At 42.0% G+C, this 144,179-nt stretch overlaps 5 protein-coding genes across 20 annotated transcripts; 3 read left to right on the forward strand and 2 right to left on the reverse strand.

The window, feature by feature from the left end:
- Positions 1-7,721: 7,721 nt before the first annotated feature.
- dthd1 (death domain containing 1) lies at positions 7,722-15,365 on the reverse strand. 4 transcript variants are annotated; one of them, XM_069519210.1, is made up of 9 exons: positions 15,105-15,365; positions 14,145-14,478; positions 13,704-13,883; positions 12,866-13,146; positions 12,527-12,685; positions 9,141-9,430; positions 8,751-9,001; positions 8,598-8,655; positions 7,722-8,384 (listed from the first exon to the last, which is right to left on the reverse strand). In XM_069519210.1, exons 2-9 carry the CDS (start codon positions 14,463-14,465, stop codon positions 8,077-8,079), a joined length of 1,848 nt encoding a protein of 615 aa, XP_069375311.1. In that variant the 5' UTR covers positions 14,466-14,478; positions 15,105-15,365; the 3' UTR covers positions 7,722-8,076. The 4 variants fall into 4 exon arrangements, with proteins under 4 accessions (XP_069375311.1, XP_019951345.2, XP_069375310.1 ...); XM_020095786.2 differs by having other exon boundaries at positions 12,866-13,125; positions 15,082-15,365; XM_069519209.1 differs by having other exon boundaries at positions 15,082-15,365.
- On the forward strand, positions 9,172-12,307 carry LOC138406623 (uncharacterized). Of its 2 annotated transcripts, none has more exons than XM_069519217.1 (7): positions 9,172-9,387; positions 10,629-10,690; positions 10,786-10,954; positions 11,499-11,551; positions 11,632-11,751; positions 11,830-11,989; positions 12,064-12,307. In XM_069519217.1, exons 2-7 carry the CDS (start codon positions 10,656-10,658, stop codon positions 12,277-12,279), a joined length of 753 nt encoding a protein of 250 aa, XP_069375318.1. In that variant the 5' UTR covers positions 9,172-9,387; positions 10,629-10,655; the 3' UTR covers positions 12,280-12,307. The 2 variants fall into 2 exon arrangements, with proteins under 2 accessions (XP_069375318.1, XP_069375317.1); XM_069519216.1 differs by lacking the exon at positions 9,172-9,387 and adding an exon at positions 9,898-10,031.
- Positions 15,366-15,471: 106 nt separating the features above from the next.
- On the forward strand, positions 15,472-19,556 carry LOC109634929 (homeodomain-interacting protein kinase 2-like). 5 transcript variants are annotated; one of them, XM_069519212.1, is made up of 10 exons: positions 15,472-15,609; positions 15,694-15,881; positions 16,016-16,204; positions 16,365-16,546; positions 16,688-16,808; positions 16,925-17,044; positions 17,163-17,246; positions 17,327-17,496; positions 17,598-17,931; positions 18,091-18,116. In XM_069519212.1, exons 2-10 carry the CDS (start codon positions 15,702-15,704, stop codon positions 18,091-18,093), a joined length of 1,383 nt encoding a protein of 460 aa, XP_069375313.1. In that variant the 5' UTR covers positions 15,472-15,609; positions 15,694-15,701; the 3' UTR covers positions 18,094-18,116. The 5 variants fall into 5 exon arrangements, with proteins under 5 accessions (XP_069375313.1, XP_069375314.1, XP_069375315.1 ...); XM_069519213.1 differs by having other exon boundaries at positions 17,598-17,897; XM_069519214.1 differs by lacking the exons at positions 17,598-17,931; positions 18,091-18,116 and adding an exon at positions 19,186-19,556.
- LOC109634931 (uncharacterized) lies at positions 18,007-19,003 on the reverse strand. The gene is made up of 2 exons (XM_020095791.2): positions 18,642-19,003; positions 18,007-18,503 (listed from the first exon to the last, which is right to left on the reverse strand). The coding sequence occupies exons 1-2, from the start codon at positions 18,994-18,996 to the stop codon at positions 18,007-18,009; spliced, it is 852 nt and encodes a 283-aa protein (XP_019951350.2). The 5' UTR covers positions 18,997-19,003.
- Positions 19,557-20,989: 1,433 nt separating the features above from the next.
- Positions 20,990-119,848, forward strand: arap2 (ArfGAP with RhoGAP domain, ankyrin repeat and PH domain 2). Of its 8 annotated transcripts, XM_069518766.1 has the most exons (35): positions 21,029-21,133; positions 21,567-21,599; positions 22,943-23,003; positions 23,995-24,887; positions 25,677-25,759; positions 28,728-28,804; positions 29,112-29,176; positions 30,396-30,758; positions 31,554-31,623; positions 41,005-41,125; positions 50,066-50,259; positions 58,983-59,089; positions 63,637-63,836; positions 68,938-69,023; positions 69,305-69,487; positions 74,622-74,796; positions 82,531-82,656; positions 89,867-90,011; positions 94,226-94,328; positions 94,921-95,119; positions 99,802-99,865; positions 100,352-100,515; positions 101,123-101,335; positions 101,593-101,698; positions 102,131-102,278; positions 103,584-103,661; positions 106,724-106,798; positions 107,536-107,653; positions 110,281-110,409; positions 111,261-111,397; positions 112,353-112,435; positions 115,555-115,590; positions 116,674-116,737; positions 118,285-118,413; positions 118,667-119,848. In XM_069518766.1, the coding sequence occupies exons 4-35, from the start codon at positions 24,055-24,057 to the stop codon at positions 119,030-119,032; spliced, it is 5,040 nt and encodes a 1,679-aa protein (XP_069374867.1). In that variant the 5' UTR covers positions 21,029-21,133; positions 21,567-21,599; positions 22,943-23,003; positions 23,995-24,054; the 3' UTR covers positions 119,033-119,848. The 8 variants fall into 8 exon arrangements, 7 of the variants coding, with proteins under 7 accessions (XP_069374865.1, XP_069374869.1, XP_069374868.1 ...); XM_069518765.1 differs by lacking the exon at positions 22,943-23,003 and having other exon boundaries at positions 20,995-21,133; XM_069518764.1 differs by lacking the exons at positions 21,567-21,599; positions 22,943-23,003 and having other exon boundaries at positions 20,990-21,133.
- Positions 119,849-144,179: the final 24,331 nt, after the last annotated feature.

The following is a 144,179-nucleotide window of genomic DNA, read 5'->3' on the forward strand; positions in this document are numbered from 1 at the left end:
TAATTCTTATGGTGGTAAAAATGAATAGCACCATTAAACTAATACTTATGTAAACCTGCAATGTTAACATAAGACAATATAAATATAGTAATGATATTTATAATGTAAACATGATATATAGTGTAAAAGGATTACATGTGCAAAACTGCAGTGAAGCCAAGATTATAAAAAAAACACTCATGTTGGAGCTGCAGCAACTAGTTGCCATCATATTTTCATTTGATGTCTTATTTTTATTTCTCTTTTTTACTTTGCTGCTGTTACAAGTTCATTCCCCTGCAGGATCAATAAAGCTTCTCATCTTATGTCCGCGTACGAGTACGGAGTTGGAGCTCGGAGGCTATTTGCTTTGCTTAACTAAAGTCGTTAGCCTGGCTCTGCTCAAAAATACAAATACAAACACTTTTAAAGATGATTAATTCCACTTTCATGTCCTATCGCTCAAACTTATGAGCAGCCAACAACAGCAGGTGCTGCTTAAAGATCAGGGACGTAGCTTTGTAACATTGTAAGCTTAGTAATTTAGTCTGAAATCTTGCTGGTGTGTCTGTGAAAACGTGTTATACACTTTAGCTCGTGGATTTTTTACATTTTGCGGATACATTTTCAAACCCTTAAGATTGTAACGTCACCGGCTTCTATACAAAACTACAACAGCAGACATAAAATTTGCTCTGGTGCAAACAAAATAGCGGTTCTTAATATTTTGTGGCCGGCTGTCAGCCACAGTGAATATTCACAGTCTTGCCACTGCTGAGCCGGGCAGAGGTCAAAGGGCACAGATCAGAGGCCAGGCAGAGAAAAGCCACACAGACCGTCAGCTTTCAGTACGAACGCTAACATGACGCTCAGCTTCATGAAACCACTGCATAGTGAACCCTGGATTTTGGATGATACTGACCATATATACTTAAATACTACTTGTGTATTCAAACATCGCATACTCATTTTGCAGTATAATGACAATGTAGCTGTTCCTTTTGGATCTGCTGTATTTCACTGTGGCCGGGAAGCAACATTAACGCCTCCAGTCGTTTGAGGAAAAAGGGGAAAATGGTGAATCACCGTCTGCAGGGAGAAGTGTGAGCATGATTGTCTCGCTTTGTAATTGTTCTCATCTCGGTTATTTCCTCTCCTGACATAATCTGACATCATGGATCGCAGCGAGTCTACACTTAATAAAAACTGTAAACATGTTGTTAAACAAAATACACTCAACAGATTTTAAAATTGAGCGTGTGACTCTTTAGACTGTATCTACAGCTAGATTGCAATTTATCTAGAGGTCTGTACATGTAAAATGTACTGTAAAAAAAATAAAAAACTCTAGTTCCAACGTTTAAAGACTAAAAATGAGGGCGAGCCACTTGCTGTAATGTAAATTCTGTGCCCTGCAGATAGATGTGTGATCAGCAGCCAGCTCTCAGCATGCAGAAATCCCTGCACTGGGTCATGGGTCATTACTAGGACATCTGCTCATGGTGGACACTTTAAATCCAGAGAGACGAGGACATGAAGGAGAGACATCCGAGGACATCAGACGGAGTGAGTCTTCACTGTCATACCAACATTTTGCAAAAGGTTTTTTATGCCTGCTTTTATGAACATTGTTTTAAACTGTGCTTTCTGATTTAAATTGATTTCTTTTCATTTTCTCTCTGTTTTGTTTTTAATGTCCATGTCCAGAAAAGTGCTTTATAAATAAAACTGCTGCTTTCCCCTGCAGTTTAAGCTGCTGCATGACTGCACTGCATATATCGTTTCATCTCACTAATTAGAATGGGGTGAGCATAATATTAGGAACACCTAAACCTTACTTCTAAATAACACCAATACAAAGTGATGTTTTTAAATCACATACAACCAAACACATCTGTCCATTATCACTGCCTCATATTGAGGATATCGGTTATTTTGAGTTATTTCTTGTTTTCTGTGAATCTGATCTTGTATTTATAAAATCCTGCTCATCCCCGAGCCCACACGGCTTTTCAACTCCCAGAAGCCACAGGCATTAATAATTGCAACATATAAACACAGTGTGAAAGCCATGGTCAACAGAGCTCGCTTCAATTATTCATGTCACACACATGTGGGTGTCGGGGGGGAATGACGTCAAAGAAAAGGGAAAGGTTAGAGAGAAAACACTGCCTGTGTGGAGATGTCAACTGTGTCTATGGATCTAGTCAAATGATTAATAGTTTACAAATCAATTCTTAAGTCTAGTTATGTTCTGTGCAGGTACAGAATTACAGGGATTTCTGCAAACAATGAAAAATGTCCAGTAGTAATGTGACAGTTATATAAGGGGATGAGTTTTGCTCCAGAATTAAACCAGTGTCTGGAGCTGCAGAGTTTAAAACCAGCACTGACACCAAATGTGACAAAACAAAAAATAAATTGGTTTATTGAGGTGCATATTCTCACAGAGACCTCAGACTGATGGAGATGATGCAGCAAACTGCTTCAGGCTTTGGTGAAAATCAGCAACAGGAATAATTGTCTTGCCTGATGGATGATTGAAAAAACTTGGTTCTGCTTAAAAGCTGCATAAAATCAAGCGGTCTGCATGTTCATTGGGGTTCTGCAGGTATTCTGTTGTTTAAAGCTGCTTCCAGACATGAACTGATCGTTTTTTAGGGCATTTAATCACCTGAAAGTTTGGATCATGTTCCTGAAACAAGGATTCACGAGCGTCCCATTGTTAAAATAATATATCGGTGAGGGCAAAGAATTCAAGCACCTTGATCTTCTGTCTGAAAACGTTGGGTTTTACGGTCGTGGCTGTGTTGTGTTTGTTTTGACGGGTGTACATTGGTCTTCATGTGTGAAACATAGCTGTCACGAGAGGCCGTGCTGTTAAATCCTTTTGACCTTCTCACCCTGAAAAGATCCTTGGAGCTAAAACAGAAGTGTTTGTGGGGGTTTTTTTGTGTTGAGGAGAAATCAAGTCGCAGTCTGCTCCTCTCCCAGCGTTGGGATCATGCAGAGATACACACCCTCCAGATGTCAGGCCGCTTTCACACTCCATCAGACACACTGCTGAGACACCTTCTCTCCCTCACGTTTCGCCCTCTCCCGTCATGTCACACCTTCTCGTCCGCTCTCCTCCTTTTCGTGTCCTTCCTCTCCAGTTTATTCTGTATTCCATCACTCCCCTAACACCCTCTTCACCCCTCCCGCCGCTCCCTCCGTTTCTCTCCCCATCAGCCCAACCTTTTTTCACCTTTTTTTCCTCCTGCTCCGTCGCACAACATCTCATGCAATCTTGGGGGATATCCAGAGTAAACAATACCAATTATTTCCACCAGAAAATAGTCGACGAGGACTTGGATGTGATCGGACCTCTGTGCACGTGAACACATCATTTGAAAATAACCTAAGTTTGGAATCGTCCATGCCCATAGGAAGAATGGAACGAATCACAATGCTGTCCCCTGCTGCACAATTGAACCACAGCACATGTTGTATTTTGCCAACTCACTAAACCCATCAAAGAAATTGGCTCGTGGCAGAAATGAGCAGTTTCTCATCAGCAGGGAAAATTTTGACTTTAATAATTTTTCACCTGCATAGCTATGTACTATGCTAACAAACCAGAAGCACAATATATTGCATTTTACTATGATGATGCTAATCTCTTAGCACACACTTGCCCATGAGGTAATGCAGCAGACACAGAAAAACATCTAGCATCTATTTAGAGTTGATTAATGTCCAATTTTCACTCCTCTTTTAGCTCCGGTTTGGTCTCCACCAGCTCCAGGGAGAAAGAGTGTGGTTTTCTTGGGGATGAATTCATGATGAAAGCTCATTGTTTAGTTGTTGATCCCATCTGGTCGTGAGACGGCAGCAGACAGTGGATGTTTAGAGCTGTTGCTGTTTTAGCCTCTATGAGAGTGATGAAAAGCCAAAAAACTGACCTCTCCAAGACTTTAAATTTAAAACCCGATCTATATCAAAACACGATGCTCGCGATAGAAACTTTGAGAAAATGTTCCCTGAATGTTATTCATGGCTCGTCGTCCTTTGAAACGGAAACTCAGGCCCTCACAGGACATGGATGCGCCCAGTCCATCTGCCCTGTCTGCCACTGAAATCAGGGACAAATGAAGAGTTTGCCATGGACCAGTGAGCAGCTCACCTCAGAGGTTTCTCTATCCGCCCGTTTCCAACACACACACACACAAACAGGGATGGAGTCAGGCCCGTGCCGCGAGTCGAGAATCACCCCTGAGATTTGATCCATCCTCGTTTTTGTAAGAATGAGCAGTCGCACAGGAGCCGTCCATGTGTCCATTCAGATACAAAAACAGGTCGTAATCTATTTTTTAAACCATCTTTTATCACGGTGGATCAAGTTTTTACTATGAAAATTGAGATTCACAATCAAAATAAAGTCTCCAGTTTATTCTATTTATTGCTAACAACCAATTTAACATCAGAGAAGCCTGCATTTCTCCCTGATGTGGAAGTTACAGTCCGGAACTCTCAGGATGAGCTGTGACAGTGCGTCTGTTCACCCAGGAATGCTTCTGCATCTCAGTCACATCGCGACTGTTTTGCCTTGACAGCATAAAGCACGAAAGCCTCGTCTGATAAGCCAGCGCGCCCCGAACTTCGAAGTCTGCGGATGATGAAATGAATGATGAGGTTTTAATCAGAATCTCTTTATGCCGGGAACACTTCACCTCATCAGCCCCCGATATCCTCCTTCGCTGGACGACGGGCAACCTCCCAGAGTGCCTTGCTGCGTGGCCTTTTCAATAATGTAGAGGAGGGAGAGAAGGGAGATAAAACGAGAGAGGAAACGATTTCCTGGCACTGTGGGAGCCCCCTCTGTGACATTTACCTCTAGCGAAGCCCTCGACGTGGGTGTGTGCATGTGTGTGTGTTTGATGGCTCTGTACCAGACTAATGATACCCCCCTCTGGCACGCACTCTTCAGGCACAAAACTCCTCTGCCAGTCAGGCCACACGTGTCCTTTAGAATCATTCTGAAGGGAAAGGAGGAAGAAAAATGAGGAGATAATAGCGAGAGGGGGTGTAAAGAGTTTGAAAGTGAAATATGGGAGCAATACCCCCACATAAGTGCCGAGCTGAGGAATAATAGAAGGGCAGGAAATAAAGGGAAGAGGAAAGGTTGAATGAATGGAGGAGGCATTTTTCAGTCGGTATGATGGTATCACAACTTTTAACCACCTTTTCAGAAAAGCTGCCGTCCATCACATAAAAATTATACACAGCAGGTTAAGTAAAGTATCTTCCTCTGAATAAAAGCTTTTTCTCACACCACATTCCCTCATATCACCTAAATCTATTAGTTTTCAGGGTTTATGTTTCTATCACACATTCTATTTTTATATTACTTGTGTTTTTTACTGGTCAAGCACTTTGTAACTTTGGGCTATATGAAGAAAGTTTGAATAATTATTATCATTATTTTTTTATTATTATCGTTATAATTAGAAGTTGTAGCCTCTATGCACGCTGGCACTAGTATCTCATTGAAAAACAGTTTGTCACTAAAACGAAATGAATCCTGGGATAGGTTGAGCCGGGAAGGATCCACCTGTTGGAGCCTTCGTTTCTCGGGGATAGAAGGACGCATTTATTGTGTTGCTGAATTATGTGATATCTTATATTTCTCGTATTAATTCAAAGAATGTTGCCATCTCTTCATTGCTCTTCTTACCTAATATTTTTGTCTGCTGACATGCGATGAAGCACATCTTTAATCTGTCAACTCCACCTGTTACCATTTCATACTTCATTAAACATTCACCCTATTTGCAGCGCTGGGTGGTCTCCTCCGTGTCCACGGGGGGGGTCCCCCTACCCCCCACCTGGACACACGGCATCGATCATTACCCCCCCTGCTTCAGCTCAAGGCCTGCAGAATGTCACACAGCTGGAGCAGGGGAGCCTCTGAAGACTGATGAAATAGCAAAACCCCAGTGAATGTCATTAAAAAGACAGAACACACTCCTGTTCCCTGCAATGTAGTTATAGGAGGAATTCATTGTGGCGCTACATAAACCCTCTTCACCTCAGGTTCTCCGATAGAATACACACAGGAGGTGAAGCGTCTCACCTCCGGGTCCTTTTTATTAAAGGCCCTGGTGCTTTCAATCATATCACATGACCTTTCCGCCTGTCACGGAACTGTACATGTTCAAATTTACATTTTTATTTCTGGGAACTTTGAGGACTTCTTGCCTCTATTGCTTTATATGGAACTTGAGGTTCAAAGTCAATTCTTGGATTCGGAAATATTAGTTTGGAGCCTCACAGCTGAAATCAGACTTTTTTTTTATACAAGTTACCCACTGCTTAAAATAAGCTTGATTAACGCTGTATTTCTTTATTAGTGATTTTTGGTCAGAGGACGGCACGATGGTGCAACAAAGTTCTGGGTTTGAACCATTCTCCATTCGTCTGTGTGGGTCCAAACACATGCATATTAGAGTTAAGTCTAATGGAGACTCTGAATTGTGCTGTGAATATGATGATGAATGGTTGTCTCTGTATGTTGACCCTGCGACACGCTGGTGATCCGTCCGGGGTTTACTCCGCCTCTCGCCAAATGTCAGCGGGGATTTTCTCCAGCCCCCTGCAACACTCAAAGGATCAGCGTTATAAAAACAAATCAAGATGACATTTGAAGATGTGTGTGAACCACAGACTGAAGATGGAGGATGTGTCTCCACTTCCTGCCACTGTCCAGAAATGAAGCCAAAGCAAACTAAGGACACTAAGGCTGCCATCTTGAACATGTGCAGCCACAGTTTTGTCCGGTGTGTGCAGCAGTGATCGGGATGATGAGTATTTACTGTTGATACGGGCACTTGACGAATCATGAGTCACCCTCAGCTCAATCACTTTCACCCATTTATATATAATCAAAAAAAAAAGAACTTGAATATATGAATACATTAAACACATCTGAGAGGGTTGAATCCATGATTTTATTATTATTTTAAAGGCATATACATGTCAAATGTTCCCCAAAAGAGACACACATACAGTTTCTTCCAGGTTTTTTTCAGTATATATAATAAAACAGAAATATATTAATATACCGAAAGAAAAGCCTTTGTTTTCTGATCAGTCATCAACATCAAGTCGAAACGATGACTCCGTGTCAGGGAGCTGAAAACGGGTCACAGCTCAGCGTCAGCGTTTGTTTACACAGAGAGAGGAGACGGCTGACTGGTCGAGTAAATCTCCTGCCTCTCTCTCTCTCTCTCTGTGTGGAGACAAACTAGAAAATAAAGTGAGAATGTGAAGGTGGTGACAGAGATTAATGCTTCACCCCCCGCAAAAAAAAACTGAATTCAAAACCTGAGAAATAAAACACAAACACAAAATGCGACCACATGTGTAGGTTAACACACAATTTAGGTTTGTTTATTATCATTTGTGTTGCCACTTCCTCTTGCTGTTGCGTTAATTGTGAGTTTCCTCTCAATAAAGGTTCATCTTCTCTAATAGAAGAAAGTATATTACTAAGTTATTATAGACGTATCTGTGCTGAGTGCGATTATTGACATTTGTTGCATTAATACACAGTTTGAGGTCAAATATTAATTACAAATGTCTAGGGTAAATATACTGAGTGAATATTACTAATTCTACTACTAGTACTCCTACTACTACTTTTTTATTATTTGATTGTCTGAATGTCTTCCTTAGTGTCCTACTTTGAGATATGCATATAATCAATATCACTGGGTGTATTATTATTGGTCAGTGACATTTGATGAGGCATGAAAGCAAAAAATTTGCTGCAAGATGAAAAACAAATGTGAGACTTTTTCTTAAGAATCAAATCGATGATGCTCATATATTTTACGACCATTAAAAACGGCTCAAATAAAATGAGTCTCGAGTAGATGAACCTCGATTTTTAAGGCCTCATAAGCCGAACACGTTGAGAACCAGTGGTGTGTAAGATTCAACTCAAGTCTGAGGAGAATAAAAACTCTCCTAGTCAAATGCCTACATCTTGTGGATTAAACCGAGCACTGCAAGCAGGTCAGCATTAAAAAAGCTCTGTGATGGGATTTCTCTCTCCTATGTCATCGAGCCCTGTCTGGTGGCTGCGGCCTGTCTCAGCAGCAGCTCTCTGGCCAGATCCGGCCTGCCGCTCTTGGCCAGGCAGCGGGCCAGCTGAGAGGCCTTGAGTTGGTGCGGGGCGGCGGGCAGCCCCCTCCTCCAGGTCGCCAGGACGTGGAAGGCCTGGGAGGTCAGGCTGTCCCCGGCCCGCAGCCTCACCAGCTGAGCAACGCTGCGACGGAGACGCAGGGACAGAACCAGCACGGCCACTTCCTCCTCTGAGAGCTCGCCGGCCAACCAGAGAAGAAGAGAGTCTGACAGGGAGTCTGGGGGGAGGATGGAGGAAGGAACACTTTGGTGATTAAGGAAATTTTTATTTTAGACTCAATTTCTATTTCATAAGTGGGATTTTTTTCATTTGGCAATGAGTCATGAAAATTAATCCATCAGAAAAAGCTACATATGCTTTGTACTAGAAATGATATGCAAAGTATTAGATAAAGCAATATTTTCCTGTAAGTAAGAGACATTTCACTCACCTGTCTCCTCACATAACTTCACCCTCGCTGTCACGGGTCGATTCACACTACGCACTTTCTGAAATGAGACAAAATTGAAGAATTAATATCGTTCTTTTCTTTCTTTAACTCGAGCTTTTCACATCAATTCTAAAATGGAATCCTCTGCTTCACCTTAGGTAAAGTCAGTGACAGCGCACACACAGGGTCTCCCAGCAGCTTCATGTCCATCAGGACGGCTCCGTCCCCTCGCCACTCCAGCTGAACACTGTTGACCTTATAAAACATGGCCGCCCCCTTGTAGTGAGGGGAGCTGTAGTTCCCAAACGGGTCCACTTCGGTCAGTTGCACCAGGAGGTGATTCGTGCGCTGAGTGTGAAAGGTGAGTCTCTCGTGTGGGACGTCATTTCGGTTGTTTTGACTTCCTATTGCAAAAGACAGATTATTGCATTTCCTTATGTCATTGTCCTGTGCAGTCCAGCTCTGCAGTGTCATGAAAATGAAATGGAGACAGAATCAAGAGGACTCAGAGAATCATGTCAAAATGTCAATGTGTTTCTGTACTTGTGGACGTGATGTTGCCACTGAAACGCAGCAGGAGCTGATCCCCCTCGGACATGGAGATATCTGATGAGGCCTCCAGCGGGCCGCCGTAGCCCTGAGCCCTCAGTTTGTTCAGCTCCCAGCTGAGGTCCCGGCTGAGCATGGCCGCCACCAGGGCCGTGTGAGGATCATCTCGGCGGCGCTGGAGAACGACGGTGACGGCGTGGCAGCCCACCGACTCCTCCAGCCGCTCTGCCAGGGAGGTGAGGTGAGGGGGCTGCAGGGGGGAGAGGAGACGGACCAGCAGCAGTCTGAGCGAGGGGAGAGAGAGAGAAAGTTAAGAAGTGGAGCTGAGTGAAGAGATTAGATTGTGGCTGAAGAGATGAGTCTGCTACCGTGGGCTGGAGAACAAACTTAATACTCTTAAGATGGAATAAAAAATTCATACTATCTTCAGTACATACATTATTCCAAAGGGAAGCTGTGTTAGATTTTAAATAAGTATTTAAACTATTATAGTTCAAGAGGGAAATAATGAAACTCCTCTCTTATTAAAGGAATAATTCTCACCGTACAACTAATATTCTTAATTTAATTCTCGCTGGCTAATATCAGTCACTTCTTTTTTCATTTTTTTTTCTTTCCGCAGAGGTTTCTGAAGATTTTTCAGTTGTGATTATGTTCTGACATAGAAAAGCTAAAGCCTGGAATTCAAAGCATTTGTGCCCCCCCACCCCCCTTCATCCATACTGCCTCTCTTAAACCCGTTATGTAAAGGAAAGCTCTCTTTAAGTCGGTTGTAGCGTTCCACATTGCGTTTCTTGTCCTGCGCTCCTCCGAAGTAAAACGTGTCAAGATAAAAAGGCGTGTGCTCCTAACAACCAGAGACGTGGAACTGAAGCTGCACGAGCGGTGAGTTCGTGATCTTTACATTTGAGAGTAGAATTTAATCGTCCAGGAAAAAGGAAAACAACGTCTGTCACGTCTCGACTGATTATTTGACTCCAGATTCAAGAGAGAGGTCAGATTCATGCTGTGATGATGATGGTAAATGTTTTTCAATAACAAGAAGCAACAAAGAACATGTCAGAGTCACATGATGCTCAAACAAATGTAATTTTTAGTCTTTTTTCATTAAATAATTTGTCTTGTATATGAACTGTGGTCTGTAAGTAAATATGGACGACACGTCTCCACTTCTATCAAGGAATGAACCTTTAACATCCAGAGTATGAACGCCACCATCTTGCACTGATGACATAATTTGCAACCAGTAGCCGCAGAGCTGCGTTAGCGAGGTCCTGTTGATACACGCCCTTGACCAATCACAAGTCAGTCTCAGCTGTCAATCAAGTGGACATTGAGGAGCTCGGGGTATGACCTATACTGCAGCCAGCCACCAGGAGGCATTGAAGGCACCTTACATTTGGGGTGCTGTCATCTTTCTTACAATCTGTGATATGAATAATTTGCACTTTAACTTGTTGTTTTCTATTCTAACACTTTCAGAGTCTCGTCAACACATCAGATCCCTCCATGTTGAAATTTCCACCAGTGCTGAATGTCCACAGGTAAAAATCCCTAATTTTTATTACACTTCACAAACAGCTGTTCTCCTCAAACATGCAAACCCTCATTCCCTACCTCTCTGTGTCTGTGTGACCAGGGGCAACGTCGTCTACCTCCTCTATGTGGTCGGAGGTCTCCTGATGACGGTCACTGCCGGGTGTCGGTGTGTGGATGTGGCTGTGAGGACGGCACAGGACCCCGCTAAGCTGCTGTGCCTGTCAAACGCACTCATCACACTCATGGGCCTCAGAAACCAAATCCATGTTGTGAGAAACCACAGACTGTTTCTAACTATGGACAACATGACTGCGCCTAAAAGTGAAGCCAAAACATGTCAATCGCCACCTGGTGCCTGACTACGGTATAGGTCAAAAACCCTGCCTCCTCCATGTTAGTGGATGGGACAAACCAAAAAGTCAAAGTACTCATGAAATGCATTTTTCTTAAAGGTGGTTTCTGTTGTTTTAGGTAGTTCTTATTACACTGATGGATGTTCTGGTAAGTTTGGTTTTAATTGGTTACTTGATGCCATATAAACAGGCTGAAACATCATGATTGACAGCAGAGACTGACACATGATTGGTCGAGCGCGTGCATCGGTGAGACCTCTGGCTCCACATGACAGTTTTCATAACAAGATGGCAGAGTTCACATCGGATATATTTTGGCTTCATTTCTGGATAGTGAGGAAGTGGAGACATGTTGTCCATCTTTACGTACAGTCTATATGAGATAGACCAATCCTCTCTATCACAAAAATGTGAGAATGTTGTTTGCTAAAAAACACTTCTAACTTTTTGTGTCTTGCAGAAAAAGTCCTTGGCAAAACGAAAACTGAAAAAGAGGCTGTACTTCACTAAAAGGTGTGAAAGGACTGTGAGATGCTCTGCACACCGTAAAATTATTATTTTCTGTATCAAACAATCAAAACTGTTCTTTTCAGTCTCAGCAGTCTCCTTGATGCGATAAGAGCAGCGCAGCATGGATCCTATGATTTTCCTGTTTCCTCTGAGAAACAAATAAACCTGGAGTCGACGTATCCTAACAACATATCGGTGAAAAGGTACACACAGTATATGAAAACATTTTCACTTTAGTTGAAATGTAGAGTTTTAAAGCATTTGTTCTGTTCTGTGGTCAGATGCGGGATTTGTTACATCCTCATTTGGGGTGTGAGAGGCTGGTCTGTACTGACGCTGTGCACGGGACACAACTACAGCGAGCTGAAAACCAACAACCCTTCAAACCAGCTGCAGTGGCTGGTCGACTTCAGCAGGACGGCTCAGCAACGAGGACACGCAGTACGAAATCGATCGCATGTGTCTGAACTATGGTATGACACAACTCAACTGATATTATACTGTGTGGTTTTCAGATTACACTTCTTGTTGGAGGACAAACTTCTCGAATCAGAACTGAACCTCAGACGAATGATGATTCAAACGAGCGAGCCCCCTCTCGTCTGAGCCTGGTGTCGTCTGCACTGTCTGTTGTTCTGCTCTGGATGCTCCTGCCTCACATTACACTTTGTGTTATTGTCTTGTTCAGTTGGAAGGTGCATCAACACCTTCACAGAGCCGTGCTGTCATAGATGTGCTCAAAATAAATGCTTCAAAGTACATTTTGTTCCTTGTCTTTTAATATATCCTCTAAAATTTAGTATTTTTGCAATTTTTATTTTTCAATACAAAGCCTCTCAGTTCAAAAATATGCAGCGATCGACTCGGACCTTGATCAATGGATTTTAAAGCTTATTTGCAATATCCAACAGCTATTCTCATCAGATATTTACTTTTGCACTGATGATTATTTTAAAGAGCAGAAAACTTGTTGCCAACCTGTCAAAGTTCTCTGTCAGCTCGACAGACACCAGTCCGTTCTGCAGGTTCCTGACGGTCACTTTCTCCAAGACGCTCCACTGTTTGTCCCTTGACACCAGAACTATGAGCAGCTCATTGGCCGTTTCCTTTGGGGACTTCAGAGTGGCACCAAACTCTCTGACAGAGACAAAGACATCAGAAATCATTGCAAGTGAAAGTGGTGATTCAATTCTTTCAGTCTTCGTGTCTTTGCAGTTAAGTGAAACAACGAAGTGTAGACTGGAGTTCTGGATGAATAGTGTTGCTTCAAGCTGTAGAACATTCAGTTCTCTCAGCTTCACATGGTGGCTTTGTTACCTCACTCTATTGGAAGCAGGTTGATCCCATGCTGGAGCAACACGTCCGCCATGGTGATGCTCCGTCTGTTTCTCTTGTCCCCTCACGTCCCTCTTTCTCTCAGGGTTCGGGGGACAGGGAAGGGTGACAGTGAGGGGTCTCCTCAGGGGCTGCGAGCTTGGGTGGGTGAGGTAGAGCAGTGGGCTCGTAGACGCCACCAAATAATAGACATCGCTTCTGGACTTGACGGCCGCCAGAAGGACGGTGTCCACAGGCTGGATCTGAAGCAGACGAGGAAGCAGCTGCTCTGCATTATTCAGGCAGCGGTTTAGACTCTTTTCTTTTCTTTTTTTTTTAACAACCCAGACTTTTGTTTTGGCAGCAGCGTGGTGTTTTGTCGGAAGGAGCCGTGCAGAGTGGGAAATGTTGGTTTTTGACATAAGATCAAGCAACAAACTGCCGTGGTGAAGTTAGAGCTCTGGCTCAGAGAGAACGGCCACAGCTGCTCATTTTCTACCTCGCAGCCAAAAATCTGTCAAAACGAGAGTTTATGAATTTATAAGCAGTTGATCTGTTTCTTCTTCTCTCTCTCTCTCCCTCTCCCTTTCCATGCTTATGTCTTTATCTCATCTTTTGGAGCAATTGCAGTATTTTGAGCAGGGAACACTTTTTCAAACGGCTGATCTCCAATTTACACAAACCTTTACCCACTTTGAAATCCCAAACAGCCTAAAACAAATCAGCGGTGGAAACCAATGATTTTTGCTGTATACCAAACTCTTGTTAAATGTAGCAGAGAGAAGGATTGATATTGATCAAAGTGGAAGGGAGATGGAAAGTGATCAAATCATCCACATACCTTGGTTTGTGCCATCACTGGAGCAGCAAAGGCTCCTGGGAGGTAGTTGAGACAAATGCGGGGGTCCATTGCGAGCTTGAGTGACAGACCCCTTCTGGGAACTGTGTAGTTTTCTCTTTTGAGACGGGAAACCACTGCACAGAGACCTAAGGCGTAGACCCTCACTTCTGCAAATGAGCCCTGTGAGGACATAAATGAAACAAATTGAATTATCTGTTACAGAGAAATCTGTTATAAACTCCCAAATAAGAAAATTACATCTGCTTGATGTTTGATCAGGGTTTAGATTGAGCTTATGTACAATTATGGGGGACTAAGGTGTTATTATTATATTGCAATTGCTTCCATTGATAAGGAAGAACCCTGTCCAAATGGAATTTCTGATATTAAAAATAAAAGACAAAAAACCATTTGCAAATATATGCACATAGAAAATTTTACCCTCTGTCCTCCATACGTGCCCTCTGTTGTTGCAGGAGTGACGTAACTCGCCCGCCTCTCCTCATCGATTATTTTGACAGCGACATCCCGGTAGTTGCCCCGGTAACGTGCGCAGAAGGGCACGACCAAGGTCACGGGGAAGTGGAAGTTGGCTCTGCCTTGAACTTTGACCCTGATCACTCTGCTGACCAGCTCCTCCGCCCCGGTCACCATGAGGCAGCTGAGGGCATCGGCCATTTCACAGCTCAGGACTTCAGCTGCACCCAAAGGCGCTCTGATAAAGCATGCGTCTGGTACGTGCTGTGATTGAATGTCCTCCATTGTACCGGTGAGCCTAGATATTATTTCAAAAATACAAATACAATCATATTTAACGTTGCAATAAGATGTAGAATTTATAGCAGAAATCTTTAGGAAATATTTCTGGAAGGGAGAAAAGTGTCAGTAATCAAATTTTGATATCAGCCTCTCTCAGAGTTGGCCTCGTCCTCTGATCTGAACGTCGGACAAATGTTCATATTGACACGGTGAACTGTATGAAACAGACGACTGTGGGGAGGCCAGGTGGTGAGAACACGTGCACCTAGTGATAAAGCACTGCAGAGCTAACTTAAGTAAGAGTGAACGAGCGAAATGAGGGGAAGAAATCACACTCACTAAGCCAGTTCCATGAAAGATAAAGAGAAAAGTGGTAAGCAGCTTCTCTTTTAAATGGGAGGAGTTGTTGACATGTTTTATTTATTTATTTCCTATGTTATTTCATGCATGATGTTTTTCTGCTATATCTTTGAAATAAATGTATTTTATCATTTTATATTTCCAGGCATTCATTAAATATCTTGTTTTTAATTACCACAAATCATTTTTTATTTTTCCCTCTTATTTTATGAACAAACATAAATATTGATTTTACACATGGTTCAAAAGTGACTCATACATTATGTATTCACTAAGGAGCACCTGCCGTATGTTTCACACAGCTGAAGTCAAGGCAAGGCAGTAGTAGTAGATCTGACCTAAAAACCATCCAGCTTTATGCTGAGGTAGGACTGCCTACAGAAATAAATGCAGAAATACAGAAATAAATTCCCATAGAAATGTAGAACTACAGAAATAGATAATTAGAATATAAATAAATAATTAAATGAATGTAGAAATACCGATAAATAAATAAATACATGTAAAAAATACATAAAAAGCTGTTTTTATTACCAAATGTATTTATTTATTTCTTCTATGCAGTAATTATATAAACATTACAATGAAAGTCCCTCTGAAGTCTTTGAAGTGTAAGTCCTTTGATATGACCATCTTATAAAACTGGTAAGTACAACTCAAGACACAATGATGGGAAGTATGTCTACACAAGTACAGTACTTAGGAGGCTATAAGTACTCAAGGTTTATTCTGCTTTATATCATGATCCCATGCGCAACATTTATTTGATATTTGAAGATATGACAAGGTTGGGGCAATAGTATTTTATGTTCACCCCCGCCCCTACTGACTCCTCTTTGTAACCTTCACATGTTCTCCTTCTTTGTCACAGATAAAAAGATGGTCGAGAATTCTGAGGAGCCACAGAGCAACATTTTGTGCAGCAGCACCAGTCGCTACCTCATCAAGCGCATTGCTGGAGAGGGACGCTCTGCCAAAGTTGTCATTGCTGTGAATCTGAGCACAATGCAGGAAGTGACTATCAAGATGTTAAAAGAAGAGCATTTTGCTAAAAGAGAGGTAAAGAAGATTTCATCCATATGGAAGATTTGTTTTTTTCACATTTTCTAGCTAATGATTTGTTTATTAAAAGAACTGCTGGTACCGCGCTGTAACTTACACTTCCTGTATAATGTTTCCTGTTTCCTTCACAGATCAGGATGCTCAAAGCTGTGAAGGTTCTCGATCCAGAGAAAAACAACCTGGTTCACTTCATTGAGAAGTTCAAGTACAAAGGTCAAACATGTTTTGTGTTTGAAAAGCTGGACATGAACCTTCACTGCCTGCTTAACCAAAGAAAGAGGTCACTGACACTCAATGAGATCCGGCCGATAGCTAACCAGGTAATCAATTTATCATCAAGTGGTAACATAGTCAGCCAACTGAGAAAAGACGTACTTACTGAAGTAACACAATTCTATTGTGTCTTGATCTGCTAAAGCCGGCTCTCTGCTCAGTGATATCTGTAACTAACACTTTACGTTGTTTCATTTGTCTCTGAAGTTGCTCAGAGCTTTTAGAGCACTGAAAGGTATTAAAGTGGTTCACGCAGACTGTAAACTAGACAACGTAATGCTGGTTAACCATCAGAATGAGCCCTACCGAGTCAAACTAATTGATTTTGGCTTGTCCTTCAAAACCCCGCTGAAAGAACTCGGGATGATATTTCAGCCTGTGCGTTACCGGTAAGTTCAATATGCAAAGCTCATCCTTGTTTGCACATGTGTGTTATTATTGTAAATGATCCAGACATTGTCCTAATATTCACTACACATCACCACACAACAATGTACTAAACAGCTCTTGTGCTTCTTGTTTGCACACAGTGCACCTGAAGTCACTCTGGGCCTCCCCTGCTCTGAGGCCATTGATATGTGGAGTCTTGGCTGCATGCTTCTCTTTTTGTATCTAGGCAACCACCCATTCTCCAGATGCGAGTACCAGAAAGTAAGAAACCAGATATAAGTTAATTTAAATACAACGATTGTTACATTCAGACCAGTCCAGGAACAGAAAAGGGGATGTGATCAAGTAGGATGAGATTCTTCATGTTCTCTCTCCAGATGAAAGCACTTGTTCACATGGTGGGCCTGCCAGCTGACCACCTCCTCAGGGCTGGGAAGTACACCCACTGCTACTTCAAGAAGGACATACACTGGCCCAGACCAGGATGGTGGATAACGGTATTTTAACCATTTCCAGTTTTCAAATATTGTATCTCCCAATAACACAACAGCTCTTTTCTAATGTGTAACCCATTAATGATGAAGTATCCGACCAATACATGTTTTGTTCCTGTAGACCCCCAGTGAATACCACAGCAGCACAGGCATTGAACCCAAGAAAAAGCAAAGTCATATTAGAACACTCGATGACCTGATGACAGTAAGGCTCAAATCCTTTTGACCCCAGTGTCTCTGTTAAGTAGTTTAACTATTCTCTCACCTACTGTGTTATAAATCCAGCTCTACCCAACAATCCATGGCACCACTGAGCTCAATGACAGGAAAGCTTTTGTCAGCCTCATCCAAGGCTTCTTGGAGATTGACCCAAAGAGGAGGCTCACCCCAAAGTTGGCACTATCACACTCCTTCCTCACGATGGTCCATATAATCAACTACACGGACAGCCCATAGTAAGAAACTGTGTTTTGGTTTCAGTACAGATATTGAACTAATAGAAACAGTGTGTTTACTGATTGAGGGATCCTCTGATGTATTGTTGTGTTGTATTCAGTTATAAAGATGCTCTGGATAAAATGAAGGTTCTGCACATGGACAATGAAACGTTTTTCTCAGACCGTTTCACAAATTGTGAGGAGAAAGAGGCTTCAGATATTCGTCCTTCGTCTGCTGCAGGCTTGGTGGTGTCTCAATCCTGTGACACTGACAAAAACAAGCGCCGCATGTGTGTTGATACATCAGCAGCAACGAAGTCAGCAATCACCGTCAACATCTACCATCATGAGGACCCAGCTAAGGAGACATTAGCCAATGAAAGGAGACGATCTGTCAAAGTGCAAAGCCAACAGGGAAGGCGAGTGAAAAGGATCCTAGAGTTCTTCGGCCGAGTTAAGAGACTATTTGAGAATAATTCAACATAAATGAAGGACCATGTGAACAGACCGAGTGCTAGAGAATTCAACTCACCCGACAGTGATCCATTCTGTCTTTGTCTCCTCTTCCACCTTGACATTCATCCTCCCTGTGTCCTTGTCCCTCTCCTTCAGTAAATCTGTCTGACTCACTGGAGAAACACAGCCCTCCTCATTATCATCCACTTGACCTTTGACCTCCAGTTCCCCCCCAGTTTCCTTCACATCGCTACAGTCGGAACAGTTCAATCTTATTTCGGCTGTTAGCTCAGCGTTTGGTGATGGACGTCTTCGATCACTTTCATTCTCAGCCTCCTGTTCACAGTCAGAGTGGAGTGGATCCTGAAAGCTCAGGCATTTTCTGCCAACTTCAGGTCGAGCTGAGGTTTCTGGGTCTCTGGTTTCATGAGGCGCCACATTCACACCTGAGGCTTCTTCCGCAGACACACAGAGAACTTCTGCTTCCAGTTTGGTTACAATTGTGCTCAGTTTCTGTGTAATGTTCTCGATGTCCTCCGACAAACTCTGAAAGGTATCACTAAAGAAGTCTGAACAAGAGACAAAAACAAAAGTATAATAAATATAAATATGTATTTTTATACTCAATATATTTTCTTCAATATCTCATTAAAAATCCGATGTATAAGGACAGACAAAGACTTTTATGACTGAGATCAGTTCCCTACCAGTTATTGATGCATCCTGCTGATCACCGCCCCCTGGTGGAGACTTATTGAGCATGCAGGCACACTCGCTGAGGGCCTCTCTCCATGCTGTCATTCTCTCTGAGTGAAAAACTCTCAGCTCCTTCAGCACACCCACAACCTTTTGCTTGCACTCTTCCACCTGCACTTCAGCCTCCCTCTCATATTCTGCTGGACCGAGCATCCTTTCTTCTCCACCCGTCTGTGTCTCCTCTCCTCTGCTTCCACCTGTGCGTCTCCTCCCACCCACTGTCTCCTCATGATGGACCCTGGATGATCTGTCGGCCTCAACTCTGCAAGTAGTTTCAGTTGACGTGTTGTGAAGAGCCTCCTCCATCCCTGTGGTGAGAAGAGAAACGGCTTCATCCATCTCTTTCAGATTCTCCTTCACGCAGAGCTGAGAAGAGTCCTGAGTGTATCATCCGGCCTGTTTCCTGCACCTTTTTCAGCTCATTTCAAAAAATATCTGTGAATAATATAAAAAATATCCTGCAAAAATTGCCTTCTCTTGTGTACCTCCTTCTAGATGCAAAGCTGAGGGCCCCTGGTTTTGCAGTGTTGCTGTGTACAGCCGTCCAGGAGCCAGCACTGTATTTATATGGCTGCCAGCAGTAAAACACGTTGCCAAGGCGACCCCTGGAGGCGTGGCACGGAGACACAAAAGAGGAGCCAGAAGAAAGAGCACTGTCCTCCAGACACTCCATCCCTCCATCCTTCTTTTCTTCTATCATTCATTTTACTGCCCGTACGCTCACACAGTAACAGACGTCAGCTCTGAGGCTTCATCCGCTCCTGTCAGTAAAAATACATCTGGTGTGTGTACTGCACCAGAGGACGGAGACTTTTAAAAAGTGCATCTCAATGAAACACTTTACAATAAAACATTGCTCTGCGTCACTTTGTGTTGTCTCTGTAGAATTCCTGATTTTACTGTCCTAAGACAGGACGCATTCAGATCCTAAACCAAAGTAAAAGTACAAATACTATCGTTAACTTAAAATACTCCTTTACAACTACAAGAAAGACAAGTTGTAAAACCTGCACTGAAATAAAAAATGGTGAAAGTAAAGTGAAATGGTCTCAAAGTATTAGACATCAGAAAACATGTTAGTGAATTATAAACCACTGTGGTTTGTTGATTATCTTTATCTGTTTTAAGGAAAACTGTGTAACTCCATCACATGAAAAATCTCTATGGGCCTTTTTTCATGACTTTTCAACTTAAAGTTGGAAAAAAACACCAACTTAATTTGACCTGAACAACTGTCAAATGTCCTGAAACAGAAACACAGACGCTGAATTCAGCCTCATTTTATTAACGCCTCTATTTCCTCCTGCGAACTGTCGAGTCAAGTCAGTTCATCTCTATAGCACATTTTTTTTAAAACTGTCTTTATTGTCACACGGGTTTGACAAGTATTGTAGAATGAAAAACCTTTTCCGGGAATCTCGACGTCAAAAGAGAAAGTAAGACAAAAAAATAAAGTACTTAGAAATAGACTGAATACCAATGATAATATAAAGTAGTAGAATGTGTTTTTATGAAATATAATATACAATATTTAAATTAGAATACCCAGTATTAAGACATAAGAAAACTACCAATAGACAAAACAGCTTTAGTCATTGTTGTATCAGCTCTCTGCCGCCATCATCTGGCTGATTGTGCAAACAGCACCCTTCTGCTTCAACACACCCTTCTGGAACGACACAAACCTAAAAATAAGAAACCAATGTACAATCTATTCATTTATTGATGGTTTTACTTGCATTTCTGATGTTTTGTCTTTGACTTGATGCTATTTTATGCTTTGACTTTGTTTTTTTTGTTAATAATATCAACTGGATATATAGAATGTACTCATTTATTTATCGTCCCCCATGTTTATGGTGATGGTCCTCATTTCTGCACCTCTGTCTTATACAACATGTTACAGTCCGAAGTGAACACAAAGGTGGTACATGAAAGAGCAATGGGAGTAAATCAAGTGGGTGAATGTGTGTTTTTCTTCTTCATGGTGTGAGTCAGGTATCAGGCTGCTGCATTCCTCTGTGAGCTGGATGTGTAGCCTGGGGCCTCTGGATCAAGCTGGGACACGCACACTCTTGTGTTCCCTCCACTTTGCTGCAGCTTATCACACACATGCACGGTTTGCGTTTTGTTTCATTGTGTAAACAGGTTTACAAAGACGAAATTGAAAAGTCATCAAGACTATTTTACACCCTGCGGTGTTTGGTGATGGAAGCGGAGGTGCGAAGGTTGCGCTTGTGCCATGGTGCGTAACAAGTTGTGGCGTTGCGCTTGGAAAGTGGGCGTGCCTGAACAGAGGGAACGGAAACAGACGTGTGTGTGTGTGTGAGTGTGAGTGAGTGAGTGTGTGCGAGAGGCTCAACAAAAACTCCAGAGCTGCACAACATGACAGAGAGGACGCGTGTAAAGGTGTGTGGATGATACCTGAGGATTCCACCTGCAGGTAAGTTCTGCAGAAACCAACACATCCTGAGCCCAGGTGTTCTTCATTGATCTCAACTCGTTTTAGGTGCGCGCTAAAGAGCACCAGGCTCATTTAATCGAGGCCAGAGTGTGCATGTGGTTTCTATATTAGTGCTGGGTGTGTTAGTGTCACATATGTAGCTCAGGCTCCTCAGAGTAAGTGTAAATTGAAAGTAAAGCCCTGCAGTGAGACTTAAATAATGGACTCTTGTCGCAATATATAGACAGTGTTGAAACAACCTTTTCCTGTATGTGTGAACACACAATATTCGCAATTTTCACACGTGGTGAAAACACACTGATGGACACACACCCACACACACTTACACACATCTCAGCCCTGTACATGAAATGATTCCACTACAATTCAACTGCAAAACACCACAGGTTTGTCTTTCTTTCTCTCAAACCAGGAAGGATACACATTGGACTTTGGCACTGAAGAGGTAGGTGTGTGTGTGTGTGCATGCATGGGCGTGCTTGCTGTGTGTGACTCACTCATCTCCAAGCATACCTTAGCTGCAGTGAAGAGAGAGAGGCACTGTGTAGAAGTGGGTGACACACACCTCTCCTGTGCTGGCAGCTGGTTAACAATATCTTGTGTTCAAATATTGCTGTTATTGTTTGTCTGTGATTTGTGTGTGTGTGTGTGTGTGTGTGTGTGTGTGTGGTGGCCCTGAAGTGCAAAACATAACAGCCAAACACAAAACACAGCACAAAATATTTTTTTATTGTGTTTTATAATTTGCAGTTGTTTTCTTAATTGCTCTTGTGTTTTCTTCATTGTCGTGTTTTCTTACTCACTATTACGTTCTCTGAGTTGTTTTTGTGTTTTGTAATTTGTCGTTATGTGGTGGTGTTTTCTTGTTTTCCATTCAGTTTCTTTCTTTGCTGATGTGTTTCGTTAGTTGCTGCTGTGGTTTCATACTGCATTTTGTCATTTGGCATTGTTCCCTCTTATTGCTGTTATGTTTTCTTTATTGCCGTTGTCTTGTCTTATAGTTGCAGTTGTGTTCTGCACTTCAGGGCCACCATAGAATGCAGTTGTATAAATGCACACACAGACAGACACACACACACACACACACACATTTCTTCATATGTTCTCCTGCCTATAAATGACATTCTTTTTCTTTTTGCTCTATTGATCTACACTCTCTGGGCTGTGACACCAGTGGGCAGCAGCTGTGGATCACAACTTCTATTTCCAGCCCTTAATAACGTTCGCCGAATGTGTGTGTTCCAGTAAAAGTGTGTGGTTTTGTGTTTGAGTGCAGCTGCATGAGTGGGCGTAGAAGCGCTAAAAGGCAATGATGTGGAGCGAGCTAGGGTCAAATACGGTAGAAAGCTTTGGCGTGTGCCTGAGCTGGCTGTTAGCCAACATGGGCCCCTGCATGTTAACACTGCATCACACAGCTGGGCTGCTCTGACAGACTGTGCAGCGCAGGCCTCTGTTTTCAGCACTGGATATTGTTGTGAGTTGAGCGGGGACTTTTAAAGTTGTCCCTGCATGCCCGGCGCTAATAATACAAGGCCGTGCAGCAGCTAAGGTGTGATGTGTGCTCACAAGATAATATGTTTCGTACAAAAAGCACCACTGGTTTACCTTTTGTGCATGAATACAGCTGTTTTGCACAAAAAATGAGGAAAACTCTTCGAATAATCTTTATTTTTCACTTATTTCATATTGAAACTCGTTCAAAGGGGCAGTTCCTGTCTGTGTTCATTACAGCAGTAAAACACTCAAACATGTACCCAACATGACCCAAGTTTATTTCCCCGAAAGCAGAAGTGACGCCGCTTTACTGCCCCTGTACCCAAGAGAGAAGTGAACGTGAGAAGATGGTCCTGTGAGTTTCAAGTGTGTGTGAGTGGAAGATTGCAAGATGGAGGATGAGATGGTGTGGAGATATTAACAAATGGACTTTTAGAACAATTGGCTGTTTCTCCTGAGCTGCAATATACAGCTTACATTTTTAAACCCTGCGGTAAAAATGTTTGGTTTTTTTGTCAAACCTTGGTGTTAATATCTTAACTGAACCAAACCGAGAAACCATGTGATGGTGGTGGCACTCAGTTTCCTTGTAGCTGTTTCCTCATAGCTGTTTCATCCAGAAGTGTTGCATATTTGCATCTGGTTCTGTTTATGTGTTTGTGTTCATTCTTTGCTGAGTGAACAATAAATGGCTCTTTAGACATTCAGGGTAAACTTGAAGGGGTAGTAAACATTGTGGAAAATGAGCTTATTGTGTGGAGCTGTAAGGTAAAATTTCACATTAGACGCTTCTATCTATGAAATTATGTTTGTTGGTTTATAGGATGCTCAATCTTCTTGTTGTCGTCCTTTATGCTAAGCTAAGCCTATTGTCACCAGGCTCGACCTTCAGATTTAACAGACAGTTGTGACACTCGTATATTAATCTTGTCATCTCACTCACGGTAAGAAAGTGAAGAAGTCAATTCCCCAAAATGTCAAAGCGTTCTGTTAATGAGGTCACACAGACCCACAGCTGCAGATGATTCATGCCATCGATGTGGTATCTCAAGCTGAAATCAAAGGCTTACATTTTCAGAAGCAAAACATAATCAATATCCACTTTGCCTAATTTGGGTTTGTGGGAAAAAAATGCATATTGCTAAAGCCTCACAGATATTTTAGATTATTCCTGTTTGAGTTAATGGATGTTTCAAAGGTTAATAATCCTGTCTCTGGTACAAGAGTGGAGTCATGAACTTAGTAACTCCCAAGTAAAATATTAAATTCAGTTTGGTGCAGAAGATCGCAGCGTTAATCTTCAACCATCACTTACTTTTATCTGTTTTTGTGTCTTTTGGTTTTAGGTTGGACCACTACGTCTTCTAAAGGCCGTCCTGATGTGGCAGATCTGAAAATAGAGCACCATGTTGGAGCCTCCGGATCCCAGCCAGGAGGTTGAGGAGTGGCTGTCTACCCTTCGTCTATCCCAGTATATCCCCTGTTTCCAAGAGGGAGGATACCAATCTCTGGAAGACTGCGAGGACCTCACAGATGAGCGCCTCCTGGAGCTTGAAGTCCTTCCAACGGGACATCGCAGGCGCATCCTCCGCAGTTTGGAAGCGCTAGGGGTGAAGCCTCCAAGTGGGGGAGAGGATGAAGAAGAAGAAGAAGAGGAGGGAGGTGTACAGAATGGGAGGCGCAGGAGGAAGCCAGTGCCCCATCCTAGACATATCTTCCTAAAGGACAAGAACAGGGGGACATCATGTCAGCACAATCAGCCAAAGGACAAGAGGCAGTATGAGTTGGAGGGGAGTCTGAGTTTACCTCCAGGAGCAGGACTGGGAATAGAAACAGAGGACAGGTACCTCCCTCCACCTCAACCTGCCCCACGCAATCCCCAAAACATTCAAACATCCAAATCTGCACAGACCAGCATCCCTCCTTCAGTGTTCTCCAGCAGTAGCAGCAGCAGCAGTGAGTCCCTCTGTGTTTCAGAAATGCCCTCAGATTGGGAGGTTTCCTCCAAGGACCCTTCGCTGTTGAGCCCCAACTCCGTGCCCCATCCTAATGAAAAACCCCACCAATCGATGACTGAAGACGGAGGGGGGTTTCAGGGTGTAATGGTGGAGAACTCCATCTATGAGGCACAGCCTAGTTTTAAGAGTCCCTCACGGCCACGGTTCACTCGCTCCTACAGGCTGAGACACCGACCTGTTCCTAAAATCCCGATTCAGACCATACCGCCATTTCAGGACAGGTAAAGGCCTAAGTTATTTTCTTATTCATTTTCTGAAACTAATAGGTGAAAAGTTTTCTGGCATGTTTGCATAAAAACTTTTTCAGTTTCTTGATGGAGCTAGATGAGAACACTGATGCCACAGTATGGATATGAACAGACTGCTCGTCTGGCTCTGTTCAAACGTAACAAAAATACTACACAACTGTCTTTTCTAATGCCAACTTTTGATCTTGCGTACCTCGAATGTGTTTTTCTAAAGACTTGTAACAAGTTAAATTAATATTTTTTCCTAATGCACTTCTTGTGATGTAAGTTTTCTGTACAGAGAAGTTTGATGATACATTAAGAAAGTCTTCATTTGCTGTTTCATCCTTTTTTCTTTTTTTGTACCTGCTACTGTTTAAGCTTCATGTTTTTACCCAGCAAGACAGGGAATAAGTGTATTTCCCAGAATGTCAAACTATTTGTTAAGCACAAAGTTTGACTTTACGAGAGTTTATGAGCAGTTTCTGAAAACTTATCAAACAAGTTGGAATACAACGGTGAAAAGCACCTGAAGAGATACACTTGCATGCTGCTGTCATGTGAATTAATTTCTCGCTTCACATTCAGATTTTGGAGAAACCCAGTTCTCTACTTTTCAGTTCTCCATTCTATTATATCATCATACTAAATGTTGTTGGACGTTTGAATTGTGAAACTTTCACATCTCTATTCTAAATGTCTATATGCTTATGTTGCATTACCTATTTTTCCTTACGTGCATGAATTGGGGGTTCTAAACCACTGATTTCTCTTCCTCCTCAGGAGCACACCACCAGCGCAAACAACCAGCCCTGAAAACGTAACTGGCTCCGAAAGTCCCACCGGTTCAAGCGGCATACAGAAAGGTACACGCAGTCTTTCAGCCGCATCCACTTCATCCCCGCCATGAATATTTCATTCGTCAGTAGAGTCAGTGGTGCTGTTGTTTGCTCGGATGAAAGACGGGAGGAGAGATGAGGGTAGCGCTTGGGTGGGGTGGGGTGGAGTGGGGGAGCTCTGCGGCAATGTCGTGGGGAATGGCGTAGCCCTGCATGGTTTCAAGTGCTCATCTCGCGGGAAATATGCTCTCTCACATCTTGTCCCTTAGAAGGACCCTGGTGTGTAAAGTTTTTTAGAAGTTGTTTAACTTTGCTAACAACACACAGGCTTGTAGTACAACCAGTACAAATGTATATTTGAATTTTGCCTCCGCTGCGCTGTATTTACTGGGCCTAGTCGACCCTCATGTCTCATCTGATGAGGCAGTACGTGATGTACGATGTACGTGAGCTGCTCCTATGATGCCTCTCTATGACAGTCTGTATTGGTGAGCGGTATACACCTGAGAACATGTCACTCTCTTTGGGAAAAGATTTGACCCCATTGCGACTCTGGCTATGTATCAACTGATTTCTGTCTGTAGGCCTCGTCTTCGCTCTTTGTTCTGTGTACCTTTTCTGCCGCAGTCTCTTGGTTGGCCTTGTTTTGCCAACCCGCTCTCTGTGTGGAACAAGACGGGGAGCGAGACGAGAGAAAAGCCGAGACAGTGAAGTGGTTTGGGAGGAAGGAAGAGGAGATGGATGCAAAACAGGTTGAGAGACGGAGGAAGAGAGGAAGGTGAGGCGGTCCCAGAGCTGGGATACGGGGAGCTCGACTGCCACATTGAATCTCCCCTCACAGCAAGGCGTTATTTAACTTATCATTTTATCCGAGCATATTTGAAGAGTTTACTCCGAGATGAGATCCAGAAGTTGTAATGTAACATCGTTATCTCACAGAGTGATGGGAGGGAGGCTGGCAGAATTTTAATTGACCCCATCACAAAAAAAACAACTCCTTCAGGAGAAAAATCTCATTGAGAAAACATTTTTTTCTGTAATGTTTCTTCAGCAGCCTTGGAAGAATATTAAATAGTTCAATACTTCACCTTCAACTCTGCACTCTCAGTTCTTGTGATGGGCATAAAACAAACACAACAACCAAAATCCAAAAACATCAACAACAACAGAGTAAATGCTAACCTCCATTTGTTTCAGTGCTGCTCAGTTTAGCACGTTTGATGTTGCGTATTAGCACTAAACAGAAACAGAGGGGGCTGATGGGAATATTGTATCAGCAAAGCCACTGTGATTGATTGATCGAGGGTTTGTGTTGTTGTTTATTTTTGTGTCTCTTTCCTATAAAATCCCATCAGCTGAGAGTGGAGGGTGTTGTTGACTATATTATCTGTTGAATATCATTCCAAGGTCAAAGCACAGTGATGCTTTCAACAAAAAAAACAAACAAATAAATTGCAGATCAGATCGAATCAGGTACAGTTTTGCATATTTGTAACCTTGAGTTTTGTAGTTGCTTCTTCTATAAACTAAACAACATGAAACATTTTAACAAAACATTGACATTATCATTATTATCCTTACGAAGAAAAATGCAAAAAGAATTCCCTTCAAGCTTTAATTCTGGGAATTGGAGACTGAAGTGACACATTTTTGGTTGATTAATGTGAATATAGTTGGTGGCAGTTTTGTGTCTGCCATGCTTGCTGTGGAAGTGACATGGATAAATGGTTATAACAAACTGATCTGCAACTCCCAGACTTAAAAGCAGAGGGGCTTCATTCAGAAACTAATCAATCTCCTCAGTCTCTCCTCAATCAATCTCCTCACCGACTCCTCATCGATGACTGCATCTAGGTCGCCTCCCAGACAGCCACTCCAGAGTGAGTCGGGGCGCGAGGCAGATAAAGAAGCAGCGTGGTCAACTGAGAGAAACAAGGATGAAGTGAGGACGGAGCCAGTGAGGGAAGAATAGAGGGGAATCAGACAGGAATTGAGTGCAGCCGGGTCCAGTGGCCTTGGGAGAAAATCATGAGTGACCTGAAGGTTGCCTGATAGATGATGATCGATGGTTGCCATCTGCCCGCGGAGCCTGTCCGTGGAGAGGCCACTGTGTTGCTGCGGATTCTATCATCAAATAAACAGACCCCTTCATAAAGTGCACCAAGCCCAGGACATGACCTTTGTGACACCCTGCATTGTTTAGGAAGTGTGTGTCTATAAAGCTCTAGAAAGCAGTACATTCACATCTGTAAGGGTGAATGTGACTCTGCTTATTTCCCCGTCCATCCTTTTCATGCCTGTGGTTTTTCTCAAGGCAACGTTGTGTCTGAAGGTGTTTCGATCTTTGTACGTCTCACCGTCTGCGCGCATATCTGCTCCTCCGCCAGTGTTTGTGTGTGTGTCTAGCCCCGTGGCGGTGTCTCCTGACCCTCACAGTCCTCAGGAGAGGCCGGTGTCATTTTTCACAGAGACAGGCAGCATCCCACGCAGGGTGGCCCCGAGGTCTCCAGACTAATGGTGTCTGGTCAGAATCTCTTCCTCATCTTGCACTGACCACTCTCCCTGCAGGAGCCGAGGCAGATAAATGGCCGTGGCAGGGACTCAGTCTGTTTGAGACTGACTGAGGTGGATCACACTTTAAGTTTGGTGACATATAGGGCATTTTCACACATCACCAGACTTTCCAGTTTAGCCCATGCAAATATAATAGGGGAAAGGCGGAGCGTGGGACCAAAATTTAGAAATGGAAGTGCCTTGCAGGTTTTCTTGTAGTCTTTGCCTCTGACGATCGAAGGCCTGATCCACTAAGATGTTAATTTAGCTGGTAGTAATATTATAATCATGTTACAGTGGCAGCAAGGTTAATTAAGTGAACTTGTTTGGACTTTCAGTTGTGAAAATGCCCAAAGGCGTTTATAGGCCTTTGCACTTTGTTCTGCAAGTTTCAATGCTGAATGACAAAACCACTGCTGTGTTGTTCCTTCGTCCTTTTTAGCTTCACTTCAAAGTATCTTGACACCTATTGCTCCCTATGGAGAGACGTTCCTGTACAACAACCCTGAAATCGCTGAGGTAAGAGAGCACACACTCCCACTGGTGGACAGTGAGTAGCAGCTTAGCAAAGAGGAACAGACGTTTGTCAGATCTTCAGCATTATCTGAGGTTTTGCAGCCTGCACACCCAACTTCCCTCTTGGTGTTAAAATTGTCAACGTGGTCGCACAACAGAGTGGAAAATGTGCTTGTTCCATTTTGCCCCCTGAGGTTAATAGAAATGTCGCCTAGCCACTAAAGTTAACATAGCTTAGTGCAGCAACACGATAACAGTGTCTGACTGAAAGATGGATTCATCTGATGCTAATCTCCTCTGTGCTCTGCAGGGCCAAGGCGCTAAAGAAGGGTTGCAGCAGGGGTTTAAGGAGAAGATGAAACAGCGGAAACTGAGGTATGGTATTCTGTTGTAATGCTGCTACCTCATGCCCTGGATGTTTGACTCAAACAACAACCCCTGTGTAGTTTCAGAAACATTCCTTCCAGCCACAGAATTAGTTCACATGTTCACATATTCAAATGCAAATATGTGGTCACATCTTAACAAAAAGGAGTGTATGTACTAGAACAAGATGCAATTCTGAAGCTGCATTGAGACCAGAATAATTAAGAGCAGTAGTCAGGGTGATTTTACACATCTTCTCAATTAGAATTGAAATAACAGGCCTCATTTTGTAATAGTTTGACTATTGAGTATTTAATATCCAATTGTAGATTTGGAAGAAATGACCCTACACTCCATAATCGATTTAAGCAGCTCTGTGGGGTTGTACTAAAGTACAGTGATGCTTTGAGCAAAATGCTAACCTTAAAGGTCCAGTGTGTAAGATTTAAGTGAAAGGGATCTATTGGCAGAAATTTAATGTAGAATAATCCTCATGATGTTTTCACTAGTTTGTTTCATCTAAGTTGTATGAATTGTAGTTTTCTTTACCCCAGAAAAGTCCGTTTTTATTCAAATACTTTATATTTACATCGAGGGGACCCTCTTTACGGAGGCCGTTATGTTTTTTACATTTGTCCAGACTGGACAAACTAAACACCTTTTGAGTTTTTATGAAAAACTGAAGGCTGCCACAGGTCCTCTTTCATGTTTGGGAGGAGAGGGTGAGGTGAGGGGTGTTCAGCTGCAACATGCAACTTCAGCACTAGATATCACAAAATTCTACACACTGTACCTTTAACTTGACACAGCAAATGCTTGAAAGCTCCTGATGATGAACACGTGGTCATTTTTGGACCTACATCAGTCTGATAAGAATTTCCTAAAATGACAGAAACCTAAGACATTTATTTAACCTGTAATTTCACTCTTTAGTTTGGTCCATGTCCTTTTCATAAATTTGTTCAATATAAATGGTCATCGATACATTTTGACTTCACTTTTGGGGAGTGTGCCTGTCGTCAATTTTTATATACTACCTGAGTTTGGTGCACTGGGACATCACTGGTGATCACAGGTGCAACAGAGCCAAACCACACTTCGCACTGATGCTGGTAAAGGAGTTGAAACTCCAGAGAAACATGTTCTTCATCCCAGTAGCATTTCACTCTTTAAACTCATAAATTCTTAACTTGTCACTCAACACATTATGTGTCGTGTGTTCACACAGAAAAAAGACATCCAAGCAGAAAGAGTCAAAGGAAAGCGAGTCTTCATCGGCACTGACAGACCCAGACCCCTTCAAAGACGAGTATTCAACAGTGGACGAGTGTGCCAGCTTTTTGCCGCGAGCCATTTTGGACAAAAGTTTCGCTGTGAACCCTGATGGTCTTGCTCCTGGTCCGGCTGCCACTGGCCCTAAGGACGGATCCTTGATCATGGTGGACTGTGACCTCTACTCGCAGCCTGCAGACGCTCTGGGGGGCGTAAGCAGCAACGCGTTGCCTGACATCTCCCCTTATGCCTGTTTTTATGGAGCCCCCAAACTCAAGATGCTCAAAGTGGGTTGGCTGGACAAACTGTCGCCTCAAGGGTAAGTTACAGTTCTGCTGAGGATGATGAATTTAATGAGCTCGGATTATCAGACGTTAGAAATGCCCTCTTCATCTGATGTAATGATACATGGGTCTGCATGAAATCCTCAATACTGATGCTTTTACTGCAGCTCCACTCTGCACAGGTCATAAATATTAATTTCCTATTAAGATCAATGCAAGTTCTCTTTCTCTTTTGAGTACAACCTAAACAACCCAAAATATACCTCACGCCAGTACAGTGAAGGAGGAGCGCTACGATCTACAACCACTTCCTGTTTCTTTAGATCCTTTTCATTCTGCATCCTCGTTTCCCTTCGTGTGTCCTCTGTGTTTGATGATTATTTAAAACTCTTAAATAGCATTAGATACAGACGCCTGGGGGAGATCTTTACATAATGCATGGCCCTATTGAAAGGGAAGGAATAAAAGATGTGAGATAACCTTGCAGCATTCAGATGCACATTGTATCGACTTTCGTTTATTTTCTACCCATGGTCTCTTGCTCTCACAGACTTCCTCTTTATATTTTCTTTTTCACCACCTGATTTGCATAGTTTTGGCAAACTGCCCCCATGCTGTTTGATATTCAAACCAAAAGTAGCCATTTGTTTTGACTGTGCTGATTGGCATCTGTTGATACAACTCATAATGTAATGAATTAATGAATCAGACACTCTTGATGAAATATGAGTTTCTCTGTCTTGACAGCTGTGGACATTTTCTAGTCTTTGTTTTGCTTGACAGGCCGTTGAGTTGATCAAACTGATTTTTTTCTCAACTTTTCTCGGCAGAAATTGTGTTTTTCAAAGGAGGTGGATGCGGTTCAATGGCGAGAGTCTGGCCTACTACAACAATGAAAAGGTAGGCGTGAGGAGAACACATGCACACGCTGATGGTCGCTAACAGCTAAAACCTTTTGCAAAGTGTGGATATCAGACTAGAGCACGTTGAGAAACGAGTTCGATTCTGTCTTTAGGCTCATCAACAGGCAAACAGCAGTTTAAATGACTAAAACTGAGGTTTTTACTGATTTCTGCATATCCGTGTGTTCATGTAAAAGTAGCGTTTGGGAAACTGTGACATCACAACATTCCCACCGTTGCCCTTCAATTAGCATGAGCCAGAAACAACAATGATGTTCCATGTTTCATTATGTACCAGTTTCTCTACGTTTGGTTTGCACTGCTTGGTCTTATTAGGAATTAAAAATCACTGCACCACATAAACGACATTCACAGGCGTCTGCGATAACTTGGACCACAGTGCTCTTACCTATTGTCCAACATGCTTGTTGAGCGTTTGTGGTCGTTGCTGCGTTTTCAATCGGAGATATTTTGTAAAACTGAGCTAATGTGGACAGAGATTTTTTAAAAAGGGTGGGCAATGATATATCCAGTGAAGTGTAGACAAGACATCAGTGCAGGTCACATTACCTGCATCGGGTTCGGACAGAGAACAGAACGCCTGTCAGGTTCTGGTCAGGTTCAGTTAGTTTTTTCTCGGGTTATAATGGTTTCCGACAGAAAAAGGCAGCCTGAGCAGCACCCTAATGCACATGTTCACACCTACCCCCCCGTCCCCTCCCTGCTGACACACTCACAGCCTCCACATGCTCGCTGGCGAAGTCAATCTCACTCCTCCGTTACAGAAATCCATACCACAGGGAAGCTGAGCCAAGTTCCCGTTCACTTTCTCATCCTCCTCCTTCTCATTGTCATCATCATTATGATTAGCTTGGCAGGCTAAATAATGGGAGCAAGGACAGAGCGACGTTATGCCATGCGTGACGGGCCAGCACTCTCTGTGCCCGCCCAGCCATACAGCAGAGTACATTGATGTTGGCACCTGACCAGAGAAAGAAAAAAGAGGAGAGGAAAGAAGGGGAGGAGCAGGATTCTCTTTCTCTCTTTTTCTGCCTCCCTCAGCATTTCGTCTTTCCTGCATCTCTCTTCTCGCTCCTTCTTTCTGAGGGTTGAGCTAACATTGCTGAGGGAGGGAGGATGGAGAGGGAGGAATCATCGGGGTAGCCTGAGAGTATGAAGGCTGGATAAAACAAGATGGCAGTTAAACCTCTGCTTGTTTAGTCTTAACATTAATGGAGCAATTGTACCTCATCGCTAGCACCACCCTCTGGCTCTTAGTCTTTTAAAGGTCTTGACTTGAAAACTTTTTTCAGAGTTGTCTCAAAACAACAATGTTCTGATCGAACCTGAAAGACGACTGTGGGATTCCTAACTCTACTGATACGTCTTAAGTAGTATTGAGGGTCAGTCTGCAGCTCTAGAGGTAAGGCTGTGCCTCCACCTAGACCGCTCTACTTAGACTTCCTAGAAAAGAAGACAAAATACATCAAAAACTCAAACTTTGGAAAATGGTGAGCGGAAATGTGAAGTACATGATTTCTATTTGAAAGGTTAAGTGATTTGAAGCGAGTCTCGAGCAACCACAACCAGTTTGACATAATGTGCTTTGCCTTCATGTTCTCACGAATGACCGTTGGCTGCTTTTGTGCACCAAAGAACAAAACACGCCGCCGTGTGTGTTTGTGTGTGAGCGGTGACCTCGGCGCCCCCTCTCAGGGCCGGCTCGTTTTCGCTGCAGCAGCACTGCACAACATCACAATCAATGATGTGGGACCTGTCTGATGCCTGCTCGTTAATCACTTACTAATTATAGCCCTCCATGCTTTCTCTCTCTCTCTCCCTCTCTAATTCCCCTCGTTTTCTCTTTCCATTGCATTTGTCGCTTTATTTATCAGGACACGCTCCGTCACCGGCAGAGCGGGAATCGGCAGGGAGGCCACAGAGTCAGCACTTTACAGTCCATGTGACTGTCAAAGGAGGCACAATACTTTTTGGAAAGATGAAAGTTTGCGTGTGTGCGTTTGTGTGTGTGCAGGGATTGTTGTTTGGACTTTTTAAAGTCATCCTACCAATGTGACTCTGAGAAAGCAGAGGGCTTCATCATGTTTCGGGTGAGCAGAGAGGTCGAGTACAATCTCTCTGTCATCCCTGCTTTATGTGGCCAGCTGAGCCCCCCCCCCCTCTGTTTGCCACCCAGTGCCTCCTCCACACGGTGAGCGCAGGGGTACAGGAAGATTGCGAGGAAATCTGTCGGCATTGCTTTACGTTGGCAATTGAAATATGAGTTTGTATTCAGCATTGTGTGTGTGCGCGCTACTCACACCACATAACCTTTTGTTTCTCATGTTTTTTCATGTTGACACACGGGTTCAAAATCTACACAGCTGATCTCAGAGGAGTCGTACCGATTATATCACTTTTACATCTGAGAAATCTGCAAAGTGCAAAGAGACAGCAAAGTGAGATGCGATTAACAAAAACAAGTGAGCACTTGCTGTGCGTGTGCTCCACCTCCAACTTGAATCCAGTATCTTGTTGTACTTTAACCATCTCACGCTCTTCTCTCAGGTTATAGGGCAGTTTAGTTAAATATATTATGATTCCAAAAATTGAATAAATTCAAAGTAAACCCTTAAAGATGGACGATGCTTCTCCACATCCTCCCACAGAAATGAGGCCAAAATTCCCCACATACGAGCGCTGCCATCTTGCACCGATGACGCCACCGGTGAACTGTCTGTGCAGTAGTGATGATGTCGTGGTATCAAGGTCAATACGTGCACATTGGTGTAATAAGAACTACCTAAAATGACAGAAATCTTTGAGAAAATTTCATTTGATGTGTACTTTGTCCCATTCACTAACACAGAGGAGGAAAAATGTTGGAGGAACTTCACAAACAAAACCCTGACTGCAAACACAAATTGCTTTTGGCTTCTTCGGTAGAACATTTTTGGAAACTGCTTCCAAGAATGTATTTCAAGCTTTAGGCCAAAATCTGTTTCGACATGTATATTATTACAAAAGTAAAGATGACTGGTATCAGCATGGTTTGATCTGTTTATCATCTCTCTTTTCTACTTGCACACAAAAACAAAAATTTCAAACGTTCCCATGCTTGATCTCTTTCTCAAACTTTCAACACCCCCCAAAAAAACTCCCCTCCAGTTTGAAATCCTGTGGGATCCGTCAGCCCCAGACAGAACTAATCGCACTTAATCACCGTCGCAGCTTGAAGGTTTCTGGCCGCTGTGATGTCATCATCGGAGGTGGCGTGGGAGAGTAGCGAGATCCTCGGTCTCACTTCTCCCTGAACGCCGTTCCGTCCAATCCGCCAATCACAACCCCTTCGTCTGATTTTGTCGACAGAGGGATTGAGTCGGGGTGGGGAACACTCCAGACCAGAGATGGAGTCTCCAGGGTCCTGCTGTGGTGTCGTGTGTGTGTGTGTGTGTGTGTGTGTGTGTGTGTGTGTGTGTGTGTGTGTGTGTGTGTGTGTGTGTGTGTGTGTGTGTGTGTGTGTGTGTGTGTGTGTGTGTGTGTGTGTGTGTGTGTGTGTGTGTGTGTTTGAGAAAAACAGTCCAAAGTCTGGGTTTAGGGCTGCGAGGGGAGGAAGTGAGGAGGATGGCTGCGAGGGATGAAGGGATGAGAGGACTGGGGGCGAGGGAGGTGAGGCTGAAGAGAAGGCCAGAGGGGAGATGAGGTTTTAGGATTGGGGATCAGTTTGAGTGTGTCAGTCTGGCTGATTGTCTGTCTATCTGACGCCGCAAAGCTCTCTCTTGCCAAGCCTGAAAGCTCCTCTGCTTACTCCCTTCTGTGTCTTCCCAAGACGCCTGTGTTTTCTGTAACAACCCAAACTGTGTCTGTGCTTTTTTTCTGTTTTCTGTTATTTATGCCTGCTTTCATTTCCATCAGCAGATCTATGCTCCCTTCAGGAGAAATCGGGAATATGTACTAGTACCGACTGAATATTGATCTAACTTTCCCTCATGGTTTTATACTTTTCCAGAGTGTCATATTCATATTTTTTACCTGCTCAGATTTTAATTTCTGACAATGTTTAATCATTAATTCATATTTTAGAATAAATATATTTGTGCATAATCATTTTTTATAAACCAAATAGCTTTTATTTTGGATTTGGATTGGATATGGATTTATGCATGCTGATGCTGATATTGGCTAGTAAATAAAAAAAGATCAATATTGATATATTGGTCTACATACATACAGTCATGTAAGAGAGCTTGATATTTTACGTTTAACTTTACATTTCATAGCTATAAATAATAAGAAAATATGAATATAACTAAATATATAGAACACATATCTTTACTTCATTTAATATGTACAATATAACGTTCCTCAACAGTATCTACTGAGAGTTTCATTTTTTGTTTAGTTTTCAACTTAACTGGTTAGATTTCCTCTGACAGCTCTCATCAGCTCAGCCCCAGCAGACCACTGTGTACTACTGCACTCACACAAACAGCAGGTGGACTGAGTTACTGACTATCTGGTGAATATAGTAGTAAATTCAGCTGCTGCAGAGCCAGATATTTCCTTCAGGAGTGGGTGTGAGGAAAAAAAGAGAGAGAAAATCTGACTTGGATTCATCATGCGGACACAAACATGACTTCAAATGAATGTTAATGTTGCTCCTGATCAGATGCAGAAAAAAAAAGCTATTTTATCATGTGGTAATGTTTCATTTTTGTGTTTTCAGCTTGTTGCTCTCCTTCATAATGGAACACATTTAGTGATTGTAGTTTTAAATAAGAACTGTCAGTCTAAAAATGAAAGTTTAGACTTCCCTGTTTTTAGAACCGTGTCCTTAAAGTTACTATTTTGACGATTTTTTTTTTATAAGGAATATCTATATCATACGAAATACAAGTGTAGCAATCATTAAATGATATAATTACTGCAATATCTATGTATTTGCAGTATTTTGAGCTGGATGTATGTGACAATATTTCTGGAAAAAGAAACGCAGATATCCACATATGAGGCAGAATCCTAAATTGCTCGTGGATGTTACTTATTGGGTTCTGAGGTTGGCTTTCCTGATGTTATCACAGGATATGTAATGTGTTTGTCAGTGAGCACCACCATCAGTCATCCGAAAAATGCTTTGACAGAACAAAACAACGGCCATTTCTGGCAGTTTTTGACATGGGATCATTTTTGAAATATTGCAGTGTTACAGTGAGGAGCAGCTACAGTGAGCTGTAAGAGGAAGAGCTGCAGCGCGGGGCTGCACACCTCCAGCTGCATAACTCATCTCACTGGTATCAGCACACTCTCATACTGTGTGCAGCTTAAAAATCAAATCCTCACAGATACAATTTGTCTTGTTTCTTTACTAAAACCGTTTCTTTAGCTGCCTCCAGATTCCGTGTTCGCCGTTGCCACCAGCAACTACAGGTGCCACCAAATCAACCAGCACTGAGTCTTAATTATTCAATTATGGAACAATAGAATAAGAACAGAGGCTGTGAAATACAGGCTCTGCATGACCACACTTTTAGAATTTAATTTGCAATGTAACTAATTGGTCTATTACCACACATTTGAAATATAATTGTCAAAACACGTTAACCTGCAAGATTTGCAACTGGCTTAACTAACCGACCCTAACCTCTTATAACTAACTTGGCCTCAGTGCCTTGAAAGTGTGGGCCTTAGACTTGTACTTGCTCTGAAGTGCAGCATCTTCTGAAGGCTGCGTAATTCCTCACAAGCATTTGTAGCAGACTGTATTCAGAGTTGCAGTTCTCTGCTTCAACCAGCTGGTGTCCTCATGCCTCCATTGAAAATCTGATGCATGTGAAAATGCCAGAAACTGAACCCCCCTCCACCCTGCTTTCCTTCCACCCGGCGCCTCCATCACTGTACACTTTAGCTGCACCGCTCTGCCTTTAATTGTTTCCTGAAGAAGTTTACTAGTTTGTTCTTTTTCGGAGAGAATGGAGACGTTGTTATTCACACAGGATAGGCCAAAAAAAAAAAACAGCGTACCCTGGGTTTCTGACAAACGTTGGGAGGTTAAAATGAGAGGTAGTGATACAGGAGCAGCAAGAGTGAGAGGACGTGGGAGTGAGAGTGGGAGGAGGAGTTGGGAGGAAATGAGTGTGGAGGAGATCTTTGGCAGGGGGAGGTGAGTCAGGTGTGTCTGTTATTGGAGAAAGAGAGATAGTTAGACTTCATTGCCTCCTTTGCAGCCCGTCCTCTTGGGATTAGTCTATAAACATTATGTGTGTGTGTGTGTGTGTGGGGGGGGGGGGGTCTGCAGTGCACGTTGTTGTGTCTCACTCCACACTGACCGCTTCCTTTCATCATCCCTCCACCGACTCCGCCATCAAGAGTATTTACAGATGCACGTTTCACAATTAAAACAACTCCCTCCGTCATGACCCCAAAACTAGAATTTAAAACAATTAATTACCGCTAACCCATACTGGGGTGTAATTATGAGCACGCAGCCGCCATGCTACACACACACACACACACACACACACACACACACACACACACACACACACACACATTTAGTTTCTCCTCTCCTCACCTTCCCTCAACTTCCATCTAAATTTAGCTGGAGAACGAGGGGAGATATTACTGTGAAACTCCTGGGGAGAGAAATGCGCCAGGCTGGCTGTCAGTAATTAGGTTGAGCCACTTCTTGCCATTGTTAACATCCTGCTTTAATATGAGAAGGACCCCTCCCTGACCCTTTTCAGGCATCTTCATTCCTCCGTGATGTCTCTCTTTCCCACACGCCTCCCTCCGCTCCCTCATCTGCATCTCTTTCCGTTCATCATTATGGATTTGGATTTATGTTTTTTCTCTTTTTCCTCCTCCTCTTCATCTTTATCCCTTTTCCTTTTGTGACGGATCTCTTCACGCTGCTTTCATTCTCTTTTCTCTCTCTGCCCTCTCCTTGGCCTTTCACACAAACCTAATTTCATTTTTTTTCGTCATTTCATGCTCCCTCCCTCCCTCACTCCACCCGTCCATCCATGCATCCATCCATCCCCTTCACCCCTGCTCTCTCTGACAGTGCTGCCTGGAATATTTTTGGCAGTAAGGTCTCTGGGAATGAGCTTTTATGGATGGCAAGGTCACTAGCTTAATTAACAAAGGTGAGAGAGGAGTCAAAAGTTCACTTTAAAAAAAAAAAAAAATTCATTCGTCCTTCCTTTGCTTTTGTCGCACATTGCGACATGACATGACGCTGGCCATGATGGTAGAGCAAACCATAGACTGCACATGAAGATGGGCGACATGACAACCTTCCAAAAGTGAAACTAAAGCGTCCTGATCATGATTTGGTGGCTGGCTGCACTATAGCTCATAAATCCTACCTCCTCCATGTTAGTGAATAGGACATGGGCCAAACTAACTAAGAGTCAGGCATCTGTCAAATCTATCAAAGATGGTTTTAGCTAGTTCTTAGTACAGTTTGTTAATGTTGTGATTCATTTGGCTTTAATTGATTGGATGCGATAAAACAGGGTGAAACTGTGTATCCACGGGATCCCGCTACAGCTCTTATTTCTTTAAACTATAAAGTTGTTGTTGAACAACAGCAGCCTTGCTCTGAGATTACCGTAGCTCCATCCCCTGTTCGCCACAGTGAAGCTGAGACGCGTCGTCCATCTTTACGCACAGTCTATGGAGCAAACTTAGTGTATCGTACGTGGCCATCGCCACAAGCCTTCATATTGTGCACTGGACTGCAGAGAATCAACATGCTGGTCGAATCCCGTAGAAGAGCAACGGAGAAAAAAAAGAGACATGTCTGTTTTTTTAATACTTTGCAATGATAATGACATTATACACATGAATAATGCAATGTCTGAAACTATTCCCTTTTTCTCTCTTTTTTTTGTATAACCCAGTGATTCTCACGTCGCCGCAGAGGCATAATGTACTGTCTCCAGTCACTCTGCTGCGAGAGCATTATAATCTCAGATGTTCTTGGCTTTTTCCAACTTCTATAAAGACATTTCTCAGTTATATTTGCCACATCATGTTTTGAATACTGATCCGATGGCAGCTCCATTCTCTCCCGGCCTCTTTAGAAGTGATAATGTTGAGGTTTGATTTTCTTTTTCTGCCCTTTCTGTCTCTTTTCACATTGACAATGACCCAGTACTTTAATTGCCATTGTCAAGGGAGACAGTAAAGAGGGTCATGAAGCCTCCAGTGCAACATCTTCCTTATTTGGATGCCTCCTCTCGAGCTGCTGGGGGAAAACATGGGGGTAATGAGACGATACACACACAGAAAATTCCCTCTCAACCCAACAAGCACTTCCTGTGCTTTACCCAAATCCCACCACAGTGTACACGTCTCTTTTAAAAGATTTGTGAGGTTTGTTTTGGGCTCATAGATTTGTTTTATGATGTCTCCTAACACTTCTAACATGTTATTCTTGGGATGGGCTCAATTGAATTTCGGTTTATATCTTATTTATTACCTTCGCCCACACCAAGCATTTTTTTCAGGTTGTCCCTCCATCCTTTCTATTCTTGTGAACACAGTATCTCAAGAATGCCTTGAGGGAATTTCTTCCATTTTGCTACAAACATTCTGTTGGACTAATTAGATTTTGGACGTCAAAGGTGAAGGCCGCTGTGACATCACCAACCACATTTTTTTTGGACTCTAGAATTTGTTGGTCAAAGGTTACTTGGATTTTTCTACACACATTGTTGGTCTTGCTCAACAACTGAGCAACACAGTGAGGGAATTTCTTGAAATGTAGCTAACATTCAATTTTGTCTTAAAGATTCAAGATAAAGACTGATTCGATTTTGTTGTTCGAAGGTCAAGGTCACTGGGACCTCGTGTGCTTGTGAACGTTCTCGGAAACACCCATTGGACAAAGATGAACTTGGACTCAACGATGACCTGGTTAGAATTTGAAGGTCAATTCTAGTTTATATTTATGTCAGAGAACACTTCAATACAAGTGGGTACTCGTTTGCTGTTTGTGTTCCTGCAGCAGTTTCTTGATTCAAATGCTTTTTTGTCCAAAAGCTCTGTGCCATTTGTCAACATTATTGTTTGAAAGGAAACAGGGAAGCTATTTCTGCGAGTGAATTTGACGCCGTATTGATGGGTTATGGCTCTCGTTTGAGGATGTCTGTCAGTGGTGTTTCAAATTGAAAGCGATCATAGCCGACGGTGATACAACTCAGAATTACACGACTATTGATGCAAGCCCTGTGCTGGAAAACAGTAATTGTGGGTCTACAAATGCAGAAAATGGGAATAAGCAACAATTCAATAACATTATTAGCATGCATGAATCTGTGTTTGCGCGTGTTTGTCGTGCTCTCATTTATCTTGGTGTGTTTGTCTGTTTCAGGAGATGTACTCCAAAGGTATGATCCTGGCCAGTGCCATCAGACATGTACGAGGACTGGGCGACAACAAGTTTGAGGTCATCACTGCCCTTCGGACCTTCACATTCAGGGCAGAAAGAGAAGGTACAACAAGTGCATCTTTTCTTTTTTTCTGTCCTCTATTTTTCAGTCATCTGTCAGCTGCTTTTCCTGCTTGTCAGTCTACCTCAGTCGCTCTGACTCTCTGATTCCCTGTCTGGCCTTGTTTTTCTCTCGTTCCCCCGCTCTGTTCTTTCCCTCTCCCCCTTCCTCTCTGTTTGTCTCTCTCATTCTTCACTCGCTCTCTCTAAATGCCTCTCTAGTAATCGTCTTTTCTCACCTCTTTCTTGTCTCTGTTTCTCCTCATGGTTTTCTCTGTCCCTGCTACTCTCCTGTAAGAAGCACGGCAGTTTGATTGGTGGATTTACATCACTTCACAAAATAGTTCTGCAAAGTATCTCTGTATAATTACAAAATACTGTATTTTAAGAATATATGTCAATCTCATATTTGTTTGAAGTGTGGATGTGTAGCGGGAAACGGTTTGCCTGCTCTTATGCGTTTAACCTTTAGTGAACAAACTAATAACAAAGGAAAATTTGACCTTTCGGAAAAAACATTTACTTGCTATATTTCCCAGAAAAGGTTAATATCACTCACTTTAATATGGGTCAAAATCAGAATACCAGTAAATGTACTGCTCAATGATGAATATTTTTGTGTATTGTGTATGATGTCTTATTATAATGTTGTTTTGCAATGGAGACTACACGTTTTAGGTAGTTCTTAAACATGGAGGAAGACTGGACTGATGGCCTTGATGAGAGGGTAAAGCAATACTCTCAACTCCCCACCTCCTGCCTGCTTGATGGCAGTCTATTAGGCAGCTGAGATCAAACTGCTCATTTACTAATCGAGGGTCATTTTCCGGGGTCAGATACTGGCCGCCCTTTGAGTTATGTGAAGAAGTGACATTGGAGAAAATTGAGTTTTGCATGATTATTGAGGTTTTGGCTCATTGTGCGGTTCAGTGAGAATATTTGAGAACAGATTGAACTCAAAGATCTTCTATCGACGAGATCATTGAGACCTCAGTGCAAGTTATTGAGGTATTGACATATACTGGGCTAGGAATAGAATCATCAATATTTGGCCTTCTCATCACTGGCATCATCATCTCCATAAATCCAGCCGCTTGTGTTGTCGTCAGTGCTCAGTTAGACATTGCTGTGATACTTTGATTGTTCTTGGTCAAGCTCAGTGTAAACTAAGCGTAAAACTAAAATCAAAAGCCCTTTGATTGTGCCACTCAAGGGCTTTCATGGGTAATTAATGTAATGAAGACGCCTGCTCTCTAAATTATATATTAGAATGCTACGATTATTTGTTAAAATTGGAAACACAAAGAAAGGTGGATGTAATCAGCCGTGCCCCAGAAATAATATGGGTAAAAAGACTTATCGTGACTGTAATTGAAGTGGAACTTTCACATCTTCCCATATAGTTTTCAGACCATACACTTGAGTTACTTGGGTCATTTGAGCTCATAATGTGTGACAGATTTTGATTATTAGTTTTTTTATTTGCCTGATTGTCTCTGTGTGTATTTCTGCAGTGAAGACATTAGGAGACACAAGAAAGAACTCAACTAAAAACACTTACAAGGCTAAAGGTCGTTTCAGAAGCAAATCGGGAATGGCACAACTGTTCTCAGGAACCCATTCCTTTTAATGGCCTCGCATGGAGCAAGGATGCCTTTTCACTGCGGCGAGCACAACACACGTGGCCAACACACACACACAGCGAATGCCAACAAACACTCACACGTCCAATAGAATAGAAGCTTCTAGCCAGCTTCAGAGTTTACAGTGGAGGAAAAGCTGATACTGTGCGTGTCTGAGTTCCCCTGAATTATATGGCAAGGGTTTACGTGTATATCTAGACCTTAGGAGGAAAGGCGAATCATGGAATCACATTTTAAGTCAAGTAGGAATATTAGGTGTCAGGTAGCTTTTTGGCTGTAGAGATAATGTACTATCTACAAATAACCCATACTGCAGCACTGAAAAAACCATTGTCACACCCTTTCCATTAAAAACAGATGTCTATTGTGATGAATTAATATTTACTTACCTTGTCAAAAATATGAGACTAACCCTAACCCTTCCTCTTAAGAGTGATGTTAAGTGTTGTTTCTGCTTATTCAGTTTAGGGGAAGAGAAAAAAAATGCTGAGGCGCTGAGTAAAAGTCACGGAAAACTTTTGCAACTCTTCAAAAACAGATTTGTCGTACATTTTTTAAAAAAAACTCATCAAATCAGCTCCAACCAGTCTGGCCATTCTCCTCTGACCTCTATCATCAATAAGACGTTTCCATCCACAGAACTGCCACTCACAGTTTTTTTTCTTTCTTTTTGCACCACTTTTAATCTCAACTGTTTTTAGTGAAAACCCCAGATCATCACTTTCAGAAAAACTCAAAATCAGCCCAGCTGGCCTCTGTCAAAGTCACAGAGATCACATTTTCCCCCCGTTCTAGTGCTTGATGTGAACGTTAACTGAAGCCCCTCCTTTACCTACAGGACTCTGCTCTCACGTGATTAGTTAATTGGCTAATTGCATGAATAAGCAGGTGTACAGGTGTTTCCTGTATGAAGAAGAAATGCATAACAGTTTTAGCTTGATTAAATTGATCTCTTTATTAATATACTTCGTCCTGCTAAAGTGATGCGTTTGAGCTCCTCTTCATCACATCTACTTCATAAAAAAAGCAATGTAGCTTACAACTTCTAACTTTTTTCTTTTATCATCATCGCTTTAACCTTCCTCCTGATTCCCGACGATTTAGAGCATCATCATATCGATGACTGCCTCAGTTTTTTCTTTTTTACTTTCTTGGTCCATTTATGAGTCGTGGCTCCTCAGCAGTGTCATTCATCACTCTGTCCGCTCTTTGATCGCCATACGTCACGCTCAGCCATCTTGACAAGACACTGGGAGGACTGTCTGATTTGGTGGTGGCCTCTGACCGCCCGGGATCAGTGGGGAGCCTCTCGTGGAGGTGGCTGCCTGCCGTCAGGATAAAGGGGGCTGGGAAAGGAAAGAGAGGAGAGATAGAGCAAGAGAGAGAAAGAAAGAAAGAAAGAAAGCAAGCAGGAGAAAAGTTGGCCTCATCACCTCATGCATCTTTAAACAGGCCCACTTGCCTTGTGGCGGAGAGTCATCAATCTTGGGGAAAACACATGAGAGAGAAAAAGACATGAGGAGACAGGGAAAGAGAAGGAGTAGGTTAGTGAAGTGGAGTTAAGGAGCTGCAGGGCTGCTGCAGTAGTGGTAGGTGTTTGTGATGGGGTGGTGGGTCAGGAGAGTGTGGGAGAGTGCTAAAGGGCGTCCAGGGAGGTTCGAAGAGGAGGGGACAGGAGCAACACGGGAAGAAGGGGATTAAGCGAGGGAATAACAGGAATGACGGAGTGAGACGGGCAGACACGCGAGCTTGGTGTGAAAAAGCAACAGAGAGGTAAAGGCAGAGACGGCAGGGAGAGATGAAAAGGGCAGAGTGAAGATGGAGAGAGAAGGGAGGAGGAGGAGGGAGAAGTGAGTGAATAATTGAAGGCCACCGGAGAGAGTGTGCACACAGCTGTCGGCCGATTCTCCACTTGGTCCGCAGGTGGCCTCTTCCCTCAGGTACTGTCAGCTCGAGAGAGGGGAGCTGGAAGGAGGAAGGAAGAAGGGAGGAGAAGAAGGGAGGGATGCGGGTGAGCAGTGGCTGAGGAGGAGGAGGAGAAGAAAGTGAAAGGCAGGGAGAGTTTGGCAGGAGGAGACGCAGAGGGGAGTGATTGAAAATGGTCAGGACAAGGAGAGGGAGTGTTGGTGAGGTGAGGGATGCAGATAAACACGCGACAAGAGAGAAGATGAGATTTATTGTGTGTGTGGGGGGGAATGTTGATGATTTGTATTCTGATGCTTTTGCACTCGCTTTTCCACAAGCCTGCTCGGAACACATGTCGGGTTTGTTTGAGATGACAGGAAACAGATTTAGAGAAAGAAGCAGTAAGGAAGGAAAACAAAATGGTTGGGAAGATGCCAGAATGAAAATGCTGACAAAAATATAAAGTCAGGAGGACACAGAGTGGGAGTTGTATAAACTGCAGCACATATTCCACTTGGCATCGTTTCTCATTTTACTCCCCGGTGACGTGTTGTTGTCTTGTTTAAATATGCATTAAGGGATTATTTTGGCCACTTGGGGGCAGCAAAACAAGCTGTTAGTAGGACCTTAAGAAGTTGTTGTTGCTAACATGTTAGCAAACAATTTCCTTTTAAGGGCCCAACAGTCTCATAATAAGCAATCATGGAACATTCACACTTCGAAAAATTTAGTAGTCGATACCGATACCATGAAATTATGACGATTCTCAATAACCAATTTGATACCACGGCAAAATACAAAACAATAAATATGTGACTTTCGTCATCAACTTGGTATAGAAGTATCAGTTCCTATGACTTTCCTAGTTGTGGCTTAGATGTTAGCAAATGTTTGCTTATTTACCTGTGATTATAATTAATTTTGGAGTTATCACTTTATCTTCGTATCATTAATATTTACACATGGACTAGCACCTGAGATGTTTGCTGGCTTCACGTCTGGGCTCTGGCCTTGCCCCACATGGACATTCACAGAATTGTTCCTAAGCCACTCCTGCATCGTCTTGACTTTGTGTTTATGGTGATTGTCCTGGTGGATGGCGAACCAATCAACCTTTAGCCTCTGGATCCCCCCCCCCCCCCCTTAACCCTGACCAGTCTGCCTTTCCCTGATGCTAAAACAATCCACAGTGTATAGCTGCTACAACAGTTAGGATTGTATTGGACAGGTGGTGAGAGATACTAGGGTTCGTGCAGACATGAAACAGAATGATGAACAATCTTTTTTATTAGACCAGAGAGTCATGGTGTCTTGGTCTGAGAGTCGTCAAGGTGCTTTCCATGTGTCATTCACTGAGGTGAGACTCCTGTCTGGACACTCTCGCCATAAAGTCTCCATCTGTGGAGCGTTGCAGTATCTTTGGAGATCAGCCAGAGGGAACCATTAGTTTCTTGCTCACCTCTTACCCTAAAGCCCTTCTCCCCTGTTTGCTTATTTGGCCTGGACTGCCCTCTCCAGGAAGAGACCTGGCTGTTCCAAACTAATTCAATTTCAGAAATTCGAAGGTCATGGTGCTTTCGGGATTATTTCAGTGCAGCAGAATATTTTCTTCCCAAATCTGTGCTGCATCTCCGAACTCTGCAGGCAGATTTTTCCACAGCAGGGCATGTTTTCTTCTGTCACACTTTACATAGACACATGTAAGCCCTATATGACCAGTCAGTTTAATTTACCACAGGTGGAATCCAACCACAATGTAGAAACATCTCAGGGAGAATCAATAAATACGAAAAGGATGTGAATTCTTATTTTAATGTGATATTTCAGGTTTTCTTTTTTGATGATGGACAATTAATTTAAACAAGCATATACCTGCATCATAATCAGATATTTAAAAGTGAGGTGGTCAGGATACTTTATGTACTAAATGCACTCACCGCTCACACACTGTACATGCAAGTGCTCATATCTGCGATAACTGTGATTCTCTTGTCCCTGCCAACACTGTTGGCAATATGGCAAAATGACATGACAAACACATGTAGATTAAATATTGAAGGCCAATGTAAACATTTTATTCCACGTTCTGCTTGTGTTGGCATGAGATGATTGAAACAAAGGAAAACAGAGCAAATGGGCAGATTCCCTCTCTGTGATTTCTTTTTTTTTTCATTTTCATTCCTGTTGATGGATTGTGTGGGCGGATTCTAAGATCTCTGCTGAGTGGACCTCATTCACTTTCAACGAGGACTACCTGCCTCTCGCCTCATCTCTCTTTATGTAGAGTGGAATAGTCGTTCAAATGCATGTTTATACATATAACCGTTAACAAGCGAGGTTTGGCTGGTGGACTCTGGTGGCTGAGGGTATATATTCTTTTATATCCAGGCAGAAGTGAGGACATGTTTGCATGTTGGCACGTTGCAGAGAAATAATTTTGGCAAGCATGCTGAGAGAAATGTTTACATGCAAGAAATGAACATACGCAAAAATATACAGGCACATGAGTCAGATGCCCACATGCAATGACTCCGGCGTATACGGGCATAGCACTGTCTCCGCTCTTTTGTCTCAAGTTTCTCTCAGTCCTCCCACCGCCTCCCTCGCTCTAGCCTTCCCTCCGCTCGCTCAGATTGACAGATCGGGCGAAAAGGATGGAGAGAGAGAGAGGAAGGAGGCCCTGAATAAATGAACAGGCAAATAAGTGAGCACAGGACAGGTAATGGAACTCAGAAAGCAGGGTGGGAACAGAACAGTAAAGCCTAGTGATGTAAAGAGCAGTCAATAATTGAGTAGGCTATTTATTATTCATGCAAGCTCTTTGTGAATTCATAAGAATCTGGGGGGGGGGGGGTGGCTCGACCAGTTTTGGGCCAGCGGATGTGGTATTTGGGAGCTTTGGGGTGGGGGGGGGGCGATGTGTGTAGGAGTACGATTCACTGAGAGAAGAAAGTTTCAGATGTAGAGATGATTGCGGACATGGCTGAGGGGGGGGCAGGAGGTCACAGTCAGGAGGAGGATTAAGGTCAATTTTACAACAATGTCAGGTTGACGGTGAAGAAGAAGATCACACTGCACAGCCAGCAGATATTCAGTTCATGTATGATGAAGAAAAGCATCACATCTTCATACTTGAGTAGCTGGAGCGAGCAAATGTTGCTTTAGAAATTATTAAAGCAATTATTTGAGGATCAGAATAGATGTTTTATTAACAAACTAAATGAAAAGTAATTGTAAAGCCTGACAGATTTTTCAGTTTCAGTAGGAATCAGGTGATTTGAGCCTTTCACACACATATTGATATCAGTATTTGTATTTGCTGATAAAAAGCAACATGTTAGAGGATAGATAACACTTTGGATGTTGGAAATGTCGTTAATACTAATATTTCTTTGTGTCTGTTAGATTGAATTAGCGTTTGGTAGGTGTTCCTAATAAACTGACAACTGAATGTAGTTTGACCTTGGCAGTTCTCTGTAACCAAGTGGACTCCTGTTGCCCTGGAAAAGACGGTGGTGCCTTTATAATCCATTTGTGTTGAACGAACATGTGCAGCCACTCAAAGGCCTTTTCTGTTCTTTAGATGAGCTGTGAGAGGAATTACAACAGACTCATTTTCCTTTCCTAACCAATAAATGATACCAATACAAATATTTTCTGTATTTCTAAAGAGTCGTGCTTTAACTTTATATTACCACATGCAACCTGAGCACACACAACTAATAACTCATTTGATTTGAATGGCTTGACTTGTGTTTCTTGGCTTTTTCCTCTTGGTACAAACTGCATGAAGTATAATGATATAAGAAGAAAACATAGAAGTGATTATACACAAAGTGAATAATATATCAGAGCCATTTGGAAACACAGACACGAGGTCCTGTGTTTGTAGATCATTCATAACATCCTCTCCAAATTTACAGTTAATCCAAAAATACACTTCCTGAAAGCGGCAGGTGCGTTGCCCCTGTCTGACCGCACAAACGTTCAGTGTTGTTCTGAGAGCATCACGTTGTCAAGTTGTGTTTTCCAGGATAGTGTCTGTCATCCTGTCAGAGAATTGCTTTTTGTGTGTTTTTGGATGATGAGTTGATAGGCGCACAGGTTTCGAATTGAAGTACTTTTTCCAAAAACTTGATATTGTTTTTAGAAAAAGTGGAAAAAAAAAACCCCACTGCTGCCTTTTTGCCTTTTTCTCAGATCAGGTCCATCCCAGCTGATGGTTTACTTTTCATATCAGTCCACAGTCTTGTTTGATGTTCTTTCCGTTTCATATTGAACAGTTAGCACAGAGGCTGCTGCTGTGGACCTGTGATGTGTGAGTGTGTGTGTGTTTACAATCTTTTGGTATCTCTTGTGTTTCCACTTTGCTGGCTTTGATAGCACGATGTCTTGGGCGAACAGGGACTGGGGCTTTACAGCATACGAGCTGATTCTTCTTCTTTTTATGTCCGTTTGAAAAGTTGTAGCAGTAGATGTGGGAGAGGTCTTTTTGAGTCTGTCTGTCTGAAAACATTGTAAACCCAGTTTAGAATCTGATGCATTGACCCACACTTGAGCCATTTAACTGTGCGGTAATCCTGGTACCCAAGGACATCACACATGCAAAGTGCTGGTTAGAGGACAATTTAGCCCGTAAATCTGATCAGTCAAACTTTCACTTTTGACATTGTGCTGTAGTAGCAATACTGTTTATATGCAAAAGCTACAAAGATTAGTCCATGTACTAGATAAAAACTATTTAATAGTCAATTAATACTTTTTTTTTTTTTTTAGCAAAAATTGGCAAACGTTTGCTGGACCCAGCTGCTTTTCTTAATCTAAAGACGAGAAACATTTTAATTGTTTATTGATTGTTCATCAGAACAAGACAGTCTCATCAAAGTACACTATTACCCCACAAATGGAAATGCAGTGATACAGTTTGCAACATCTTGCCTGAGTCTGACACATTTCAGAGATGTGCTCTCTTCTTTAGTAGTCAATCAAAAGAATCTTGGTCGACTGAAACCAATGTATTGGTAAAAAAAATCTGCCTGTTATCTTTACATTTTCCATCCATGTAGCATTCAGTTGACCTGGTACTTGTATTAAATTAAATGAAGTATAAATACAACCTATATTGAATAGTGACAAGTCTCTTACTTCACACTCATAGACTTGAGTGTTTAACATGAAATCTGACACAGCATCCAAACAGAGGAGCAACTAGTCAATATTAGATGATGGGTCTTGTTGAGCTGAAAGGTTTCTATCCATCCATTTGAACAAAATGTTGATTTCTTTCCCTACTGCTTTCACTCACATTTAAAACCACATTCAACATCTACTTCTCTTTTTTTTTTTTTTCTTCTTCTTCTCCGTTTCTTCCCTCTCACTCATTCACGTGTCCACAGGGGAGCGCCAGGAGTGGATGGAAACTCTTCAGTCGGCCACACACCCCCCCGCCTCCGGCTCCCAGAAGCCCTCCGACAGCCTCCTCCACCCCTCCTCCACAAACAAGCGAGGCTTGCTGGAGCTCCGCGGTTACAAAGGCAGAGTGCTGGTGTCCCTGGCGGGGAGTAAAGTCAGGCTCTGCAAAACAGAACAGGTATATCCAACACCGCTGGGACTTCCTCTCTACAGGATGACAGCTTCCTGTTTGAAATAGCGAAGATAATAATCACAGACTATTTGATGCAGATGAGGTGGCGATGGAGAGGTTCATGAAAGAGACGGGGATGTTCATGAATGCGTAATGCAAAAAGTAAATATAGGTCTAGATGTGTGAAAATGCATCAGAGGTTTTCTCTATTTCTGGTGTGTAAAACCAGATGGTAGTGCAGTAACCAACTTATTCATGCAACTTTATTCACCAGATATGCAAGCGTCCAGAATATGTCAGAAGTCTCAGTTTAATGAATATTTAGCCGGAGAGATACCTGATGACCGGTAAACTTCCTCACTGCAACATTTAATGAGCCATTTTTCAGTTTTTTCTTCCCTCTAGTGCATAATATAGTTTTAAAAGATCTATAAATTCAATATCATGTTGCCATTTGACATCTCGATACCCCAATGTATATGTTGTTTCATATACATTTTCTGTCTGAACTCGATCGAGCCTAACCCGAAGCTAACAGGCGTTTAGTTTTTTTGTTTCCAAACCTGACGCGAGCCCGATTTCGGGCACGTAATGTGTATAAAGTCAAGTCGATACCCCAGCCAACGTGACTGCACCCGAAATAAAAAACTTTTGGGTCCTGACAGACACTCCAGTCCCTACACAGCCAATACATCGTGGAATTAATAATATTAGCATTCAACAGTTCTAAACCAGGAGTCTTCGATATCTCATCCAATGTGTTTCAGACTTTTACTACTGTCTGCGTTGGTATACAGTTTAAATGTGTCTCATTGTACCGAGATAACTTTGAGCATCTCCATTTAATTTCAATCTGTAGCTATAACATCCATCCTCACATGACAGACATGAGTGACAGGATGATGGCTTTTTGAAGTGTAGGTATATTAAAGGGAAGGGGATTTTTTTTATGCTAGAGATAGGTTGTAATAGCATAGGCAGTAATGTAATTATTTTTTATTGTTTTCTGAGAGTAGAGTCTGCTCTTTGTTTTCCCTAATTCCTTTTGATTGACACCTCTGCAGTTATGATAAGACCTGAAAAACTGCAAAGACGGAGATTGAAGTAAAGCGGAGGAAAGAGAGTCCTGTTTGGATTGTGCGTGTTGCCTGCTGATATTCACACAGCTAAATACTAAATACTGATATCTGTATATACTTTACACGTGTGTATAGGACAACTATTGATGGTTATCGTGTTTGTGTTGTTATGCAGTGGCCGGAGGTTGTCTGTTATTTTGAACACAATATCTCTAGAATGCCTTCAGAGAATTTCTGTCACAAAACACGTTTTTGTTTCCTTTAGAGAATTACTTCAAATGTTTAACAGTTGTCTGTAAGATATTAACTGATAAGATTTCTTTGTTTGAAGGTCAAAGGTCCTGGTGACTTCATATGAGTCTAGAAAGAAATGTATTTAGGCTTAAACTACACTGATTACTACAGACATACAAATACAGGGCGGTAATTCTAGTTTTGCAGATGGGAGCTGAAACCCACAATTGTCCTTGTGCAACTGTAATTTCATCGGACCGAATATGAGCTGTCAGTAGCAGACAGGTGTCAGCATGTTATTCATATGTGACAATCCTCCAAACGCAGCACCTCAGCCATTCACATATTTTTGCAAATACTCTGAAAAGCAAGTAATGGAAAACGACAATTTGTTTAAAAGAGAGAAAAGAGAAATTCGTCCTATTCAGAGATGACAGATGGACTGACTTCAGTTTGTCAAGGTCAAAAATATTGTCGGAACAAAAATATTTACCAGTATTTCTCACACTTTGTAGCAGAGAGGGGGGGGGGCTAACATGCAATTTTTGGCATTTTTCATTTATTTGAACTCATCATCACTGAATCTTTTAATTCAATTTAATGAGTGAATACATTACAGCAGGAGAGAACCCGTTTGTCTTGGAAAAAAGAAATCCAATGTTTTTGTATTTAATCATATTTTAGCATATTTTTCCCTTCTGTTAAATTTGCAAGTATTCACAAACCTATTTTTTGTGCAACCACACCGAGTGGTTTCAGTGAATGTTTATGCAGCAACTTTTTACACTTTTAATTAAGTTGTTTCGTATTTGTGTTTTTAAGGGTTCAAGGTATTTATTCCGTTATTATGAGCTGCCTTTGGTGTGAAGCATATTGGTGTAACTTGGACCTCGTGTTATTTAAATGGACCACCACTTTCTGCATATCTGAAGGTGGTCTGAAAGAGCTTGGTTCAGTCTGTACCTCAGCCTGTGGGTGGAAATCATAAGCTTCTCTTCCGGAAAATATCGACGGCACTGCATCTGACCTAAAAAACATCCCTAAAATGTGGCTTTATTTCCATTACCTCTAACCACCGAAGCTGTTCATAATGACTTTAATGTGCACACTTGTCTCACTTTCTAGAAAAACAGTCAATATATGGGGATTTAAAGTTAGGAAGAGGAAGATGGATACAGTCTTTAAATGATGCCTCCATACTTTGTACTTTGCCTTCCTACATTTTGAGAGACACACATAAATAAGATGAATGGTCAGTATTGACAAAGTTAAATGTCAGAATATCCTAATTTGAAAATCCTGGTTTCGATCAAGCTCCATAAACCCTGGATCTGGCATTTCCTGCTATACAAATCCATTGTGGCCCGACATGGCCAGTGTCTCCACGCCCCAATTTCTACACAGGGTTTATTTTTATGCGTCTATTTGTTGCCGAGGGTTTGATTAGAAGATACCGCTTGACCTGTAAATATGGAGCTTAGCATAAAGAATGGAAATAGCAGAAGATCTGCTGGCCTAGCTTTTTCCGAAGTAAATGAAAACCACAAGGATATAAAACTTCAACATTAGTGTGGTTGTCATCTTTACAGTTGTGTGAACATCATCTTTAAATTTCTTAAATAAGTGAAATATCCCTTGTGAGATTTTCAGTCTTCTTTTGAACAATTCTGTAAAACCCATATCTTTTTGCGTTCAGTGTGCATGCTAAGCTAAGGCATCCATGAGGTAGATGAGGTTTAAGCTAATGCTTCCTTACTTTGCCTCTAGATATACAAGATGCAAAATGTTCAACGTTTCCTTTTTTTTAAGTCTTACCGGTTTCCTCAAGCTAAGTCAAAGTATTTTAGTAAATTCAGTGGGGTATCAACATGCTTGGTTGTAGCACCTTTTGCTTCACAGTTTATTTTTTGTCAAATGACCCAATGGCCCAAAATCTCATGAATCTTTTCTTACTTGTGTCCCAGTAGCAACATGTCTGTGATTGAAAGATCCATAATAGCAGCGATACTATTTCTACTATTCATCTCCAGCAGTGCCTCACACTTATTTGTGTGCATATTTGATAATGCCGCGCGCATCCAACTCATTTCCATCCCTCCTTGGCTCTCATTTCGTTTCGCTCGCTCCTGTAGTTTTGCTGTTTGCCTTTCATTATTTTCTTCATTAAGGTGAACAAACATCTTTGTTAGAATTCTCTTTTGGTTACCACTGCATGTCAGCACATTTCCACTTCCTTGATCTGAGACGTGAGCGTGAGGAACGATGGAGAGAATCGTAGGGAGAGAACTAATTAATTGTATTATTTCGGTTTACAAGCTAAATCCCCGGCACTATTGCAGCAGAGACGACTTGCAAAGAGGGAGACAGACGGAAAACGGGGGGTGGAATAGTGGAGGAAGAGATAGAAACAAAAGGGATGGCGGGAGCCCTTTGGAGCAGGGGTCGCATGAGTGAGAAATGAGCGTTGGTAGTTTATAAAAAAAAAAAAGGAGAGTGATGGAGAGCAAGAGGGAGGTAGACCGTTGCCCTGTTCAAGTTCAGTGGAGTGGAGTATTTAATCTAACATGATGAACGAGCTATTGGAAACATCATCCTCCCAGCTCCTCCCTCGCCACCCCCGCTCCCATTTCTCACGGGCTGTAAGCCCCGTGATGGAGCTGTGTTTAAGGTCATTTAAACACTAAGGTAAAGAAAGTCAGACGGTGCACAAAGTGTGTCACATTCACTCGGAGAAGGATCCCCCCCCCACCACTCCGCCACGGGCTGCATAGGCAGATCTTGACAACCAGAGCAACTTGTTTCACATCTTATCATCTCATACATCACAGGTGTTATCGGGTTTGTCTTCACTGCAGCGGTTGATTGATTGTTTGTTGGACGATCATACTTCTTGCTGTCATCTTGTATGTAAACCGCGTTCCCACAAGCTCAGCTGAACCCAGTTTATACACACACAAAAAAAATCTTCGCTCCTGATTGGCTGAACCTTAAAAAAAAAAATGCCTGAGACATTTTTTTTTCTTCCTCCTACTTAGCAAAAGTTGCACATACGGTCGAGCCTTCTCTGGTGGAAAAGGTATTCTGAATATACAATAATAACAGTGAGACTGAGGATTTAATTAATCTCTGCTTTAATTGAATCTCCTTCTCATTTGCTCCTCTCAAGATCTTCTTTGTAGCAATTAACAGCATCCAAAGACTGCCAGGCCGCTTTGCAGAATTTGCGACACAAGAGGCCCCCCTCTTGTAATGAGTTTCGATTCTGTATGCATACCTGATGCAGCTCAAAGAGCAAATTTCAAATACTCTCACGAACATAATGTATGTGCAATTTACACTTATTGTATTGTCTTTTGCTTTTACTTCTTTTTGCTATTTGGGTACAGCACAGCAAGTTAGACATGTGAACTCATATTAGCAGGTGTAATCTTCAGCTTGTCCGCAAGTTCACACCGATTATTAGGGAATAAAAAACAATCTGGTACTGATATATTGAACAAATTTGAAATGATTCATTATCAAACACTTGAAATGTCATCGAGGAGGATTGATATTTACAGTTTAATGACATTTACAATTTTAATTAAGATAATTAAACATTTAGATAAATCGAAGCATAAACTTTATGAATAAAAGCCTTGAATTAATAAATAGAAAAATCTTTTTAATGTAAAATATATAAACATAAATGCTCATCTTTTAACATTTTTTATCATATGATTTAAACGCTGATGCCAATATGTCTGTAAAAGACTCGTAGCTCAAATCAGATCCAGACAGGTTGGTGCTGTTGCTCTGTGCATTAAACCTTTTCTTTACCAGCTCAGCTTACAGTGAAGCAGCAGTCGGGCTCATAAAGCCTTTATAGCCATGTTCCACATGCACAGTAAAGTTTAATGAAATATTTTTGAACAAATGTGACTGACAGACCAATGAAGTGACTTTCACTGGCTGCTGGCTGCATTTTAGGACCTCTCTTTGATTCAGTACATGATTTTTAAATATTCTTTCAGGATATGTATTTTCATCTGTAAAATATTTAATCAAATGTTAAGTTGAGTTTTGCTCAGGTTCACTATGAGTGCATTCATCACTCGCCTCTTGCTGTTTCTCTCGTTTGCCTCCATTATATTTATTTGTGTGTCTCCCTGCATCTCTCTAATCCGCGATCATTGTCCGCAGGGCCTCACTCTCCTTGGCCTCTCTGTCTCGCTGCCTGATGTTCAAAATAATCAAAAGTCTTTTGTCTGCTGTTGAGTGTGTGCTTTTCCAACTCACCTACCCCTCTGTGAGGCGGTCTTAACCTGCATGCTTTTAGAGCAGCTTAAGTGGTTGAGTGAACGCTGAGTCGGAGTTACAGAGGCAGAGGCCGCCTCTTCTTGTCTGTTATTCTTTTAGAGCAAACTCTGCACTCTGGAGTGACTGACTCACACAACAAGAGACAGGGAAGCATTGAATAGAAATTATAATTGGATGCATGAATACTCAGATCCGGGCTTTGCTGACCACTTCCCAGGTTAAGGTTATTTGTTGTAGTAGTCAGAGAAATTCTTTTATCACTCAAATTTTGCAGGAATTCAATGTGTTTACTTGATTTGAGCTGTTTTGAAGTTCTTTGAGATGCTTTATTCATGTTGTGTGGTTTGTGGGCAGAAAGTAGCCAAGAACCCCCCCCCCCCCCCCCCCAAAAAAAAAAGAATCATGAACATTCGCCTGAGAGCCTTCTCCCCTCTCCCCCCTCTAAGTGCCATTATTGCCACCTGACCCTCGGCTGTTGTAATTGGGCGAGTTATTTTTACCTCTAACGCCGTTTCCATCCTTCCTTCCCTCCATCCTTGGTGAATTAATTGGAGAGGGCAGGAGGCCACGGCACATATTGGGCGGGTAACGAGTGGTGAGGGCCGGACGGCCGCTAACCCCCGGCGCTCTAATTGGCTGCCTGAGAGGGATGAGGGTCATTAGGTATAGGTGACTGCTTTGCCCTCTCAGCGCAGTCATACACTCGCGTTGAGACAGGCGGGAGTGCTCATGCATTGCGTGAGCGGCGCCCGGCGGCCTCCTCCACCTTACATCTTCCCCCTATCTTATACATGCAAACCATTTGTCCTTCTCTGTGTCTGAATTACCGCCACATGTTGCCTCGAGATCTTTTGGTCGAACTGAGCGGTCGGCGAGAACGATGTTCATTTTCCCACCACCTTTGCGCTCTCATTATGGCGTCACGCGTCTTCAAACCTCAGTAGAACTTAAAAGAGCAATGAGGGTACAAAGTTATAATTGATAGGACGGAGAGAGGCGAGAGCCCTTGCATCAAAACTTTTTAGCTCAATTAAACCTCGGCCACAGTGAATTCAATTGTCTCACCCGCCTCCTCTTCTTCTTCCCCTCTATCTTTATGTCTCTAATGCCACTTCCCCGCTCAGTGTCTTAATTGCTCATAAAGCTTCACAGAATCCCTCCGCACTAGTAGCATATTACTATTCAGCTCACTCTGCCTCAGTATCATTGTGCAGAAAGGAGAATCATTTAGTTTTCCACCACACTCCTCTACATTTCTCCGAATTAGTCTAATTGGGGCTAATGATGGTCAAAGTACGATTTTGACGGCTCCAATTGAATCCCTCTGGTTTGAAAAATTTAAGTGACTTCCTCCTTGTGCAGTAATCTGCAAAATCTGGACGCTTCCGAGAAGTTTGTTGCCAATTAGCTGAAGGTTTCTGCGCGAGATAGTGGCAACGCTCTTGCCCTCATTTCTTTGCACTGACCATGCATTTCTCAAAAATAAAAAGTGTCTCATCAATTAAGATGGTGTAGATTCATTATCTTCTTTGTTTGTGTAATTAGTGCAAATTGTTTTTGCTGGTAGAGAACAGTTGGTGCAGGAAACACACGTGTTTCATAGCTGGCACGGCACAGTGGCAGTTAGCGCTCATCGCTAAGACTGTTCGTGATTCACTGAGCACTGGCATAGATCCTGTTTTATTCTGGCTCACACACACACACACACACTCGCTTTCTCTAAACTGCTCAGCTGACCCCTCACCCATCTCACCCACTCTCAGGGAGGATTACTAAGACCACCTCTCACTTATACTTTCTCCCTCATTCCCCTTCCTTTGTGTTCCTGCTGTCTTCCTCTCCCCCATCTTTTGACTCATGATGTTTGGCTTTGTCTCTGCGCCTCAGTAATGGAATAAAGTGTCTTTTTCTGTATTGTAATGTCAGAAACGCAGAGCTGCGGGCTACAGCAAATGGCCAAAACTGCTGTGAGTGTTGAGGGTGAGGTGGGGGAGGAAGGGGTGTGGAGTTAAGGTGGAGCTTGTGGAAACAGTGCCTCGGCATCTAACCCCTATTTCTGAAATGGGCCTGCGAAAAAAAAAAACAGAGGGTGAATGCTCGGGCTGGTTTGGATTTTCCAGATGCACCTTTGCCCCTGTGCAGAGCTTTGCTGATTCATGCAGGAACACACACACACACACACACACACACACACTGGTTTGTGCTGCTATCCATATTAAGACTTTGCATCGACTTCCATTCGTTGTGGACCAACTACACCTTATCCCAATTCACACACACAATCACAGACACACTACATCCTCTCCATCTCTTCCTGTCTCTGCAGGTTTCTCTTTAACACTTGCACACATGAGCGTCACACACTGACCAGGTTTGTGCGTCATGTACGCTGAGAATGTCCCTGTGGTGATGTCAGGCCTTCTTTGGTGTTTGTTGGTTTTTATTTTGCCGAATGACATTCAAGCCCTGAGTGAGAAACGAGTTTTGACTCTAATGAGGTGACCTGTTGATCCCAGCTTATTACGGAGAATTCTAATTTGGCCAGAAAGGGCTTGAGATGGCCCCTAACATTTGCAGGGGGCTTCAGGAAAACATTTTCTTTTTCTGAAGTGTTTTGAACAGTTTTTAGATTCATGTTGCCCAAAGAAAGTGAAAAAGTTATTTTGTTTTGGGAGGAAACGGTGATTAATTGTTGATTGTGGAGGACGTTCTGTCCTTATTACCAGGCTTTTGTTTTTTGACTCTGTGGGAAGATAATTCAGAAGGGCATTTAACATTTCGCACCAAACTGCTGCCCCCGAACCTCTGGATTATTTACTGTAGATACACAATGCTCCATCCCTGGACACATTTAAAAAAACTCAAAACCACAAAAGCTCTTTTTCTTGTTCCCTAACTCTGTAAAATGACCTTGGGTACCTTGAAAGTTATTATTATTACCTAATTTCTTCATCTTTATGCGTTTGTTTATCTGTTAATTGAGCAAATTCATCAAATCATTAGAGGCATCATATTTAACCAATCATTTCTCATTATATGGTGTAAATTATGAAAAGGCGGCATAGCCTGATCTGGGTATATACAGCATTGACTCTCATTCCCTCTGTGTTGGTCCAGGACTATAGAGCGGGACTGGCTATCGCTCAGGTGGAACTCACGGCTGCCAATATTCAAGAAGTGGACCGCAGAGGCTTTGACATAAACACGCCCTTTAAGAACTTCTGGTAAGTGTGCACCCCATTTGTGTATGTGCATGCGTCACAGTATATTTTATCATATCTCATCAGGTAATCACATTTACTATAATATATATATATATATATATAACTGTAACTGTTAGGGGAAAATTCACAAAGTCATATCAGATTTATTTTTCATAATCTTCTTTCCTGGAGACTTGGAGGATTTATTCTGTTTTCTATAGGCACGAAAATCACTTTAAATACAGTTGCCAGCAGCGGCCAATAAGATTTTTATTCATACATTTGTTTTAGGCCAGGATCTTTTTTTTGTAAGTTTCATCTTTGAAAACCTGTTGGCCCTGAGAGGCAAGTGTAAAATACACTTTTTAGAAAGAGAAAATAAAAAATGTTTTTGAGTCAATACAAAAGTTTCAAACCTCAGTCTCCAAGGTCAACCACCTTGATCCTACTCTGTAAAAATAATAATAACCAATTCTAATAACTGATAATGAAAAATACATGTTCGTTGCAGCGAGTCGCATGAACCCTGATGTTCCCACATGAGCAGATGGTGCAGGTTGACAGTCCCCAAAACTTGACCTCACTTTGAACAGGAACAGATCAGGAATATATTTCTGAACTCGCAGATATCAGTCCCCTCAGCACGGCAGACTTTTAACATCCTTGCATTGTGCAACATTTAGCAACGTCAATGAAAGTGAACAATTAAAGTAAATGTAAAAAATTTAGGATTTAAGATTTATTCTCAAAATTCACCTTTATTGTCAGATATTGCAGCCAATGTTAACACCTGTGTATATAATTCACAGTACAAACTCCAGTGCATGTTTTCCTCTGTGATGTGAGCCGAGAAACTAATGAGCAGGCAGGTCACACAGTCCAGCTTCAGCTCTAATGAGACAAAGAGAAAAAGAAGAAGTGTATTTCAGTCGCTCCCTCTCTCACTCGTGTCAAATCTCTTTCACACACCACCTCGACGACCGCCGCACACCTCACAGACTTATTGGCCATCCCAGCGCATGCATTACATGTGAACAGCCTTCTGCACAGAAATCGCTAATTATCGATCAGGTTTTAAAAAATTTTTTTATGAAGTCTTCCCACGGGAGCTTCATGCAGGTATCTGTACGCCTGTGGGGCACAAAGCCTTTTAGGTGCCTCTGTTCCCCGAGGACCTACGATCAATGAGCGCGCTGCTTGTTTGTGCTGTAATGGCCCATTTAGAATACAACCGTCACAGCTGCCTGGGCAAAGCAAGGCTTGTTTGTTTGTATGCGCTTGTTCACAAGTTTCTTTTCTTTTTCATCCCTTTTTTTTTTCTTCTGCCCGTTGCCTTGTGAAAAGACTTTTTTTTCCTCCGTCCTCATTCCTCTACCTGTCTGTTGCATGTCCGATCGATCTGTTTGTGTCAGCTGCCTTAATGGTCCCATCGTTTGGCAGCTTCGTTAATACGCTGGACGTAATTGCCATTTTGTGTGCAACAAAAAGAAGGTGGAATTAAAATGAGCTCAGTTCTCCCGAATTGTTTTGATGAGGTGATTGCTGAAAGGCTTTCATTGTGTGTGTGAGTGTGTGTGTGTGTGTGTGTGTATGTGTGTGTGTCAAATCGATTGGTAGCCCTGGGAGCGTTCTCCTACCTGCTCAAGGTGGGGATTAGTGAGAAACTCATCTAATCACTTTAAGCTGTGGAGACTCACTTTGGCTTTTCTGTTGTTTTGCTGCCGTTAAATGGACAGAGCGCTCAGTCCGCTGTGGTAGATACAATCGCAGACTTTTATGAGGAGGGAGAATGACAATGAGGCAGAAAGAAGAGATGTAACCAGGCAAAGACAGACAAGTTTGGAGGAAAAATACTTTGTGCTTCTGGTTTGAAAACAGTGTACGGATGGACATTTACATGTTTGTTTGTTTTCAAAGTGAAACTTGTGACAGGTCTTGGATTATCCTGGGTGTGTTCACAGTTGAATATTTTAGATTTGATGATCCAAAGCTCTTAGCAGCACACGCACACTGATAATCTCACAGTTAGATAGTTAGATGTCAACCTTCTTAGGAGGCGTGCTTGCAGCAATGCATGCATTCTGCAAATGTGGGGGATTTGAGATGTCACATGAAATCACAATTCTTACGAAGTATTGGCGGAAACACTGACGAGGAGTTTCAGGAGAAAAAAAGAATAACTGTAGAGGAATGAGAAAAGATGTTCCTTGGACAGACATGTTCAGGTCTCTCCAGAGATGTTTGGTTGGGTTCAGGTCAGGTTTCTTCCTGGGCTCCACATTCATAGAGTTGTCCCTTGTTCGCTGTCTCGACTGTGTTCTTAATTAAGGTCATTGTCCTAAAAGAAAGCAAACCTTTGGGCTCTTCACCGGGTTATCATTAAGCATATCTGTCCTTTTGCTCTGTTCAGCTTTGCCTCGACCCTGACCGGTCTCCCTGCCCCTGAACCTTCCCCACGACAGCGTGATTCTGCCGCCGCTGCGCTTCGTCGTCGGTGTGTGGCAGATTATGAGCGGTGCCTGGTTTCCACTCAGACATGATGCTTCATAATTGAGGCCAGATAGTTCAACCTTGTTTCATTAGAGCAGAAGATCTTAGAAGAAATCTGTTATCCACTGAAGTTACCTCAGTATTTCTTGATTCTCTTTTTATCCTCTCATGCCATTTTTTGGTACATTTGATCTTATTTGATCGGCTAACTGTCTCTTTGGCTGTGCACTGGGCTGTTTCATATCAAGGTCCTAGTGGCTGTATTAACAATTGTCACTATTGTCAAACTCTGTGAAGTAATATTGATGCTTTTCGACTTAAACTTGATTAACTGCTCTAAATATTTAACATGCAAGTATAATATTAAAGAAAACCTGTTTAATTATACAACCCACTTTGTATATATTACCATTAAGCACATTATACACGCATGCAAAAGAAGCCATGTGCCCATTCATCATTCATGAAGTAGAATTTGATTTCCTCGCTTCTATGTGGTATGTATGATAGCGCAGCATAAAAGCCCTACACAGCAAATAGTATAAAATCACCAGAGGGAGAAAACTTAAGGATTTAAAGGTCACCACAGCTAAGAATTTCAAGTTACTGTATTTAAAATTGGATTACCAAATTCAACCGTCATTTTACATGAACAGAAAACATGTTCATGAATAAGGACTGATATCTGGTCCTCGGGTGAGTGGGCAAACCGTGACGTTGATCGTTAAGAGCAATTTTTCGAACTCCAAACCATGAAGGTCATGTAAGCCAGTTGAAATTGAAGTTTTAAGTTTATTCACATCCCCCATTAGCCACTACTAATACCATTGGCCACATCAGCCGGAACTCTATTGTCGGACTTTGCCTGGGCGCAGAATGCAACAACATGAGAGTGCTGTGACTTTATAGTTGCGGGAACGCAGATGAACGATGGAGAGCTTGGATCCTGTGGTTGCGTGGGTGATTGACATTGATTGTAAAAAAATACTGTCTTTTTCCTTCTACTCCATCTATTAGGGTTGCTTTCATTTCTCAGTGGTTTTGAAAGAACATTTGTGGTTGTCTTTGATTGAATATTTTCCTCATAACTGGCCTGCTGTCCTTCAAGCTGTAGTTTATATTGTGGCCCCGTCTGACACAGGCCTGCAGTTTATATTTAAAACTTTGCAGCGTGTGAACCTCCACATTCACCTGTGCTTCCTCCTGCTTCCCTTTGCTCCTCTGTGATTTTGGAGGCCGTGTTGTAGTTCAGCAGACGATGTGTGCAGTCATCTCCTCCGAGGGGCAGAGGCCGGTGGGCACAGAGCGGCTCAACCCCATCAACACAATCGATCTCTGCCGGCTTGTTTAGACGATGTTGCCCTGGCGAACATCCTCCTGCATGCTCCGAGTGAAAGCTTCCTCTCCTCTCCACCGTCTCCTTCCCTCCCTTCATCTTCCGTCTTACTTTACACTAGTAGCCAGGTTGCCATGGAGACAAGTGGTCCCGTTTCTCCTCTCTAAGTACCCCTTTCAGTCAAGCTCGGACTTTCTTTGGTTTTACTCTCAATTTCATACGTGTCTATCTCTGTTGTTCTTGTGGTCTCTTTTATTGTCTTCCACGTGCTCTTGCTTAAGCTCACACGCGTGCACAGATAACTTGTTGCACACATTTCACTTCTTAAAAATACGCTGGGCTCATGGGCCTTGAGATTTCTGTTTCTAGTGACATGACAGGAACGGAGTCTCATGACCAAGCTTTACGTGACGATTTCTCAGCATTTCTGGGTCTAATATAGAAATGATATCCTCACAAATTATCCTGCATTAGCAGTTTATAGATTTTAGTGGAGCAAGGTGGGACAGATTGATTTACCTGCCTCGCCGCCCCTCTCCTCACCCCCCCTATCAGTTTCACCAAATCTATTGCAATCACCCATGTTCATACTCAGCAACCCCCCTCCCCCCAAAAAAACTCCAAATCCTGCACGCCCCCATAACCCTGCCAAGCGATACTATGCTGTTTAATTGCTCTCTCAAATCAAATCAATAACAGTGAGGCATGTCTGTGGGGGGGGGCAAAAAATCAATTGTTGCAGCTTCACGGCCGAGTCAGAATGGGAGAAGAAGGAGTGGATTGAAGCGGTCCAAGAATCGATCGCGGAGACACTCTCCGACTATGAAGTGGCAGAGAAGATTTGGTTCGACGAGGCCAACAGGAGCTGTGCCGACTGCCGCGCCCAGAGGCCCGAGTGGGCGTCCGTCAATCTGGGTGTGGTCATCTGTAAGAAATGTGCAGGTAAGAGACGCTACACGATGTTACTCGTTACTACGTTTTGTTTGTCTCACACACACACGTGCTGGATGCAGACACACACCCTGTGAAAGATATTGTACACGAGATAAACAATCAAATGAACGATCCCCTGCTTGGAAAGAGCCGCCCACTCACAGCTTTGTGTGAGAGGCAGCAAGCAGCATGTGAGGAGTCGCTTCATTTGATATTTCTTAATGCAGTGGTTCTTCACCTACGAGAGGAAAACAAACATGTCAGAACAAAATGAAGACTTAATGCTACACAAGACACAAAGAAAAAAAGAAGGAAATCATGATTTCCTACTAACAACAATGTAATTTTGTTCTGATTATTGGAATTATGTTTGATTTACCTTCAGCTTTTGGTTTCCAAGTGAAATTTAACCCAATTTGTCATTTGATACTTAAATCTTCATTCGCTTGTAATTGTATGATTTCCTTTTTGAAAGTGTTCATATAAATGACTAAAAGACAATCTAGATTATGCAAGCAATTTATCAGAATTAACTAGAATGGCAACCAGTAGAGCGCATACGTCTGCCAAGCCCCAACAGTCCCATTGAATTTATTCAAACTGCACCAACTTGCTAACACTCAAATCAGTTCTCTAAATATACCAGATTTTTTCCCCCAACAAGATCCATGAATAATTCGCTGGGAAACCCCAACCGAACCAATCACCCTAACTCATTAACCCGACCGACCAACTGCTGTGTACCTGTAATTATTGTTGTAGTTAACCTTAAACTTTCTCAGAATTTATTGAAAAATGACTGATTCCTTTGTAGGAAGGAAATATCATTCTTTCGTTGCACACACACAGCCCTTATAACCTTTGACAGGGACTCATGAATAAGCAGTGCCTGACTACAAAAAGGGTCATAAGTGGAAAAAGATTGGGGGCCAGTTGGAAACAACAACATCCTCTTACTCATATTTATAATTTATAATATAATTAGTGATATTACATTGTGCAAACTAAAAAGAAAGACCAAACTTAATTCGAAAAATCAGGAGCAAGGTTTGAATACATGCTGTGTCTGTACTCACCTGTGGTCTGATGTTTGTCTGGGAGTACGTACTCTGACCCAGAGGCTCTTTTGGAATAAGATCTCAGGTGATAAGCTACTTATGGGAGCTGGCATCTGGCCTCTGGACTCTCTCCAATCTGTTTGGCTGTGCTGGATGTCACAGATGAAATGACAACAAAGATTAAGCCACGGTCGAGAACCCGGGGAATCCCAAACTGCTTTTTGACCCGCTAAACATGATTAAAGGGAAGCAGCGGCCATGCTTAAAGTGAAGGGCATTCTGGCTGGTGTGTAGTGTCCTCTTTTTTTTTTTATCACTTACCCTCTCCATCCTCCCCCCCTCCACATCTTCTCCGAGCTTGAGATTTGTCATAAGTTTTAATGCGATCCTTCACCTCACCTCTGCAGAGCCTGTGTAATTGGTACGCATTCGATATCCAACATCCCTTTTCAAACACCCGTAAATGATTTCATTTGCAGGGGTGTTTTAATATTACATTTGGTCGACGTGCAGGGAGAGAGCGGGTGAATATCTGCAACGGGGAAGCTGTCCTCACACTGTGCTCTCCTTAAACTAGGTGGTGGTCCATTTGGAATACCAATGACTGCTAACGCTTTTAATTAGTGCTCTCATGTCATGGACAATAAAGAGAAATGCTGAACAAGAGAAAGAGGAAAGAAGTAATGAGAAGGCTAATGGTAAAAATGATCCCAAGCTTTCCTCTCCTCTTGCCAAGATGGAATGAATTTTAATAGTCTGCAGCCTCTCTCTCTCTCTGTTGTGGAGCAGGTTCATATGGTAATATTTTGTCTTTTGCTTGTGAATACTTGAAGCAGTCAGCTGTCTTAAAATAAAAATATCAGTTTTTATTTTTAACATTAGAAAACAGGTGGATTTGATCAAAAAAGCTAAAAAATCAGAAAAACATGCAAAACCTTTTTTTCAGATACTATACGTAGCATCAGCACATTCTTGTTTTTTTTCTAATTACTGTAAAAGAAACAGCATCCATCTCGGCACCACCTAAACATTTATTTTCTTGACTGTTTTTTAGACAGTAAGAAATCACAGCCCCTTTAGAGATAACATGGCTACCATTTGGTAAAAATAAGTAAAAACTGCTGAGCATTAAACCTGCATTAATTGATATTTTTGGCTACTCAGGAACAGCAGCAAAGTGTAAAAGCACCACTGACATAAAACATTATCACCTCTTTAAATTTATCTTGCTTGAACATAACTGCCTAATAACACATTCAGCTGACACAGAGAAACATTAGCAGTCTCTGGTCTTATAAGTCCTAAATTCAAACTCTTTTAAGCTCTGTTTTGGTCTCCACCAATTCTTATAAATGCTCCCCCACTATATGTTATTCAGCTGGTTTGTTAAATTGTCCGTGTGCACTTTGTTCATGAGAAAGTAACAAACTGGGGGTTTACCAGAGGCCTTTTCACTGCAAACTGCTGCCTGCTGCTGGAAATGAGTCTGTTGAGAGCGGCGACACTAAACGAAACTGTAAAACTTGTGAGCCAGAAAACCGAAACAATAAACACAAATAAGCTAAAACGCCTCATGGAGCAAACTGCAGAGTTGGGTGATAAGTTTTTGTGGGTTATTAACAACATCTGACCAATCTCGCTTTACATGTAGTGATTTGACCTGATGTCAAATAAAAAAAAAAACATTGATTATTGAAGCTTTAAAAACTAGTTTAGACTTTTTCAGTGACTTTTTGAGGGAAGCATCTCCCACTTGTTCTGGCTCCTTAACCCGTCAACCCTCAATAACTTCACTTCCCTAAAGCTGTCCCTCTCTCTACTCTTTTATGCAGCCACCAAAGAAAATGACATTACCCCAATGACTTGGAGGCCCCCTTTCTTCACATATAATTGCAATAAACTCCTAAACCAGGGCACAACGTCTAGACACTGGCAACAGTTGCCATGGTAACCCAAAAATGCATCACCCGTGGTTTTTCTTTGTTTCCGTCTGACTTGTCTCAGAGTGGCGAGTGCTTCGTGATCTGCCGCTGTAGTCACCGGGACAGTTTTTGATCAGAGGTGAAATCCGTTGGTGGAAGCCGCAGAGACGGGAATGTCCTTCTGTGTGTTGTGGTTTCACATGAAAGGGGAGGTTCTCACCACGGAGCCGCTGGCACATGCACATGCACACTTCACTCAGCTTCATTACCCTTACACAAGTGAAAATGGTCCTGCAGTGCTGTATGGCTCAGTGGTTGGAGCTTGGCTGTAGCACTGCAGCAGGCAGTATTTTCACTCCAGAAGAAGTGACAGAAACTAAGATTGACGTATGTGGTCTTGAAGGCAGTGAGTTTGAATTCTGGGGGTGGAGAAACCACATTTAAACAATGCTGCTGTAAAAAGGACTGTTTAAATTGAAAGTATTTTTTCAGAGGAAAACAGATTTACCTTTAAGGGGAAAAGGGAATCCTCTTTTATTAGTAGTTTCATAGCTCAGATGAAATGAGTTTGGTCAGGTAAGAAATATGTTAATAGCTCCAGATTATTGTTTACAACTCATCTGCTCCTGGGTCTTTGTAAACGTGAAGAGTTTCGTGCTAAACGATTTCATTACAAAATAACGCAATTTGATGAGGTGTGACATCTGGAGTACAGCGAGAGCAATGCTTTTCTCTCCCTCGACAGACTTTCAATGTTTTTAACAAAATAGATAATTCAAAGCTGTTTAAATTCATCCATCTACTGCCTGGATCTCATTTCAATGTATTTGCTTAAGGAGGTTGTGCATCACATTGCTCATGTTTAGCTAAACAATGCTAATAGGTTATTTGAAACTTGTGGTTTATATTTTATTGAAAGATCCGCAACTGGTCCTATATAAGATAAGAAGATAAGAACGCCTTTACCAATTCCATATGGTGTTCCACAGGGTTCAATACTTGGTCCATGTCTTTTTCCTTTTCTGCTTTAAAAACAACATATTGATCTTGATTCGAAAGTTCACTAAACTAAAACCTTGATATAGAAAGTGTAGCCGTAGAGCAGATGTCTACTCTCCCACTTGCAATGGAAAAAAACCTTTTTGTTCAGAACGAATGTGACAGGAAAGCGAGGACTGCCCCTTATCCGTGATTCATCATCTGATCACATCAAGCCTGATCACAATGGGACCTGTCATGGTCTTTTAGTTTCCAAATCCAATTGAGGAGCAATTAGTCTTGTCCAACAAAATGTCTGATTTCTCAAAAGTACATTTTGGCAAAGTTTGGTTTGTTTTCGTCAGAGTATATACGATAAAACCCCTGCATGCCTAAAGTATAATGATTACTTAATTTTATTCCTACAAAATTTTTATTATCTAACTAGGTGACAAATAATTCAGAGATTTCTGGTCTGTGCCCTCTGGATCTGTGATGAGACGGCCCCTCGCAGCTCACGGCTGCACATTTTCACTCACTGCCGCTCTGCCTGAGCACAGAAGACAGTAATGAGTTCACGCCAAATCTAAATCTAAAATTATCCGCCATTACACACAGGACAATAATTCACATTCACGCGTACAGCAGGTTTCTTGCCTAATGTATTATGCATATATGCTCCGTCTTTGGCCATAAGCAACCCCAGAAGTCTCTCGTTCACCCAAATAAACAGGCCGACCAGCAAACACAATGAATTACTCATGATTCATTAGCAATTAATGGGCCTCGTTCTGTGCGTTCATTTCCAATTAGGAGTGCTGAGGGGACTAAATATGTCTGTCGTGAGTGAGAGAATGAGCTTGCAGTCATGCTCTGTTTCTCCATCTTGTTACTGCCTCTTTATTGTTTATTCCATCACTGACTTGAGGTGTGTTTGCACACAGAGGAGATTTCTGTGCATATGTTTTTTAATTTAAGTTTTGTTTTTTTAATGTGAACTTTTTAGGAACTAAAAACCTGACAGTCATGCTTTTTATGAAATAAACTAGTTAAGAAAAGGTTTCATGAGCCCAACAGGTTTTTCTTGGTGTGTCTGTGTTTGTTTATCTGTGGAATCAATCAACTTGATGACCATGTCTATCTGTGTGCCAGGACAGCACCGCTCCCTTGGCCCGAGTATTTCCAAAGTGCGGAGTTTGAAGTTGGACAGCAGCATCTGGAGCAATGAGCTAGTGGAGGTGAGTGTGAAATGAAAGCAAATTACAGCATTACTTTATCCCCTCGTATGTTTTTATCATCTTCCGATAATCTTTACAAGGCCAAATACCCAGAGTGCCTTTTCTATACATTTACAACCAACCACTTTCTGCTGTATCATCTATCTTTCCTTGGTACATTGAACCAGGTTAATCTTAAAGACTGTAAAATTTAAAATTGGATATTAATTTCAAATTCTACAAATAGGTCTACTAATGATTCTCATCTGAATGTCTCCCCTGTGTGTTTGCCAAACCATCAGCTCTTCCTGGAGGTGGGGAACAAGAATGCAAACAGTTTCTGGGCTGCTAATCTTCCCATGGAGGAGGAGCTGTACAGCGGCGCTTCGGCGGAGCAGCGTGCCACGTTCATCCGCAGGAAGTACAGGGAGAGGAAGTACCGCAGAGTCCTGGAGGGCTTTCAGGACCTGGAGCAGCTCAACCAGGTACAGTTTCCATAAAGACCGAGGGAAACTAATGTGATGCAGAGAAGATGTGTATTTATGTTTGTAATTGCCTCAATTACATTTCTTTGTCATGAGGGTTTGATTAGCACAGCTACAGAATCATTGCCAATTTTCCTTTTTTAATCTATATAATCAGTTTTGGAAATGGTTTATTTTCTGATATCAGTGTTGTCATTGATCCCCAAAAAACCAGATCTGTGCATCACTGCCACTTAGACAACAATAAATGTTGATGGTAAGAGTAAAACATCAAGACATAGTTCCTCTTTAGACTCTGATGTATCTTTCTATCTCTAGTTTCCTAAGTAATTGTCCATCACAAAGAGAGCAAAGTGCAGCTGAAGTTCACCAAGCATGCCATCGTAAGTGGGCACCTACAATAGCCTCATCTGTACTTCTGAGGAGCATGGCACATACTCCATTAGCTGAATCCACTGAACCTTAAATAGCCCATATTTCTCTGACCTTTTGACTGCCAGTAAAACTGCACTGCAAGTCCAGAGATGCCAGAGGGGGCGTCTTATCGATCTCAAGTATAAGCAAGTTGGTGCTGAGGCCTTTTCTGCCAGTTTGTGGTCTTAGGTTTATTGCTGCGGCAAAAAAAAAGGCCTCTAAAAAGAGGGTCTTAAAACGCACCGTGCACCGAGCCTTTAAGTTTCCAGCTGCGTCAGCATTTACGCAGATCAGCCCCGTTGTATTGTTTTCGTTAGTAGAAAAAGAGGAATGGAGATGCAGAGAGAAAGAGGGGGAAAGTAAGGGAGAGATATACCAGTGAGCTGAGTGGAAAAGTGGATTAGGATCCACAACAGAAACGCTTGGGTTGGTTTTATTGCAGCTTTTCTGGCTTTTGGGTGAGTGTGTGTGTGTGTGCGTGTGTGTGTGCGCGCGTGTTTGTGTGGTGCACGCATGTGAAAATGTGTGCTGCTCCACAAGAGATGTGTGAATTTGCTGTAGTGTTGGAGTGAAAGTGTGACAGACACGTAGAGTGTTAGTGAATCCAAATGTCCACCCTCAGGACTCGTGGTCTGGGCCCTCGCAGACTTTAAGTCACTTTAAGACTTCATGTGTTTCCATGGAGATTAACTGAGATTTCTCCCTCTGTGGCTAATTTCAAAAGATTCCTCTCAACGGTTGTTAATGGTGTTCATATGCAGCTCTGCTACATTATATAGCAACCATAGCAGATATGGCACAGGCTGACTCGTGGATTTCTTTTCTCCAAATCCAGTGTTAAAATTAAAACATACAAAAAAAAATAAACAAATATTCTTAAATCACAAAATTCAGACAAAACAATACCTCACTGCATTAGAGCAAAGCCTTCACATTTCAAATGTTTATGTCCACTTCGAGTTCTTTGGAACAAACAGTTCTCGCTCCATTGGAGCACAACAGTCCATGGGATTCTGCTGGTGAGTACTGTTAAGGCAAGATCAGCCTTATGAGCCTCTCAGGCATACACTTTCTATAAAGATGGATGACAAGTCCCCACTCGCTCCCAGAAATGAAGCCAGAATATCCTGGATATGAACGCTGACATCTTAAGCTGAAGACATCTGGAGCAGGAGTCTGCACAGTAGTGATTGTTGATTTGATTTTTGGCTTCTCTTTTGTGGAGCTGTCATGTCGTCCAACTTTATGTAAAGACTATCCTCTTAGGCTGGACTACAAAATAAAAGTACAATTTTAGGTATGAAATTGAAAATTCTGAATGCAAGTGAAACATATTTTCATCACAAGACTGATTCACAAATGAAACAATAACAGTCGGGATGTGATTGAATGTGTAAAACGTTTCCTTTCCTTTGCGCTTTATTATATCGACGAGGATCGCCACCGATGGACAAAAGTAAATTTACAAATTCAGATTGTTCATGCTTTTCAAATCTTAGTGAGCAATATGAAAACTTGCTACATCAAAACACCCAAAGAAAAAAAATAAATATGATCGTCTGTGTGAAGAGGCGGACCCTCTGGAAGTCCTGCAGAAGGTCCACTGGAGGCCTCTTGATGAATTGTGGATTTGCACGGCCCTCACCACTTGTAAACCCATTTAATTTGTGAGTCTGAGAGTGCAAAGTGTGTGTGTGTGCATGTGTGTGTGTGTGTGTGTGTATATGAGAGAGGAAGATGGCAATCGAAAAAAAAGTGGAAGTGGGTGTTTGTGTTTGCCTTCCTGCTGTCTAGACTGGCTTTATAAACAGGCTCAACAGATTTGATAGGGATCAGTGTGTCATGGAGGCATTACACACACCATGATTCAACATATGTGTTTGATAAAATAATAAACACTCTTCCCAACAGCTCCGCAAATGTTTGTATCAAGTAATAAATCACAAGCAACCTATAAAGAATAAAATCGTAAACAAGGACACTGAGTCTAATCTCATTGGACACGTTCCACTTCTGTGTCACATTTACTTACTGTAACACGGGTGTGAATATGAAAAAAAATAAAGAGCTATATAAAACCTATTCCTTAGGGAGGCTTCTCTTGAGCAAAGACAATAATACGAGCAATTTCCTCATTGACATTCATGCATTTTTGAAATCATGCAATGGCCTTTTAACAGGTTTTATGGGCCTCAGGGTCATGAAACGTACTCGCTGCGTTCTGTAAATCACTGTTTTAAGCGTCAGTCGGAGCAATAAAATGAAACTAAAAAGGTGCAGAGGTGATTTTAAACCTGATTGTGTCAATTGCATAATCTCGAACGCGTCTGTTTATTCTGTTGAGTTGTTTTCGCTTCCTTCATTTTCATCCATCCCTCCCTCGCACTCTCTGTCCCATGTTCCCTATTAGAAGCTCATATCCCGGTGACCTCCACGGAGTCTCCGCAGGCCGCATGACCTAGAGAGGAGGGGGTGTCAAAGGAACCTCTTATATCATTTCCTCGCGCACCAACACGCATGAAAACCCCCTAGCGGCCGCGGTAATTGCCATGACACGGAAGGTCATTTCCAGAGACGATACAGAATAAGGCCAGGTTACATGGGACTATTTTGCCATGATCTGACCCCATCGCGTGTTCGAGAGAAAAAAAAGACGTAGAGAGAAGAAACTAATGATATCGTTCCATAAATCCATTATCTGTTGAGGAGTAATTATTCTTTTTTGCGCAAACCTTGCACACAAATAGAAATAATTGAATCCATAAACACACACATACTTGAGGATCTTTATCCCTGTGTGTGGACTGGCAGGTGATATTGACAGGTGCTTTGTCTGTGCTTGTGTGTGCTCTGCCTGTGTGTACATGCGCAGCCTCGCCGTGCCTCACTTTCAGTCGGATCTCGCTTGTTTGCCGCGGATCGATGCCGCTTGCTGACTCGGTCTAAGTCCGATGAAAGGCGAGGTCGTCTCATTGAAATTCCACCACTTGCCACTCGACTCCTCTGTTGATCCACTTTGTTGCGGGTCATCATGCACAATGTCACATCAATTGACTGGGCTGATGGGAAGAGACAGACACAGAGAAAATGTTTTTCCCCAGTCAGAATATATTCTGTCGACTCTTTCATCTCCCCTCTTGTCTTCCGGCTCGCAGAATGAAACAGGTGAATAGATTTAACAAAACGCGTCGGCATTGCTAAACAGTGAGGGCATTAGCAAAGTCATCTGCCCCGACTAAAGGAGGAAGTGACCTGGAGAACAGGCGTGTCCCTACATGACTGAGGGGTGAAAGCAGCGCAGTGGTGCAGTTCTTTTAATGGCCACTGGGTGCTGGCACTAAATAAGATTCAATGTGTAAAAAGAGACTTCAGAGAAAAGAGACGGTTCAGTCTGTTTTTCTGTAGATTCTTTTTTCCTCGATAGTAATATTGGAATGATTGAACATGGAATTCCCCGACTGTATTTTTACATAAAACAGATATTCTTATGCAGAGTTTTCTGTAGCTTATTTAAACAGTCTGAAAATGTCACTTTGGTGCAGCAAGTCTTAAGAAAATATCTCAAAACTTTGAATAAATGCGAGAACCTGTGTTGCATGAAGTTTGAATGATGACGCCACTTCGCCAACAGCGATAAAGAAAGATTCTATTAAGCTGCATTATGGAAAATTGCAGGATCTGAAACCCCGACTCACTTTTAGAGAGTAAAAGTTGAAATATTTCAACTGTGATGCCCTGATTTTTAAAATGACCTTCATCAGCCTGCAGCCGCAGGCATGATGTTTTCAGGTTGTCAACACACACAGCGTTCAGATGGACTCGAAGGGAAACTGGTCAAAGCTTGGATGTTAAATGTCAAGATCCCTCATGAACGAGTTAACGCTTCGAGAGAATCCTTTTTAAATTTGGCACAATTTGATTGGATTTGTCGGGTGGCATTCAACCGCAGAGCAGTATTTGTAGTTCTCGAAATGTGTTGTGTATTTCACATTGTACACGGTATATTTTTTGTCTTTGTTTTTTCATACAGCTACAAAAAAAAATTCACTCTTCGCATTTCACTTTCATGCTCCACTGCTCTTATTTTGCTCTCATTGTTAGTTTCATTATATTTAATATGGCCCATTTGTCCTGTTCTCATTTGCCACATTCCCCCTTTTCAAAGGGATTAGACGTTTTATTATTCCCACTGGGAGCATTAAAATTCCATCTTATTTTAACTTCTCTTTTGAGATTGGCGCTGAAACTCAATTCTAAACTTTATATGATTTTCTGACGCAGCTTTATAGACTCTTTGTCCTCTATCAAACTGCCGTAGAGACGGAGACACACCGGGCTGCTTCCCCCTGCATTGGGAAGCGAGACCATACTCACTGGTTCACTGTCTGGGATGTGACATTTTTAAAGGTATTAATCCAGCTGTAGAAAGCTGCTTAGAAAAGAAATGAGCCGCGGCTGCTCTTATTCAGTCTTTTATGATTCCATCACACCAGGAAACGTTAAGGTGGACTCGTATAAATAAGATTTGTAACCACAGAATACTCGGCTCCAAGAATCTGATTTACAAACACATTGAAATTACAAATACAGTTTTTATCTTGCACATACATTATTGAAGAATTTTATGAATGGTGCTGAGCTCTCATGTGTCTCGGAGTGGGCCGAGAGACAGCGCAGAACGTCTCAATGCCATCCTCTATCTTGTTTTATGTGTGCTCAGGCGCTTTGTGCAGCTGTGGTGTCGCCTGACGTGCTGCAGACGATGGCGCTGGTCTTCAGCGGGGCAGATGTAATGTGTGCCACCGGAGATCCAACCTACTCCACCCCCTATCGCTTGGCTCAACGTTCCGGACAGAAGCTGCAGATGGAGTTTCTGCACCAGAACAAACTCTCTGGTAAGAAACTTTGACACTTTCACAGCACACATGGACTTCACACCTAACAGTGGCAGATTTAACCCTCATCAAAAGTTTACTGATACCGTTCAAAATAGAAAACCCCGAAGGACACGGCAAGAAATGTCCAACTTTTCTCTGTCCTGCACAACAGCCATATTAAATACCACCCAATTATTTGGTGTGTAAAATCACTGATGATTTTCTTGAGTGAGTTGTTCTGGCTCAAACTAAAGTGAGTGGCATCATCACCACTACCATCTGACACGAGCATTAGAAAAGTTAGTGTTATGTATGAGTTCAATAATTTAGAACGGCCCTCAAAGGATGCTATAAAAACTGAAATGGCCCTTGACAGGAAAAAAAAAAACGTTCCCCAGTGCTGGTCCACAGAATCTGAGGAGATATTTTTTCATAATTACTGGACAGACCGTTATATTAAAAAAGGAGCTCAGAAAGCTGCTTTGAAACAGACACACAAAAGATATAAATCTGTGAAAAGACTTTTAAACTAGGTGTGCGATTTGGACTTTTACAACCATCGGCGTCGCATATATTAAGCCCCATTGTTTGTATACTCTAACAAGCCAATCATGTTTTAAAGTCACCTCACCGCTGCACCGCCACGTTTATAAAAACACAGTGGGAGGTTTTTATTCTCCCTCTGCCATGAATATGAAATTAAGGCAAAAAAACCCACAAATTAGAACCCAGCGAGTTCCCAGTAAAATTATGATTTTAATTTTTTTATTTTGCACTTTCCCTCAACTCTCTTTTGCATCACCCATCTCATGTTCCCGGCATCGGAGGCGCGGCTCAGCTGTGCGTTGCTCTCTCATGACGTGTGTGTGTGTGTGTGTGTCATTTGTGCGACTGATGATGATAATGTATAAAAGTAAAAGAGCAAGGCGAGGCCGCTAGTTGGAGGCCGAGGGGGACTTGCTCTGGGACTGTGTTTTACATAATGTATGGCGCATCTGTGAACACTCGTCTGCTCCGAGCCTGTTAGCGACTCCTAATTGCTAGCACGGGTCACCTGGTCGCCATGGTGACGGCCATTACTTCAAGGTGCGCCAGAAGACTCGCATGCTGACACAGGGAACGGACGCACACACATTCATGCGTGTAGACGTGTCCACCTGAAATGTGCAGCATAGAAGCGGCGTCCGTCTTCTCATCATGTGTCTGGAGATTGTTTGGGGCTTCATCATTAGACAAACTCCGAGCCGTCCGGACTCTTTCTGTCGTGATGGATGTCCAACTACACTGAGTGACCCCTGCAGGCAACAAGCGCTGTGGTCAGACTCAGCTACAGATTCACTATCAGGGTTGACTGTAGACCAACGTGAGCCTTTCACAGACGTGATTGCTGAGATGAAAACTTTGGTTTTACAATTTGAACATTGCAAAAAAAGTGTTTAACGTTTGTATTTTACAAAAAAAAAAGATAGATTCATCACTAATGCACAGATGACAGGATGCACATCATGAATTAGAAGAAGGGCGGACGTCACATCATCAGTGGTTTGAACTGACCAGTCAGCTGCCGTCCTTATCCAACAGGGTCAAAAAGTTTCTTGTTCAATAATACAAAACAAATCTAATTTGTGGAACAGTGGTGAAGAACCAGACTGTTGTGTTGTGTGGAGAAGATTAAGACTCCACACAGAATACTGTCCAAATTCCCTCTATGACATTTTCCTACAGTCGGTCACATTACACACAAAGCTGTGAAAAGCCCCTGGAGTTCACAGAGAAAACTTGTGAAAACTCTGATTAAACAGAAATTGAACTTTTTATTTTCTCAGTTGTTGAGCGCTGTGTTTTGTCTGACAGGAAGCGGGAACAATTCAATACCCACATGACGCCGTCCCCACTGTATCGCGTGGTGCTGACTGAGATGATACAGTAGAGACGGAAAAATAAAACAGGCAGTTTAGAGGACAAGACAGAATTAAGGGTTGTCATAGAGTTTTAAAGACCCCAGCCTTGGAAAATGGCCACACACATGCAAGGTAACATAAAGGCAGTTATAAGGATTTCATCTGGTGGCAGCAGCGGGCCATTATGTGTGGTCCTGCGGCGCACGTGTGCTTGTTTTCCTTGATTTTGTTTGTCTTATAAACCACACATCCACAACAAGGGCACATCTCAGGCCCTCGTTCCACCGCCACATGGTGCTGCAAAAACCAGACACTGCGCTGAATGAAACGACAACAAACTTTACAGAAATCACCGTCTCCCTGGCGGGAGGCTGGAATAAGCCGGTAATAAACAATCGCCAACCCGAGCAATTCTCGGCCTTGTCAGCTAAAGTCTAAATTGGAGTAGCTCTTACTGCGCTACGTCATTTCACAGTGGGTTTGTAAAAATACAAATAGGGGAAAACATTCTTTTTCCCTTTGGATATAGAGAATCAAAACAAAGCTGTCAGCTCGCCTCTCCCTGCAGCCTCTGCTCTGTCCCTTCCCTCCACAGCAGCTCATTTGTAGCTCCGGTGTGAGGACATCCACTGATGCCGGAGCATCGCCACTTCATTAGCTCCTTCTCCCTGCGTGTGCATGAGCGCCGGCCTAGACGGACCTCGTTCTCCCGCCCACACCTGCTCGCCCCAAAGCACCCCGAGATACTGCAGGAGCATGTTCATTTACATATCCCCCATCCCGGATTCCATTAGAAAACAAGCCGGTGGCAGCTCTCGGAGGTGGTGTTTCTTCGCACTCCAGCAACCCCTGTGGGCAGCTTCAATGATGGCTCTATCCCCTATAGTCAAAGGCTTCCACTGCGGTGGCTACTTGTATAATTTTAACCTCATATATCATTTTTCTCTGTCCCTTGTATTCCCATATCTTACACTCAGGAGGCTGCAAAGACCACATAAATAAAATTAACCATCAAAAACATGTATGTGGAACAAGGTCTTTTGTCACGTTATGTTTTCGTCATGGGAGCAAAGACAGATCGGGAACATTTTCTAATTATTTTTTCTTAGGTGGAAAGAAATGGCACCATTTAAGCAAAAAGAAGAATTTTAAAAGAATAAAACTCATTAAAAATGAATGACTGTCTCTGCAAAGCTTCTACTCTTAATTTAATTTCGATAAAGGTGCGCAAAAGTACTTCCTTTGGCCATTAACAATGCTTACAGCAAATGTGAGGCAGATAAGGTTAATATCACATCTAGATACAATCCGAATACGAAGCATATGTCAGGTGTAGACGGACTCTGAATTCATTAACTAGTTGTGTACAGTCTGAAAATGATGCTGATGAAAGCGGTGAGCAAAAATATTAAAGTCACTGGCCTGAAAAAACAAAACTATGAGCTTAAAGATGCTATAAAGCTCAAGAGATTTCAGGTGAGTGATAATTGTCTGTGGGTATCAAGCTATAAGAAACATCTTCAACATAAAACTGTTATACAGAGAAATATCAGAAGTATTTGTCAGAGGCCAAACTCAACTTCAAGGTCACATTTTTGATTTGCACCCCGATCAACTTGTTTTTCTTGAAGGGTGACACTGAATCGCTGCCGGCCGCTTCACTGTAAATCTCTGGATGAGCGTATTAGCTAATGCCTGCAACCGTAAACAGAGAAGTATAAACAGGTAAATTCCAGTTTATGGCGGCTCTCCGCTCAACCCAGGGGGCCATTGTACTATAAAACCAAGCTAAACAGCGACGTTCACATCATTCCGCTTCTTCTTAAATGACACACCATAGATTTGGAGGCAACCAAGTTTTTATTGTTGCCACCCGAGCATTCGTGACGCCTTGAATCTCTGAATCTTGCAGCACATTAAAAATTAATCCAGCAGGCTTTCGGTGTGTATAATAAAAAGATGAACACCAGTACACACACACACATATTCACACATATATAGAAATATAAAGAAGCAGTAAACCAAAGGGCCTGTTTCTTCTTGTGTCTCTATTCCACCCTGTTTTTACAACATTATAAGGCTCTGAGAGTTTTTCAGTGCTTGTCTGCGTCGTTCCTGTTTGAGTTTGTGAAAATTCAACTTTTTCCCCCTGATGGTGAGTCTCTGTGCTGAATGGCTTTTCATTTTGAAGAATTAGCTTGAGGTGTCATTGGCCAGAGAATGAATTTGTGCCCTGTGGGTACATATCTCAGTAAATACATACATCCCTTATCCGTACCACTTCGCTGGCTGCAGTACCTAATCTTAATCTTGCCTCCTCCATGTTAATAGAGGGGACATTAACCAAACTTAAAAGTCAAAGCACCTGTTAAATTAATGTTATTCTCGGCAGTTCCTACAGTATCACGGATGTTTGTTTATGTATTCATTTCCCTAGTAAGTTTGATTTAATGAGTAAACCAAACCCCATATCTTCATGTCATTGACCTGTGGGAGGATCCCTGAGAAAAGGACAACATGTGAACTGCACACAGAAATGCCCTGGCCGAACTGGGATTCGAACCAGTAACCTTCTTGCTATGAGGTGACACTGCCCCACTGTGCTGCCCTCTGTAACAACCCTGGCTTCATTTCTGTGATGATTGAATTATTTGACTTTTTACGCCTTCTGGTCTCATTTATCTTTGACTTCTACATGATGTCTTGCATATGTCCGCCCTTTGTGTTATCATCCACTATGTGGCTCCATTTCTGCGTTTGTGTGTGTGTGTGAGCGAGAGAGCGAGCGAGAGCCTCTGATTACCCCACTGTCCGCTGCTTGTCGGGCACCACTTTGTGACCGTTGCCGTGGGCGACCAGATGGCTAATTGAGCACTCTGTCATGTCACCTCCCTTCACTGGGGACCGAGCCAATCAGCGCAGGCCAGACTTCTCAACCGCCGCCCCCACAGACATCACAGTCCTATCTTAACGGAGTCCAGCTTTAGGGGCCCAGAGGGACTGTTGTAACAAGGCTCACACAGAGAGAGAGAGAGCGAGCGAGAGTGTGCCACAGCATCAACCACCGGCTTATTTACATTCCCTCAGCCTGCGTGCTGGGACAGTTGTGTGTATTTGTGAGCATGTGTGTATGTGTCAGAGACTCGCCTACCTGCAGTTGGCTGATTAAATTCATTAAAGTCAGATTCCATGTATTTATGACGCTGCTATTGGCAGACACATTCTCCCTGTTAGACTCAGATTACAGATGATGCTCCAGAGCGTCGCTGAGGCTTTATGTCACCTGATTGGCTCTGCCTCTTTGGGATGACATCAAAAAACATATTGCAGTTGCTGACCGCGATGTATTAAAATGCTCGCGTCATGTCAGACATCATGTTGTGGTTGATTTTATTGTGTATGCTACTGGATACACAGCTAATGGACCATGGAGGATTTTTTTTTTTTGTTGTTGTCTCTTGTTTTTTTCATTTTGTTATATCGCCCAGTCTTCACTCTGTAATAACAGCGTTGGGGGATCCATTTTCATTTAGCAATTTAATCAAGAAGTCTCACTGAGATCAAAATGTATTTTACAGACATCTGAAAACAAATCACACATACAGCGGCATCACAACAAGACAATGCAGGCGCACACAGCAGCCGTCTCGCACACAGAGAGACGCTAATTGAAACAGTATGACAAACATCTAGAAGTAGAACTTTCAAGTGACACAGAGGATTTATTGTCTCTACATTCAATTTGATTTCTAGCATCATCCTGTATTGAGGTACGACCACTGAGACTTCAAGAAATAAAAGTTGGTACAAACAACTTTTGAAACTAATTTAGTCGACCCTGATATAACAAGTGAGTGTTAAACACTCGAGCTACACCAAGTACGTCATTGACAGATTGACGGTGTTGCTGCAACATTGGACAGTCTGAGGAGAGTGATGTGTTTTCTGAACAATAGAGCATGTGAACCAGTGATAATCCAAATAAAAATTATAAACACAAGTTTGAGCAAAATACATCTCTTTAAAATAACCTTAGGTTAACCTAGGTGAGACTGCAAAATATATGGTAACTAGGTAACATGGTCCACAATGGCCTCATATGCACAGAGATCTGAATGGTTAGATACCACAGTATAAAGGCTCTGGAAAAATCTCTCAGGCTCCCAATCATATCACATTACATTACATTGTGTCATATTTCTTATATATACCTTCATCGCTAGTTTTTTCTCACAACTAGAAGATTAATTGCAGTAAGACAAGTTGTTGGATACTGTAAAATGCATCCAGAATGTGCTTTGCATTCATGTCATCATCAATTTGTAAGATAAAGCTTGAAAAATGGTTTAATTGAGGTGCTTGCGTGTGATATTGGACATCCATTTATTTCCATTTCTTCAGAATATTATGTAAATGTATTAGTAAAATTCCACAGTAATTTAAAGATCATTAATGCGCCTATGGGCACAATTAATGAGCTCGACACATGAGACCACACGACGAACACACCAAGCCGCCTCGTTAAATTAACAGATTTTTTTCTTCTCTGCGTGAAATGATACGCGGCATTGAGACGAGGCATATGTGCTGTCAGTGCAGGGTGAAAATGTCACATCAATTAAAAGTGGTTTCAATTAAAGTTATTTTACCTTGCCTGATGAGAGAGCTGGAGGTGGTGGATGATAACATCGCCAAGATATTGCCAAGGCTCCGGCAGACAATTGAACTCCAGAATTGAGGCTAATTGAATTTGAGAATGATAAGGTTGAATGTGGGGAACTCTCAAAGCCAGCGAGAAAGGATGAGTGGTGAGAGAGAAAAAAAAGAGATGAAGCGAGTGGAGGCCTCTAAATTAAATGGACAAAGATGAAGAGAGGACAAAGCGTAACAGATACAGTACATGAAGGTCGGTGCATTAAAACGCCATCAGGAAACCTTTATCTCTGACTTTGCATAGAGAACGACCATGTGACAAAGTCATGACCATATTAACAGCAGTTTGTATAATCGTGTTTTATGCTGTTTGTGGAAAGAGAAGATTATGTTGTGCCTCTTTACTGATGCCTGCAGGGAAACATCCTCTACATGGAGGTCAGAGTGCAGGTTGAGGAACAGCGGTCATAAAGCTGGTGGGGAATTCAGGGGCTCGAGTATCCATGTCTATTCTGGTTGCAGGACGGGATTTTATATTTGAGTAAGAGTGGGAGGAGAAGATTCATCCGATCTTAATCTGGGAGTTTTACCATAATGTTTTTTTTTTATAGTATATAAATATATCAACCACGATGATGATGGAGGCTCGACAACTTGACAGATCATTAATATGGGAAATCCTGTGTGGCAAATTTTTCAATACCTCAAGAACCGTTTCACTCAAGTTATATTAAGAATTTCAACTACCTCAATAATGTGAAAACCATGTATCTCCAAAACATTATATTAGTATATATGTATATATCACAGTGTATTTGCCACCTATAATGTATCTACAATAAATGATCCAACATGTAATTTGGGTGCAATATCAGAATTCTTTCTGTTAAAAGTAGGATCAGATATAATAGACATTATATGGCAACAAATATACTTTACCAAGAAAAAGTTATCACATCTGATCCTAAAAGTTAAAAGTTAACTTACCCCAGATAGTCTTCCCATGTTTTGTTATGTTTTTGTCCTGTGCTCTACATTGACTGTGGGTCAAGGACAATAGAAATTATTTTTCATTTGCAGGTGGAGGTGAATTTGTGACACACCAGAGCAGGAGAAGGAAAGGAATTGGTGCACCATTACATTCACTGGGGAAAACCATTTCCTCCCTCATCTACTGTGTCTCTAACCTCTTTTATAGATTTCCCCAGACTCGAGCAGTGGTCGGAGGATCCCTCCCTGTCTGACGTCTCCCTCTTCATGGATGGCTTCCTCTACATCTCCTCTGGCCCTGCCAAGTCGACGTTGGACCGCCGCAGAAGAGACGGTGGGTGTAAATGCTGTCTCTGTGAACCCCCCCTGCAAGGCCAATCACTCCATCAATCCATTTGTAAGCAATTTAGGCTGCGTGTTTGTCAGAGGTCTGAGTCAGTTAAGCGCTGATCTATCAATCAGTGTCAGTTTGTCAGTTGTCAAACTGGCAGTCGTTTTATCTGTTCACCGAACATTCCAGTCCATGTGATCAATGGATTTGCCTTTCAAATGCGTTCTGCATCAGTCCTCTGGGAACGCTTGTCGGACGGAAACATGTGCGTAGATGACCCGACACTAAATATTAGAAATTAAAAAGTCCTTTCTTTCAATCTACATGTGAGAAGCTTCTTCAACTCGTCTGAATCTTCCCTATTTTGTCTTCCGAGGCACTTTAAAACTTTTAATCAGGCTCCATTTCACGCCCAAACTCTTCAGCTGCTGCTGCGCCTCCTGCTCCTGCAGTGGTCCCACTACTCTAAACAGCTGGAGCGTTTCAGGGGCCCATGGGTAATTAGGAGAAGGAGCCAGCTCTGGATGCTTCCCCTGGGGGAATGGGGTTATTGGGAAGGTGGAGGAGTGAGATGAAGTGGGGAAGTGGGTGCTTTGGTGGAGGAGTGTTGGGGGGGGAAGAAGCTGTACGTGTGTGGTTGACAGCTCGTAGCTACCTGCCACTTGAATGAGCCGAATGCCCTGCGTCTGGGGGTAAGACATCCATCTCCATTTCCATCACCGCACACACGCTCCGCTCTCATTGGTGGGTGTAGGTAGGTAGCACATGCTGGCTAATGAACAGGACTGAGGTCTGGGAAATTGCCCCTTAGAGGAGATGGGGGTGGGGGGGTGTCTGTTGAAATTTTCATTAGCCACACAAATGGAATTCATTTTCACTTCATTTGTGAAGGATCATTCCAATATATTTCCACTTGGGTCTTAATCTCATCATTCCTATGGGTTGTGGTAATACTGTACTTGTGACCTTATTAAAAAAAAAAGGTTTAATCAGTTGGGTTTAAAATCAGCCATTTATCTCAACTCTTTCATGTGGAGGTAAACCTGAAGGTAAGTGTACCTGCAGCTAATTCTTATTCACCTTGTATGTCATCTCCATACCAGCTTATATTTTGGTTTCCTCACAACCTGTGAGCTGATTTGTGTTTCTTGCCAGTAAAACCAAAACAATGAGCTGAAAGGCTAAAACGCTGCGATGTGAGCTATCAGTGGGCACACCTGCATTACACATTGATTAGAGCAGGTTTAATAAAGATTGTTCATTTCCTTGTGCTATTTTAACTGCAGTAAAACAGAAAAGCTGTTGTATAACGATGGTTTGTTGTTCCACCAACAGCACAGCGAGTTCGAATGGAGCAACACGACATGTGACCTTTTTGTCAGGGCCCATTTAAAGTCACTGTTGTACATTTGCTTTCCCACTTCCAGACACTGCAGCGTTCCAAAGCTGCCTCCCCCTCAGATAAGTGCTCGTAATATTTCGGCCAATAAATACCTTGTTATTCCATCTATTATGGAGAGCCACAGCAGTTTGGCTTTTGTGCCTTAATGGTGCTTTAACTGCAGCTGCAGCTGTTGAAAAATTCAAAGGGGTTGGGTTTAAAACCCCAACGTGTCCCAACTTCTTCAATCACGAGGAAGCGCTGTCAGGACTTTGCGAGTACGGAGGGATGAGGTATTTTTGAATGTACTCCAGGATGCCTTTCGCTCCCAGGCTAATGGTTTGAGGGTCTATAGATACACCCGTGTTTTTAATAATTCATAGGTTGTGCTCAGGGCTTAATAAAAGCACTTCGCCACAGCATCTTTAACTTGCACTTTTTTCTTTTCTTTAAAGTCTGGAAACGACTCCAATGGGCTTCGGTACTTCCACTGATGGGAAGTGAATTCAGAGTATGACATAGATTAATTTGGCAAGCAATTTTGGTAATGGCCTTGACAGAAGTGCCGTGACGGGGATCATCGTGCCAGTCCACCATAATGAAAGAATACACTGCTCAGCATTTAGAAACACGGAGCTCAGGCTTAACGTGCAAGGAATCAAGATTAGAGAAAAACAATATTCCTTAATGTTTTATTTGCACCTAAATCAAGGTTCAACTTGTTTATTCTCCACTTTATTTGTTCTTCTGTTGAGCTGCGTATCCGCTTTACATGATTAATTCAAGACAAAACAGCCACTCATGCTACACTCAGCTACTTGCCTCTTTGGGCTTGTGAGAAACAGCTTGCGGGTACTGTCTGAAATCTTGAGTGGCAGTGGGGACATGGGTACCTTAATTCCTGATTAGTTTTGTCTTTTCCTAATCAGCGGCGATCCATTTTTTTACCGCATGCAACAGAAACTCTCGACTGCCAGAGAGAGACGAGGGAGGAAAGGGGGATGAAAACTGGGGGGGGGGGGGGGGGTTGGGTTTGTCTAGAGAGGAGGCAGAGAAAACGAAGCAGAATTCTGTTAACATTTTTATTGAGGACACAAATCTGAGCCCCAGTGAACAATTCAATTACAGCAGCTTTGAAGCCGGAGTCAAGTTTTTGATAATAAACCAAATCTTCTTTATGGTTTATAATGAGAATTAGTTGTCAGAGAATGTTAAATTATTGGAGTTTCTCAGTAGTGACACTTGTGTTATTCTGTTTTATATTTAATAAAAAGTACACAAAGCCTATTTAAACAATTTGAGTGAATGCAATATGTATGTGGGATTGTCTTTGCTTTTCTAAATGTGAGTAGCCCCTTTGCTACAGCCAGAAATACTCTGCAGTTCTTTCCTTTATCTTTTGGCATATCTGCCCATTCCTCTCTGTAATGAAGTGGGCAGTAATTCTGGCACAGACAGATCATTCAGATCCCTTCAGTTTCTCCATTTCCAGCGCCCATGACAAGCTGTCCAGCAGATGTCTTCATCGCAGATATTTTTGTCTGATGGCGAGATAGGCAGGAGATTGGTGGAAAAGGGGGAGAGAGAGGTGGGAGAGCGAGCGGAGGGGGAAAAGTGAGCCGCTGTTTCGATGCATACTGAAATGGTTGTCTGTGCTGTGGCGATAAAGAGTTTAGGGGGACAATGGGTAAATCTGCAGTATGGGTAAAAGTGCAGTTAAAAATAAAGCTTGAGACGATTCAGTCGAAAATTTTGACTTGTGCAACAGTTTAATTGCCTCATTAATGATGTGAGTCATGTTACCAACCTGCTCATCTCACAACTTTGGAATTTAGTGTATTTAACAAGTTGAAGTGAAGTGAAAGAGGAGGTGCACGAAAAGAAGTAGATAAAGAGGAAAAGAAATTCTGCATTGTGAATTTGGAGGACTTCTTTTTTTTTTCCACTGGGAAATGCAACGCGGGAAGCACTTATTGGCATGCGAGCTAATTGGCCCAATTTAACTGGTGGAGTCATGTGCCACAGTTGGCTTCCGCAAGCGTTGTCTCTGGCGGCTGGTTTGCGGACCCCCGTGGAGAACGGCTGGGCGACGAGGCCATTGCTGTTTGTGGGGGGGGGTGGGGACAGCTGGCAATGGACGCAGCTGCATGATTGTAAATCAAGCACCATTGTTCCCACCATTGCGCTGGTGCTTGTGTAGAAACGCTCGTGGTATCCCACCCACTGAGGAAATATTGAACCACAAACAAAGAAGTTAGAAGGATGCTTGTGATTTGGTCATATGCAGGGATTTTTTGCGAAAAGCCAGTTTCCTGGTGGAAGACCTTGAAGGGATCCAAAAGCATTCACCGTTTGTGTGAGGGCGCAACTTGTGCTACAGATTCCAACACAACTGGAGAATAGTTGCATTCATCTAAATGAAATACATTGCAGCTATTCCACATACACACTGTAGCCCTTATGCTGCTGAACTGGTTTTATCCAGGGTCACATTGATAGAACGTTTTGTCTGGTTTTGTCGGTTCATTCACTGTCAAGGCTCCATGAAAATATATAATTCCTCTCATCATAGCTTCTTCAGTCTTCTCCTTAATCTTCCAAATCCCTCGTATTCATTCACATTTCAAACCCAAAGGAGATAACTGTATCTGAAATTACATTTGTCGAACATTGGTACACCTTTTGGCCCCTCTTTAATTCCCCAGGCATGTTAAGACCTCATGTGGGTATCTGTACCTGTGGGTGTCCCGGCCAATATGAGGATAATTCTTAAAAAACTGGAACTGAGCCCATCTTGTGTGTCCACGCCGTCTGGACCCAGGATCCCACAGCAATTTGCTTCCTGAATTCACACCGGGATATTTTGTGTCTTTGTCCTTGGAATGCAGAACAAATAAAAAAAGAATGTTTTTGCCTTTTGTACAGTGTAGATAAAAAGAATGTGTCAGACGTGGTTCGTTCAAGGAGACAGACGACATCCTGCTGCAAATGTCAGAAACAGATTTATTAATATTTTTGATGTATGAGGACATTTCAGGTTCCTCATATACATATTTCAAGGTCTGGACCCTTTGGGACTGGACTTGCCCTTGACCAGAAGTTCCCAATGGTTTTGACTCGAGACTCTTTAAAATAAAATGTGTCCTGCAACCCCTCGTCACTGATGCTGCTTGTCTCTAATTCAACCAAAGAGTGGCTTAAAGAAATAAAGAATCATTTCATGTAGACAATTACAACCTTTTTAAAAGAGATTCCTTTTTTTTTGTAATTTCTAAAGTTCTGATAAAATCCTGCCACAGACGAGTTGTTTTGAACCTTTATGGATAAAACCCCTCGTCAAACAGCAAAAATTTTCCTTTTCGAAAGAGGTGAAGTCAACCATGTAATTTTGAAGAAAACAAATAATATAAATAAATAGCAAACAGAAAGGAAAACAAGTCCAAGGTGACATATTCTGAGTCTTTGTTTTGTCTGATATAAAATACATCAGAGAATTGTCGCCTGTGTGGAGTTTGTATGAAAATCAAGAGATGAAAAAGGTCAACGGCCAATATCGTCGTGACTAAGAATCTATGTAATGTCCTCTCGGTTTGTTTAAAAGGGAGAAGGAACTGTGGTTAAAAAACACATATTTTTATGATATTTCACTTGCTACATAAAAATATGATCTTCTGGTTCCTCTAGATTGATAAAAATCCATTGTTAGGATTCATCCAACAAATATTTTTACCAAAGTTGATCCAAGTCAATACATTTCCATTAAACCATTACCTCAACCTCATGTGTGTAAATATCAGGAGATCACTGAGGTGAGTAGGGTTAAACATCTGGGGACCACGAATGTATATTCATGATGTCATATAGGTTTTGTTTAATAGGGCAAAGGGATACATTGAAAACACTATCGGAGGCAAATTGTGGTTTTCATCTTCTGCTTCCTGTCCTGTCGGTCTCACAGTGCCTGGTCGGGGTTTGTAGCCACAGACAAAACCTGTTTGTACTCCCAATTACACCAGTTACATAAGCACAACTCCTTAATAACCTCTGCAGCCACAGGACCCATTTTAAAGCCAAACGTCAAGATAATCAGTGACATTACAGCTTTCGAGCAGCTTATGATAGCAATTGACTTCAATTAGGAACTCTGGTGTGCCTCTTAAGAGGACGATTGTGTCAGACTCTCAGATTGTGCAAGCAAATTTGTTCAGTTATTCCCCCATCAGAGGTCGAACAAAGGGAAGGAAGCGAAAAATTACCAGAAAATATGGCACAAAATAAGAATGTAACTATCCTCCGGTGGGAAATGATGGACATGACATTTTCAGCAAAACCTTTGCAATCCAGGGACACATTTGCAACAGAAGTGAAGTGCATTATGCTTTTTTCTGTCACCTAGACAACACAGCGTCCTGTCAGGGAGATTGGGTTCGTAATGACTTAAGATACCAGAGTCTCTCTCTCTCTCTCTCTCTCTCCCTCCCTCTCTCCCACACACACAAACTTACCGCATGTACGCTTGGTTTCAGATGGAGATGATGATTCTTCAGCTGCTGGAGTAATTCTTCTCTTGAAGGGAAGCGAAGGTCAAAAGATGTTTTTTTTTCTTCTTAAATGCCACAGTGAGCAACGAGATATTAGTCATTTTGCAGTTTTAAAAGCTGTTTGCAGAATTATGTCCAAATAGTTTCTTCCCCCCCCCCCCACCCCCCCGAAACCGAAAAGACAAAGGAAAAGTCAGAAAGAGCCGAACAAAGAGGGAACTCAAGGGTGAATAGAGCGAAACTGACATCCTCCTTTCCTATGCTTATCACATCTTTTTTCCCTTTTAACAGCCAGTTGTAGACACTATCTTTTTTTATTGGAACTATATCTGTTACTTCAGAAACATCTCACATTTGGCAGAGGAACACGCACAATTAGCATATTCATGAGACAAATACAGTGGAAACTTTGGAGTCGCAAGCGACAGGGGGTGGTGGTGGGGTGCTCAGGCGGGGGTGGGCTCTTAGTGTGTGTGTGTGTGTGTGTGTGTATGTGGGTGTTTGTTGCGGTACAAAAAAAGCAGATGGTACGGTGACTTTGAAAATCCAAAATTAGGTAAGTTTTCGTGAACTTCATGCTCATTGGGTATGTAAATCGTACAGTCAGAAAGTCATGAAAGACAATGCTGTGTGTTTTCCAGCTTTTTCCTCCGAGATCATGTTTGTCGATTGAAATCTGTTCAGTACCCGGAGTCTCTCATCTCTTCTTATTCTGTGCATGTGCCGTCACGTTCAGTTTGCACGACTCTCGTGAACAGAAAGATGAAGTGCAGGCGCATGATTTCAGATAGATTCTCAGATCATTTCAGATTTTGATGTAGACTAAAACTAAATGTTATGATCTAGAACAGAATAACTATGATTTTATTTGATTTAAGACCTTTTTATTCTGGAATTTGTCTGTAGACTGTATTTTCACAGATTAGAGGACAAATGTTGTTTTTTCTTTAACGGTGTTTCTTGAATGCTGATTCTGGACGTTGGATAAGAAATCCTGTCATTCAGCTGGTGTAATCTCTTTTCATCCCTCTAATTTGGTGTTGCATAAAAACTGACCAAGAATATACAAATACAACCAAAATATGCAACTTGATTTTTCTTATGTGAAATATAAACATAAATGGAAACAATAAATAAATAGATTTGTTGAATGCAGCTGCTCACATCCCCCAATAACCAGGTTAAAACTTGAATAAAGCTTTGAATACACTGATGAGTTACATCCTCTGTCAAAAACATATATTATATGTATATTTTGAATGAATGAGTTACCATATATATAAAATTTCAGACATGGCGCGTCGTTGGTGCACCTTGGAGGGCGGCTTCCTGACCTTCTACGAGAGCGAGCGGAGCTCGTCGGCCATCGGCAGGGTGGACGTCTCGGCGGTGGTCAGCCTGGCTGTCAGCAACACTGAGACCATGACTGGAGCTGGGTATGAACGATCACACAAGATCAGTCAAAAGTTGCCTTTAAAGCTTTGTCGATATTTTTTGGAATCAGTGGAGTTTTCTGTGTTACATTTTTAACTATAGAATCGCAAAATTGAGGTTAAACCTTTAACAACCACCAAACTCAGACTCACTATCATTATTAGAGTATGAATATTGATATATCACATTTAATATTAAACTAAATCCAGAGCATTAAATTGTAATTTACACATAAATCACTCTTTACAGCTCTGCAGCCAGGTTTTAGGGCATTCATTTACACTCCATATTAAAACACACACACACATTTGAAATGCTAAATTTGCATTTCCTTCAATGAATCATCATTTATATGTGATCACTGAACCAGCTTTCAGGACACGCATGTCAGAAGCAACACAAAGCTGCTTACCAATGATTGATTTTCTTTAATTTGGCTAAATCACAATGTTCTGCACATGTTATATTTCATGTGATAAATTATCCACCTGGTTTCAGGACACCCACACGTAAACAAAGCCTCCTGCGTTGTTTGTCTTCGTCCTCATATGTCTCATCAGCATAATTTGTGCATTGTTCAATTTAACAGAACCTATCAAGGCTTTATCGGTGCTGTATTTCCTGTTTACTCAGGCGAGCGCCGCCTCTTTAACTGCCCTCCCTCCGTTCACTGGGCGGCTCCACCTCCCCCATCGCTCTTCCCCTTTAGATTACGATTGAGTTAAAAAAGCTGCTCTGGCACCAGAACTTTTCTTTATTTCCTTTGGAAGTGACATAACAAAAAAACGCACAAAGAAGAAGCAGATGTCTCGATCCTCTCCCCGCTCCCACCGGATCGCACATATGTATTTGTCGGCTTCAGTGTGTGTCCATGTGTGTGTGCGCTCCAGCTCCTTAGCGAGGAGTCTGATAATGGCTTATGATTAAAGCATAAGGCAGCTCCTTAATGACAGCAGCAGATGTGATGAAGAGGGAACAATGTTTTTTTGTGTGTGTGTGAATTTTATTCATACAGCTATTAGAAGCACATCTGGACAGCTACAACCTTTCTAATGAGGTGGACACGTCCATGCAGCCGTGAGAGGTTACGACGGTAATACTGCGCGTGCCATTTGTAGCTGAGCGCATACACATCCCCGCTACAGGTCATGCCGTCACCCCAGGAATCATTTCCCATAAAGCCCTGTGGGGGCTCAACTTCCCAGCGTTCCCCCAGCGTCCTCTCGCGGCGAGCGCCTCACCTTTTCGACTGTGTGCCGCTGATGAATATTAATGTATGCAGATGACACACTCCCACCAGCAGCCTATCGCCGCTCTGCAGGAGGCCGTAGGTGTCGTTTCCATTAAAGCGCAGCGTTTGGGTAATTTCACCGTGGCAGAGGACACGTGCGTTTCGCTAAAGTATGAATATTACAAACCCTCTCCCAAGGAATTAATGTAAAGTCAGTCATGCTGGCTGGTGATAAGTTGAGTGTTTCTCAGGACGTTTTATTCCTGACTCAATTCTGACTTTCAAAGTCGACTAAAAACCTTGGAAACAAACCTCCCTGCTCTTTTACTGTTTTTCTCTTTTTGCAGCTCTTTCTCACCGTCTGTCTCGCACACCAACAAAAATAGTTTAGTTTTTAAAGACTTTTACATGTTAGCTTTGTCACTCAGGTGGGTTTTTATATAACTATATATATTTGAGGGCTGGGGAATTAAGACTTTCTCTCAGCACACAAAGTCCTTAAGGAGAAAATAAAAGGTTAAAGGAAAACTAAAGATAACTCCGTGCAAGTTGAAACCACAGGTGAATCCTGCAGCAGCACACTCCACACGGAGAAGAGTCTGAGCTCTGTCAAACTTTACTCTACAACAGAAAGTTCTGTTTCAGCACCTAAATAAGCACAAGCTTGAATTAGAAATTAAACTTTTTTTTTTATTTTTTTTTTTATCTTGCCCCCAATAATTCGTCTCGTATAGTTTCCCTCAGCCAACAAAGTGTTGCACAACTAAAAGTACAGATTATAGGAGCCGCTGCACAACAATAAGAAAGTATTCAGTTATAATTTATAATAACAAGAAGTCATTAAAAAGTCTTATTTTTAATTTGCTCAGGTCTTAAACATATTCTCTTGCCTGTCATTGGCAGTGACGTTTGCTATAAACAGTTTTTTTATCTGAGTGTGGGAGATGTTACTCGCCAATAAACTTAAAAAAACATGAGGTTGTGCTGCACGTGGCTATTTAATCCTTTAGAGTAGAGTGTGAGTGAGCGTCAGGAGACCTGTAGAAAACACAGTCTGTCAAATTAACTACAGTGCTGAGGAAAGTGAACTTTCCAGTTCTCTTCCTTCCTTCCTCCCTCCTTCTTTCCTCTCTCGTGCCACATCCTCCCTCTGGGACGCTCATAATGCTGCGTTCATCTCTTTTTCCCGCCGTCTTCTCCTCCTGTCCTTTCCTTTACGATACCGTTTGCCCAACATACCCCTCCACCACCCCCCTCCCTCTGTCTCTCCATCCCTCTCCCTCTGGGACCCCCTCTAACAAGCGCCTGCACACCTGCCGTCGAGGAGGAAGCAGGGGAGGTGGGGGGGGGGGGGGGTCACACGAGGGCATACAAACACCCATGTCTCGACTGTTCCCCTGATACGCGTGAGAGAAGAGCGGCTCAGCGCTGCCGTGACCCCCGGTGACACGCCACCTTAAACACCCAGCTCTGTAGCATTTAGAGCCTCCCCCGCCACAGCGTACCGGTGGAGAAGGAGCGACCGCTTGGCACTGTGTTCAAATCATTAAGAGAGTGATACTCTGACCTCTATACCTTCACTGAGAGAAAAATAAAGAGGGAGAGAGACATGGAGAAAGACCAACAAAGATTAATAGCTGCCTTTTTGCTTCCGACAGGATGGATTTCATCTACAAGTGTAGTGAGTGTGTTTATACATGAATTATAGAATTCGTTTTCTGCTAATAACTCATTCTTTCATCAACGCCCTTATGAAACCACATTTAAATTTGCTACACGCAGATTTGTCCTAAAGATCAGCCCCCTAAATATGCCAGATTATTTCCGACAAGATCCACGATATATTTTTTGAGAAATTGGTCAGAATGGAAATAAAACAACATCCATCTCACGTTGTTAAAGAACATGGACACATTTCTGGATTCATCCCTTTCTTCAGAAAATGAATAGGTTGTTCCTTGGCTCAAATTTCACTTCACTTGACTTTGTTCTTTTTTTCATACACCAAAGTCCAGACAGATATTTTGAATAAAACCCTTAAATAAATGTATTATCTTATAATTTGTGGCTTCAAGTGAAAGCGAAAAAAATAAATAGAATAAAATCAATTGTAAGATTTTGGGTTGAATTCGCATCATAAATCTCTTGTTTTTTAAAGTTGCACCTTGGCCACAGTTTGTATTAAAAAATCAGATTTGAGTCACAGTTCTCCTCTGAACTCTGGAGCAGATGTGCAGAGCTGAGACAAAGAGCAAAGGATTGTTCCTCTCTATATTGTTACACAACTATTCATGGTACTTTTCATGTGGAGAAAACAAATGCAACACTACGAACGTCTCCTCAGTGTGACGGTGTGAAAATATGCACCTCTCCTCCTTCTCTGTAGTTCGGTTTCCAGACACTTCAGTGGAGCTCAGTAGCCAAACGACTGTAGTTGTACTGGGAATTCTCTTGTTGTAAATCCATAGAATAGTGCACACGTGAACAGAATATTTCTGAAAAGAATATCTTGACCTTTGACCTTGTTCATACCAAACATTAACATGCATCTCGGGGGAGCTGATCACAAGTGGACGTAGCTGTAAGTACGTCCTATCGGTTGTTTTTAACCCAAAATACACTTTCTGATGCTTCATCGACGTAAATGTACTTTTTCCTGGCGTGTTCCCAGCAAATCAAATTGCCCATTTACTTTTCAATATGTTCAGACGTCGTAAAAGCACAGATATACACACTGAAAAAGGGTCAGAGCCATACACAGCCCAGACCACCTTGTGAATGTGATGCGTGATGGGAACTCAAAGGTGCGTCACATCTGGATCACGTTGTTGTTGGTGATCAAGTTTGCTTTGTTGCTTCAAAGTACAAACCGTGCATGTGTGTAAATGTAAAGTCCTGGAAGTTTCTTTGCCTCCTTCCTGTTTGTGCATGAGAACACTCTCCACTGCAGATATATTCAACAGTGAGTTTGTGTGTCTGTGGCAGGGCTGTGTTTACCATGGAGCTGTACCTGCAGACGGAGAGAGTTCTGACTGTCGGCGCTGAGACGCAGGAAACGCAGCATGACTGGACCCAGGCGCTGACAAAGGTGACAGACTTTGCATAAAACACACACTCGCTGCCATTGTTTCTTTTTGTAAGTTTGTTTCTCACTTATAGTTTCAAAAGAGGAAACTGTGAAAGTGCAGAACTCCACCTCATATTTTTATATTCGCTGCTGTGCAACACATTGTCCCCCAGTGAGCTCCTGTGCTTTTTCCAATAAGACAAGTGGTCCTGCTATCTCTTCCCCCCACATGCAGACAGGATCTTGTTATAACACCCAACATAAATATGTCCCCAATTCCCCTTTTTATCTCCTTAATCCCAGGCAACCCCGTCATAGATAGTGGGAGGTGTAGCTGCATTAGTCCGTATGCCTCTCCATCTGTACCACAGCCCTTCCACACCTCCGTATTTCAATTTGAATCGCACAACAATGGCCAGACAGCTGAGCGGGAGGGAGGGATGTGCAGCTGGAAGATAATTCAGCCAGGGACAGAGAAACTGTGCAAAGGTTTACGCCTCGAAGAAGAAAGCGGCACCTGTTGTGTTGTCGTGAGGTGACGTGAAAAGTTTCTCGTTGTTTAATTTTGAAAGTTCTTCATTTCCGTTTTTCTTGCCTACTGTTCATCTCGCAGTGCTTCGTCCCGTCTAAAGTGGAGGGTCTGGTGCAGAGAGACAGCGAGCTGATTGGCAAACTCAACTACAAGGAGGGCCATGACCTGTACCACTGGAGGACGGGCTGGTTCATGCTGGAAGGCTCGGCCCTGCACTTCAGCCCAGGCGAAGAGGAGGAAGAGGAGGAGGTGCTTCAGCTCAAACAGCTTCAGGAGCTCAGTAAGAGTGCTGCTCATTTAGTTTTTCTTCTGCAGACTGACTCTCAGTGATTGGAGCTGAGGGACACGGAGATAAATAGTAGACGTTAAAATAAAGGTCAACAATATCAGATTTACCAGTGAAAAGGTTAAAGTACATGCATCTAACTGTACCAGACATTGATTGGTTTGTGGATGTAGGGTTTCTGTTTGAACAGAGAAAATTCTGTTATTTTCATAATCACTGTTATATCTCATATATATATTTTTATATTACCAGCATCACCAGCTGCAGGCTGCAGTACACGCCAACTTAACTTCCTTTCACACCTGTTGTTTTACTTCAGACTAAACTGAGCAGTCAGAAGGTCTCGACCAAAAGATGTTGGTGTGAAAGCCCCTCAAGATTTATGCCAAATCGACATTTTACTTACCTCCGCTGAGGATTTTCTTGTTTGTTTGTTGGATGGCCATGGCACTTAATGGAAGGATGCAGTATTGATCAGGGAAGAACCTGTTCAATGTTAGGGCAGATCTAGGATTGAACAATGTGAAAACTATTTATGCATCTTGATGAAAACAAAAATCAGGCATGTTCATGTAATTTGGTGCAGATCCATTCAAAAATCTGGATGTGGTGAATTTAAATGTGGTTTTATAAGGTTAACAAGGATGACCTAGAATCCAAGGATAATATAGTCCTCCTCTGGCGTTTTAAAATATCAGTGAAAGGGGAATAATTCCATTAAAACACAACACAATTCCCACATTTCAGGAACTTGTCAAAGTGTGTTTGCAAAAGCAGCTAATTCGTCTTTTTGTTATCTGCCGTGTGCTCACAGCCTCTCCTGACAGGCTCTCCTTTTTTTCTGATTGTTTCTCCCTCCTCATCGTGACAGTCTGTGACAGACGCTAATGTTTGGTTGGCTTGACAGATGATTCTGTCCGAAGTCTGTTTCAGCAGTAAAGAGGTCTGGAGACAGTTCTTCCACTTCTCTTGTTGTTTTTTTCTTCCATGGCAGCAAAATACGACCCTAGATGTCTGGAAAAAGTTTCCCAAATACTCATATGCTGTTGTGAAGAAGGGAACGTGTGCATTTACAGCCGATGCTGTCAGTGATTAAGAGCAGTTTTCTTCCTTTAATGACCCATTGACCTTTTGGAAGAGTTGTTTTTCAGATTCTGACTCTTGTTCATTCTCTGATAAGGCTGGAAATTGAGCTGCTGCGAACTCTGATTTTCTAAAAGTAGACTGATGCTCTGGACACGCTCCCATGGGGGCTTCTTGTTTTTCCAGGTGTCTTTGTAGATCTGTTTCCATCTCTTTATCATGAATCACACAAGTAGGAGGTGTTGAAAGGACGGTGAGTGGGCCGCGGCTGCCATCAGGGATCAAAGGCTCAAAAGTCCACACATACTTTGGCAGATAATAAAGATTTGGGAACATTTCAGTCGATTACACAAGTGTGCAAACAGAAGGAGGGCAGAATCATCAGATCTTTTTAAATCCATTTACAGCTCGACGTGGATCAAATTGCACAAAGTGCCGCCCCGTCCGCTCACCTCAGGCGGGATGACGGACTGCGACTGTGCTCGTTTTTTTATTTATATTCCTTGCTTCTCTCAAAGCATATTTGTCACAGCCAGGGAGCCCAGGGCGCCGGAAGGGACTGTGTTTTGTCGGAGGGGGGGGTTCTGGAGCGCTGAAAGGATTCCTTTAGGAATCAGAGTCTGTGACACGGGATTAACTGTTATTTTCTCTAACGGTGACACCGCCACATGAAAGGTGGCCCTGTGTCGCGCCGAGGGATTAGATAAACTTTTCAATTAAAATCGCTACATGTTTCCAACATGCATCAGGAGTTTATTGTCAGTGAGATGCAGTCTGTTCCTGTTCCCTCAGGCTGCGAGAGTGTGTGAGTGATCATTTTAAAATCTGGTTTCTTTTTATTTTAGCCTTAATTGCCTTGTCTGTCACTTATTGTTTTCGTCTTCTCAACCCAACAACTAGGACAATTTTCATGGCCTTAAGCATCAGTTAAAAACATTTTATTTATCTGTGTCAATTGTTCAATATTCTTCTCTTGGATGTGTGGCACTTTGTAACTTTGTTTTTGTTAAGTGCTTTATTAATAAAGAAAAAAAGAAAAAAGAATTTCCATAGAGCGAGGGTGCACCACATTTCAAATTGACTTCCTGCGGCCTTATGGGAGCACTTGAGTGAGGGGTGATGTCTTTGTGATGTCGCGTGTAAAGACGTCTGACGCACAAATAACTGGAACCAAAGTAAACGAGTGGAAAGTGACAGATACAGTTGGATAATTATTAACCTGTCACTGAGCACAAATCAGCCTTCCCACCCAGAACTTTGTGAAATGACGAGCGCATTAACTTTGAGCTCATTCAGCCCAAAGTTCTCAGTGGATTTCTTTTAAGGCACTGAGATAGAGGAGAAAAATCATCAGCAGATTTTATGTTAGTCCGTCCAAAAAAACCTCAGTCAAACTTTTCCTGTTCTGCCTGCTTCTACTTAAATGCAGAGGTAGACTTTTCAAAATAAAACGGCAAAGATTTTAGTTTGAGATGCAAACACACTAGAGTGGTACAACCACGATCCCTTAATGTATTAACATGGATGTAGTGAAAGATGTGGTGATGACTGACATTAGAAATAGTGCACGCTAAATAACATTTGCATTTGTTAAAATAACATATGGAGGGTTAATTCCTTTTTCAGGTAGCCTTGGTATTTTAGCCATTACCTCTGGAAACGTAATGTATTTCCAATGTCTGATATTTTAAATTGAAAGTGAGGGATGAAGTGTTCTTTTGTTCCCATTGATTGCCGTCACATTTTATATTCACATCATCATCATCATCATCTTAACAAATCGTAAAAATTTGCTACCACACCAAAAAGAATCACCAGGTTCTCACCTTCGAACTTTGGATCGTTAGAGACAATAATACTTTTAGAGAAAACGTGCAGCAGCAACCTCAATCCCCCTGATTGTTAGAAAGAAAAATACATAATGAAAATCTCTTAAAGGACGCCCAGTACAAATTATGAAGAGAACAAGGCCGCTGACTCGGTTCCTTATCACACAAGAATATTAAGTGATTTAAAAAAATAAAATAAAATCCCACTGAGCTGTGAGATGGATGAAAGAGGTTTGCTGTGTGTTTGTTCAAACAGCAATGACAAGTGTTTTGCATTTACCTGATAACACAGCTAATAAACCTCTCTCATGTCAGTTCTCTGTTTTTTCTTCTCTTGTTGTTTATATCAGAATGAAACTCCATGCCCTTGAAAATCTGCCCAAGAAAATAAAAAGCTAATTATTTGTTAAGAGAGTCTTTGGGGAATTAATGTTTTTTTTTTTTTTTTTTTTGCTGTTTAGCTCAAAATACAAAGGCTTTGTTTGCCAAAATACAATTGGCGTAATGTTTTTTTGGTGTTGTTTTGTGCCATTCCTCCTGTCTTCTTTTGTGACAACAATCAAATTAAAAGTTCTGTCAGTAGATATTATCAATATGTGTGTTTATTAAAGAAGCACGTGCAGAAGTTGTGGAGTGACAATCCAGTTCAGATAGCGAGGAAAGAATCATCTGAATGCCAAATGTGTTTTTCAAATGTAGAGGTGATAATCCAAATTCATTGGAAGTAGGGTAAATATGAAGGTACCGCTCGTGGCCAGTTAGCTTAGCTAAGTTCAATAATTATACGTTATATCTTGTTTGTTTAACACAGACAAAATAAGTGTGAAAGAGACATTTTTAAGCCGAGCTAATTAGCAACCATACAAATATAACCTCTCTTGGCAAGAAAGCACATTTCCATAAATATTGAATCACTCTTCACCCTGGTAGAATCTTACATTCTGCACAGGTAATTATTTAATGAGCTTACAATTTCATTTTTATTTTAAGTGCAGTCTGTTTATTTAAGCACGACCAGAGATTTGAGTGTGATGTCGTTGCAGAGAGATTTGTGACTCGTCTCGCATCTGTTTCCTGTACATGTTTGTTTGTTGATGCTGCTATGATCCAAGCAGCTGTTTGAACCCACAGACGAGATCACGGCGGCGCTCTCGAGTCCTGTCGCCCAGTTTCTCTGCATCCTTGCGCTGTTATTTCAATTTCAAAAGATGGACTGAATCGACGGAGGATGCTGAAAGCCGTGTGAAAAACTACCCTCATTGCAAACATACATGTAAAGCTTGATGACTAATGACACGTGTTCTTGTTCGACTTCCTGCTCTTGTTTAAGCCACAGTTACTAAGTCAGTGATGCAAAAACTGCTCCTGTTTCCCATTAAACAGAAACACTTTGAACTCCACGTGCACAATCCTGTACTGTTCACTCACTTTTCGTCCCTCAGCATGTCTGCACATTTTAAAGTGATCGTCACATATGTCTAGACGAATTGTGCAACGTATTATTTGCCACGATTGCCATAAAAAACAGAAATGCATGCTTAAGAGAACAGAGACCTTTTGGGGGACGGGTAATGAATGCATCGACGTCCACGTTTCACGGCAAAAAGCTTCTAAGCGTCTGCGCTCCAAATGTCAAATCTAAACTGTTCCTGATGCGTTACGGTGCACGAGCACGGAACATGTTGCACATTTGAATGTACACCGTTTTGGAGATTGCATTAACCTCAGCTCGTCGCTCATTCTCTTTTCTTTTTTTTTCCTCAGCTGTCTCCACACATACCGAGGGTGAGGATAAGATACAAGTCCTGCTGATGGTGGAGGGTGGAAGGTACGTCAGTCACTGGAAATAAAAAAAGGTGTGCTAATTGGCAACGTACTTGTGATACAGTGAGTCCATGCATTATGCAGCGGCTTTGATTCTGCCGTTGTCTTGTTAGTCCGAATGCACTTTACCTACTGTAACCATCCGAGGTAATTAAACCTGCACTTGGCTGCCTGCCTCAGTTAGAGAGAAGAGGTGAGATGGCACGAAACTCGTCGCAGCACAGTTTTAGTTCTTCCTGTTAGAATAATACAACAAGACTTTGTTACTTACTCGGTTCATTTGCATTTGTCCGTGCGCTTTTGATCAAGCTTCAAGGGAAAACGCTGGTTGTTGATGGCCGTGTGTTCTGTGGAGGTGCTTTTAAATTTCCTTTTAATCTTGTTGGTCGATTTGCTTTTTCCAAATGTACGAACAACTTAACCCTAAGAAACACCATATTGCCACATTTATCAAAATGTTTTTAATGATTGTTTCTTTTCATTTCAACAGAACAGTTTACATCCACGGCTTCAACAAGGCGGACTTTGAACTGTGGCACTCTGCCATCACTCTGGCTGCGGGCACGGATGGCAAAGCCCTCAGCGACCAACAGCTGACTAAAAATGGAGTCCCCATCATAGTCGACAGTTGCCTCGCCTTTGTCACTCAGTATGGTGAGTTTCTTTCAAATTTATGTGGGGGAAGAAAAGTTTTCGGGGAAAAAAGTTCAGCTGGACTGTTATTAGGATTTCCCCCTCGAGGAGCTGATTCATTCAGTGTGCTGCGTCGTGATGAGAATTTCATGCTTTCTAAAGTACTGGAGCTTAATGCAGCAGCGACATTATCCCATCTCTCTTCCAAATGTAGAAAATGTAGTCGAACTAGTCATGGCTCCGATTGCTACAAAATATAAACGCAACAGAAAATGTGTTTTTTTTGTAAATGCATCAGAAAAGCAAAAGTGAACTTAGACAATGTGGTGTGTGTAAGGGACCGACAATGAAGTGAACTTTGAATGGAATGTGACACCGGTTAATTTTATTCTACCTGCAATTAAAATGTGATTATGCAACATTACTAAAGTCCTTAAATCCAATTTGAACATAACGTTGGTTATTGTCCTATAATTATTGTAGAAATATATGTACTACACGCCTCAGCTTCACTTTCATATTATATTTATTTATATACAGTCTATGGCACATTACATGTTTCCAGACACCAGAGACGGCGTTAGATAAATGATTTATATTTATTATTTTGTCTTGACCTTCCATCCAGGATTGTGTCAGGAGGGGGTCTATCAGAGGCCTGGGGAACCCGCCCGAGTCGCACTCCTCCTGCAGGATTTCACCCTCAACGCCCGTAATGTGAAGCTGAGGGAGAAGGAGCACCAGCTGGAGGACGTGACGGACACCCTGAAGAGCTTCTTGTCCCAAGCAGAGGACGCTCTACTGACCAAGGAGCTCTATCCGTACTGGGTGTCGGCTCTCGGTACGTCAGTTCAACATCAACAAGGAAAAATATGCCAGTGTTAAAGGACAAGTGGGATATGGTTATAGTCTGGTAATGTGGCTCTACAATATTCATGGTCGCGGCGGAGACACGATTTCATTATAAGAGATGAAAAAGAAAATACTCGGATTTGCTTTACAATGAAAATGGAAGTAAAGCGTGACCCTTGTGTGTCTGTGGCCTCGTATTTGACGTCGTGTGGATTGGTTCTCGTGATGTGCGTTTTTCTTTTGCAGACGAGAAGGACGAGAGGCAGCGAGTGAAGAAGTACTCAACCTTCATCGATAGCTTGCCAAAGATAAACAGGTCAACCCTCGATGCTCTGCTGCAACATCTGTACAGGTGCACACACACACACACACACAAACACACACAGACCTGAGACACATTTATAGCTTGTGCAATTGAGGCTATTTCAAAGTCACACATCCTGAAGGAGACTGAGTTTGAGTGTGTTTAACATTAAAAACAAGACTTGCAGATGTGTTAATAAATGGGCAACACAATAAATTACACGTGTCCCTCCTGAATACTAAACAACTATCGCTTTGTTCTACAGCTTACCTTGATCTTGTGGACCCTGGGGTACTGTGTAGAGCTTTCAAGCTTGATTTCTTCTGTATCTGTGTGCAGCTTTATGTCCTTGATATAAATTATAAGACTTTTTGGTCCATTTGTTGAATTTGGACTAATGTCTAGCAAATGTGAGTGTTAACAATATGCATGGGCATTTATTTATTCTTCTTGCTAAAAGTCTGCGTCCCTGTGATTCAGGATTCAGCAGTGCTCCCACCTCAACCGCATGCCGAGCGAAAAACTGGCCACCGTTTTCTCCTCCTGCTTGTTCCAGACCCGGGGACAAACCCCACAGGAAATTAGCGTGGTCCGTGACCTCATCAACAACTACATTACACTCTTCAATGTAAGTCAGAACTGCTGTATTTTCTTTCCCCGCCATTTGACAGAACTCTGAGTGGAGAGGAACTGGGAAACAATGAGGTTGAAAAAAGGCTAACTGAACGTGGTTAAATCCTCCACCTGCAAGTTAGATAACCTTCCATTTTTATTCCCTATATAAATATATATTCTAAAAAGTTGGTATACTTGAAACTTTTAGAATCAACAGCCAGATATTGACAGCAGTGTCTTTGCTGACGGATGGAACACATTTCCAGAAAACAGATTTTATAAAAAAAATAAATAAACAGGTCACCGAGAACACCTAGACTCTTGTCCAGGACACATTGCGCTTGAGGGGAAACGAGGCTTATGACTCTGTTCTATATGTGTCGAGCCACTTTGGAAAAGAGAAAATATAACTGAACCTGTTTTATTCTCCTTATGACTGGGATGTGTGGATTTATTTTGTTTTTTTCGCCTCAATAAAAAACTCATCCATCTTCCATCCGTCCATGTCATTTGCATTACAATCAATGATCAATACTTGATTAGAGCATAAGGATATCACTTTATTACATAGAACAAGCTGCAGACAGGACTTTATTCTGGGGGAAGAACTGTTGTTGCCAAATCTCCACAATGGACTTGACTCTGCTGTTGATGGGTGTGGGATCAATGTTACCCTTGGATTATGGGACACGCAGCGCCCATGCAGGAACCGCAAACCGCATTCACTCCGAATCGGAGCCGGACGACGTTGCTCGCATGACAAATAGCCATTAAGCTCAACCAAATACGAGTCCAATAGCTGTGAACGCTGTGACATAAAACGAGCGAGACGTCTCGCTAATTAAGGCTCGAGCTCCTTGCTGGATGCCGTCGACGAGGCCTATTATCAGGCCTAAACACACACACGATGAGTTTGTTGGGCTTTTTTTTTTTTTTTTTTCCTTCCCAATCTTCTCTGCCATTCGTATAACTCGAACAAAGCAAATTGTTCTCTGAAAATGATAATGATGATTCCAGAGTTTTATGGAAGGGAAGCGGATTCACTCTGTGTGTCAAACGCCTCACAGCTAAGTTCCTCCTTCGAAACGAATTTCAGAAATGTCAGCTTGAACGACCAAATTCCACAGCTTGTTTATGATACCTTCCATGTGTCGTCTTTAAGCGCTGGAGTTTATATTATTACCGAAAGTGGTTTCATAATTCTATCAAGATGCTTAATGTTTCTCAAGAGTTGTTTACTTGATCAGAAAGTTTCTGTTTGGCTGAGTTTGAATTAAAGTCTGTGTGTGTGTTTGTGTTTTTATGTTGTTTCCAACAGGTCAATGAAGACCAGGTGCAACAGATGGAGAGAGAGAATAGTTTTATCTCACGCTGGAACGACAAGAAGGACACCACAGTAAGTCGACCCGCGGAACCCAAATGGAAATCACCAACGGCTGATGTGGCTGCTTGTGTGGGTTTGTGTCTGCTCGTATTGATTTGCCTGCATGTGTCTGGGTCTCTCTAATCAGGGATTCATTTGAACACTTTTCCTGTTTTTCTGGTTAAACCGAAGGGCATGGGGAGAGTGTGGGGGTTGTATGGGGAAGGCGGCGGACGAGGCAAGGCAGGTGAGGAAAAAGGTTAACCTTTACGGCAGGTACTTTATGCCCGAACGCCTCAGCCGAGAAACACATTCAGCTCGGATAAATGGTGGGAAAAAAAAAGAAAGAAAATGAAATCACACGCCGCTGCTGCTTGTTGTTGAAATCCGAAGTAAGTTGTCAAAGCCTGCCCCACCCCCCTCTTTTCTCTCGTGCTTTGTAGACTTTCAGAACATGTCTGCCGCTGTGGGGCAGGAGGGTTACTCAGTGGAAAGCTTATGCTATTATAAAGCTGTCGGAGGTGAAAATTGCGACATGAATTTTGCATCTTGGACTACTAAGTTTCTTTTTCATTTAAAGACATCGTTGAGTGTAATTATGTAACACCGTGAGGATTATTTATCTGTGGAGACAATGGGTAACCTTATTTCCGGAGCAGTTTAAGAAATTCAAAGACAAGAGTTCTGCGTTTTTGGTCTAGGTTGTTTAGAATCGAGCAAAACTACATTTTCTTCTTTGACTGATTAACAAGTTATATCCGGAAATGGAGTCTACAGTTACAGTTGTAGAGGTTTGGCGAGTCTGTACAGTCTCAGTCCCTTCTATTCTTTAAACATTTTCCAACAAGGACAAACCACAACACATTTTTTTCTCTGTTTGTTCTCTAGACTCCAGACTTCCTCTGAACTTCTTCTTACTTTTTCTATCTGAAGCACATGGAGCTTTTATTTAATGCCTCCTTGATATTTCTGCCAAAGTCTCTGTCGTACTCCCAATCGCTGTAGCCCTTGTCTCCATTACGGTTGCTCCAGTCTTCTCCCCTGCCAAACCAATCATTGCCGGCTGATGTAAAATCATTGGAGCACCAGTAACAGAACCTATAGAATGTGGTTGTTACCAAACCAAGAAGGTAGGAGTTGAGGTGCAGGTCACAGCTGTGTCAAAAGATTGGTTCTTGGCTCTGCGCCTGACATTTACAGGAAGCTTGTTTCAGAAGTGTCGGCCCCTGCAGGTGAAGGTTCGGACCTCATCTGTTTCCTTTGCGAGGCAGAGAGTGACACGGACCCTGCAAGTCGCTTGACTTGGGGGGAGTAAATAAATCAGTGATATAATGAGGTGTAAGGCAATGTCATGCCTTGTAAGTTAGGAGTGGCACTTTAAAATCAATACTTGCATTTACAGCCAGGGTGAGTGCAGGGAGGGTTTGTCTTTGGCAGCTGTTAAAAAAACATTTGACACATGTTTTGGTTGCATTTACCTGCTTCTCCAGAAAGTATCTTTATGTCCTGTCCGTCTCTTTCACTCCACATCACAACACCATGCTTGTAAAGTGTGCCTTGTCTTCCTCCCATCACATCACAATGAAACGGAAAAACCAAAAGTGTGCTGAGCAAACCAACAGGGCCCGATGTCTGTCCGTTACGTTTGTACAAGTACAGCTTTCAGTGGTTTGAATGACTGTAATTTCTGTCATTTTTAGAGCCAAGGGAGTCAGAAGTGGCTTCTTCCCTCTAATCATGCAATCATTCTCCCTGATGAAGCCAATGATGAACTTCTGTTTACCTGTACTTTAAAATGACAAGAGAAAAGTAACTGTAATGTCCAGATAGCCAGAGGAACCGTTTCACTTCATTTTCAGGAGATGGCTTAACACTCACCTCAGAATTTGAACTTGGTGTTACATTCGGTCACACTATCACTCACTTGCTTACAATGTCAAACAATTGTAGGTTTTAATTGGAAGAAAAATATTTGTTGATTGGTACTTTAAGGGGACAGTGTGTAAGATTTAGGTGAAAGGGATCTATTGAATATAAAATAATCCTTTAACTCAGAATTTAACCTAAATGTCTGGTAGAAAGGCTGAAAAGTCTGAAATGTAAGTTTTAATCTTACAGAGGTTACATTTAGTTAGACAATTATATTTATCTGTGCCTCTTTTCTGTGAGTGAATGAATGAAATGTTTAAATACAAACAATAGGAGGATAATCTCGTTTTTTTAACTCCTACCACTTCATCTTTGGTCTAAAATTGAGAAATTAATTTCCAAGGATAAGGAAATGTTTTTTTTCTTCAGTTGTGTATTTTCTTTGGTTCATTTTCTTGCTGAGTTGGCGAGAAGATGGTTTCCACTTGTCTTTGTATCAAGTGTGGTTTTTCCCTCTTCTTCACGTCTTAATGTTAGGCTAAGCTAATTGCTTCCCGGCTCGAAAACATTGTACGATAGTTTAACTATCTTTTCGTTTACTGCCACTGAGGTTCAGAAACTGCAGGAAGTTGAGGGGTTTTTAAAGCTTCAACAATTAAATAGATAAAGCTTTCAGAACTGAATGTAAAAACAGTAAAGCATGTAAAATCAGAAGAGTTGGCGATTTACAATGACAAACATCTCTCAGTAATAGTATCTTGCTCTGCCGCGTCGTCTCGCTTGTGTCTTTAACTAACACGCACACTTTGAACACACGTCGCTCTCTCAGGTTCTTCCCGACACTTTCCTCTAAGTTTTCTTCCACGTTCTATAATGGACAAGTCTTCAAATCATTTTTAAACTGATATCACACCTGTGAAAAACAATTTAGTCTCAGAGCAGGTGAAACACGTGTTTCCACCTCTCAAGTGTTTCTGTCTCACACGTGTTCTCTTTATTTAGTCGGGTTTTGCATTCCATTATCACTGCTGGGTTCACTTTGCCTCCAGCGCCGACAAAGACCTTTGGTTTCCACTAACACTCCTAACATTTCTCTCACTTTTTCTCCATTTGGATTCGTGCCACACCGGAGCCAGGAATTTAGAAGAAAAGCCAATTAATCCAGCTGCATTGTTTTTGTAATTCAACTGATCTCTTTTTCTTTTTTCTTTTTCTCACTTTCTCAGTTCTCTCCAGCTGGGGACTTGATCTTCGAGGTGTACCTGGAAAAGAGAGCCCCAGAGAACTGCTGTTTAATCAAGGTATGTGTGTGTCTGCATGTGCGTGCAGTAAAGTGTGCATCCGTACTTTCAGTGCGGTCACGTGTGCGCCTTCGTGTACGCTCGCTTTCCCAAAGGCCCCTTCGGTGGTGAGGTGAAATAGGAGCGAGGGCGGTGGAGATGGAGTGCCGGATGAAGGCAGGTGAGCCAAGAGTGAGGGATGAGGGCGGGTGGAATGGATAGGTGGAGAGGCTGATAGAATAGGGCTGAGACATTTGTGGTTTAACCCGAGGGGGATTATCACCGCCGAAATAAATCAAAAGCAAACTAATCAAAGAAATGTCTGATTTAATTGTGTGAGTAATCACATTTTACGAGGCTCGCGGGTCGCTGCAGGTTGCAGATTCCTTTCACAGGTCGGCGGCGGCGGTTGAATAGGGATGGAGTTAAAGAGGATTGCTCGGCAGCGCGGTTTGACTTTATTACTCTGCTTCCCCTCTGTGAAATAAGGCAGAACATTTGCTTAGTTCAAGCCTGTTCAGGTACAAGTAGTGACGAAGAAGTAAGCATTTAATCAGTGCACCGTGTACATGGCTGCGAGTCAAATATCCGTTGAATATGTGATGAAAATTGATCGGCTCCTCAAAGGGAGGGTTGAAGGCGGAGTTATCGATCAGATTGCTTCTGATCTCAGCTTTTATATTCCAGATGTTTGATTGTTTTTGATTGTCATTTGTTTTGTTGTTTGCCGAGATATGCATTTGTTGTGTTCTCTGTAGGTCTCTCCCAGCATGAGGTCCGGAGAGCTCGTGGAAACTGCGTTGATCATGAGGAACGTCCCTTGCGGCACTGGTGACTTCTGGACCACCTATGAGGTCATTGAGAATGGAGAGCTAGGTACGAACGATTTTCCAATTAAAATGCTCCCTCCCCCCCCCCCCCCCCCCCCCCGCACTCGCCTCATGATACTTATTCTTTTCACAAAATACAAAACAGGATACTTTCAGTCAACTAACCACTCGTCACAAATATTCAGAACCTGAACCCAGCTGGGATACACAGACCCAATCAGCACCGATTTCACATCTAATTGCTTGGACAAGTTACTGTTAAGCATCGGGTCGACCCCTGAAGACCTCCGAGCATACGCAAGATTATTCTCGGAGAGGATTAACAAAGAACTACTTTCTACCTCACACATTATGTTGATTTTTTTCCCCCTGACTTTTCTCTAATCTTTGTGTTTTAATTGCTAAATTCTAGACTGTGAGTTTTCATGCCTCTAAAATCAGAGAAGGGAACATGACTCTTTATCCTGCTTACTTCACTTCAAACCTTGTGATGCTTCAAAGTTATTTCACTTCAAAGGTTCATCAGCAAAAAAAGTTTTCTGTTGGGTTTTGTTGCTACTGTCAAGAATATGATCATGTGACACTCACTGAATTTGAAACGAGAGTATCCTCGGATCAGCTAAATGTTTTGAGTAAACATTCTGCCAGGATGACATTATACACATGCCTTAAAAAGTCATTTTTTAAAACTCATATCAGCAAAATCAGCATAATTGCCACTTCTCATAATCCATTTGAAAACATTCAATACGCATTTTTATTTTTGATGAAGTAGAAGAGCATCCTCTGGGAATATTAGCACATTCTTCAAAGATTCTCTGACTCTGTAATTGAAGCTTGAAAACCTGATAAATGTGACTATGTTTCACAAAATTCTTTCCTTTTCCATCACAGTCCTTAGTTTTGTCAAAGTATCATTGTGTTGAGGGTATACCTACCATCTCATTACTGACTACTGTAATCTGTGGCTCTTAACTCAAATGCATTATGATGCATCATGGGAAAATGTACCATGATACAGTTCTGAAAGACCCCAGCACTTTATTAGACACCTGTTGCATGAACTTAATTGAATAAATGTGTTTTCTGTGGAGCAGTTTAAAGGATTACAGAGTAAAAACTCATTTATATATTAAATGAATAGGGATTTCTCCCAAACTTTCCTCCGAAGTATATCTAATATGTGCAGCCTCCACCACCATCCCCATTTAAATGGATAATCCCATTAGACCTGTTTGTTTGGTGGATTTTATCAGCCAATATTGGCCTAACACAGATACATAATTTCCTGCATGCATAATGTCAGACATCCAATAAGGTTAAAAAAACTAAAATCTCTCAAGAAAAGAGGAGAAGAAACATCTCGTACTTGATTTAGCAAACCACCAGTCATCTCCTTTACAAATGGACCAACAAACTAACCTATATTATACAAAAAAGTAAGACACATACAAAGATCCCACTTCCTCTCCTCCTCCAAGATTAGAAGACTAGGCTCTCTCTTAATGAACCAGTCCCCGTGAACATGGAAGCACACTGAGAAATTAGCAAAGCATCGTTGATTTGATGATATGCACATGAATTAATCATCTTCCCCGTCATATGTCATGAATTACCTTAATCCTCCTTGCATGATCGACCTGGGGAGCTGACCCACCTCATCTTGCATTAATATGCACTGACTGCACCACAAGCCTCGCACACCCGCATTTGATCACTGCGCAGGAAGCGGCGAGCAAAGGGGGAAGTCAAAGTTGAGCTTTTTCAGGAAGTTGCTTAGCTGGCGGTCCCTGTGCACGTTTCATCAGTTCACTGGAAGTTTACGCCACACTCTTATGTTTGTTTTTCTCCCAGCAAAGTTGCAGAGGGCACGCCGTCCTCCTCCAAAAGTGAAGGCGTGTTGAATACTGAATATATTTGCTGTCGTTTCAGCATATTTTCCATGCCAAGACAATATGTCTGTGGAAGAGTAAACAGTCGAGCTATTTTGAAGGTGGTAGCGTGACAGGTTTTGCTCATAAAACTATAAAGAAGGGAGGGAAGTGCGTTAATTAGCCATTTTGGGGGACAGCTGCAGATAAACACTGTTATCGAGGACAATAGGCAGAAAAGGGGAGCCAATATTTGTTGGGAAATGAGGAACTAATTCCATGGCCTTGGTCTGCAGAGATTCCAGAGGGAAGATAAGCCCACTGTTATGAATAAGTTATGCCATTGTGGCTCTTTTTACCTCCGTCGGTTATGAAAAACAGGGGAGGGTGGTGATGGAGGCATCAGAGCAGAGGTGGTGGTACACAAATTATCTACGTTTTCTTTTTTCTTAGCTGATAGCATGTACCCTGCTCACCAATTAGGACGAGATAATAGGTCTATTTTGCACATGAGTGTGTTTTTATAATCAGCTCCTGATGTGCGGGAGATAAATTAAACTACTTTGTGATGAAAACGGGGAGAACAACAACATCATTTTGTTATTTGGTTAAGTAGATTTAGTCACGGGATTTCTGATAAGAGGTTTGTTTCATGCATTTATAATTCATGTATGACCAGAGGGCAGAGCGGCTCGGCTGTGGGTCGTTGACTTTTCTGACCGTGTCTGTTTGACCATTTCCTCCCAGATTTAGCCACCGATCGTTCCCCTCCCTCTGAGCCAGTGCATTTTATTTTTAACAGAGCGGCCTCTGCACCACAGTGAGAAGATTCTTGAACAGGTGTTGGAGTGGAGTTCCTTGGACTGCCCTAGTTCTGCTTTTCTTGTGATAAAGAAGTTTGCAGGGGCTACAAGGGGGGCTGATGGGAAAGGTAAAGTATATTCTGATGGTTCAAAGCCAAGTGTGTGTGTTGTTTTGCTTGTGATCGTTCATTGAAGCAACTGTTTTTTATTATATATCAATCTGCTGATCACTCAATTAGTGGTTTATCCCGTACCTGTACTGTTTACATATTGAATGGAAAGATTGTGAGGTAATTTTACAAATTAAATAAATAAGAATGATGAAAACAAATATATGTATTATATCACTTTAATACTATGAGAGTAAAATTGTGAGAAGTTAAAACTCGGTGCTGAAATTAATGATTAAACAGTTGAAATAGTTTATAATGAAGTGAGAATTGGATATATGTCATAATAGTTTGCTAGAAGTAATGTTGAGTTAGGGGGGATTTGTTGAAATAGTTTTCGTAAGCTAAAAGTAATTGATAATCATTAGAAATAAAAACAGTGTGTTAATAGTTTGCTAAATGTAACTGATTATGGAGTGAAAAGCAAGAAAAGAAATTTAGTCAAATGAAATAACCAGATTTAAGTGGATGGTAGTTACTTAATAAATTAGCAGTTATATAGTTTTAAAATGAATTAATTTAAACTGTGAAGTATGATTGGTATTGATGAAGCGGTATTGATTGAAGTTCATCAGTCCGGCTGTGGGGTACATCAGGCCGGGGCCTCTCGGGATACAGTGTGAGAAAATTGTTGAAATTATCCGTCACAAGTTCACAGAACCAGTTGCATTTTCAGATTATATAAAACTGAAATAACACAGAAAACGACACATTGAACAGCTAATATCAGCTGTTTGTTGGTCTTTTTCTTCATTAATGACTTCTAATATATTGTGTTGGGACTAATCACTTGCCATCGTGTTTCCTAGAAGACCTAAAGCACTTCAAAAAAGGTGACTATCTGAAGTTCAATGACGGCTCATCCAAACTGCTGTCGGGGCACAAATTCCAGGACAAATACGTCATGCTGTGTGCAGAGAAGCTGATGCTCTACAGAGATATCAAAGCAAGTATACTTTTATTTTCGGGGGTTGAATCCACTGTCACATCTACAAACACCCGCCACCGTGTTGGCTCTTGCATGCAAACACAAAAGTACCTGGCGAACAGAGCACGCCTCGCATCACGGGGGAATTTCAAAGGTTATGGAGCTGCTTAAGAAAACCAGACTGTGTTAAAATGGAGCCCACATGACTGGAACCGCGGAGATTGAACTCCGCCCAAACTCTCTGCTTCATGTCCCTGGCGACGTGTCCGTCCAAATCTTGGAATGAAGGAGGAATATAAAACACACTCGTGGCGGTGGACTTCCCACTCTCTTTTGAAAGGGAAGAACACAGTGTGTTCCCCGGAGCCCTTTTCTTCACAACACATTTCTGCAGTCGAAACAAAGAAGTGAGAAGAAGTGTTAATAATTGATGGAGGTGCAGTGGGGGGGGGGGGGGTATTTTGAGTGGGCAGGGGGGTTCACTGAAATCGTTTTTTAAATATCAGGTTGCACAAGAATGTGCCTCATTACTGCATGAATGCAAAGGAAATTAGAAGTGTAACTGAAATTTAATTGATATTCTTTGGCCTGTACAATTATTGCTAGCTCTATACTTAGTGCAAATTATGTTGGAGGGAGCAGGGATGGGGTGGGGGGCTGTGATGTGTAGGTGTCAGAGGCGAGGCTTTACCTTTGATTTAGTTTGATTTCTTCTTCTCTACTTTCTTCTTTGTTTGCTTGGAAGGAGAGTTTTTTTTTTTTCTGGTGATGATTCAAAATGATTGTCGTGTTGTGACACTTTTTGAAATGGCACAGATCATTTGTTGGCATTTTGCTTTATCTTTGTTTCTTTAGTTTGGTCGAGTGTGATGTGTTTCTCACCAGGTTTTTATTTTTTTTATTTCTCTTTCTTTCCCTTGATTTATTCATCCAAAATATTCAAATCTTTTTTCTTTTTTTTTTTTTTTTGCAGAGCACTAAAGCAGAGAAAGTAATCCCACTCAAATCTGTGAAATGTTACCTGGGCCTGAGGAAAAAGCTGAAACCCCCGACCAGGTAAACTGCACTCATATGAATAATAAATCTCTCGTGTGTTTCTTTCCCTCTTAAATCTGAATGTATGTAAATGGATTTTATATTCAAATCAGCGGTAGATTTCATAAAACTACCAAAATGGACTATTTTGGCGAAATGTTTTGCATGGTCACATTTTCAGTTTCCACTAATACTGTTGATATAAATGATTTCCGCTACATTTGACTCAGTTTGAATGTGCTGCGGATACTGAGCTGTGTCAGACGTGGAATTAATATAATAAAAAATAATGTCGTTGGAAATTTCAAATATTCACTCTTTTCACTGCGAGAGGAAAAGGCAATATGAGCAAGAGAAAAGTGCTTTCAGCTCAACATGAAGGTCAGTGACTAAATTAAAAAGAGGTTTAACTTTTTTATTTTTTTTACACACATGGAGTAAAATACGTTCACGGAAACAGTAAATTGACAAAAAGGTCATAACTCTAGGTCCATTTATCATCTTTTCTTTTTCTTTGTTCCATTATTACCTTGGCAACTCAGTCGGGCCATGGACGAGGCTAGTAAGTGGAACTTGAGTTGGGGTTTTTATACAAAAACTGTTGTTCCTAAGATCTAAAAAGTACTTTCACATGTTTTCATGAGGTGGAAATGTTTTATAAAACCAAATTATATCAACAGATTTTGGGTCTGTTCGAAGCTAGTTTGAAATATCCAGGACTCTTCATTGTCTGGCTTCACTGAGCCAATGTCCTGGATAACCTGTGCTTTTCTGCTCTGAGTTTTTCTTATCTGCTATGAGTGCATTCATGTGGAAGAGGCTGAGCTGTTAATTACAACATTGTCACAACCGTAAATGAAGTGCTGTATTCCTAATGAGAAGAAACGCTCGTATTAGCACGAACATTTAGTTAAAAGCAACATCCAAAAGTGAAATGCAATCAATATGATCACATAACGTGAATATTAACTTAACTAAAAAACGTTATATGCTGTGAGTAGATACATGATGGAGCCAATCCCAGCTGACATTGAGCAAGAGTTGTCAGGCGCCACTTTTTATAATCATGGGAAGTATTAAACAGCGTGTGGATCATTTTCCTAATGAAAGACGTCTGAACGTGTTGTTTTTAATTATCACCACATGTTCAGGTTATTTTGAGCTGCAGTGTCAGAGTGTAAAAGCAGCAACACTTTAAGGAATCTGTGAAATTTAAATGAAGCTATAAATGCTATTAATTATTTATTCAGCGTGATAAACTTTCCCTTTGTGTTCGAGGCGTGTGGACACATGGGAAGTCTGAAACAACAGAACTGATTCCACCAAACTGTATTACTCTTTATTCTTTGTCACCTGAGGGTAAACTCTTGTGTCCCTGTCAGGATCCTGTGGGAATGAGGACTCTGGTTCTCTAGTGGTCAGTATTTAGGCTGTTGAAAGGGTTTGAAATTCACGTGATCTCCGCAGCAGCAGCAGAATGAATACATTACTCTGCTGCCTCTGTCTGCTGAGAACCTGCTGAGAACCTCCAGCCGACTTGTGCACGTGTGACCAGCAAACTAACAGCTGAAGTGACACATAGAAATCCTGACTTCTTGTGGTTCAGGGCGTCTGCTTCTAATAGATCAGTCAACAATGGCCTGAAATTTCTATTTCCTCTGTACATATTTTATTAATATTGCATTGAGACAGACAAATCTTGTCATAATCTTTTCAGTGGATAACTTTGGTGCAGCTTCATAATAATGCATAAAGTGACTCATTAGGACCCGAGCAGCTGCTGCACATTCGGTTTTATTAAGATGAGCTCATGATTATTTATTATTTTTTATGTTATTGCTGTTGTCATTTTGAATCTATTTGTTTCATGTGCAACAGATCATGTCATTAGTCCCCAAAAACATATTGCCACACCAGGGGATACCCGGGCCAACCCTGACCCGTTCTTATTTTTCACTGTTATAAAACTGATCACATTTTAACAAATACAAATTATCTAGCTGTGCTTCTGCGGGTGGAAAAGTATTGCTGCCACTTTTTTAAAATTATTTTAATGATCCTCCATTATTATAATTTATGACACATGCCAAACCCGCAGGAGCTCTTGTTGGTCAAACAAAGAGGAAACGTCTCGAGGAGCCTAACCCCTATATTTCACATTACCCAATTACAATTCCTCATAATTTTCCCCATGTCGGAAATTTCAAGTCTGGGGAAGCGTGAAAAATGAGGCTGGCGAGCGTCTGTCGGCACAGCACGGTCCTTCAGGGGAGAAAAAGTGGATAAGAGAGAAGAAGTGGGAGATGAGGCGCGAGAGGGAAAAGGAGGGGGGGGGGGAAGGAAAGAAACGATACAGCCTGGTATCATAGATATGCTGTTGAGTGGGCTGTGGGAGAAGCCATACGGCGAATAAAGAAATAAAGACAGAGTGCTGAGGAGAGCAGAGAGTCATGGCGAGAGGGTTAGGAGGGGCAGCGCTCCAGTATCTCATTAGGCAGAGGTCTATCTGTGAGCGGCCGACTGCGGGGTCGGATCGGCTGCCTTAACTCACAGGAGTGGTGCTCCAGGCTGCGGGCTCTCCGTCTCTGCCCCCTGTCTCGCTTTGTTCTTCCCCCACTTCTCAGCTCCTGTTCAACCACGGCTGCAAAGGATTTCAGGGAAAAGTGTATTATCCGCCTCTGTGCAGGTTAATTCCTGAAAACAGGCACATACAGTATATACACCTATTAGAGGAGAAATATCTTGTACTTGTGTGGGACGGGGATCAATGTAATTATTTCGCTTGCTAAGCTACATTTAAGAGATTCGGTATCTTTTGCAACTCTCCTAAGAAACTGTAATTTAAGCCTTGTAGGTTAACAACACATTCTCATTGTACTGTAAAGTTAACCCCAGAGCACATGTGGGCTGAAAACTGCAACGAATAACTTAATTAATTCCGTTATATAGAACCCAGCATTTCTTATAAATTGTTTTAACTTTGCATTTTAATGAAAAAGTTTTGACCTTCTTTCTTTAACATCACTTCTAAGTGTTTTTAATACATGTTGTTCTTTTAATTACTTCAAAATTCCACATGTACTTGTTTCTATGGCTTCAACATTTTTGAAATCTGACCCACGTCCTTCTCGTTTCAACAGCTGGGGCTTCACGGTCTACTCTGACAAACAACAATGGTGAGTGCCACGCAGGAGTTCACCAGTTCAACCACCGATGAGTGTGACTCTTGCACTTTCCACTTCAAATATCTCTAAAAACAGAAGTGGCAAAGTTGAAAAAAGTTGAAGTGAAAGCACTTTATGATCTAAGTGGGTTATTAATGGGAACGAAAGTGCAGTTTAATAATGGGTCTTGTGGTCACAGGCTGGGCTGCTGCTGGTCGCCAGGCGGGAAGTTAATCGTTGGTAGCTGTGTAAAACTATACCATACTATACCAACCACCTTAAAGGTTGGCAAATGAAAGCTAATGAAAGCTAGCAAGCTACATTCATACATTTAATATTTGATTAGTGATACACCCATTCGACCAATCACAAGTCAGTCTCAAATGTTTCACCCCATTTTATAGCATCAAATAACTAATGAAAAACAAACATACACAATTAAACATATATAATAAAAAAATGATTAAACACCGAACATGGAGGAGGTTGGGTTTTTAACAATACTTCAGCCAGCCACCAGGCAGCAGTCGAGATATTTTGGCTTCACTTTCCACTGCATGTCGTTCATCTTTGATTACAGTCATGTTGAAATTTTTATTGAAGAAAAGCAGGAATATTCAAATAAGTAGAATTAAAGTTAAACTGTGTTAATGCCAGAAAAGAAAAACACTCTCCATAGCCAGTTTTAGTCCATTTTATAGACCAAATGCAGGTTTTTTTTATAATGTGCATACATTAGCACATTACAGAAGAGAAGAACCACATTAGCAGACGCCAGAAAAAGCAAAGAGAATACTGTACAATCCTGAATCTGTGACAGGTATTATTTAAGCCATCATTCTAGATTGTTACTTTTGGCACTAATCTCTGCGGCAAAGGCGTATTTCACCCCTGCAGAGTCACGCAATCACGGCTAATGGCAGCCGGCCCTCCCATCATCAAGCCTGCTTCGAGCGATCAGTGAACTGTCCCCCTCAGAGGAAAACGGCGTCCGGCGCAGTGACTCACCAAATCCAGTCACCTGTTGAAAATGAGTGTGAAAATAATAAGGTGGAAATCAGCAACTGATGTGAGTGAGCTCTGTTCCCTCCTCAGGCATTTGTGCTGCGAGAAGCGGGAGGCGCAGGTCGGCTGGGTGACGGACATAATCAGGATGAAGGTAAGATGAAGGTGTTAGAGTGAGAGCGAGGAACTCACTTCTGCGAAAGCTTGATGAAGTAATTTAATGAGTCGAAGCTCAAGCGTGCAGTGACTTTGGGAGTGCAGGGCAACGTGGGCATCCTCTTTCTCTTACCCTGTTGTGTTGCAAACCGAAAATATCAGTGAATTTGATAAACCCATAACAGAAGCATCCTTTTCCCTTATTCATGCGGATAATACGCTTGATTACAGTCGGAATAAATCATCTTTTACAATCCATATCTCGGGGAAGAATGGAAGATACGATAAATCATTTTTCCCCCCAATCGTCCATTTCCACTGTGCCGTTAGGCAGATGAAATACATAAACAGGAGAAGTGTAAAGTTTTTCGAGGTCACTCAGCAATAACATAAATCACTTTATGTGGAAAAGCTGTGAGAATAAGGTCAAGACGACTGGAACAATCACATTGTGGTACTTAGCCCCCAGATACAGCCGAGTGTTGTCACTGTCAGAGGCTGACACAGCACATGTGACATAAATAATGCAAGACAAAGCAAACACGGTGGGGAACAGCGGCGGATGTCTCATATTTTTGTATTATTTTTCAATCTCGCACTCATTGCTGCTGCATTTAGGTAAAAACCGTCTTGTTTCCTCATTAGACTGAATGCATGCCTCTGCTCTCTGCTCGTTTGTGCGTAAACGACATTAAGTCGAACGTCACGCTCGTGCAATCTCAAAGTAACAGATCAAACAAAGATCTGAAATGTACGCTCAGCACATTTCATCAGTATTAGCCAACCGCTCGGCTTCCTTTATGGGAAACCATCTGCAGCAGAGTTGTTTATCACAGGTGCTTACTGTAAAAGCCTTTTAGTGCCTTTGTTTGGGTTAGCGGAGAAAAAGGGCAACATTGTCGGGAGAGATTGATTTTAAGGGGAAGCCAATTTCTGTCTGTTGTTTTCAAGTGTTTCGAGGTGTTTGTTTCACAGGGCTCAGTGACTTTCCTCTGCTCTTTGGATCAACTAAATCTATAGCAGACTGGAGCCGGCTAATAACATTAGGATTCTCCTCCCAAATCCGCTAAATATCAGGATTGTCGGCTTCCAACACAGGGGATTGTGGAAGGACACGGGGGCTTGTGGGAAGGGCAGAGAGAAAGTGCGGATGAGAAAGTCGGCAGAGAGCACTTCAGTGTTCTTGATTTCCTCTCTCTTACCTGTTAGAGAGCATCCTGCTCCCACAGTTTCCATAGCAACCGGTGACGGAGGGTCTCATTTTGAAGCAAGGGGGTTTGGGTGCTGCTGGTGGTGATAGTTGGAGGGTTGGGGAGGAAACGGGCAAAGGTGCACGGACGGGTTTTGGCAGTGATGAAATAAGGATTTGTTAAAAAGAGAAGTTGTAGGTTGGTCGGGGGGGGGGGGTTACGGACACATAGAATAGAAAGTCATTACTCTGCCACTTTTCCTTGTTTACAAAGCTACTTTCGTTTGTTGTAATCAAGAAAAAACCTTTAAATTGGGACCCACTGCTCATTTCTGTTGTCGGCTGTGTGTCTTCAGTACAGTTCTGACCTCTGTTCAAAAAAGACCGTTAACTCAAAAGACGCTGCAGATCACAAATCCTCCAGAGGGGGAGCTGTGGCTGAAGGCCGCAAGATTTCACCACACATCCCTAATTCCAGCAAACAGGTGAGAATAACATTATGTTGTCGTGTTTGCAATAGTTGAGCTGAAATGTGAGTAGAAACACAAAAAATAAACTGGAGGTTTCCATGTTTGCCATCCTGATGATTGATTATCAGGTTCAAGTTTGTTCGGGCTGTGTTTCTGTTTCAAATGTTTTGCTTGAAACTCAAAGATTCACGTGTTACCTTCATGAAACGTGTTAAAATTGACCCCTGTGCTCCATATTTGACTTTGAATTCCCTCTGCTTCAATTCAGCAGGTCATCAAGAGGCATTCTCTTGCTGCAGGCAACCAGGGCAACACCGAGGAGGCTGGTCTTATCAAGAGCCCCACAGCCAACTATCCAAAGCCTAATAACCTCCTCAAGCCCCCAGATGTCCTGCCCACCAGACCCTCTGTGAACGCAGGCCAACCTCCAAGGCATCATTCTCCGTCCCCGTCCAGACACTCGCACCCTGGCTTTGCTTTGCCTTTTCCACCCAAGAGCGACTATAAGACCAATAAAAGACCAGTCCTGGGCGGGGAGGGTATGATGCCGTCAAATCTGCTGAATGAACTGAACTCGGTGCTGAGTATGACCGGTCGCAGCGCCAAGAGCAATGAGAGGCAGGAAGAGAAGTGAGCAGGAGACAGAACGATTCTTTTCTGATCAGTTTAAGAGACATTACAGGCCCCAGAGCAGAAAGAGAAAAGTGTAGAGACTGTCAAATGCAGATGGAGACGAGGTGAGTGAGGGGGGGTGGGGTGGGGGATCACAGCCTGAAGACGATTTTGAAGCAGAGATATATAAAGCGGTGCTGATGCACGAGGGGATGTGAGTAAAAACAGGTGCAGGAGACGTTGCAGGTCATGCAGACCTCAGCTGGACATGGCGCTGACCCAAGCACTACAAAACATGATTTATGTACCACTCTTCTAAAGTCTGAGATAAATACGTCCTGCTGTCAGACCTCAGAGGTTTCCACAAATACTCAAGCGCTTGCTCCGTTCTTGTACTTTTCCAGCTACTCTAAAAAAAAAAAATTTAAAAAAAGCTGAAAAGAATTGTTGTTATATGACTCACAAGGGTAATTATGTACCTTTATTTTCTTACTAGCACTTATGGTGCAAAAGCTATCTAATAGATTTGCACATGTTAAATATTAATCTGTTGTATTTTTACTTTTAGTATTGCAGTCCAAAATTAACGCAAACAATTAAAACTAAGGGGAGTGCAGTAAAACAATTCAAAAGAGAAGTTCTAAATGAGAGCCCGCTGGCCATTAACAGTATTTTCAGACATGACGTGGTCGCCAACTTCCTGTTTAATATTTATTTGTAATATTTTGTTATTTTTGTAGCCGTTATGGGATCGTTTAGCTATTAGCAGTGTGTTTTTTTAGCAAAGTAATTTTTATGTACAGTATGCATATGTTAATAAACATGAAAAATGCTTTAACATGCAGTTTTTTACTCAACTGGAACATTTAATGATGGATTAGTTCCATTTTAGACACATTTAGCTAGCTAGCATTTCTATGCTTACTAGTCGTAGAGGTTGTATAACATTTTAGATTTCTATTGAATGTTCTGTATTTTTGTATATCATTTTTATTGTTAATATGTTTAATGACAAGCCTGTAGACAATCAAAGCAATATATACCTTTTGCAGAAATCGTATCAACTCATTCTTAATAAACAAGGTTCAGATATTATCGTAACAATACACATTTTCAATAAACAGTGATAAAACGAACTTGAATTTACATTTATTTAGGTGTATTTGAATAAGATTTTTGAAACTTTCATAATAAAGGCGTTTTTTTCTGTAATTATAGATTTTCACCTAAAGAAAAAAAAATATCCTTGAATATCTTTCTACGCTTTGTACTTTTTATAGCAATGACGCTACAACGATACAGCCACATCCGTCAGATAATTACAGTTTGGTAGTAATGAAATACTACATTAAGTAAAACCAATAGGATAATATGTCAGTGATGAATACCTTGTATAATGTTATAAAAAGTGATAAACATCATGTTGTTGTTTAATGATAATCACCATCATCCCTCTCAGATTTGTTATGCATCGTTAAGATTGATTTTTTTTTATGTTAAATTGCTCTCTATATGTTTTATTCCTATTTTAATGCTGCATCTGCTCTCTGCAGCTGTATATTATAGTCATTAATATACTTATAGGCTATTTTACACCACATAAATCTGCTCTGTATATATTTATATATTGCTTCTGTGCACTGTTGTATTCCGTGAACGTATCTGAGATTTAAGAGGAAAGCTCTCGGAGCAACATTAGCCCCCATTCTGGATCTCAAGTTTAAAAATGACTCCATCTTTGACTCATTTATATATAATCATATCATTACTTCACTTTTAGATTTCATCACATTCTGCCTTTTTCTGGAGGGAAATGTAAGAATAAGCTCCCCACCTCGAGTCACATGCTCTTGTTGAATAATGTATAGCAGTCGGAAAATGCACACGTCGGCAAGTGTCACACAGGTTCCTCCATGAAAAATTCATATTAACATTTTATTTTCATTATGCCTCATGCGCCAGCTGCTTGCCCTTTGTTTCATGTCCTTATATTCTAATCAGAGACTTTGCACATTTGTGCATTCATGGTCGCAGAATTTCTTCTTAAGGCTTTTGTTTGTACTGTGCAAATATGTATTTTCTCTTCTCGCCTATACAACTATGTTCATTGCATTAGTAGAAATGAATACGTATCTACTTAATTGGCCTATTGAGAGTCATTCCCATTCCCAGCACCCTGGTTCCTACTGGCAACAGGCTCACAGTGCAGACTCTGGGTTCTGATGTGGGATAATGCAGTGCATGTGCCTTTGACTCTGAATAATTTGTTCTACATTAAGTGCCTATTTTCTTTTAAAATCACATCATTACCCACTGGAGAACAGTGAAGATAACCACCCTTTTAAATTCTGCACCAAATTACCTTCTCATCTCTGCTGAATTCACTTGAGCTGATGCCAAACCCCCTCACATCCTCTGTATCTTTCCTCAGACAGTTGTCTGTATGTATATTTACCTCTATCTGCCTTCTAACGCTGCATTTCTTTCCATCCCTCTGAGGCCTAAAGTGTACAAAGGCAACCATATGGTGTGAGAGAGTTCACTGGGAAGCTCTGCAAAGTCATGGACATTATTATGATTCTTATACATTCACCAGGTCGCTCCACTGAGAATGAATGGCTGCACTGGTGAGTATGTTTACTCAAGTGCTGTATTTAACTGCAATCTCTGAGTACTTATACTTGCAGATTCAAAGATACTCTCAACCAGTCTAGCAATGTAAGTTTATATAACACAAGTGATCGAGTATCTCGATCAACTGAGATTTAACATTAGAAAACAAATAAGGTTAAACTAAAATCAGTGGAGCGCATATATACGTCTGAAACGGCCCAACAATCTGTTTACCTTGAATAAAATTAGGTATTTCTCTGGGTTTTAACATTGTACACAAGTCAATGAAATAATAACATGTATATCAAGTAATTTATAGACATTTTAAAGAGTTCATAGTATCTTATCTAACTAAAGTGTTATACTCATAAGAAACGGTTCTATTAACAACAGCAACAAAATCAAAGACTGAAGCGAGTATTGGAACATGAGATGTAAAATAGTAAAACATTGCAGTATAAAAACATGATTTGCAGTTGAATAGTAAATTGAATACTAAAAACTTCACTTTTCTCATCTTAACAAACACTTAACTCATGACACCACAGGTCACATTCACACAGCCCTTCAAAATAAAGCACTTCTCGCCCTCTTATCCATTCTCACATAGATGGAGCAGCCATCAGGGGCAATTTGTGGTTCAGTGTTTTGCCCAAGGACACTTCAACTTCAATACTGCCTAGAGGTGCCAGGGATCCAACCATCGACCTTTGGATTAGTGGACGACCCACTTTACCCCTTAATTAAGGAGCTAAACCTTGAAAACAAATGGGAATGGTCCTTTGAATACATACTGCTGATAATACTGATTAATCTATATATATGATGAATATTTTTGTGCTTTGAGTCATACAGTACGTGCATGCAGAGACGTACAGTAGCAAAATACCTGAGCTGTGTGCAGCAGTGTTCGCCCTCGCAGTGGAGAGAGAGAGGAAGAGAGAAGGGGATTAGAGAGAAAAGGAGCGAGCTGATATGCTCGAGAAACAGAGAGAAAATGACAAGTGATTTCAAAAGAACAGACATGAGTCGTCTGATTCGACGTGAGATGCCTCTCAATTACATCCGCAGCCTGTTGGGTTTTTAAAAAACAGGGCGTGTTCGGCTTGAGCCGATGCAGTTTTGAAATGTGGAGGTTATTGATCAGCTCTCGGCCTTGTGGAAGTGTCCGCCGAGACGGCAATCAGATCACTCCCCACCACCCCCTCCCCCACCATCGTCTTTGGCGTTCACTCGTTTTGTCTGTGTATAATATAAACATCAAGGGCAGAAATCAAAGGGAGCGGATGAGTGACAGCTCTCAACATGGCCATAATACCACTTCAGCGAGTGTGCGGAGAAATTGTAGCTCGCCCTCACGCAGCCTCTTCGCAGCAGACATGCAATTAAAACGTAAAGAAGAAAAACGAAGACAAAATTTGCTAAGATACCATGTTGACTTAAAACACAGCAGATGTCCGCGAGGGTGGCGCACAGAAATGAAGCAATCTTCTTTGCTTTATCCCTCAGCGCTGTAAATCAGAGCGACTGTACTGTTAACTCTGACATACTGCAGCTGTATAACATGCACGTCGAGCCGCGGCCCCGCTGATTTACATTTCCAGAAAGGGTAAGCCTTATATTAATGGGGCCGTCCATTTTAAGGGGCTATAAATAGCTCACTGCATGAACTCGTCCCACTGCTGGCTGCCTTTTTTTTTACGCTGATCCACACATTCTGCCCTCTAATCTCAATTCTATTAATGTCTCGGGTGATATTTATGACACATGGACCCTTTTAGCCTGACACGGCTGTAAAGTATACTTTCAAACCAGCCAAGCTTTATCTAATTAAAAGCCTCTGCAATTGCAGTTCAACTGGGAGTGAGTCTTTAAAACCTCAATCAGTCTCCCCCCCCCCCCCCCCCCCCCCCCCCCCCCCCATACTCTACTTCGAGTCACCGCAGAACTAATAAAGAAGGGAATGTTTAACATTCCAATTAAATGCAGCAGAAGAATAAGGCTGTAGATCATCTTCATTTTCCCAATTGTTGGGATTATGGGAATGCTGCCAGCTGGAGGAGGTCCCCTCATCAATAACATTGTATTTGTTTGGGTGGTGACCTCACTGTGTGCTACTGAAGCCTATTCACAAATAGTTTTGCATATTTGCATATGACCGTAGGTGCAGTGTTGAGTTTAGTAGTTACTCGGACACACACACACACACACACACACTCAAAGGTCATGATGGCCTCACATGTTTTTGGCTCCTTTATGGATTGTGTTTCTCGATTCAAGCTCTTTATAGCCCTCAAAAGAAAGACACTTGAAATGTCTGTTTACTGTAAACCAAATTGACATCCCGTCCTGTGTCAACACACACAGTTTCAGGCCGAGATACAAAAACAAACACGTAGCTCAGTTTAACACTTTATCACTCTTTGTTAGTCGACAACTCCAGATCCCTGCAGCACAATCCAGAATTAGACAGACACATTGAAACAGTCACATGTACGTATTATAACCTTGTTAAGAACGCCCCTCAGGGCGCTAACAGCAGAATGACAGAATCTTATTACTGTTTCAAAAATAAGAGCATCATCTAACGTACAACCTCCAGTATGACAAATTAATTCAGGCAAATATAAACCACAATTATTTCTTAAATACATGATCAGAGTTAAAATTTTTTGCTTCCCTTAACTACACCATTTATTATTTATTATGAAGATCCTGTTCACTCTTTTCCAGAAGACCTAAATATTGAACCCAACAATTAATTTCAAACAACCTATTTCAGTCATTAATCTGCATGTGTGGCGACTCGATGGAGAAGATGTCCCAGAGATGGGAGATCTTAACAGTTTGAAGAAGCTAAGGAAGATGATGATTTACAAAATCCAAAACCTTCTGTAAATCTGAAAAGCAACAAAATGTTGTGAGATCATACTTGAGAAATGGTTCAGATAAGTTTAAAGTGAGAACAGGAATATTTATTTCCCTCTGCAGCAGATGAATCTGAAAACAGTCCTTTAGTTTATACATTATTCTGCGAAGCGGAGGCTGAACACTGAGGCAGATTAACTACAGACAGAACATGTTGGATTTTAGAAGCACTTTAAAATACTTACAGCCTAGTAATAAACATTAATTGTTCAAAACACACTGGTTGCAAAGATTAAAACTCAATCACAGGCCACCTTATGTAAAGGCTATGTGTGGATGTCCCACAGCAGGACAGGTCAAATGCAGAGCAGCTGCAGTTCACTGTACAGGCCGCTCCGAGACGCCCTCCACTCTGCAAGCATGAAGATGCAGTCTCTGAAAAAGGGAAACAAGGTTCTGAAGAAGGAAGTTAACCAGGTGGAAAATGGACAGAGGCAGGTGGAGAACCAGCTCAGACAAAAACATGCACTGCTTTAAAAAAAAGTCTCCAGGAAAAGGGCAGGCTCGCACGAAAGCCTGCACAGACTACCTGGTGGTGCTCACTGAAGAAGAGCAAAGAGAAGTGCAAGAGCAAGTGTGTCACAGTGGAGGAAGGAGAACAAAAAAACAGCAAGAACCAGAGGAGAAGAAGACTCAACAACAATTAGAGAACATGATTCATAAAGAAGAAAAGATGGAGAGCAAAGACAAAGCAGAGGTGGAGACAAAGATGAGTGAGGATAAACAATTGACACAAAAAGAGTTAAAGAAAAAGAACACCCACACTCTTTTCTCTCTCCCCCCTCCTTTAACTACTCCCCTCTTCCCTATCTCAACCCTTCGTCTCCCTCCTCCCCCTATCTTCTCCACCCCTTATCACACACACACCCTGCAAACCCCCCCCCCCATGGCTCCTTGTGCATGTTCTAAACATGGAAACCATTAGATAGGATCCAACTCAATTACATCTCCCTGTGTTTGCCTTCGTGAAGATTAATGACATGGCTCCTAATTACTAGTACAGTATTTGAGGAACGGATCCTCTTTCTATCTTTTATTTCAACATATTTACTGATTTTTAAACTTCTGCATATATCTCACACGTGACACCTTTATTATGACACCGATATTCAGATGACACATTCTGATTAGAATGGCCCGAAAGCCCAATATACAATAAAATGAAACACGCCTATACCCACATACTTTTGAGTTTTTCTTTATAGTTTGAGTTTTATGGGCCTTTTATTCCCCAATAATGACAGTTCCCTTGAATCTATCAAAGCTCAAATGCTGACAATTGTATTTGTGGCACTATCCTTTAATAAAGACGGGATCATGAAAATACACTTAAGTATTGTCAAACAAAAGTTATGTTTGCTTCAACTGAGTTGTACGCTCACACCAGCTTAAAATACGACACGGCAGCATTTACATTCAGTCTGAAGCAGCTGTGGACGACAGATGCTGCAGGAATCACTTCAATCATCTACATTCATATAGAAACACAGACGTTGACTTTTAAATACAGATTCAAGAGAGCAATTAAACATTAATACTTTAAAATGGATTATCACTCACACTGATTTTTTTTCTTTCAATGGCATTCTCCAAGTCTTCAAACAGAGCCAAGCCCGACTTTTATCGTTTATCAGATTTGATCATTCAGGTGTTTACCAGGTTATAATGAAATACGTGTCATGTAGAATTATGGAAACTTTAGGATCTTGTGTGTTTGAGTGCTTGACTCAGCCCAGGGACTGAAAGTCAGGACATGTCAGCTGCTGCTTTTTGACCACTCTATATTAAAAATCTGTCTCTTGCAAGTCTCCCCTGACTTTATAAGTCCAATACTAAACTCTGGAGTACCCCTTTAAGATGAAAAATAAATCCTGAGGTTTAATCTCGCACATAGAAATGCTGTGAATATTGTGCACTGCGGTGGAAGAGAATGATTCTAATATTGATACAACTACAGCTGGCAAATAACCACAGGCTGGGAAGCTGTATGTGAGGGTCTTTGGGACTTGGTGAAGGTTTGGCAATCTGAACAAGTGAGACAGCCAGAGAGAGAGAGAGAGCAAGAGAGAGGGGGAGCTGTGAGCTGATCAGGGCGGACCTGAGAACCCTGCGGTCATTTCCATTTAGTAATCCACTCCAGAGGTGGAATGAGAAGCGAGGCCGAGCCGACCTCCGCATACCGCCGTCCAATGGGCTGCCCTATTTGTGGGGGCAAGCAAAGGAGTGGGCAGGTGTAAGCAGAAAGAAAGAAAGAAAAAGACAGAGGGAAATGAGTGAGAAATTGTGCCTAATACGAAATGGCTAGATTGCGTACCTGAGCATTTAACACGGTGACAAAGAAGGTGCTTTAGCGAGAGGCGGGGGGGTAACGCTCCTGATCTGCTGACCTCTGAATCCAGAGTTTCTTGTATTGGCTTTCTGTTCATGGGGGGGGACCTTGACCACCCTATTAAAGCGGGAGGCCCGCTCCCCAGAGTGGACCACAGCACACCATATAAGACAGTCAGCAATTTGTTGTGCACCATCATGCCCCGCAGCGCTCCATCCCAAGGACGACGATATAGATTCAACACCATTGATTTGAATTGAGGAGACTAAGCATAATTTGTTGCCTCATTCAGACTCCATTATTTATTTATCCCTTTATAATCTAGAATGCTGCTCCATCCACAGTAACCTTCATCTCGAGTTTGTTTGCTCTATATTACGTTATCCACACAGGACGAGGGGGGGTGTACTGAAAGTGGCAAACTGGAAGAGATTTAAACATTTACTTGGGAGAGGTGCATTGAGTTTCTATCGTATAGTCGTCCTCTGAATTGAGGTGTCCTTGCTGGGTGTTTGGTGCACTTAATATCTGACTTACTGTCTATATACACACCCCCGAGCTTTCAATCACAGAGCTCAGACATCTCATCATTATTGCATAAAAGTAATTGAATGGTATTAGCGAGTCAATATGAACGCCGCCCTTTATTCTTTGACGTATTTCGATCGCTGTCAAAAAGCTTCTGATGGGTTTAAAATGAGACTATAAACCGTTTTATGGAAACCATTTTCTCCTTTGTTGCATCTTTACTTTGTCTGGCGCTAATGCTCTCAAACATTCGATTTATTTATTTTGGTCTGAGTAAAATAAGTTTGAATGTTCCCTGACTTTACAGTCCATCTCTACTTGTGCCACTCATCCACAACATTTTCAAATTTTTACCCCCAAAAAACCCCACAAACCTTCTTCAAAAGGAAAATTTAACTTATTATAATATGCAGCCTGTGTCCTGTAGTACTGCATAGACAACTAGCATAGCTTAGCATGAAAGCCGACATGTTGCCTATGCAGGAAACCTTAATTGTTGTACATTGTTGTGTTGAACGCATCAACATCAAGCATCCGGCACCGTTAATGTGTCCATGTGAGTTAGCAGGAGGGCTTCAAGGACTTTTGAGGGCTCACGGCAAAAGGAACCTGAGGGGGCCATCAAACCAAACCAACCCCCACCTCAGATATTGTAGTCTTTATATTATACTGTGTATATATATATTTCTGACCATGTTGTTGTTGCTGTCTCCTGTAGCCAGTTGTAGAATTGTGGCCTTACATAATGAGCCGTTCTCTGGGGACCCCTCTCAGCTCGAGGCCCTTGGCATATACCTGTTTTTTTGCAGCACCCCTGGGTTGTGTCTAACATATATTTTCAGACGTTGTCTGACATGTATCACTTTATACTTTTGCTCCAGTGTCATCATTTATTTATTTTAGCCTTCACCATTTTCCAAAGGAAATGACAACAATGGCCTCTATTCAGCATTTTATGTTATTATGTTTTTCACATTATCCTGACAGTGCAGAGTTTTGTTGGTAAGAGAAGAAATGACAGAGACGATCCAGGTGGAAATTTGTGTGTGTGTGTGTGTGTGTGTGTGTGTGTGTAACTTTCAGCCCTCTCATAATGCATCTTTAAAACCAAATCATTTTTTAAAATTTCTCCGAGCTACAATCAGCTTGACACTGTCTCAGCTCAATTTTTTACATCCCTCTTGTCAAAATTATGGCCTGAATGATTGAATGTGTTCTCTCTGCCTGTTGGAGGCCACTGGATTATTTATACACCGTCTTTTCTCTTTCTGACTGTATTCAGCTTTGTTTAACCCTCTGAACCACGCCATTGCCAGCACATCTTTGTTCTCGCTGTAGCTGTATTAGCCTCAAAGCCTTTTCAAGACAATGTGTCTGTTAGTCTCAAGGTGCAATTAGCCAGAGGAAGAGACAATCACAGAATCTCATAATTGATATTAAGTCCGTCTGCATCCAAAAGATTGAAAAAGATCCAATCTTGCCATTTTATTTGATAAGGCTGTGAACTCTATCATATCATAACACATATGGCGTCTCACACACACACACACACACACACACACACACACACGTCTCTCTGCATCTTCCCTGAGCCAGGCTGGTCGTTTTTTCTTTTCCCCGATGGCGAGATAATGACCCTCATTGGTGTGTGAGATTTCTGATTAGCAGAAAAACAACAATGACTGCTAATTACCACCTGAAAGACAAAGCAGCACTGACAGAGGCTTCTTTCAGATCTCTGTGTGTGTGTGTGTGTGTGTGTGTGTGTGTGTGTGTGTGTGTGTGTGTGTGTGTGTGTGTGTGTGTGTGTGTGTGCGTGCGTGCGTGCGTGCGTGCGTGCGTGCGTGCGTGCGTGCGTGCGTGCACCTGTGCGTTGCTTTGTTTACGTGCATGCGGTTGATTTCCCACAAGAGGATATAAAAGAGAGTGAGATTGACCAAGGGTAAGAGGCAAATGCTCCTGTGAGACACAGGGAAAGAGGCGGAGTGGACGGATGGAAACAAAGGCGGTGATGATGGAGTTGTCATCAGCTTTTATTTACCTCCAGCGCTGATCCTCTTTCTACTCGTCTCACCGGCGGACATTTGTGCGGAAGATCTTTGATTTAACGACAGCTCTATTCTCAAAGAACATCAGAATAACACAAAACCAACCAGTGATATTTTCATTGTTGCTAGGAGATGCAAAGAGTCGCTTAAAGAGGGATGAATTCCTCACATGTAAAGGTTGTTGCAGTAAATGTTTCCCAAAATATATAAAATCTCAAAATCACTGTCATTTGTGCAGCAGCACTACGAGCTGCTTCCCAGGCCGAACTAAATCTTCTAAACCTCTGTGTGCGCTCTGCTGCCGATACGCTGACAAGAGTCGCTGGCTTCGCTGTGTCCCTGTTGCTCCGGCTGGGGATTGGCGTGTCCTCCAGCAAAATGTGTCTCGATGAATATTTGATACCTATTGGTTTGGTTCAATATGGCATGCATAATGAAGCACAATGCAGCTACATCACAAATGCAGTCTGAAAGGAGAAATAGCAGCTTGTAATTCACAAGCAGTTAAACTATATTTCTCAGTTCTCAGTGTTTGCAGTTATAGCTCTGCACGGTCAAGTTTGACCAGTGGTGTGTGGTGACTAATTATTTGGTCACTGTTTGAAATATGCCTGGAATTGTTAATGTTGGTTTCATAAGAAAAGGGACATGTTAGAAGAAAGTGATTAATCATTTATGTTTATTAAATCACATTTGGCTTGTAAATATGAATATTCTGCAATTCATTTCTTTTTTCCCCCTTTTAGACAATCTAACTATCTGAAACTGAAAGATTTGTGAATGGAGGACATTCATGGTTATCGCAACATTCAGGTAATATACAACATATATTATTCCTCTGAGCTACTGCAGGCTAACTTTTGCAAACAACTGATGATGCTCTCTCAGAGTTTGACCAAATGAGGCCTCACTCAGACTATCCTTGGTTCCAGGTTTGCAGCTGCATGTGCAGATGCCTGCACTGAGCGGAGAGGACGTCCTAGAAAGACTGTACCCTGGAGCAGGAGTGTGTCAAGGAATTTGGAAGCCCCAGGCAAAGGTACCCCAGGGGGGTACATTAAGAAATGACATGGAAAGTCCGATCAGGGGTCTCTGGTGACCTTTGACTTTAATGGGAAGCTCTACTAATCATATGACTGTCTCGTGATCTGCTTTTCCCTGTCGTGGTTCATTAAAACTATCCTCCTGTCCCATGGTTTGATCCTTTTCTTTCCTTTTTTTACAGCATGAAAGTTGGCCGGTGTTTTTCTTATAACTTCAAACTCCAATTGAACGCTCCCTTCCAGCCGTCCTTGGATTAATCCATTTCTCTCTCCCTCTCTAACGAGCCTCTTTTCTGCTTAATTAACATTAGTCGGGGCTTGTTTGTGCAAGAATGCTATTCAGGTCATGAATAAACTAGGGACTGGGACTGGTTTCTTTTGCATTCCGAGAACTATTTAGTTCCTCCATATTCATCCGGCTTATCGGGCGCATTGTCTGTGTGTGTGTGTGTGTGTGTGTGTCCTAATGAATAGAGGAATGCTAATGGTGGTAAAACAGTGATTTCTCCAGCTGATTGGGTGTAATGGATGGTACTCAGCGCTCCTTCATAATTGATGAGGATGTCTTGTGGATGTCCCACTGCTGTTGTGCATTGACGATGGTGTGATTGTAAGTGCGCGTGCGGCCCCGTGTGTGTGCAGAGACGCAGTGTTTTGGGTGGGGCCCCGAGACTCCGAGAAAAGTCTGCTCCTGTTATTTCTGCAGTCGCTTCTGTCAATTCCTATTAACAGGAGCACGCTCCGCCGTCTCCGTAATGTACGAGCGTGGATTGTGGTGGAGAAGCTGGTGTCAGGCTCCCTCATCAAATTGAAAGAAAACAAAGCCCCAATCTAATTGTTTGCAAAAGGAGAAGGCATGGGATGATTGAATCTCATTGTTTTGCATCTCTCTTGAAACAACAGAAACAGACGAGGGAAGGAGAGAACAGGAACCTAACGCAGTGCAGCAGAGGACACAAACATCTTTTTCCATTGCACGAGATTGCAAGCGAAGTGTGTATGACTATTGGAGTAAACAACAACACAGACAGACACACGCTTCACACAGCAGCGTCTGATGAAATAGTCTAAACTGCATGAAGACAGACAGCCAAGGACGTTTGGCTGGTGCTTGCTGCCTGTACAGTACGTATTGTTTGTCCTAATGAGAGATGGTGTTCGCAGGTCTCTGCTTATGACGTTTGCTGCAAAGATATTTCATTATTGCAGCTAGCCGGCACAGTTAGAGAGCGGAGAAGATGGATGTGAGTTTCAGAGAGGAAGAGGAGGGAAAAGTGGCGTGATTCTATTTAAATAGATACATTTTAAGATGGAGAGGTGAAGAGCTGACCGCAGGGTTAAAGTCTGCAATGGAACATTTTGCCCACGTATTTAAACCTGTGTAAATAAACAACCATCGTGACATCGCCGCTGCCGCAGCACACCTGAAGTTCCTGGAGACGTAGCGGAGAAACCTGCAGATTACCTCAGGGCCCCGCAGGGTCTCCCATCACTCCTACACAAACCCCCACAGTTAAATACATCTTACTCACCCGCTCCTTTTCTCCCTCCCCGCTTTCTCTCCTGTTGTTATGCTTTCATTTTGCATCATCGGACTCCCACCGGGTACCTTCACCGCTATCACTCGTCCTTGTCTCTTCTCGCTCCATCTTTTCTCCACTTCTCCCCGTTTGCCAGGCATCGCGCCAACCGGAAGCTTCGCTCCAAATCTCGCCGTGGCTTTGATAGAAGGAATGCAGACTGGCCGGTACAGAGACAGATGTAAAAGGACAGCTATCTGTTGTCAGACCATATAAACAAGTGTAGTTTCAATGTCATTTTTCTGCAGTAGCGTTGTCCCCCCCCCTACAGTTGTTAAAAGCAGATTTTTGATTCTGACTGATAATTTAGCTCTGTAATTTAATTGATGCCTCATCTGTGTGTCTGAGCTCCAAACATGGTTTGTGAGATTGCTTCAGTTCCGGTAGCCGTAGCATTTAGCAGATTGGGGAAAGACTTTGCCAGGTAATGTTTTTGGTACCATCTGTGATTTGAGTACTTTGAGTACTACTTCAAATCACTGCGTAATGTGATGAGTTGCAGTAATCTCTCAGAAAGTTTTGACTATATGCTCATAAAACCATTTGAAAGGATCAGCACAGCTAACGCTAGTTCCAACCCCCCGCTAAAACTTGATTACAAACTTGATTGTGGGTCCTTGCAAACATTCAGGTTCATAAACAAACTGTTTAATCCACTGATAGTAGATTTACAATATTAATCTCTTGTGCTTCATAACCAGCAAACATAATATTTCACTGTGTCTAAAATTTTACAAATCTGCGGTTGTATATAACATTAAATACTGTTGGGAAATATAAATAGTGTGGCCGGACATCAGATAACTGTATTATTATCGGTGGATTTGAAACAGACCCTGTCAATGTTTCACAATTTCAACCTTGTACTGTTCTTACCAGCAAACTGCAGTGAAGAAAGTAATGAAATACAAGCAGGACAGTCAAGGCGAAAACTGAGATCTTCTAAAAAGAGAAAATGAAATAAGATCAGTTTGCCCTTTTCCTTCATCACTGGGAATCTACTGCATACAATTCTCTAAATGCAATCGGTCTGAGGTAGTATAAATAGACCCGTGAGAATTCACTAGTTTGTGGCAAAGGCAAGGTGGGAGTAAAGAATTTAGGAAAAAGTCAGAAGAAGGGTGATAAGATCTCAAAATAAGTTTGAGCGATGATGTGAAATTGGAGTTGAAACGGCAAATAAAGCAACATTCTGCTTTTTTTTCAGACAACACTACAGTTCTGGGTCCTGACTTCCAGACGGATATCAAATTTGTTCCCGAATGGTGAAATGCCTTCATGATCCACTACCTCTCCTCAAATTGAATCTGTTCTGCTCCTTCCTCAGTTGATAATAAGCGGTGGCGGTGGTGCCTCCGCTTTTAAATTATAGAGATATAAATGTACACATTTACATCTGGGACCTGCGCTGAAATCGCACACGAAAGGAGTTTCATGAAACACTTGATCATATCTGTGGAGAATAACTTCGCCCACTGTCTTCCATAAAAATCAGCCCGGAATGAAGTGTAAATTCACATCTCCTTTAGCATTCAGCATCGCAGCGTGCCTCTTACATCGTAATGAGTATCACAGGGACTGTTTTATAAAAGCGCCCTGACACAAATTTATGCTCACCATCAAACCCGAGCCAGAGTGGTGATCTATGAAAAATTGATCTAAATGCCAGAATCCTTGGGTTCCAGTGATTTTCTATGATAAATAGAAAAAAAAATGGCATAAATCAAAGTTTTTATTCAAAATGCAGAATTTATGCGTTTGATTTACGATCTCTCTAAAACAGTAATATGGCACAGTTTTGTTCTTTTAACTGAATCCCCTTGAACATCGTAGTGTTTTTCCACCCCACAAATAGTAAACACATTTCTCTCTTTACTTAATTGAGCATATTTACTTTGTTTCTAACAGTAGCAGGTTCAAATTAAGTTCAACTTCCCAGAGAGCTGTAGTAGTATAACTGGATAATACAAACTAGGGCAATGTCTTAATGTCTTTCTTATAGTGTCTACATTTCATCAATCAATCAATATATCACTCAATCTATTTGAATAATATATTAGCAACCCTGCTAGCCTGAGCACCTTCTCCGATTGGTAAATGCTGTCATCACCTCCTGCAATTGATGGGTGAAGTGTTTTCAAATTCCAGACAAATGGAATCATGGTTCAGTTTGATCAGAGACCACTTTCTGTGTATGGAGTGATGTTGGTCCGTCGGTCCCCACTGTGATCCGGGGAACGTTTCATACCTGTTACTTCGGTTCAGACTGAAAAGTGTGAAGGTCCGGTGCAAACAAAGAGGTGTGAAAACAGCCTGAAGATCTGGAACAGGTGTTTTATTTAACTCTGAGGCGAAGCTGATGTTTCCAAAGAAGACAAACCACAAACTGTATTTGGACACTCCACATGTGTTGGATCCAGTGGCGGTCCTGGTCTGTTTCCTCGTCTCTACACACTGTGGTTGTATCTTGTTTTGCTGTACAGTGCTGCTGTGTGTGATCATGTGGAACCTCAGACTGGAGCGCTGGCCGTGTTGTGTTTGCTGTCATCTCTGATGTGCATGGAACATTGAGGAGTCACAGATCACTACCCCTCAGGGAGATGGAGTTTGTGTGTATGTGTGCGAGCGCTGGGAATGTGTGCGCCTCTGTGTGTGTGTGTGTGTGTGTGTGTGTTTGGGCTGGTTGTTATTTAACTTCTCACCTACTTCTTTCATTCTGGCTGTCGGCGGCATCGCTTGGCACCACCCGAACAACTCAGGCCTCATGAGCGCTTCATCTAAACAACTAGTCACACCTGATGTAACCTGATCTACAACCAGTAATCAGAAGGTTGTCAATATTAAGATGCTATGCAACCCTTTCCCCTTGTGGGTCTGTGAACTGCACATTGTTGAAACTTTCCCCAAAATGTATATTATATGTAAAATAATTTGTGGCCAATGCTTCTGCTTTTTAATGTAGATAAGTATAGTTCAAGTAAGATTAAAATCAAATTTACAATTTCCAAAAGAACGTTGATGCTTTGCAATATTTTCATGTAAACACAACATTGAACCATTCACACTGATATTGTTTGTGACTGACGTCCATCATATATAATCATACATACACAGTTACATTTATTTCAATATAAATATATAAAGCTTACATGCTTTAGCTTGGGAAGACTTTTCAGCACCATGGACAGCAGCCAATTGGTATACAGTGTATTCAATGGAGGCAATATCTTAAGCACCATGGACAGCACCATGCCTTTAAATTACTATATTTATATATGTTATTATAATATATATATATATATATATATATAACATCACTTTTGTTGTCATTTCAATCACAATGATATACGCTGAAGTGCTCATCTGTTATGTTTGATGCTATGATGCAAAAAAAAAAAAACAGGCTGAGACATCATGATTGACAGATGAGACTGACTCCTGATTGGTCTGACAGGGGCAGAATGGGCGGGGACCTCGAACTGCAGCTACACTCCACAGATCACAGGCTCAAAGCACTTTTGATTTTGTACAGTGCGAGAGAATCCAAACAGTCACTGGAGGAGAGGAAAACTGAGCTAAAAAGAGATTTAGGTTTGGACTACATTTGTCATGTGGCCAGAGACATGACTCCACATGTTCATTAGCATGTTCCCTCCAACTTTCTAATTGCTGTGTTATTAGCCTGTAGCCAAAACAGATTAGGTCATGAAGTTTGAACATTCATGTGATGATCATTTTACTTTATAGTGTGAATAAGTGGATTTAACTCAAAAATCAAAATTGCTTTGTCATGTTTTTGTGTAAATCAATTTTACAGTTAGCATATGACAAGATGTCACTTTCTGTCAGTTAACCTCATCCGGTCGAATGCAGCAGCATCTGGAGTGATTTGTCTTTTTCATCTTCATTGAGGTTCCAGTCAGTCTCCATGACATGTGTCACTGTGCATTAGAACCTGACTGTTGACTGTCTGTCAGGGGACTTAAACTGAGCTCTGCCTGGGGTCAGTGTTTTTAAATGTACGTAATTCCATTAATCAGAGCAAGGACAATACAATTGTCACGTTGCCTGAATGTTAGCTCAGCTGTAAGGAGGTCATCATTAGCAAACGTAGCGAAAAACATTTTACGTGGAATATCTGAGCCAGTGGAATGAAAAGAATGTCCCGCCTGCTTCTGACTGTCCATCAGCTTGTCCTGCCCACAAGCAGAAACGCGGATGCGGACAATGCAGCCCGGGCGGCGGTGGGTTTTACATCGCTGCGAACGCGAGATATGTCTAATCACGATTATACGCGAGAAGTCTATTCCAGGCCGAGCGAGTCTATCGCTGCATAATCAGGCAGAGAGGGAAGAGTGAGAGAATCTCCTGTCACCAGATACGCAGGCGGAACCTAATATTTGCATAACTGCGCGTCAGATAAGGGGAGAACCATTATAGCGGGGGCACAGTCATAACCAGAGGGCGCACAGACAGCAAGGCCTTATGGGGGCTGGTTGGGGGGGAAGGCTTGCGCGGTGATTCCATTAAAGATGGAGACGAGATGCAGGGGGAAAGTGTGTCAGACTTTTCATGCAGAAACACTGAAAGTCTGTTTTTTATATACAGTGAATAATGAGCGGTTTATGACATCAGTTCTGCCTCGCATGGAGGAAAACACCCAAAGACGACACAGTGGGGAATGCACACACTCGATAGTATTGTACTGGATACTTCGCGAGCCTTATAATCATAATCCCCTTAACTCAATGCTGGTTCATCGGTTGAGTGTTTTATGCTGAAAAGCCGATCTACGCTTTAAAAATCCCTGAACCGCTTTAATTTTTTGGGAAAGTTCCGCAGCGACTAACTTTTTCTGGTCACAGCAAATGAGTGTTGACGAGAATTATCAACGCAGGCAGCTTTCAGTGTGTCACCTCCTTTCTCAGTATGCAGGCACATGATTCTGTCTAGACAATGGCAGACAGGCAGCTGCCTCCGAGCACACAAACACACACACACACACACACACACACACACACACACACACACTCTCGCTGCATTTCGTCCCTTTCATCTTGAGTTGTTGTTCTAAAGGGACCAAAACTAATAGATGAATGCGGCTGAGCTTATCAATCACGACGGGGGAACAGGAAATCAATGTGAAGGCAAACATTTAGATCAATCTGACACATATGTAATCTAAGCTGTGTGAGTTTCCCTTTCATGGCCACAGTCATGTCCCAGGGAGATGACTGCACGTTGACCCAAATACACACATTCGCCCTGTCACCCTCAGCCTGATCACCAGAGGGGTTGCATTCTTATATCACGATAATATCAAGAGTACCTTTTTTTTAACTGTAAATACTTCTCATACTACAACTGCTGATATCTAATACTGCTGTGTACTACATCTTGCGCACATAACATTACTTCCTATGCACTATTCCGATTTGCATTACTCTTATTCTATCCACCACGTGCCTTATGACAGCACACTATGTGGTAGTGTGTACTTTGTTTCAAGGAATACTTAATATGTCTCATACTTTTATGTTCTGTCTACTTATATGTTTACACCAGGGATGTTTACAAAGTTTACAAAATGAGGTAAAGTGCATGATTTGTGTGTTTATTCACTGCAATTGGTTTCATGGACAAAGTGACATGAAACAATGTGCTTGTCCATGCGTGCCATCCCTGTAATATAAAATAAACTATGAAAATATATTTAAAATTAAATAACTAAATATTGAGATTTGGTGCCAACATATCAGTAATAATATCTCAAGAGTCAGGGCGACGATATATATATATATATATCGCTGTATCTATATTTTGTCCAACCCTGAATTCTCTAATATCTTTTCTGTCTCTCCTCCATTTGTCTTTCCCTCAATGTTCATCCCTTACGAGCGCACAACACAACATGGCATTTGAGAGGCATCCACACAAAGGCTGAGAGCGAACAATAATTAATGAGACAAAACTTTCGCTGTTTTGTCGACAACAAAGCAGGCGGATGAAAGGGCAGAGGCAAACATCTGGAGAAGTCTGACGAGGGCCTTTCAAGTGGGACGGGAGATGAAAAACTCCTCTGCCTTGCGGGCATATTAACAAACGCTTTTTAAAAAAACATCATCGCAGAGGAGCCCATTTTTTATTGAGCAGTGGGAGGGGGGTCTCTTTCAGTGGGGCCCCTTCGCCTGACGGAGGGTTTCCACCATCAAACACTCAAAGAGAATTTGTAAGCGGAGCGTTGGAGCAACCTAAGCCTATATTTAGAGAAGAGGAATGGATCCACAGGCAGAGGCGGTAATCAGATAATTATGAAAGCAAATTAAAATAGACAGATACAGTGTGCTTGCTGGAGGCCATGTTTTATTTCTGCCCCCTAACTCCCCGCCATCTCTTTCCTGTGTTACTTATTTCTTTTACTCGCTCTCATGTGTCCTGCTGCACCTCCAGCGACATCCGTGCGATCGATACCGCGGCACGTTTTCACTGCACATCTTCACTTCGGCTGATTAATGGATCTGTGTCTGTCGTTTTTTATTTTCAATGCATGAGCCAAAAGGAAGCAGCGTTTCTATTACATGGTGCTTGACTCGCTGTCCGGCCGCTGTGGCCTGTGGCATTATTTGCTCCGCGGTCTGTCAATGTCACGGGGTCAACGCTCACAACTGGTCGCCCCTCAGGCTAAACGTAAAAAAAAAAAAGTGCAGCTCTGGAGCTCATAGGCGCAGACCCAGGGCCACGTCTTCACAAGGTGTCCATCATCAGGATTCTTTTCTCGCTGTATCTCCCTTCATGACAACTTTCCTGGTATTGTCCAGAATCATTCATGAAGTCTCTTTGTAGTTTGTTCCCTTCCTCTAGACCTCCTCTGCTATCGGGCCTCAAACTGAATCCCACAGGTTGGTCTCCTCCTTCCTGTGTCCTATGCCGAGTTAAGAAACGGATAGAAATAAATCTGAAGCTTCTTCTTGGTACGCTCCGAAGCAAAGCTTTAAAATAAGCATCTAATGGCAGAAACAGTGAGGAAATAAAGCTGCTGAGTTTGGGGAATTGACGTGTGATGTTACTTCACCAGTGCACGATTCTAAAGATGACCGACCCAAACTTCGGGCATTTCAGAAATATATTTGACTGTCCAAAGGACTGTCCAGAGCATCTAATTGGCCCTGGCTATTTCCTGTACACTGCTTGACAAATGTTTGGCAAAGCTGACATTTGGTCTAAAAAGAGTTCATCTCACGAAATCACTTGTCCAGTGTATGTCCAGCTTCATTATTATCACATGAGCCTGATTATCAGCTTGATCAGAACTTCTCCAGGCCACAGAATCACATGTAATCCCTTCATTCAACGTTAAAACCAGAAAGAACAGCACAGACAAAACCACAAATGCAAAAAAATCTTTCCAAAAATCATTTTGGGATGATGAAAAGACCACGGTGCTCATGCCCAGAGTTATTGAGAAAATGTTTTAAGGGCCATTAAAAGTAATTTTTACCAAGGACTACTACTTGTTGCGTTTTATAAGTACGCAGTGTAAGGCTTCATTAATTAACCACCGATTATACCACTAAGTGACATCGAATCACAGTTTGAAATCTTATATCACACTCATCACTGACAAAGAACTGGTTTCTTTAATACGTATTATGAAATAACAGCATGAAAATAATATTTACCACCATTAAAGTTTAACTTAAGTATATGTTTGTCAATCTCCCAAATAGAAAAAAGAGAAAATTGGTTACATTTGGTTTTCCTCCATTACCTTTGTCCATTTGGATTTTTATTTATTTTATTTTGCTAATCATATTGTAGTAGTATTATATTATGGATTTGAGACACAGCCTTTACTCCTCAAACTGCCTAAAAGACGTGAATGTTATTAGGTAACAAGCAAATTACGTTTAATGTGCCTTTGAGCAAGGCGTTCAGCTTCTCACCTCTGCAACCAGCTCAGCGACCAACATTAGAGGATTGTGTTTATACAACCAAGTGTGAACCCTCCAGTTGTAAAGCAGTTCATTGAAGAATATAATGCACAGCCCTGTGTAAAGCAAGATAACAGTAAACTATAAATGAAACCATGTCAGTCGGGCCCCTCTTCACTCCACCTCTCCTTTACATCTCATACATTCAACACACAGTCCGCATCATAAAGGTTTACTCTATTTACCGTTCCTATGTTGACATTTGAGAATTGACCTTTGAAATCAAATGGTGGCGTAGGCAGGGACCAGGGACGGCATTAATGAGGGAATTTGGCTCACAGTGTCGATTTAAAAGTCCATTAACTTTGCAGAGCTCTCTGCATACCAACTCCGCTCGGTGTTTTTCCCCAGTCTACCGCAGCTAATTGCCATTCTGGGTAGGGACGGCTATAAAAGTTCCCGTTTAGCCATGCACAGAGGTTCCTAGGTGCACCTTGTGGTGTATGAGACAATATAAGCCTTTCTACAAATAAATAAGATAGGGGGGGGGGGGGGGCTGGTCTACAGAGAGAAGTGATTTTGCACGCTGAGCAGAATAGTTAGTAGCAGATGCTATCAAGAAGTAAAATCCTGATCCCCTCTGTGCAATTTCCATGTTTTGTCTGTTGAAATCACAACAAATCATCAGAGGAGGGATGAAGGGGTAACACAGAGAATTAATCCACAAACAAAAATAACGATGGAGGCGATAAAGAACCTTTTTTTTGCTGTTTGCTGAAGTTTAGATAATTTACTTGGAACTTTTTGCTTAAAGGAAAAATAGATAACCCCCCCCCCCCCCCCCCCCCCCCCCCTCCTCTGTGTCTGGAAAAATTCACTGGTGTCTGTTCTTTGTCTGCAACGGCAAAATGTATTTCTTTCTAAGTTGATAAATGCAGAATAAAACCGATGCTTAGATTTTAAAATCGATCAAATCTTAATAATTACAACAAAAACAGAAGTAAGAGGATGTAAGGCTGCATTTTGAGGATCCTCAGAAATGTTTCTAGTTACCTTAATGTGACAAACGCTCTTCAAAAATATTCATGATCTCAAATTGAAGACGTAGATTCAGTCTTTGCTAGAGTAGTAATTTCTGGGGCGCTGTCCATGGTGCTGAAGACTTTGGTTCACAGCCCTCAATGAACATGCTGCAGATTTACACGCAGGGTGTCTGCTGTCCGTGGTGCTGAAAAGGCTTTAGCTTCCCATGTGTTCCACCCGAGAATGTTCACGTGTAGTGTGTGTGTGTGTGTGTGTGTGTGTGTGTCTCCTTGTGCATGTGAATTAACAGTTTCCTCGAGTGCTCGCTGTTTATTTGTGTTAGCTGGTTTGTTTACGCTCGACTTCCCAGATCCCCCTGCCTTCGCCGAGGGCTCCCCTTCGTTTCGCCTCCACCGAGGGGAAGCTGCGTGTAAATCTGCAGCTCGCCCCATTCCCACAACAAAACACACACACGCAACACAAAGAACAAACACAGGGTCCCCACTGCCCCCCACACACACACACACACACACACCACACACTCAGCGCTATTAGATGTCAAACTGTACCGCAAATCGTGAATGCCTGCAAACACTCTTCAATGAGGGTGTGACACATGTTGTTTCTGGGAATCCACTATTGTCAGATAAGATCCTTTAACTCTGATTTGTTCTTTTTACTTGAGCTGAATCTCCTGAGGGAGACTACAGTATCATTCTACAGTGAAAGACCTGAATAATGAACACCTGTAGAAGTTTGCAAAAATACAAAATGTGGTTTTCATTTTTTAGAATGGAACAATTTTCCTGGAAGCCTGCAGGTAACCTTTATCCTTCATTTCCTGTCACTCTTCTGGGGTATCTGTTCCATCAGCGGCAGATGTTAGTGAATCCACACGGATGTCTGAATGGCACACGCCGCTCACAGTATTTGCCACAAAAACAACCAAATTGAATCAACCACTTCCAAACATCTCTGCAATACCCTGTGCTTGTTTAGGAACTGATAGGATTCAAAGACGAGGGATAATGGGGACCTACAGGGGACGTTTACAATGGAGAGGATGTGGGACATAAAGAAAACGACACACAAAAGCAGGACTGAGCTGATCAACACAAGCACAACTATGACGGCTGAGAATGTCCCACTGTCTGTGACTGTGAGCCAAGTCAGTAGCAGTCAAATGGCTGTATTTGAGTCTTTCTTTTTGAATGCGGTTTGGTTTTTACCATGTTAAAGCCTCTTCCTCCAATTCTCTCAATGTAGAACACTGACAGTGACAAGAGTGAGAAGCAATTACGCTGTTGGAAGGAGGTTTTTTTTTTTTTTGATAGTGGTGTTTCTTCCTTCCGAGCCCATCTGCCGCCACAAGTTTCATTCAGATGAATAAACCTTTTGAACCAAAGTGAGTGGTGAATAAACATCTCTGTCAACGTCCTGCTTACTAAAAGATACAGCGTGCACGCTCACAAGTGTTAGAGCGGCTTTAGTGTGCACGTTTGAAATCAAATGATGGTGCTGCACCTGGTGGTGTGCGTCCATTCAGCCGTCATGTAAGGGTTTCAAAAGACGGGTACTGGTGCCTCAGGAGATACTTCTGCAGGGGTGTGTGGAAAGATTATACAGCAGCTTAATTACTCCAACTCCAAAAAAGTGTAGAAATTATGATTTGATTTCAAAATAACCACCAGAATAAAATTAAATATCGAACTAAAATTTCAAATGGGTGATAATCTTTAGGAAGATTACACCTATCAGGCCTAACAATGGAAGGTTGGTGCTAATCTACCTCCAACCATAGACACTTTTACGACTTAAGGACCATATTTCATCAAACAGACGACCAATACCTAAAGTATTAACACCTGTAATTGATAAGTTTAAGTTGTGATCTAATGGTGAAGTGGGTTAACTTCTATGTAGTATTACTAAACATTTGCTTTTAGATTGATTCAAATTTGCACATTTAGAACATGATAGGTTACAGGGTATAAAAATAATGAAAACATAAAAACACAGTGTAAAAGTACTTCACATGATTAAAACATTTCAGGACAACATCAAATAAGATCAGGGAATAAAATATTACAAACAATAAAACATTAAAATACCAAAAGTTAAAAAATTATGAAAAAGACGAGGCCTGTTCTTAAGATGTGTCAAGCTTCAGATCCTCCAGCAGAGAGATGTAGAGCTGAGGGGCCGTGGCTGTAAAAGCCAGGTCACCTTTATATTTTCTCTGACGTTTCCTAGTCGACATATTATCAAATGCTATTTAAGGATATCTAAGATAGAGAAAAATGCTAATTTAAATCCATTCACGTTTCCGATTCACAGCAGCAGGCGGTGCACTTTCACCCGCTTCCATCACATTCTTCAATTTGGACATCACGCTGTCTCCACAATGGGGAAACAAAGGGTTAGGGGGGTTCAGGCATACAATGTAAAAGGTTTGGGAATAAACTTCAGCTGCAGCGATTGGGATAAAAAAGTTGGGGAGGGGAGCGAGTTGGGGACAGAGACTGAGTAATGGGGGGGAACCTGCTGATAACCGATTGAGACGCTAGGCCTCAGCTGTCATCAAGAGCCAATTTAAACCTCACACATCCATTAATCTCATTGCTGGGATACACCCCCCCCCCCGCCTTATTTCTTCTCCCCTCATGTCTCCCCACTTTATTCTCGACTGACGGATGGGATACAACATGCACTGAGCCACGAGGGCCCCGATAACGAGGTTTTCATATCAAGTTGCTCCATTATTGAGACGCGGAGAGGTGTCAAGATCGCGGGCGCTCTTGTCTGAGTTTGTCACTGTCTCCGATTCACGGCACGATGCCGAGCGGAGGACAACCCGGGGATTAGAGGGTGGGATAGGGAGGAGAGTAGCGGATACTTAAGATGGATGCTTAAAGAGAAAAACAAAGGCACTCAGGTGGTGCTGAGACAACATCGTGGGGCTCAAGAGATGATCCTGGAGCGGGAGAGAAATTCTGAGGCTTCTTACAAAGTCTTCTTTGAGTCTCAGGTGAAGAGACACAGTGCTTCCTTCAGAGAGGTGGGTGGGTGGAAGACGGAGTACAGGATAAATGTGATATTCAGTCGTAAAATGAAAAATCTGTGGCTTGAATTATTTATTCATGGTT

This window comes from Paralichthys olivaceus, chromosome 22 (assembly GCF_024713975.1).
Source record: "Paralichthys olivaceus isolate ysfri-2021 chromosome 22, ASM2471397v2, whole genome shotgun sequence".
Lineage (NCBI taxonomy): Eukaryota > Metazoa > Chordata > Actinopteri > Pleuronectiformes > Paralichthyidae > Paralichthys > Paralichthys olivaceus.

Excerpts from the sequence above, each read along its gene's own strand:
- LOC138406623 (XM_069519217.1), top strand. The coding sequence starts at position 10,656 with ATGTTGAAATTTCCACCAGTGCTGAATGTCCACAG. Across the intron at positions 10,691-10,785 it reads CCAGTGCTGAATGTCCACAG|GGGCAACGTCGTCTACCTCC; the intron begins GTAAAAATCCCT and ends CTGTGTGACCAG. Across the intron at positions 11,552-11,631 it reads AGGCTGTACTTCACTAAAAG|TCTCAGCAGTCTCCTTGATG; the intron begins GTGTGAAAGGAC and ends TGTTCTTTTCAG.
- dthd1 (XM_069519209.1), bottom strand. Across the intron at positions 12,686-12,865 it reads CCTGCTTCCAATAGAGTGAG|AGAGTTTGGTGCCACTCTGA; the intron begins GTAACAAAGCCA and ends TGTCTCTGTCAG. Across the intron at positions 8,385-8,597 it reads GAAGTTATGTGAGGAGACAG|ACTCCCTGTCAGACTCTCTT; the intron begins GTGAGTGAAATG and ends TCCTCCCCCCAG.
- LOC109634929 (XM_020095788.2), top strand. The coding sequence starts at position 15,702 with ATGGTCGAGAATTCTGAGGAGCCACAGAGCAACATTTTGTGCAGCAGC. Across the intron at positions 17,247-17,326 it reads CACTCGATGACCTGATGACA|CTCTACCCAACAATCCATGG; the intron begins GTAAGGCTCAAA and ends TTATAAATCCAG. Across the intron at positions 17,497-17,597 it reads AACTACACGGACAGCCCATA|TTATAAAGATGCTCTGGATA; the intron begins GTAAGAAACTGT and ends TGTTGTATTCAG.
- LOC109634931 (XM_020095791.2), bottom strand. The coding sequence starts at position 18,996 with ATGGAGGAGGCTCTTCACAACACGTCAACTGAAACTACTTGCAGAGTT. Across the intron at positions 18,504-18,641 it reads GCAGGATGCATCAATAACTG|ACTTCTTTAGTGATACCTTT; the intron begins GTAGGGAACTGA and ends TCTCTTGTTCAG.
- arap2 (XM_069518764.1), top strand. The coding sequence starts at position 24,055 with ATGTTGGAGCCTCCGGATCCCAGCCAGGAGGTTGAGGAGTGGCTGTCT. Across the intron at positions 103,662-106,723 it reads ACGACAAGAAGGACACCACA|TTCTCTCCAGCTGGGGACTT; the intron begins GTAAGTCGACCC and ends TCACTTTCTCAG. Across the intron at positions 116,738-118,284 it reads CGGACATAATCAGGATGAAG|TACAGTTCTGACCTCTGTTC; the intron begins GTAAGATGAAGG and ends GTGTGTCTTCAG.